The sequence below is a fragment of the Coregonus clupeaformis genome, chromosome 29 (genome assembly GCF_020615455.1).
Source record: "Coregonus clupeaformis isolate EN_2021a chromosome 29, ASM2061545v1, whole genome shotgun sequence".
Lineage (NCBI taxonomy): Eukaryota > Metazoa > Chordata > Actinopteri > Salmoniformes > Salmonidae > Coregonus > Coregonus clupeaformis.
The window spans coordinates 38,516,288-38,646,051 of NC_059220.1; the positions used below are offsets into that span (position 1 = coordinate 38,516,288).

General features: G+C 44.5%; 2 protein-coding genes across 6 annotated transcripts; both read right to left on the reverse strand.

Annotated features, from left to right (window-relative positions):
• Positions 1–2,722: 2,722 nt before the first annotated feature.
• Positions 2,723–67,782, reverse strand: LOC121571720 (LIM and senescent cell antigen-like-containing domain protein 1). Of its 5 annotated transcripts, none has more exons than XM_045209195.1 (11): positions 67,306–67,782; positions 26,681–26,840; positions 16,786–16,852; positions 16,394–16,514; positions 16,029–16,178; positions 7,494–7,644; positions 6,490–6,582; positions 6,110–6,158; positions 5,859–5,934; positions 5,339–5,512; positions 3,322–3,409 (listed from the first exon to the last, which is right to left on the reverse strand). In XM_045209195.1, the coding sequence occupies exons 1-10, from the start codon at positions 67,341–67,343 to the stop codon at positions 5,383–5,385; spliced, it is 1,035 nt and encodes a 344-aa protein (XP_045065130.1). In that variant the 5' UTR covers positions 67,344–67,782; the 3' UTR covers positions 3,322–3,409; positions 5,339–5,382. The 5 variants fall into 5 exon arrangements, with proteins under 5 accessions (XP_045065128.1, XP_045065130.1, XP_045065129.1 ...); XM_045209194.1 differs by lacking the exon at positions 67,306–67,782 and adding an exon at positions 46,952–47,239; XM_045209192.1 differs by lacking the exon at positions 67,306–67,782 and adding an exon at positions 37,113–37,531.
• A 3,891-nt stretch (positions 67,783–71,673) lies between these two features.
• LOC121571719 (GRIP and coiled-coil domain-containing protein 2) lies at positions 71,674–92,444 on the reverse strand. Its single transcript, XM_041883360.2, has 23 exons — positions 92,101–92,444; positions 91,469–91,525; positions 90,784–90,868; positions 90,161–90,228; positions 89,929–90,033; positions 89,442–89,789; positions 89,153–89,310; positions 87,289–89,005; positions 87,094–87,151; positions 86,637–86,836; positions 86,237–86,356; positions 84,867–85,031; positions 84,690–84,794; positions 84,252–84,414; positions 83,856–83,956; positions 83,447–83,662; positions 77,726–77,847; positions 77,465–77,641; positions 77,131–77,339; positions 74,907–75,125; positions 74,622–74,761; positions 74,339–74,540; positions 71,674–72,191 (listed from the first exon to the last, which is right to left on the reverse strand). The coding sequence occupies exons 1-23, from the start codon at positions 92,104–92,106 to the stop codon at positions 72,118–72,120; spliced, it is 4,815 nt and encodes a 1,604-aa protein (XP_041739294.1). The 5' UTR covers positions 92,107–92,444; the 3' UTR covers positions 71,674–72,117.
• Between the last annotated feature and the right edge of the window lie 37,320 nt (positions 92,445–129,764).

The window sequence follows — 129,764 nt, forward strand, 5'->3', positions numbered from 1 at the left end:
ACGCATTACCGGGGGCAAACTACCCGCCCTCCAGGACACCTACACCACCCGATGTCACAGGCAGGCCAAAAAGATCATGAAGGACATCAACCACCCGAGTCACTGCCTGTTCACCCCGCTATCATCCAGAAGGCGAGGTCAGTACAGGTGCATCAAAGCTGGGACCGAGATACTGAAAAACAGCTTCTATCTCAAGGCCATCAGACTGTTAAACAACCATCACTAGCACAGTAGAGGCTGCTGCCTATAGACATAGACTAGACATCACTGGCCACTTTAAAGAAATGGAACACTAGCCACTTGAATAATGTTTACATATCTTGCATTACTCATCTCATATGTATATATTGTATTCTATACTACTCTACTGTATCTTAGTCCATACCGCTCTAACATCGCATGTCCATATGTGTATATATTCTTAATTCATTCCTTACTTAGATTTGTGTGTATTGGGTATATGTTGTGAAATTGTTAGATATTACTTGTTAGATATTACTGCACTGTCGGAGCTAGAAGCACAAGCATTTCGCTACACCCGCAATAACATCTTCTAAACACATGTATGTGACCAATAAAATTTGATTTGATTTGATCAACATGTTTTGACCATGACAGTTTACAGTCCAGGGTTACTCCAAGCAGATTAGTCACCTCAACTTGCTCAAGTTCCACATTATTCATTACAAGATTTAGTTTAGGTAAATAATAGTCTCAAGGCAAGCACTGTATGAATCAAGGCTGTGAATGTAGCATAGCCTATATTGTAGTATAGCAGAGGAATAACGCAGGGTTTTGAAGTCCCATTTAGCAGAGGAATGTGTAATTGTATCGCTCTATGCAAAACACTGCAACATATTTTTTTCAAAAATCAGTTAAATACTGTGACAAACTAAACACGTTTTCAAAAGGGATATGATGCTTTCTTCTCTGACTGGCAGTTCATTCCTTCCTAAGAGGATCTATAGATGGAGGAAGTCACACTGTCATAAGATTATAGGTTTACTGAGCTTATACACACATCTTACAGTACTAATACATCCACTTTAATACATCAACTTTAATACATCCACTTTAATACACACAAACTAATAGGAACAGGAAAAATGGACATTGCAATTACAAGCAAATCCATATATCAATGGAATTGTTTGTCTGCAATGTTTATTTTCCCATTTCAAAAGACAACATAATTCATGACATGTAAAGCATAGAGAAAATTATTGCCAGATATTGTTTGATTCCATTACTGTTATATAAAAGTGGGTTAAGGTTTATTCTGAGCATATTGATTGTCAAAAACACAAAAACAAACATCTGTCATCCAACAGTTTAAAAAACGCTCTTCAGTGACAGTACATCTTACATATTTACTGACTTTGTGATAAAAGCACAAAGGAAATTTGAAAATTGTGAATTAATATAAATATAACAATATAACGCCATGCACAATGTTGTGGACGCACAAAAATCTCTATATGAGATACGAATACACGTGTCACCTCATTCAGTATTATCTTTGGATAATATTTCAATACATCCTGAAAAATGTACACAATCCTCTTGTACGAATATGACTCTTATGTTTCTATATGACCTGAACTGTTGGGATGGAGGCTACTTTCTCAAGAAGCTGCCCAGCAGATCTGGGTCAAATAGTACTGTACATACATCAGATACTTTGAAATACTTAACATGCTCTTGATTTAGCTTACTGTTATACAGGGTGGGTGGGGTTGGCAATTTTGGCACAATTCCAATGGTCCCATTATACTAAGTAAGCTAAATTAAGCGCTCTTTGAGTATTTGACATAGATTTACATACATACATACATACATACATACATACACACATACATACATATATACAGTAGCAGTCAAAAGTTTGGACACACATACTCATCGCAGGGTTTTTCTTTATTTTTACTATTTTCTACATTGTAGAATAATAGTGAAGACATCAAACTATAAAATAACACATATGGAATCATGTAGTAACCAAAAAAGTGTTAAACAAATCAAAATATATTTAATATTTAGAAGTGGTTTCTTTGCAGCAATTCACACAGTCTCCTCTGAACAGTTGATGTTGAGATGTGTCTGTTACTTGAACTCTGTGAAGCATTTATTTGGGCTGCAATTTCTGAGGCTGGTAACTCTAATGAACTTACCCTCTGCAGCAGAGGTATCTCTGGGTCTTCCATTCCTGTAGCAGTCCTCATGAGAGCCCGTTTCATCATAGCGCTTGATGGTTTTTGTGACTGCACTTGAAGAAACTTTCAAAGTTCTTGAAATCTTCCGTATTGACTGACCTTCATGTCTTACAATAATGATGGACTGTTGTTTCTCTTTGCTTATTTGAGCTATTCTTGCCATAATATTGACTTGGTCTTTTACCAAATAGGGCTATCTTATGTATACCCCCCTAACTTGTCACAACACAGCTGATTGGCTCAAACACATTTAGAAGGAAAGAAATTCCACAAATTAAATGTTAAGAAGTCACACCTGTCAATTGTAATGCATTCCAGGTGACTACGTCATGAAGCTGGTTGAGAGAATGCCAAGAGTGTGCAAAGCTGTCATCATGGCAAAGGGTGGCTATTTAAAGAATCTCAAATATAAAATATATTTTTATTTGGTTAACACTTTTTGTTTCCATATGTGTTATTTCATAGTTTTGATGTCTTCACTATTATTCTACAATGTAAAAAATAGTAAAAATAAAGAAAAACCCTTGAATGAGTATGTGTGTCTAAACATTTGACCGGTAGTGTATATGAGACACAGTTCTGCTGCACAGTAATGTGATTGTGAGTAGCATCAGTAACATAGCCCAGGTGTCTGTCTGTTTCTACTTGTATGGCACGACAACGATAAAGTAGTTGGCTAACAGACCAGCAAACTGGCAGTAACAACCTTCTCAATACTCTTTATTCACCTGACGAAATACCAGGACCATTGATGCATTCTTAAATATACAGGTTGGGTTATGAAGTGAAATTTTAAGCTAAAAAATAATGAAATCTATGAGATAAGCATATCAAGGATATATATGAATATGTATTCAGACAAAGGCACTGATTTGGGGATGACCCTTTCTTGTGTACAGTCTGTCTCTCTGCTCATGGGTTATCACTATTTAACGGACGGATACTGCAAATCTGATTTTCATCAACATATGAGGGGTTGGGTAGAGTGGTTTTAATCCCCAAGCTTACACCAAGAACAAAGGTCATGTGCTTGCGCAAACATTCTGATATCACTTTTGTCCGTTCTAGCATGTCTGTCTGTCTACTTCCGGCCCACGGTCTCTGCCAGCTTCTTGAGCCTCTTCTTGAGCTCCAGAGGAAACTTCTCGTAACACTTCTTGCACACCGGCTTCATGTCAAACTCCACAAACTTGTTCCTGTAAGGAAGAGACAAAAACACAATCTGTATGAGCAGGGTTCTGACTTTCATTTATCTTTTATTTATCCCTTCTGCTCCCTCTCTACCCTCCTGCTCCCTCTCTACCCTCATGCTCACTCTCTCTCCCTCCTGCTCCATCTCTACCCTCCTGCTCCCTCTCTACCCTCCTGCTCCCTCTCTACCCTCCTGCCCACTCTCTACCCTCCTGCTCCCTCTCTCCCCTTTCTGCTCCCTCCTGCCCCGCCTTCTATTCCCTGCAGCTCCCTCCTGCCCGCCCTTCTATTCCCTGCAGCTCTCTCCTGCCCCCCTTCTATTCCCTGCAGCTCCCTCCTGCCCCCCCTTCTATTCCCTGCAGCTCTCTCCTGCCCCCCTTCTATTCCCTGCAGCTCCCTCCTGCCCCCCTTCTATTCCCTGCAGCTCTCTCCTGCCCCCCACTCTATTCACTGCAGCTCTCTCCTGCCCCCTTCTATTCCCTGCAGCTCCCTCCTGTCCCCCTTCTATTCCCTGCAGCACCCTCCTACCCCCCTTCTATTCCCTGCAGCTCCCTCCTGCCCCCCTTCTATTCCCTGCAGCTCTCTCCTGCCCCCCTTCTATTCCCTGCAGCTCCCTCCTGCCCCCCTTCTATTCCCTGCAGCTCTCTCCTGCCCCCCACTCTATTCACTGCAGCTCTCTCCTGCCCCCTTCTATTCCCTGCAGCTCCCTCCTGCCCCCCTTCTATTCCCTGCAGCTCTCTCCTGCCCCCCTTCTATTCCCTGCAGCTCCCTCCTGCCCCCCTTCTATTCCCTGCAGCTCTCTCCTGCCCCCCACTCTATTCACTGCAGCTCTCTCCTGCCCCCCTTCTATTCCCTGCAGCTCCCTCCTGTCCCCCTTCTATTCCCTGCAGCACCCTCCTACCCCCCCTTCTATTCCCTGCAGCTCCCTCCTGCCCCCTTCTATTCCCTGCAGCTCTCTCCTGCCCCCCTTCTATTCCCTGCAGCTCCCTCCTGCCCCCCCTTCTATTCCCTGCAGCTCTCTCCTGCCCCCCCCACTCTATTCCCTGCAGCTCTCTCCTGCCCCCCTTCTATTCCCTGCAGCTCTCTCCTGCCCCCCTTCTATTCCCTGCAGCTCTCTCCTGCCCCCCCTTCTATTCCCTGCAGCTCTCTCCTGCCCCCCCCTTCTATTCCCTGCAGCTCCCTCTCCCTCATGGTTCCCCCTCTACCTCCTGCTCCTGGAAAGAGGTCCTTTGAGCAGATTAAACTCTACAGTGTTTAGGCTTTAGCAGGGAGGCCACATGGAGAGCACATGTTAACCACATCGGGACCTTTAAAAATCTGACATCCAGTCCAGCCAGTACACAGAGACAGGAAACGATTAGTGTTTTACCCATAAACAAACCAGGATCTGGTGAACAAAGCCTTCTCTTTACACTCTGACTGATCTGACGAAATACACAATACCTACTACATGCCTCTAGCCTCAACCATCTGATCGGAGAGAAAAGGACTTCTGTTCGGATTATTGCAGGATTATTACAGAGCTGAATTATTATGTTAATCCCCTAAGTGTGTCTGGCTGAGGAATGGCCATATTGAGTAACCATTTCCTGCGGAGATCCTAAATATGGTCAACATTGCGTGGGAAACACTGGCACTGATGCAAATAACAGTTTAGGCCAATTATCAATCTGTACAGGTTATTAATCATTATTTATGATCTATAGCTAATCTCTACTTCCGTTGATTGCTCATACTCTAAAACGGATAAAGTACAGTGATGTTGAATGTGATGTAATAAAAAATGCATGGTTCATAGTTTATGTTTAACAGATATTTCATTTCTGTGTCTAAAACCCTCCTTTAACTGACTTGTCAGAGTGGACGGATGAAAGATACATAGATAGTAAAAGCACAACACAGGAAAAAGAGAATGAAAGGAGATGAAAACTAACCAATGAATGGAAAGTGGAAGTGAGGAGAAAGGAAGGACAGAGGTTTACAGACACATGGGCACTTTCTTCTTCTTTTCTTTTTCTCGTTTGGCAAGACGCCGCTTCATGTCGTCTGGCAGGCGCTTGTAGCAGTGTTTACACACAGGCTTCAGCTCCACCTCTACAAACTTATCCCTGGTACGACCAGGAAAGAGGAGGAAGAGAGGAAGAAAGAGGAGGGAGGAGGAGGATATGGACAGACAAACAGGGACATATGAAAGAGAGGGACAGAGAGAAAGGGATGACACAGGTAGATGGAAAAGCTGGAAAATAGATCAGGTAGTCACAGGTACAGTGGAACAGGTAAAGCAGTAGAGACATATGAGAGACAGAAGAGGACAGAGCAATTGCTTCAGGTGGGCACAGAGCAGAACGAAAGGTTTCAATTGAATTGAAATCTACACTCCCAAAGATAGTCTAGCCTCATTTCAATGTGTCAGCACACAGGATGTTGTTGCTGTGTTAACTCAGTCAGACTTACTTGAGGGTGAGCTTGGTGTTGCAGGTGGAACAGGCGAAGCAGTTGACACACCATGCCTTGTTCAGGGCTGAAACCACTGGAACACACAACACAAACACATCAAGTACATTAGCCGGGGTACCTGACAAGACAATGACAACATGGCTAAAGCAGAGACATTCTGGTTTCCAGGCTATAAGTAGTTTATAAGACAAATATGACATATTAAATATTTGTTTTACTGTATATGATGTTAGGTGATAATATCTTACCATCACCCTCAATGACACGGTTGCAGTGGTAGCAGACATCTCCAAAGAGCTGTAGGAGAGGAGAGAGAGTCAATAGCCAGGCGCTCAATTCACTTTACATATTACATTTTCTTTACTCTTTACTGTATTCTTCAAGACAAGAGCCATGCAATTCACTTCACAAAGTCTTCATTTGTTGCTACATTTGTACTTCCACCAGTAGATGGTCCCATAAAACTAGCCAAGACTGGAGGTCACATTCACATTATATACAGCAAGATGCTTGCTTAAAGATAAATAAAATACAGTGCCTGGATTGGATTGAGTTACTAAGTAGAGATGTGATTGTGTGACTTCTCTTCCCTTGGGCTGTGTGTGCAGCCTGCCTGGTCCTACGTTACCTGGTTGTAGTGAGTCTCACAGTAGGCCAGTCCTTTGCGTTCGTAGTGGCGATGGCCCAGGAAGGGCTTCTCACACTTAGCACACACAAAATGCTGCAAACACACACAACATGGCCCCACACAACAGGTTAGTACAAACAGACCAGCACAGGTCAGTTTAATCCATATCGGTCTAGTTTAGTTCCGACCTATTAAGAGTCAGACCAGACCAGTCCAGTCCCGTCTGAGATTAGTGGGTTCAGAGGACAGCAGCAGGGCAGGAGCGGCCCCCTGTGGAAGCACTCACCCCTACAGACAGACAGACAGACAGACACAGGAGGAGCCTTGTTTGTCTGTGAGGGGTGAGTACCAGGGAGGTCCACCAGGGGGCAGAATGCAGCACAGACCAGACAGAGCGCAGGACAGAATGCAGCCAGGAAGGGTCTCCCATCAGTCACCCTAACTAACCCCACACCATGTTAAAGTGTTTTTCACAGTAGGCGTGGTCCCCACACTCGTAATATGGGTGGCTCTGAAACGGACGCTCACACGGAGCACATACATGGTGTTACAGGAGGGGGGGAGTAGAGAGGAAAGAAGGCAGCATAGATATGAACAGAGGAATGTAAGAGGGAAAGAAAGAAGAAGGATGTCCTCCATTCTGAGATAGTCCAAACATGGCCACAGAGATGATATGAGGGCAGGGTAGAAACAGAACCGAGGAGGCTAGTATAAAATCCATCCCACATACAAACTCCCTTGAATACATTTCTACTGTGATGTTCTAACAATGGGGAATTCCAAACCACCTGTTGTATAATAGGAAATAATAGTTGTTCAGCGACAGACAGACAAAGCAGTACATACCTAAGATCATAATGTAATAATAATAATAATAATAATAATATTGTAATAATCACTGGCTACAAAATACCATAATCATATACAATACATTTTTATCTGAATGTTCCATAACATTGCAACCTCCTGAACAGGTCCATATTGAATAAGGGATGTCATCATACCTCGACGTGCCACTGCTTGCCCATGGCATTGACCACGCGGCCCTCGATGGGTCTCCTGCAGGCGCCACATATGGGAACGCCCATCTTGTCATGGCAGGGCAGGCAGTACAGCTCTCCCTTCAGCTCCCTGGCATCAGCCGTCAGCTCCTTGCTACGGGGGGGAGAGGAGGGACAAACCTTATGCGCATCAACAACAGCTGTTAGTGGGGTGGTGGCTATTGTGTTCTGAATTAGATGCAGATTAGAAGTAAGAAATATAAAGTAGATACTGCAGCCCATGAGGACTGGAGCAGTGGAATTCTTCTAAGTTCCTCAAAGTTCTTTGAAGAACCTTAGGTTATTGGCACTGACAATTGCCCCCAAAAGGTTCTTCCAAAAACCCCATAGGAGGTGGGGTTCATCGAGGAAACTCCTTAGTTGGTGGGGGTTCTTGTGGGAACCTAACTGCCCAACTGAAACATTTGGATTTGAATTTGAAAGGATAGCAGGTGCAGGCACTTAACTGAAAAATGTAAATATCTCCTTCATTTAAAGTAAGGTTTGTCCCTTGTACGATCTAAATTGATATTGTTTTATGCTGATACCATATATCTTTTCATATTTGTGCACAAATCAATGGATATCAATCAACAAAGAAGTAAGAATATGTATTCTATAAGAATATGTTGAAGGCTAGCTGTATTGGGTGCAGATGACTGAACTGCTCACTTTTGTGGCTGTGAGGAGGCATACAAAGGTATGTCAATTGGTATTGGTATGAAATACAGATCACATGTACCATCCTCCTCCCTTACCTCTTCAATGAAAATCTCATAGGTCTCTACATTATGGACAAGGTATGTGTATGAAAACCATTATCAAAACAGTTTTTTTCATTCACATTCACCACAAAAACCAAGGTATGAATACTGTAGTGTGCATGTTTTGTTAATCATCTGTATAATAAATTTTTGGGGGATTCACAGACTTCACCCTCCCTACACCTCTGATGAATATAACAGGAAACCTGTTCGATCACCATGCACTGCAAAATCATTCTGGCTATGGATACGGAGAACATCAACACGCCAGAGGATATACCCATTGGACTTGGGGCTCTGCTGGGAGTTTACCTGTTATTGTTGTTATTGTTATGCATATACAGTGGGGAAAAAAAGTATTTAATCAGCCACCAATTGTGCAAGTTCTCCCACTTAAAAAGATGAGAGAGGCCTGTAATTTTCATCATAGGTACACGTCAACTATGACAGACAAATTGAGGAAAAAAAATCCAGAAAATCACATTGTAGGATTTTTAATGAATTTATTTGCAAATTATGGTGGAAAATAAGTATTTGGTCACCTACAAACAAGCAAGATTTCTGGCTCTCACAGACCTGTAACTTCTTCTTTAAGAGGCTCCTCTGTCCTCCACTCGTTACCTGTATTAATGCCACCTGTTTGAACTTGTTATCAGTATAAAAGACACCTGTCCACAACCTCAAACAGTCACACTCCAAACTCCACTATGGCCAAGACCAAAGAGCTGTCAAAGGACACCAGAAACAAAATTGTAGACCTGCACCAGGCTGGGAAGACTGAATCTGCAATAGGTAAGCAGCTTGGTTTGAAGAAATCAACTGTGGGAGCAATTATTAGGAAATGGAAGACATACAAGACCACTGATAATCTCCCTCGATCTGGGGCTCCATGCAAAGATCTCACCCCCGTGGGGTCAAAATGATCACAAGAACGGTGAGCAAAAATCCCAGAACCACACGGGGGGGACCTAGTGAATGACCTGCAGAGAGCTGGGACCAAAGTAACAAAGCCTACCATCAGTAACACACTACGCCGCCAGGGACTCAAATCCTGCAGTGCCAGACGTGTCCCCCTGCTTAAGCCAGTACATGTCCAGGCCCGTCTGAAGTTTGAGAGTGCATTTGGATGATCCAGAAGAGGATTGGGAGAATGTCATATGGTCAGATGAAACCAAAATATAACTTTTTGGTAAAAACTCAACTCGTCGTGTTTGGAGGACAAAGAATGCTGAGTTGCATCCAAAGAACACCATACCTACTGTGAAGCATGGGGGTGGAAACATCATGCTTTGGGGCTGTTTTTCTGCAAAGGGACCAGGACGACTGATCCGTGTAAAGGAAAGAATGAATGGGGCCATGTATCGTGAGATTTTGAGTGAAAACCTCCTTCCATCAGCAAGGGCATTGAAGAAGAAACGTGGCTGGGTCTTTCAGCATGACAATGATCCCAAACACACCGCCCGGGCAACGAAGGAGTGGCTTCGTAAGAAGCATTTCAAGGTCCTGGAGTGGCCTAGCCAGTCTCCAGATCTCAACCCCATAGAAAATCTTTGGAGGGAGTTGAAAGTCCGTGTTGGCCAGCAACAGCCCCAAAACATCACTGCTCTAGAGGAGATCTGCATGGAGGAATGGGCCAAAATACCAGCAACAGTGTGTGAAAACCTTGTGAAGACTTACAGAAAACGTTTGACCTGTGTCATTGCCAACAAAGGGTATATAACAAAGTATTGAGAAACTTTTGTTATTGACCAAATACTTATTTTCCACCATAATTTGCAAATAAATTCATTAAAAATCCTACAATGTGATTTTCTGGAGAAAAAAAATCTCAATTTGTCTGTCATAGTTGACGTGTACCTATGATGAAAATTACAGGCCTCTCTCATCTTTTTAAGTGAGAGAACTTGCACAATTGGTGGCTGACTAAATACTTTTTTCCCCCACTGTATATGTCACTAATAATAATAATAACAGGGGAGGGGGGAGGGGGGTAGTTCAAAAATGAACCCCAAAAGGTTCTTCAAAAGGTTATTTGAGGATCCATTAAAAGGGGTTCTTTGAAGAACCCTTTAAAGGGTTCTTCAAAGAACTTATAGGGGTTCCCCCACAGTTTCACTTCGAATAACCCCTAAAGGATCCTCCAGGAACCTTTTATTTTTAGAGTGTATGAAATGTGTTAGTATGAGTCATCACTGAGTCAGCTCCTTGTCTAAAGTGGTGTTCTCTGGTGCGTGTGTGTGTGATGCTGGGTGAGCTTGTTTTGTTTAGCATCCTGCCAACAGTGTGCTTCCTGGTCTTGGTGAGTTCTACCTTATTAGGGGATAATAACTCTACTGTATTCACAACACAAAACAAGTGGCAGTGTTGCATAGAGGAATGAGTCGTCTGCATACTTCCTGAATGAATATTCATCATCACAACATCTACCTCAAGGACAGGCTGACAACTGTAGGTTTGTTTAAGGACAGGCAGTCTTACGGGAAAGGTTTGGTTAGGTTGGAGGTGCCTCTCAACTGCTTTTAACTGTCATCTAAAAGAGCTACTGCGATAATCATTATTCTATCGTCAGTCCCTCTCTCCCTACTCTCTTCCTCCTCCTCCCTCTCTTCTCTCATTTGGCTGACTTGTACAGAGGGAAACTCTACTAAACCCAACCTTGAGGAGTCCCATCCTGCTACAGAGAACATACCCTGCCTATAGCACCTCTATGTAGAGATGGCTAATTGTATTACAGGATTTCAGTGTCTACCACTGACAGGCTATACAGCATGAGAAGGGCTTACCAAGAAAAACTTCCAAAAGGACTAATTCGAGGTAGAAAGGACTTGGAGCACTCAACAAAAAAAGCAGAGATTTATTTATTTTAGCTCACTAATCCATTGTACAGGATGCAGACAGGTGACTGATGTTTTGACATCAAGCTGATGTCTTTCTCAAAATGACCTGACCATTGTACTTAGCTCCAATTTATAGCCTAGTGGCCCATTGAGACACAATGTAAGAAAATAATAATGATATGTTTCAAGGTAAATGGCAAATTATAACACAAAATAATATTAATTAATAACAGAAATAGTGTATCTCGTTAGTCAATAGGCCAAGTCAAAATATACATAGATGATATTTGGGTGTCTGTGAATCTGGAGACACAGAGACCCCAAAAAATCAAGGCAACAACATTATAGAAACGATGACAGTGAAAAATCATTGTTTAGACCCTTAGGATCCACAGTGTCTAAGGAGTATTGCCAGAATTCCTCTTTGTTTTAGTTTACGTACGATGCCACCTCCTCTTGGTGAAATGTGGATGTGTTTATGGCTACAAAGCCCAGGGAGGAAGATGGGCCATGGTTGGCTTCTATGCAGTGGCGCGCAATAGCATAGTCCGTGTTTTTATTACGAATAGCAGCCGTGTTTAGAATGGCAATGCAGTGTTTAGAAACTATAATGCATCTGGTATTTCTGATATGAGAGAACAAAATACTTTCAAAAAGAGTCCCTCTGTTCTCACCTACAGCAGGCTGATAGAACATGATTTTCCTAAACTGGCCCACAATACTCCTAAACAAGAAGCTAATCTCATTAATGATTAACAAAATGCTTTGAAGGAACTGAAAGACAATCCAGATATTGTGATAAAAAATGCTGATAAGGGAGGTCTATTGTGATATTAAGCAGGGAACAATATGATAGTGAGGTCTATGCTCAACTCTGACACTAATTTACATTTACGTTATTTAGCAGACTCTCTTATCTAGAGCGACTTACAGTAGTGAGTGCATACATTTTCATACTTTTCCCCGCCGTACTAAGTGTTATGTCCCTCTCCGTTCCAACCCCACAGACAGAATAAAAAGGATATACACTGCTCAAAAAAATAAAGGGAACACTTAAACAACACATCCTAGATCTGAATGAATGAAATAATCTTATTAAATACTTTTTTCTTTACATAGTTGAATGTGCTGACAACAAAATCACACACAAATTATCAATGGAAATCAAATTTATCAACCCATGGAGGTCTGGATTTGGAGTCACCCTCAAAATTAAAGTGGAAAACCACACTACAGGCTGATCCAACTTTGATGTAATGTCCTTAAAACAAGTCAAAATGAGGCTCAGTAGTGTGTGTGGCCTCCACGTGCCTGTATGACCTCCCTACAACGCCTGGGCATGCTCCTGATGAGGTGGCGGATGGTCTCCTGAGGGAACTCCTCCCAGACCTGGACTAAAGCATCCGCCAATTCCTGGACAGTCTGTGGTGCAACGTGGCGTTGGTGGATGGAGCGAGACATGATGTCCCAGATGTGCTCAATTGGATTCAGGTCTGGGAAACGGGCGGGCCAGTCCATAGCATCAATGCCTTCCTCTTGCAGGAACTGCTGACACACTCCAGCCACATCTGGTCTAGCATTGTCTTGCATTAGGAGGAACCCAGGGCCAACCGCACCAGCATATGGTCTCACAAGGGGTCTGAGGATCTCATCTCGGTACCTAATGGCAGTCAGGCTACCTCTGGCGAGCACATGGAGGGCTGTGCGGCCCCCCAAAGAAATGCCACCCCACACCATGACTGACCCACCGCCAAACCGGTCATGCTGGAGGATGTTGCAGGCAGCAGAACGTTCTCCACGGCGTCTCCAGACTCTGTCACGTCTGTCACATGTGCTCAGTGTGAACCTGCTTTCATCTGTGAAGAGCACAGGGCGCCAGTGGCGAATTTGCCAATCTTGGTGTTCTCTGGCAAATGCCAAACGTCCTGCACGGTGTTGGGCTGTAAGCACAACCCCCACCTGTGGACGTCGGGCCCTCATACCACCCTCATGGAGTCTGTTTCCTGACCGTTTGAGCAGACACATGCACATTTGTGGCCTGCTGGAGGTCATTTTGCAGGGCTCTGGCAGTGCTCCTCCTGCTCCTCCCTTGCACAAAGGCGGAGGTAGCGGTCCTGCTGCTGGGTTGTTGCCCTCCTACGGCCTCCTCCACGTCTCCTGATGTACTGGCCTGTCTCCTGGTAGCGCCTCCATGCTCTGGACACTACGCTGACAGACACAGCAAACCTTCTTGCCACAGCTCGCATTGATGTGCCATCCTGGATGAGCTGCACTACCTGAGCCACTTGTGTGGGTTGTAGACTCCGTCTCATGCTACCACTAGAGTGAAAGCACCGCCAGCATTCAAAAGTGACCAAAACATCAGCCAGGAAGCATAGGAACTGAGAAGTGGTCTGTGGTCACCACCTGCAGAACCACTTCTTTATCGGGGGTGTCTTGCTAATTGCCTATAATTTCCACCTGTTGTCTATTCCATTTGCACAACAGCATGTGAAATGTATTGTCAATCAGTGTTGCTTCCTAAGTGGACAGTTTGATTTCACAGAAGTGTGATTGACTTGGAGTTACATTGTGTTGTTTAAGAGTTCCCTTTATTTTTTTGAGCAGTGTAGATAGCTTCATTGATAACGCTCTTTCAGAGGATTGGATCCGGCAAAGAGAGAAGGATTTTCTCATTACGCCACACCCAGCCTGTCCAGTTTATTATGGCTTACCGAAAATACACAAAAGTATGGAAAAACCTCCTTTACGTCCCATAGTGTCAGGCAACAGTAGACCTATTGAACCCCTATCTCAGTATGTTAATTTCTTCATCTCTAAATATGTGCCAGCATTGGCAGCCTTTTTAGGAGATACCAGGGATGTGCTTAAGATAATCAATAGATGCGACACCGAAAGCATATTGGTTACACTTGACGTTCAGTCCCTCCGTAGGCCTATGAGCGCTCTCTCGCTATCTCAACACTAGACTGGAGGGTATCTTACCTCCATCTAACTTCATTCTGTCTCTCACTGAAAAAGCCCTCACATCAAATTACTTCCAATATGCAGGCAGTTTCTACCAAACAGATTCGGGGTACAGCGATGGGAGCATAGGCGGTGTGTCCATAAGGCTAGGGGAAGCTTTCCCTAAAGAACATTTAATTTAATTTCCAAAATTATATAGCCTAATTAGCCTACTCATGTCTATACAGAAATAAATAAAATCATTCAAAGTAGGCTACTAAAGCATGATTTGGCCACAAAGGATCATGAGCATTGCTTGCAGTCGGAATGCAGTCGGAAGGAAAGGCTGCGTGCGCCAAATACATGATCGTTGAGTTGCGACTGTCAGTAGTAGCCTACAGGCCCAGCCAGGCATATCGTATTATTTCAAAATACAATCGCGGGAAAACATTGTTTGGAAAACAAATGGTTATTCCTGTAAAGATATGTACATTGTGACAACACGACCAATACTAACGTTTTTTACCACCCCAGAACAGGTAAAGAATACAAATTCCAAAGCTTCCTTAATTGTAACACCACACATGTCATATACATGCTCAAATGCATCTGCAGGGCTGCTTATGTTGGTCAAACTAAACAAGAATTGAAATGCATCATTGCAGAACATAACGAACGCTTCGATCAGACCGACAGTACCATTGCATCAAAATTGTTACTGGATATATGTGAAACAAAAGTTCAACGTTCACCTTTTGCTACTATTTCTGTCAAGTCTAGCATACAATTTCATGAATACATTGGATAAATCCAACAGATGCATCACACAGAAAGCACTGCAACTGCCTCTGCAACGCAATGTTGCAAGACAAACGCAGTGTTACATTGAAAATGAATGTACTTCAGTTGTATCAAAACGCAATAATACTGTCGGTCAGATCGAGGTGTAATGTCTTGATAACACCGATAGTGTTATTGCACGCAAAATAGTAAGCAGCATCATCTGGATATGTGTGCAACAAAAGTTCAACATTCACCTTCTGCTGCCATTTCTGTAAAGCCGTCTACGCATACAGTTTGACGCATACATTCGATAAATCCAAGGTATGCACCACACAGAACACTTCCAAATTTCACCAAGAGGAGGTGACATCATATGTAAACTAAAACAGAGGCATTCTGGCAGTACTCCTTAGACACTGTGGATCCTAAGGGGCTAAGATGGTTTTTCACTCTCAACGTTTCTCTAATGTTGTTGCCTTGATTTTTTGGGGTCTCTTTTTCTCCAAATTCACAGACACCCAAATATCATCTATGTATATTTTCACATGGCCTATTGATTAACGAGACATTATTTTTCTTATTATTAGTATTTTGTGCTATAATTTGCCATTTACCTTGAAACATATCAGAATTATTATTTTCTTACATTGTTGTGTCTCAATGGGACTATAAATAGGACCTAAGTACAATAGTCAGGTCACTCTGAGGAAGACCTCAGCTTGACATTGGAATTTCAGTCACTTGTTCCATCCTGTACAATGGACTAAGGTGAGCTAAAATAAATACATATTTTTTTGTTGAGTGCTCCAACTCCTTTCTACCACAAATTAGTATTTTGGGAAGTTTTTCTTGGTAAGCCCTTCTCATGATTGTTGTCATTGTTGTTGAGCACCCCTCCTGTCCTTTGTTTGCTGAAGCGAAGGCCCACCTGAACTCTAAGCTACAGTACATGTATAGGTTGCATAGCGGTTGTGTAGAAGTTGAGTAAAGATTTGGCAGTGGTTGAATATAGACCACTAGGTTTATGTAGAGGGTGTGTGACGTTTGTGTGGTGATTTAGCAGTGATTGGGTTTAGGTTGAATGCAGGTTGTATAAATATTGTGTTTTGGTTGTGTAGTAGTTGTATATAGGGTTTGTGGAGTTCTTTCTAGATTTCTTGCATGTGTACCCGCAGTTGTTGCAGTTGAAGTGGTCGGGGTGGTAGGGGTCGTTCTTGAACAGCAGCGGCTGCTCCTCGATGATGGCGTGGCACTTCTGACAGATGTACTTCCCCAGACCACGGGCTTTCTCACGGTTATGACACGGGCGACACAGGTGTCTGAGGGAGAGAGATACATGTTAGTAAAGAGAGCTCAGCCTGACCCAGAGGCTGAAATAATGTTGCTACATTAAAATTACGGGAGGGTGTTAACAGTGTGTGGGATTTCTCTTTGCTTTATAAAAGCTATGCAGCGGAAAAGTTGCTGTCCCCTATCCCATGGTGTTAAATCAGCAATGGCTGATCAGTGATCCAGTCCAGGTCTCTGGACTGACCTGCCGGCGTTCTTGACGAAGCCCACGTCAGCAAGCACAGCCTGGCAGAGGTCACAGCAGAAACAGTCAGGGTGCCAGCTGTTGTTCATCGCCTTGATCACACGACCAATGATAAACTCCCCTGGGAGGAGGAGGAGGTGGTCAGGGACAACACACTGGCAACAATATAACACCCCCCGTGAACACACATATCCACCTGTTAATATAGAGAGAAATAACTAAAGAAAAAACTCTTGGCCCATGAAAGCAATTGGCGATAGAAGTCTACACAGTTGTGCCTAGGGCTCAAAGTGAGGGAAGCAGGGTTAAAGGAGCCCAAATATGACCTTAAGCTTCAGACAACACCACCAGTGTTGATAATGCTGCTGTGTAGGTGCAGTTGCTGTACTCACCACACTGGTGGCAGCAGGGAGCAAACAGCATCTGGAAGTCATGCTCGCAGTACTTCCTGCCCTCAAACTGCAGAAGAAGTGAACAAGCATCAGAACCAGTCAATGATTAGAACATACAGTAGCCATAGATAGACCTGTACGTCTACAGATCTGTCTGTGGCTATGATCTCCCTTTCAGGGAAGAGCTCTGGGTTCCCTATGGTCAGCTGGAGCAGTGTCTGGCCTCCTGTCTGTTCTGCTGGCCCCTAAAAAGCCAGACAAACAGAGACAGAGCGAGAGCGAGAGGGGGATAACTCAGAGACAATCCACTGGGTACAGACGTCTAGTTTTGATTTACATTTGGTTGAGTTGTCAACTAACTTGAACTCAGCGTGAAATCAACAAAAAATTTGACCTTGTCATTGGATTTAGATTGAAAGTTGAGTGCCAAATATTTTTTTAATGACTTTTTGAAAATCAAATCAGTTTTCTACGTTGATTCAATGCCATCAAATGTTTTTGTTGCTGTTGAAATGACGTGGAAACAACGTTGATTCAACCAGTTTTTGCCCAGTGGGGAGCTTCTAATGGGCCAGTAATGCATTAGGCTGAGTGCTATGAGGTTAGGAGTCGATCCAGTTAATACACTTTACCCAATATGGAATTTGTGACAGGAGGTGAAGGTGTTTCCGCCCTTCTTATCTTCTTATATTGCCACACGTACCAAATATTTTGTTGATGTTTTCAGCATGAGGGCCATGTATGCAAAAGTTGTAATAAATCTCCCTTAAAGCTGGAATCTGCATTCGGTGAAAGAGTGCCACTGGTCGCCCCAGGTGCACTTGTTATTGTTTTGTTTATGAAAGGAGGAGAGGAGCATCTAACATCTTGGTTTAAAAAAAAGTAGTATAGTCTGCTGTTCTATCGCACGTGCAATGATGTACAATGATGTCAGAGGGGAAAAAAACGGTTTGTTTGAAGTAACGTCTTTGTTGTTGTAATATCACAAATGGACGTGGCAGTTCCACCGCTACGGATTCCAGGAGGCTAACACAATAAATGTCTCTAGGATAAGGGACTTGGGTTTACTTCAGGCTAGACAGTGTTGTATAGGATGAGATGGGTGAGAGGGAGATGGATAATAAGGCTGCGTTTACACAGGCAGCACAATTCTGATCCTTTGCACAATTATGGGCTAAAGATCTGATTGGTCAAAAGACCAATGAGTAAAGAAAATATATCAGAATTGGGCTGCCTGTGTAAACACAGACTACGAAATGTTCCTTCTAATTTATTGGGGCACTGAGCAGAAACTTGAACGTTGTGAGAATTTTGTGCAACTTCCAGCATGTTTACAGTGAACACTGAGGCTGTACCCTTACAGTTTTAGACAGTAGCCAATAGGCTATTGTGGCTATTTCAGCATAATGTAGGCCTACCAACAAAACCAATGGAGCAAATCCCATAAAATGTTCACATGGGAAATAGCTTTTGATTTATATGATATAGCCTACAGTAGCCTATATGTTGTGTTCAATGCAGGCCTGCATTGCATGAGACTTTTAAAAACGTTTTTACATTATGAAGGGCTTGTCATTAATGATTTTTTACTTGGCCTGTAACACCATGGGCCAAATAGGTGACTGTAAATTGCATTGATAGGTGACTCAAAGACAGATTGAAATGTAGCCTAAGCCTACATGTTTTGTGCTCTTATAGGGTGTAGTAACTCCCCATTGCTGACCTATACTTATCTATAACTGGGCTAATAACTCGCTAACTAGCAAAGAATATCAACAAATATGCACACGCTCTGATCTGAACTGATCTGAAAAGCGCATTCACTCACGGGTGATTGAAAGACCGCTCGTGGGCTACCCCCACCAGTGGCGACCCGTCATCCGTTTTGAACCCCACCTGTTTTTTGTTGTTGTTGCCTGTTTTGCATGTTATTTTGGCATGTAAAAAAAATCATTGGGTTAATAAAGCCGCATACAAACATGGTCTCTTTTTTGGTTTCTTGAGTAAGGCAGCTCCAAAATGCAGGTGTTTCAGCCTAGCTCAGTGCTTTCTGTGGCGGTGGGGCAGCCAGCGGAAAATACGGAGCGTAGTGGTTGGTAATGTTCTCTAGTTGCGCCGTGATTGGCTCAATGTCACTCATGGGGACACTACGTCACCGCAAAATCTACGGGGAGAGCTCGAAAATTCAAGCCCCTTGGGTGCTGCCATAGATTTACATTAGAAGTTCCCATCCAAGAAGGCTCAAGGTCATTGGCCACAGATAAATTAACGTCAAATCACGTTATATCTACGGTAGCTTTGATTGGACTAATCATGTCAACATCATACTTTCATCTTAGCTAGCAAGCAGTCATCATCATCAAGTCGACAATCTACTGGCAAATCGTTTTCAACCCTTGTCATATGAAGAGAAATTATAAATAAAACGTATTGGACATTAACAATGAGTGGTTTGGAAGGAATCAGTGGCTAACTGCAAGCTTTGCAAAGCAATCACTAGCCTGCTATTCAGTGGAGAGGGTGTGGGTTTTAAGGGTCTCTTTTCCAAGCTTAAAAGGATAAACATTCACTCGCAACACACCATGGGCCAAAAAAGGTTGAATACATTGGCCATGCTGTCAATCCAGCATGACTTCTGCCGCGTTCAAAACAACTGGAAACTCAGAACTGGGAAATCTCAGACTTCAGTGAGTTCAAGACAACTGGGAACAAGCTCCGACTGGGAAAATACATTTTGAACAGTCATCCAACTTGGATATCCAAGTCGGGAACTCTGGCCTCTTTCTAGAGCTCCGACCTGAAGATCACTGACGTCAGGATTCGACCTTGTTTTTGTCAGAGTTCCCAGTTGTCTTGAAAGCACCATAAATCCAGAGAATACCAGACTTTGATGACAAAGTTTGATGACAAAATTTGCCCACAAGAAGGACCACCGCCACACCTTCCTGTTCAAGTGAGCACAGAACAACAAGGTGAGTCCAAAAATGTATTGTATGCTGCTGCATAAATGATGTAATATGCCAGGGAGATATGTATACTGTAGCTAAGAAAGTAATACTAAGTGTATGTTGTGTAGTAAGCTGTTAGTAGCCCATGTGCCTCACCCTAATAATTTCCCCCTCACAACTTAGCCTACTGTTCTGACTTGGTGGTGCACATGTAGCCTATAGCCTGTTTTAGAGAAATGTAATCATCTAATATTGTAAGAGCTTTATCTGCTTATATGCCCTCTTTACTTATCCTACGGTTCTGACTTGGTGTACATGGAGAACACTATAAGAATGGCCCATGTTCTGAATTCTGTCGCTGAACATTTCAAAAGTGCTGAACAAATAGTTATATTGACAATGTCCATCCTAGCTCGCTCATTAATGTCTGAATGGAAATTACGGATTGCCTCTTATCCGCTCGTTGTTCCCTTATGCCATAGTTTGTACATCTCAATTGTCAGTAGAAACCACATTTGTTTAAGCAAGTCAGCCATATCAGCTATGTTTTTTAAAAAGGCAGTAAATGAGGCTGAATGAACAGTTTCGCTGCCAGATAAGGCTCCGCTGATAGCCAGGTGTAGCAGTGGTAAGGATTTACTCCATGGTGCTGAAAAGAAAGCTCTGCTGTTGGGACAGCTTTATGTAGGCCCTAACAGTTTGTGGGCACCGTTTGTCACCGTTATAGTGCAATTAATGTATTGCTTAGTGTTGCGTTGTGTTGTGTAGTGGCTTTGCTGGCATGCTTACAAAAAAAGTGTGTTGAGTTTGCCCCACCAAGATTTACATGCTAAAATCGCCACTGACCCCCGCCAATAGAATTCTACTCCACTGCGCTCTGGCTCTGCCTACAACAAAATCACAGACTCAATCTTGCAAAGTTAGATTTGTTTTGGTTTGTTGCATTGAAAAGGGGTTGATATAATGTTGATTAGATCACAGAAAAAACGTTGATCTATATAGTGTGAACTCAGTGAAGTTCAATCTCTTGCGTCCCTGCGCGGCCTAGCAATTCTTCTGCGCGGCAGTCCTGAGGGTCTGATGGTAGAGAGGGATAGAGGAGAGAGGGTCTGATGGTAGAGAAGAGAGAGGGTCTGATGGTAGAGAGGGAGAGAGGGAGAGAAGAGAGAAGGGTCTGATGGTAGAGAGGGAGAGACGAGAGAAGGGTCTGATGGGAGAGAGGGAGAGAGGAGAGAATGTCTGATGGGAGAGAGGAGAGAGGGTCTGATGGTAGAGAGGGAGAGAGGGAGAGAAGAGAGAAGGGTCTGATGGAAGAGAGGGAGAGAGGAGAGAAGGGTCTGATGGGAGAGAGGGAGAGAGGAGAGAAGGTCTGAGGGGAGAGAGGAGAGAGGGTCTGATGGTAGAGAGGGAGAGAGGAGAGAGGGTCTGATGGTAGAGAGGGAGAGAGGAGAGAGGGTCTGATGGTAGAGAGGGAGAGAGGAGAGAACGTCTGATGGGAGAGAGGAGAGAGGGTCTGATGGTAGAGAGGGAGAGAGGAGAGAGGGTCTGATGGTAGAGAGGGAGAGAGGAGAGAGGGTCTGATGGTAGAGAGGGAGAGAGGAGAGGGGGTCTGATGGTAGAGAGGGTCTGATGGTAGAGAGGGAGAGAGGAGACAGGGTCTGATGGTAGAGAGGGAGAGAGGGTCTGATGGTAGAGAGGGAGAGAGGAGAGAGGGTCTGATAGTAGAGAGGGAGAGAGGAGATAAGGTCTGATGGTAGAGAGGGAGAGAGGGTCTGATGGTAGAGAGGGAGAGAGGAGAGAGGGTCTGATGGTAGAGAGGGAGAGAGGAGAGAAGGTCTGATGGTAGAGAGGGAGAGAGGTGAGAAGGTCTGATGGTAGAGAGGGAGAGAGGAGAGAGGGTATGATGGTAGAGAGGGAGAGAGGAGAGAAGGTCTGATGGTAGAGAGGGAGAGAGGAGAGAGGGTCTGATGGTAGAGAGGGAGAGAGGAGAGAGGGTCTGATGGTAGAGAGGGAGAGAGGAGAGAAGGTCTGATGGTAGAGAGGGAGAGAGAGGGTCTGATGGTAGAGAGGGAGAGAGGAGAGAAGGCCTGATGGTAGAGAGGGAGAGAGGAGAGAAGGTCTGATGGTAGAGAGGGAGAGAGGAGAGAGGGTCTGATGGTAGAGAGGGAGAGAGGAGACAGGGTCTGATGGTAGAGAGGGAGAGAGGAGAGAGGGTCTGATGGTAGAGAGGGAGAGAGGAGACAGGGTCTGATGGTAGAGAGGGAGAGAGGAGACAGGGTCTGATGGTAGAGAGGGAGAGAGGAGACAGGGTCTGATGGTAGAGAGAGGAGAGAAGGTCTGATGGTAGAGAGGGAGAGAGAGAGTGGGTCTGATGGTAGAGAGGGAGAGAGGAGAGAAGGTCTGATGGTAGAGAGGGAGAGAGGAGAGAAGGTCTGATGGTAGAGAGGGAGAGATGAGAGAGGGTCTGATGGTAGAGAGGGAGAGAGGAGACAGGGTCTGATGGTAGAGAGGGAGAGAGGAGACAGGGTCTGATGGTAGAGAGGAGAGAAGGTCTGATGGTGGAACACACTAAACAAACAATAACATGAAGAGCTATCTAACCAAAATGGGGATGTATGGATAAACCACTTCTCCAACCTTTTTGGACATACAGTGGGGTGAAGGTCTGATGGTAGAGAGGGAGAGAGGAGAGAGGGTCTGATGGTAGAGAGGGAGAGAGGAGAGAGGGTCTGATGGTAGAGAGGGAGAGAGGAGAGAGGGTCTGATGGTAGAGAGGGAGAGAGGAGAGACGGTCTGATGGGAGAGAGGGAGAGAGGAGAGAGGGTCTGATGGTAGAGAGGGAGAGATAGTCTGATGGTAGAGAGGGAGAGAGGAGAGAGGGTCTGATGGTAGAGAGGGAGAGAGGAGAGAGGGTCTGATGGTAGAGAGGGAGAGAGGGTCTGATGGTAGAGAGGGAGAGAGGAGAGAGGGTCTGATGGAAGAGAGGGAGAGAGGGTATGATGGTAGAGAGGGAGAGAGGAGAGAGGGTCTGATGGTAGAGAGGGAGAGAGGAGAGAAGGTCTGATGGTAGAGAGGGAGAGAGGAGAGAAGGTCTGATGGTAGAGAGGGAGAGAGGAGAGAGGGTCTGATGGTAGAGAGGGAGAGAGGAGAGAGGGTCTGATGGTAGAGAGGGAGAGAGGAGAGAGGGTCTGATGGTAGAGAGAGAGAGAGGGTCTGATGGTAGAGAGGGAGAGAGGAGAGAGGGTCTGATGGTAGAGAGGGAGAGAGGAGAGTGGGTCTGATGGTAGAGAGGGAGAGAGGAGAGAAGGTCTGATGGTAGAGAGGGAGAGAGGAGAGAAGGTCTGATGGTAGAGAGGGAGAGAGGAGAGAAGGTCTGATGGTAGAGAGGGAGAGAGGAGAGAGGGTCTGATGGTAGAGAGGGAGAGAGGAGACAGGGTCTGATGGTAGAGAGGGAGAGAGGAGAGAGGGTCTGATGGTAGAGAGGGAAAGAGGAGACAGGGTCTGATGGTAGAGAGGGAGAGAGGAGACAGGGTCTGATGGTAGAGAGGGAGAGAGGAGACAGGGTCTGATGGTAGAGAGGAGAGAAGGTCTGATGGTAGAGAGGGAGAGAGGAGAGTGGGTCTGATGGTAAAGAGGGCGAGAGGAGAGAAGGTCTGATGGTAGAGAGGGAGAGAGGAGAGAAGGTCTGATGGTAGAGAGGGAGAGATGAGAGAGGGTCTGATGGTAGAGAGGGAGAGAGGAGACAGGGTCTGATGGTAGAGAGGGAGAGAGGAGACAGGGTCTGATGGTAGAGAGGAGAGAAGGTCTGATGGTGGAACATACTAAACAAACAATAACATGAAGAGCTATCTAACCAAAATGGGGATGTATGGATAAACCACTTCTCCAACCTTTTTGGACATACAGTGGGGTGAACAAGTATTTGATACACTGCCGATCTTGCAGGTTTTCCTACTTACAAAGCATGTAGAGGTCTGTAATTTTTTATCATAGGTACAATTCAACTGTGAGAGACGGAATCTAAAACAAAAATCCAGAAAATCACATTGTATGATTTTTAAATAATTAATTTGCATTTTATTGCATGACATAAGTATTTGATCACCTACCAACCAGTAAGAATTCCAGCTATCACAGACCTGTTAGTTTGTCTTTAAGAAGCCCTCCTGTTCTCCACTCATTACCTGTATTAACTGCACCTGTTTGAACTCGTTACCTGTATAAAAGACACCTGTCCACACACTCAATCAAACAGACTCCAACCTCTCCACAATGGCCAAGACCAGAGAGCTGTGTAAGGACATCAGGGATAATATTGTAGACCTGCACAAAGCTGGGATGGGCTACAGGACAATAGGCAAGCAGCTTGGTGAGAAGGCAACAACTGTTGGCGCAATTATTAGAAAATGGAAGAAGTTCAAGATGACGGTCAATCATCCTCGGTCTGGGGCTCCATGCAAGATCTCACCTCGTGGGGCATCAATGATCATGAGGAAGGTGAGGGATCAGCCCAGAACTACACGGCAGGACATGGTCAATGACCTGAAGAGAGCTGGGACCACAGTCTCAAAGAAAACCATTAGTAACACACTACGCCGTCATGGATTAAAATCCTGCAGCGCACGCAAGGTCCCCCTGCTCAAGCCGGCGCATGTCCAGGCCCGTCTGAAGTTTGCCAATGACCATCTAGATGATCCAGAGGAGGAATGGGAGAAGGTCATGTGGTCTGATGAGACAAAAATAGAGCTTTTTCGTCTAAACTCCACTCGCTGTGTTTGGAGGAAGAAGAAGGATGAGTACAACCCCAAGAACACCATCCCAACCGTGAAGCATGGAGGTGGAAACATCATTCTTTGGGGATGCTTTTCTGCAAAGGGGACAGGACGACTGCACCGTATTGAGGGGAGGATGGATGGGGCCATGTATTGCGAGATCTTGGCCAACAATCTCCTTCCCTCAGTAAGAGCATTGAAGATGGGTTGTGGCTGGGTCTTCCAGCATGACAACGACCCGAAACACACAGCCAGGGCAACTAAGGAGTGGCTCCGTAAGAAGCATCTCAAGGTCCTGGAGTGGCCTAGCCAGTCTCCAGACCTGAACCCAATAGAAAATCTTTGGAGGGAGCTGAAAGTCCGTATTGCCCAGCGACAGCCCCAAAACCTGAAGGATCTGGAGAAGGTCTGTATGGAGGAGTGGGCCAAAATCCCTGCTGCAGTGTGTGCAAACCTGGTCAAGACCTACAGGAAACGTATGATCTCTGTAATTGCAAACAAAGGTTTCTGTACCAAATATTAAGTTCTGCTTTTCTGATGTATCAAATACTAATGTCATGCAATAAAATGCAAATTAATTACTTAAAAATCATACAATGTGATTTTCTGGATTTTTGTTTTATATTCCGTCTCTCACAGTTGAAGTGTGCCTATGATAAAAATTACAGACCTCTACATGCTTTGTAAGTAGGAAAACCTGCAAAATCGGCAGTGTATCAAATACTTGTTCTCCCCACTGTATATAAAAAAAACAAGAGCAAAAACATATACATGGTAATTTACAAAACGTAGAATCAGCTACTAAACACTATCAGAACCCACAGCATTCTCAAATTACATTGGATGAGCTACAGGACAAAATACAAACCCTCCAACCCAAAAAGGCCTGTGGTGTTGATGGTATACTAAACAAAATGATAAAATATACAGACCACAAATTCAAATGGGCTATTCTTAAACTCTTCAACTTTATCCTCATCTCTGGCATCTTCCCTAATATTTGGAACCAAGGCCTGATCATCCCAATCCACAAAAGTGGAGACAAATTTGACCCCAATAATTACCTTGCATCTGCAGCAATCTCTGAAAAATCCTCTGCAGCATCATCAACAGCAGACTCCAACATTTTCTCAGTGAAAATAATGTCCTGAGCAAATGTCAAATTGGCTTCTTACCAAAATAACGTTCAACAGACCACGTATACACCCTGCACACCATTATTGACAAACAAAACAAAAGCAAAGTTTTCTCATGCTTTGTTGATTTCAAAAAAGCTTTTGACTCAACTTGTAGCCAAGACAACAAATACACATTCTATCTAGACACTGTTGCTCTAGAGCACAAAATAATTACACCTACCTAAACATCAACACCACAGGTAATGTCCACAAGGCTGTGAACGATCTAAGAGACAAGGAAAGAAGGGCCTTCTATGCCATCAAAAGGAACATAAAACTCAACATTCCAATTAGGATCTGGCAAAGAATAATTCAATCAGTTATCGAACCCATTGCCCTCGATGGTTGTGAGGTCTGGGGTCCACTCAATAATTGTACTGCAAAAATATACTTTGTGTACAACGCAAAACCCCAAACAATGCATGCAGAGCAGAATTAGGACTACACCCGCTAGTTATCAACATCCAGAAAAGAGCTGTTAAATTCTACAACCACCTAAAAGGAAGCGATGCCCACACATTCCACCATAAAGCCCTCACCTACAGAGAGATTAACCTAGAGAAGAGTCCCCTCAGCCAGCTGGTTATGGTGCTCTGTTCACAAACACAAACAGACCCCACAGAGCCCCAAGACAGAAACACATTTAGACCCAACCATATTATGAGAAAGCAAAAACATAACTATTTGATACACTGGAAAGAATCAACCAAAAAACAGAGAAAATTGGAACGATATCTGGCCCTAAAAAGAGAGTACACAGTGGCCTGACCCTAAATTAAGAAAATCCTTGACTATGTACAGACTCACTGAGCATAGCCTTGCTATTGAGAGAGGCCGCCATAGGCAGACCTATGTGCCCACTGCCCACAAAATGAGGTGGAAACTGAGCTACACTTCCTAACCTCCTGACAAATGTATGACCATATTAGAGACAAATATTTCCCACAGATCACACAGACCCACAAAGAATTTGAAAACAAATCAAAGTGAACATCACCTCGTAGAAGAGACCCTCAGGGAACTGTTGGAAGCACTGAGCACAAACGAAGCACCCCTCATGGTACAGCTCCCCGTTACTGTTGACGATCTTCTCCGCTGGGGCAAAGCCACTTTTACAGCGCTCACACATCGCATTGGCCAGGGCATTAGCCATGTTGCTGATAGGAGAGAGAGTGGAGAGAAGGAAGACGAGAGAGTTTACATTAGTATTATTTTTCTTTTTTCTAAGAAGGGAAAGAATAGGTCATAGAGTAAGTAACGTCACAATGAACACAGTGTAGAACCCTATTGGCAAGGTTTTATCAGTAGACACACCACGGCTGAAGCACATTCATCACCCATCGTACAGAAATTATAGTTTCCCTCTGACACAACACACCCAGCTGGAGGATGTATTCAGGGTTTGGAGATCAGGGTGGGGAAATGAGTGAGGAGAGCTGACACATTCCCTCATACACATATACAGTTGAAGTCGAAGTTTACATACACTTAGGTTGGAGTCATTAAAACTCGTTTTTCAACCACTCCACAAATCTCTTGTTAACAAACTATAGTTTTGGCAAGTCGGTTAGGACATCTACTTTGTGCATGACACAAGTCATTTTTCCAACAATTGTTTACAGACAGATTATTTCACTTATAATTCATTGTATCACAATTCCAGTGGGTCAGAAGATTACATACACAAAGTTGACTGTGCCTTTAAACAGCTTGGAAAATTCCAGAAAATGATGTCATGGCTTTAGAAGCTTCTGATAGGCTAATTGACATCATTTGAGTCAATTGGAGGTGTACCTGTGGATGTATTTCAAGGCATACCTTCAAACTCAGTGCCTCTTTGCTTGACATCATGGGAAAATCAAAAGAAATCAGCCAAGACCTCAGAAAGAAAATTGTAGACCTACACAAGTCTGGTTCATCCTTGGGAGCAATTTCCAAACGCCTGAAGGTACCACGTTCATCTGTACAAATAATAGTACGCAAGTATAAACACCATGGGACCACGCAGCCGTCATACCGCTCAGGAAGGACACGCGTGCACCGGGGCCTCCCACTCCTCTTTCTATTCTGGTTAGAGCCAGTTTGCTGATTCTCCAGATACCGCTCAGGAAGGAGATGCGTTCTGTCTCCTAGAGATGAACGTACTTTGGTGTGAAAAGTGCAAATCAATCCCAGAACAACAGCAAAGGACCTTGTGAAGATGCTGGAGGAAACAGGTACAAAAGTATCTATATCCACAGTAAAACGAGTCCTATATCGACATAACCTGAAAGGCCGCTCAGCAAGGAAGAAGCCACTGCTCCAAAACCGCCATAAAAAAAGCCAGACTACGGTTTGCAACTGCACATGGGGACAAAGATCGTACTTTTTGGAGAAATGTCCTCTGGTCTGATGAAACAAAAATAGAACTGTTTGGCCATAATGACCATTGTTATGTTTGGAGGGAAAAGGGGAAGGCTTGCAAGCCGAAGAACACCAAGCACGGGGGTGGCAGCATCAGGCTGTGGGGGTGCTTTGTTGCAGGAGGGACTGGTGCATTTCACAAAATAGATGGCATCATGAGGAAGGAAAATTATGTGGATATATTGAAGCAACATCTCAAGACATCAGTCAGGAAGTTAAAGCTTGGTCGCAAATGGGTCTTCCAAATGGACAATGACCCCAAGCATACTTCCAAAGTTGTGGCAAAATGGCTTAAGGACAACAAAGTCAAGGTATTGGAGTGGCCATCACAAAGCCCTGACCTCATTCCTACAGAAAATGTGTGGTCAGAACTGAAAAAAACGTGTGCGAGTAAGGAGGCCTACAAACCTGACTCAGTTACACCAGCTCTGTCAGGAGGAATGGGCCAAAATTCACCCAACTTATTGTGGGAAGCTTGTGGAAGGCTACCCGAAACATTTGACCCAAGTTAAACAATTGAAAGGCAACGCTACCAAATACTAATTGAGTGTATGTAAACTTCTGACCCACTGGGAATGTGATGAAAGAAATAAAAGCTGAAATAAACAATTCTCTCTAATATTATTCTGACTTCACATTCTTAAAATAAAGTAGTGATCCTAACTGACCTAAGACAGGGAATTTCTACTAGGATTAAATGTCAGGAATTGTGAAAAACTTAGTTTAAATGTATTTGGCTAAGGTGTATGTAAACTTCCGACTTCAACTGTAGGCACGTACACACATAAGGATTCTCAGGTCAGCTCCCACTGAACCTTCTGGTGTGTGCTTTGGTCCAACTCGGCCTATCATAGCTTCAGACACAGAAAGGAAATCTGGGAACGACGGGGCAGCAGGAGACCGCGATAGAGCGGCCCAGCGGGTTGGCAGAGGAGGCCGCCAGGTTACGGGGGCCACTGGTCAAAAAGGGGAAGGAAGGTGTAGAGGCATGGCGAGAGGTACTGGGGTGTGTTACCAGTCCGGACCGGCCCGTTCCTGATCCCTGCGTAGGGCCAGTGGTGTGTGTCCCCAGTACAGACGGTCTGGTCCTGTCCCTTGCACCGAGCCTGTGGTGCGTGTCGCCAGCCCAGTCCGGTCCATTCCTGCTCTCCGCACCAAGTCAATGGTGCGCGTCGCCAGCCCGGCCCGGCCTGTTCCTGTTCCCCGCACCAAGCCTATGGTGCGCGTCGACGGTCCGGCCCGGCCTGTTCCTGCTCCCCGCACCAAGCCAATGGTGCGCGTCGCCAGCCTGGCCCGGCCTGTTCCTGCTCCCCGCACCAGGCCAATGGTGCGCGTCGCCAGCCCGGTCCGGCCCGTTCCTGCTCCCCGCACCAAGTCAATGGTGCGCGTCGCCAGCCCGGTCCGGCCCACTCCTGCTCCCCGCACCAAGCCAATGGTGCGCGTCGCCGGCCCGGCCCGTCCTGTTCCTGCTCCCCGCACCAAGCCAATGGTGCGCGTCGCCAGCCCGGCACCGGCCTGTTCCTGCTCCCCGCACCAGGCCAATGGTGCGCGTCGCCAGCCCGGCCCGGCCTGTACCTGCTCCCCGCACCAAGCCTATGGTGCGCGTTGCCAGCCCAGTCCGGTCCATTCCTGCTCTCCGCACCAAGTCAGTGGTGCGCGTCGCCAGCCCGGCCCGGCCGGTTCCTGCTCCCCGCACCAAGCCTATGGTGCGCGTCGACGGTCCGGCCCGGCCTGTTCCTGCTCCCCGCACCAAGCCAATGGTGCGCTGCCAGCCCGGCCCAGGCCTGTTCCCCGACCAGGCCAATGGTGCGCGCCGCTCTGCTCCCCGCACAGTCAATGGTGCCCCACCCGCCGCCCTGCTCCCCCAGCCAATGGTGCCCCGGCCCCTGTTCCTGTCGCACCAAGCCATGGTGCGCCAGCCCGGCCGGCCCGTTCCTGCTCCCCACACCAAGCCAGTGGTGTGCGTCGGCCAGTCCGGCACGGCCGCGTGCCTGTTCCACCGGTGCCTGGTCCGGCACCGGTCAGCTGCTCCACGCCGAGCTAGAGCAATCCGCTCCACCAGTGTGCAGTCCAGCTCCGGCCAGCGGGGCCAGACCGGACCAGGGGTACTTTGGGGGGTTGGAGAGGGAGTGGGGATCAGGCCCGAGCCGGATCCGCCGCCAAGGCGGAGTGCCCACCCGGTCCCTCCCCTGTGGGTTTTGGTTGGCGCGGTCAGAGTCCGCGCCTTTAGGGGGGGGTACTGTCACGCCCTGGCTCTGGGGACACTTGTATGTTGAGTCAGGGTGTGAGTTTCCTTCGTCTGTTCTAGTTGTTGGTTTTCTATGTTGACCAGAGTGGTTCTCAATCAGAGGCAACTAGTGTCAGCTGTTGCTGGTTGTCTCTGATTGGGAACCATATTTATTCAGTCTGTTTGCCACAGTGGTTTGTGGGATCTTGTTCCAGTGTGGTTTGTGTTAGACCGTGGACGTCACGTTATCGTTTGTTGTTTTTGTTCGTGTAATCACTAATAAAGAAGTATGTTTGCCTTCAACGCTGCGCCTTGGTCCTCCTCCTTCGACGATCGTGACAGAAGATCCCACCAAGACGGGACAAGCAACGTGTCCAGGAGCCATCGCCAGGGAGATCTCTAGCGGATCTCCTTCGCCTCCTCGACTGGGTCAAGCCGTGTGAGGAAGAGAGGGGCTTGACTTGGAAGCAGAAGGGCGAAAGGCTGGCGAGAGATATGGAGACCTGGTCCACGGGTAGGAGAGAAGCACAGAAATATTTTAGGGGGGGGGCTCACGCCGTGGACGACGGGGCAGCAGGAGACCGCGATAGAGCGGCCCAGCGGGTTGGCAGAGGAGGCCGCCAGGTTACGGGGGCCACTGGTCAAAAAGGGGAAGGAAGGTGTAGAGGCACGGCGAGAGGTACTGGGGTGTGTTACCAGTCCGGTCCGGCCCGTTCCTGATCCCTGCGTAGGGCCAGTGGTGTGTGTCCCCAGTACAGACGGTCTGTTCCTGTCCCTTGCACCGAGCCTGTGGTGCGCGTCGCCAGCCCAGTCCGGTCCATTCCTGCTCTCCGCACCAAGCCAGTGGTGCGCGTCGCCAGCCCGGCCCGGCCTGTTCCTGCTCCCCGCACCAAGCCTATGGTGCGCGTCGACGGTCCGGCCTGTTCCTGCTCCCCGCACCAAGCCAATGGTGCGCGTCGCCAGCCCGGCCCGGCCTGTTCCTGCTCCCCGCACCAGGCCAATGGTGCGCATCGCCAGCCCGGCCCGGCCTGTTCCTGCTCCCCGCACCAGGCCAATGGTGCGCATCGCCAGTCCGGTCCGGCCCGTTCCTGCTCCCCGCACCAAGCCTATGGTGCGCGTTGCCAGCCCAGTCCGGTCCATTCCTGCTCTCCGCACCAAGTCAGTGGTGCGCGTCGCCAGCCCGGCCCGGCCTGTTCCTGCTCCCCGCACCAGGCCAATGGTGCGCGTCGCCAGCCCGGCCCGGCCTGTTCCTGCTCCCCGCACCAAGCCTATGGTGCCCGTTGCCAGCCCAGTCCGGTCCATTCCTGCTCTCCGCACCAAGTCAGTGGTGCGCGTCGCCAGCCCGGCCCGGCCTGTTCCTGCTCCCCGCACCAAGCCTATGGTGCGCGTCGACGGTCCGGCCCGGCCTGTTCCTGCTCCCCGCACCAAGCCAATGGTGCGCGTCGCCAGCCCGGCCCGGCCTGTTCCTGCTCCCCGCACCAGGCCAATGGTGCGCGTCGCCAGCCCGGTCCGGCCCGTTCCTGCTCCCCGCACCAAGTCAATGGTGCGCGTCGCCAGTCCGGTCCGGCCCACTCCTGCTCCCCGCACCAAGCCAATGGTGCGCGTCGCTGCCCCGGCCCGTCCTGTTCCTGCTCCCCGCACCAAGCCAATAGTGCGCATCGCCAGCCCGGTCCGGCCCGCTCCTGCTCCCCGCACCAAGCCTATGGTGAGCGTCGCCAGCCCGGTCCGGCCCGTTCCTGCTCCCCACACCAAGCCAGTGGTGTGCGTCGTCAGTCCGGCACGGCCCGTGCCTGTTCCACCGGTGCCTGGTCCGGCACCGGTCAGCTGCTCCACGCCGGAGCTAGAGCAATCCGCTCCACCAGTGTGCAGTCCAGCTCCGGCCAGCGGGGCCAGACCGGACCAGGGGTACTTTGGGGGGTTGGAGAGGGAGTGGGGATCAGGCCCGGAGCCGGATCCGCCGCCAAGGCGGAGTGCCCACCCGGTCCCTCCCCTGTGGGTTTTGGTTGGCGCGGTCGGAGTCCGCGCCTTTAGGGGGGGGTACTGTCACGCCCTGGCTCTGGGGACACTTGTATGTTGAGTCAGGGTGTGAGTTTCCTTTGTCTGTTCTAGTTGTTGGTTTTCTATGTTGACCAGAGTGGTTCTCAATCAGAGGCAACTAGTGTCAGCTGTTGCTGGTTGTCTCTGATTGGGAACCATATTTATTCAGTCTGTTTGCCACAGTGGTTTGTGGGATCTTGTCCCAGTGTGGTTTGTGTTAGACCGTGGACGTCACGTTATCGTTTGTTGTTTTTGTTCGTGTAATCACTAATAAAGAAGTATGTTTGCCTTCAACGCTGCGCCTTGGTCCTCCTTCTTCGACGATCGTGACAGTGGGAGAACTTGCACAATTGGTGGCTGACTAAATACTTTTTTTCCCCACTGTATGTATGCTAAATGACTAAAATGTAAATGTAAATAATAAACAGCGAGTAGCAGCAGTGTAAAAATAAAGGGGGGTCAATGCAAATAGTCTGGGTGGCTATTTGATTAATTGTTCAGCAGTCTTATGGCTTGGGGTAGAAGCTGTTAAGGAGCCTTTTTGACCTAGACTTGGCGCTCCGGTACCACTTGCCGTGCAGTAGCAGAGAGAACAGTCTATGACTTGGGTGACTGGAGTCTTTAACAATTTTTTGGGCCTTCCTCTGACACCGCCTACTATATAGGTCCTGGATGGCAGGAAGCTTGGCCCCAGTGATGTACTGGGCTGTACGCACTACCCTCCGTAGCGCCTTACGGTCGGATGCCGAGCAGTTGCCATACCAGGCGGTGATGCAACCGGTCAGGATGCTCTTGATGGTGCAGCTGTAGAACGTTTTGAGGATTTGGGGACCCATGCCAAATCTTTTCAGTCTCTTGAGGGGGAAAAGGTGTTGTCGTGCCCTCTTCACGACTTTCTTGGTGTGTTTGGACCATGATAGTTTGTTAGAGATGTGGACACCAAAAAACTTGAAACTTTTGACCCGCTCCACTACAGCCCCGTAGATGTGAATGGGGGCATGTTTGGCCCTCCTTTTCCTGTAGTCCACGATCATCTCCTTTGTCTTGCTCACGTTGAGAGAGAGGTTGTTGTCCTGGCACCACACTGCTAGGTCTCTGACCTCCTCCCTATATGCTGTCTCATCGTTGTCGGTGATCAGGCCTACCACCGTTGTGTCGTCAGCAAACGTAATGATAGTGTTGGAGTCGTGCTTGGCCACGCAGTCGTGGGTGAACAGGGAGTACAGGAGGGGACTAAGCACACACGCCTGAGGGGACCCCGTGTTGAGGATCAGAGTGGCAGATGTGTTGTTGCCTACCCTTACCACCTGGGGGTGGCCCGTCAGGAAGTCCAGGATCCAGTTGCAGAGGGAGGTGTTTAGTCCCAGGGTCCTTAGCTTAGTGATGAGCTTTGTGGGCACTATGGTGTTGAACGCTGAGTTGTAGTCAATGAACAACATTCTCACATAGGTGTTCCTTTTGTCCAGGTGGGAAAGGGCAGTGTGGAGTACGATTGAGATTGCAGCATCTGTGGATCTTTTGGGGCTGCACATGAATTGGAGTGGGTCTAGGGTTTCTGGGATGATGGTGTTGATGTGAGCCATGACCAGCCTTTCAAAGCACTTCATGGCTACTGACGTGAGTGCTATGGGGCGGTAGTCATTTAGGCAGGTTACCTTCGCTTTCTTGGGCACTGGGACTATGGTGGTCTGCTTAAAACATGTAGGTATTACAGACTCGGTCAGGGAGAGGTTGAAAATGTCAGTGAAGACACTTGCCCGCGCATGCTCTGAGTACACATCCTGGTAATCCGTCTGGTCCCGCGGCCTTGTGAATGTTGACCTGTTTAAAGGTCTTGCTCACATCGGCTATGGAGAGCGTGATCACATAGTCGTCCGGAACAGCTGGTGCTCTCATGCATGCTTCAGTGTTGCTTGCCTTGAAGCGAGCATAAAAGGCATTTAGTCCGTCTGGTAGGCTCGCGTCATTGGGCAGCTCGAGGCTGGGTTTCCCTTTGTAGTCCGTAATAGTTTGCAAGCCCTGCCACATCCGACGAGCGTCAGAGCCGATGTAGTAGGATTCAATCTTAGTCCTGTATTGACGCTTTGCCTGTTTGATGGTTCGTCTGAGGGCATAGCGGGATTTCTTATAAGCGTCCGGATTAGTGTCCCGCTCCTTGAAAGCGGCAGCTCTAGCCTGTGTGTGTGTGTCCCAAAGGAGCCAATATTGTTTAAATGAACTGTTTAAATGAGAACTTGCAGCCATAGTGAAGGGTATGTGAGAGACACTCTGTGTGTACAGTATGTGTGTGTAGGGAGGAGAGAAGAGAAAATGAGTTCAAATAAGGGCATCTCGCTCTCCAATCTCAGAGCTACAGGGCGGGCTGCTACTCCCAGTCCCACACAAACTCAAGCCCACGTTCATGTCAATGGATACCAATGTTTTTTCAAAGACAGTCAGGGAGCGGTCTCTCCAAACAGTGTGTTGTTTATTAGTCAGACCTGATGTAATGAAGAGAGAGAAAAAGAGGGAGGAGGTGGAGGAGGGAGGGAAGGAAGCAGGCTGCTTTGTTTAAAAGGTCAGAATTCCAATGGTGCCCAGGAGACACACACACACGCACATGCTCACACACACACACACACGCACATGCTCACACACACACGCTCATGCTCACACACACACACACACACACACACACACACACACACACACACACACACACACACACACACACGCCACTGCTCCCCCCCTCAGATAGACACCTCACCGTTTTCTCCTATTCTTCTGTCCATCTTGTGTCTATCTTCCTCCCTCTCTCATCATACAGCCTAGTAGCCGTACATCCTACAGCAGGATCAACACTACAGTAACTCACTACATTTCAGAGCACACAGAACGTATTGGCACAAGATGTGAAATCAATGCAGAGGTTCCATCAAGCTATTCTACAGCTATCATCACACTGTCTGATGTAATATATGTACATATGGAGGCCATATTGTCAGGACCCTGGTGTGACATCAGACAAAAGGAAGGACTCAGAAGCCCTGTTCTGGCCCTGCTGGTAGGAAGTGACACAAGCCTCAAGCATTTTCCCCCAGAGACAGGAAGACAGAAAGACTATTAAGGATGTGCTGAGCTGGTTGGTAAATACTTCATGATCAGTGTTGTGGAGTAGTTAAATACATGTAGTTCAAGTAGTAATTTAAATACATTTTGAAGTAGTAGCTTGGTGGTAATTGAACTAAATTCAAATCTTGGTAGTATTTTCAGTAGTTTATTACTTTTTTTTGCCATGTAGCGGTGTAGCTAACTATTGGAACTACACACTACTTTTTTAGCAAAATTGTTAATAAAATATGGGTGAAGTAGGCAAGAACTTCCTTTCTTGAAACATAGTTTTTGTGTTTAATTGGCTAAATTATACATTCTGTTAACAGCTGACTCTAGAGTGATCTGTTCTTGCAATTTGTAGCCTATGACATTTCAGATTTAGATATGATACTTTTTCACAAAGTAGTTTGGATGTAGTGAACTTCCTTTTCAAAGTAGCTTTAGTTAATTCAACTATATTTTTTGTTAAGGGTAGCTTTAGTGTAGCTTAACTTCTTTCAGTGTGAAGTAATTGGTAGCTTGGTCAACTATTTTTTCAGAGTAGCTTCCCACACACTGTTCATGATACTAACTTAGTGAGTTTGTGTCACAGGAAAAGAGATAGGGAAGGAGAGACAGATGTATCATAATGTTGCACAGGGTTTTGAACTTCTGACCCTCCCGTGTTGTCTCTAGTGCTCATGTCTATAAAAGGACCAGGTTGTCATCACACATCTGAGAGACTGACAGAAGTCAGAGCTTCTGCTTTATTTACCTACTGGAGTATTAGTTCTGTCCCAAGGGTTGAAAGAAACTGTATGGTCTGTGCTAGAGTACCTGAGGCATCTAAGGATCGGACTTAACCTCCCTGAATAAGTCAAAGCCTCAAACTGTGTGACTCTCCTTCTAGTCTTGCTAATGATTAGCATTCCAGACATTTTCATTGAGACTGGAGACTTCAAGTGTGACATATTTTCAGTGATTATACTTATAAAGCTAATAACATTACCCCCAATGGCCCCCAAAATATGAGTAACACCCATTCTCACTATTTATTCACAGGGGCACAACATAAAGCTCACATATATTTAGCCTGCCCTCATCTCCTAGATCCCTTCCTGTCACAGAGTTCTCATGCCTGTCAGCATATTTCACTTTGCATAACAAACTCCCCCCACACTAAAATAGCCCAGGGTCTCTGAGCCACTGTCTACTACCACACCATGGCACCATGCACTGTAGCACAAAACCAGCCAATAGTCTGTTCATGTCAAATAACACTATAGAGTTCAGATCATCAAACTGTTCCTAATCATCAAACTGTTCCTAATACCAGAATTGTTCCCAATCATCAAACTGTTCCTAACACCAGAATTAATCACATTCTTAACATTTCCAATAAGCATTTATCAATCAATCAAACGTATATATACAGAAACCCAGCCTAAAATCCCAAACAGCAAGCAATACAAACAAAGGTCAACCACAGTCAATTGTGATAACTCTAAACCCTTAATCAACTGAGTGGGTTTAATCCACAAAATAATGTATACTACTCAGAAGTTATACAGATATTTAATGCCAGCACTGGATCACACAGGTGATTTCAGAGATCCACACCAACGATCCACTAAATCCTGTTACACACACCTCCTCCCCAGTGTGTGTGTATCATGGTTCCCGGACTTACAAGCGTGCGTAGAAGTCACAGAACTCCTTATAGACTTTGACATTGCTGCGTCTCCTCTGAGACTTGGAGACGGGCAGCTCTGCCTCCCCACCGTTGGCATAACGATGACCGTTGAACTCCACAGGGTGTGGTTCATGGTCCTGGGCCTCCCCATTCTCCGGGATGGTGGGGGGCAGTGGCCGACTCTGGACCTGAACCTCCATAGGACACGACTCTGTAGTCCAAATACTAGTTAGTACACACTCCCAGTCCAAGACACCCTGCCCCGGCCCTATCCAAATACAGGCTCTTTCCCAAACACTCAGTCCTAGAACAATCCAATCCAAAAAGCAGGAGTAGTAGTCTAGAGAGAGAGATGGCCTGAGCAGCACTGAGACAGAGAAGAAGACTGACTTCACACAGATCCCTGATTTACCTCCCTCCCTCTCTCTCTCTTTTTATCTCCCTCGCTCACACTCTCTAGTTCCATTTCACCCACCCTCAACTCGCTCTCTCTCACACGCAGGTTGGCATTTATTGTCATTAATCTTGCCCTGGAGGTAGCTCTGCAGAGTGGTCACTTGCTGGCACAGCCACAAAGTCATAAAATCAGATTTTAAACCTAACCTTAACCACAATTCTAACCCTAATGCCTAACCCTAACCTTAAATTAAAACCAAAAAGGTCATTTTTGTTTTCATTATTTTTACAATATAGGCAATTTTGACTTTGCAACTGTCCCATCTAGCGGAAATCACTCAGTTCTGCCTCCAGGGCAAGATTCATGACAATAAACGTCAACCTGCCTCTCACACACACGCTCTAGTCTCTCTCTCTCTCGCCCTACCTCTCCCTCTCTCTCTGTGTCACCCTTCCTCCCTCCCTCCCACTCTTTCTCCGTTAAGGGGTGTCTCTTTCAAACTAAGAGCCCACCCAGCCACCGGCCTAGAGCAGACAGAGGTCACTGTGCCACTGGACACACACACACACACACACACACACACACACACACACACACACACACACACACACACACACCAGTGGAGGCTGCTGAGGGGAGGACGGCTCATAATAATAGCTGGAATGGAGTAAATGGAGTGGTATCAACCTCATGGAAACCACATTTTTAATGTGTTTGATACCATTCCATTGACTCCATTCCAGCCATTATTATGAGCCGTCCTCCCCTCAGCAGCCTCCACTGACACACACACGCGCACACTTCTACATTATCACTTATAGAGATATGTTGTGATTTCTCACTTCCAGGAGAGAAACAGATGGTTTGGCTAATGTCATAGCTGTGTGTGTGTGTGTGTGTGTGTGTGTGTGTGTGTGTGTGTGTGTGTGTGTGTGTTTCTGCTCTCAGGGAGATCCACCACATGAATCCGAGTCAGAAACGCTACAGGCTGAGTTGAGCAACTCAGTGTTTGGCTCAAGGGAGATTAAGGAATGAAACATGAATTCTGCCATATGAAAACATTATGAACATATAAAAGTAATCTCATCCATATTCTGCCATTTAAAATCTACTGAATAAACAACATTTTCACAAATGTAAACTAAATTGATACACATGAGAATACCAATGTTCTATCACATCAGACAGTTGTTTATGTGGCTAAACTCATCACATCTTACCAGGGGCGCAACTTTCACTGGGGACGGGGTCCCCCCAACCCAGATTCTGAAATGTCATTTTTGTTCCCCCCAGTTTTATCATTGGAATGTGATACAAAACAAGGCAACAGTGTGCTTTAGGACCATACGGACGTCTCTGAGTGGTCGGTTAGGCTGTTTGGAGTGTTTATCCAACTGGATAAAAAAAGTATATATATATACAGTATATATTTTAAAAAGATTATAATGTCCCCCTCACTTCTAAAACCAAAGTTGCGCCCCTGCATCTTCCTGCTGTCACGATCGTCTGAAGGAGGAGACCAATGCGCAGCGTTGCGAGTGAACATGATGACTTTATTAACTTAAAGCAACCACGAAGAAAACAACAAATGACGATCCGTGAAGTTCTATACTGAATACTACTAACAGCAACAAAGAAACAATAACCCACAACACAAAGGAGAAAACACACAGAATATATATGGCTCCCAATCAGAGATAACGAGCCGACAGCTGACACTCGTTACCTCCGATTGGGAGTCATCGACCAATCACCACCTGACACAAACAAATGAAACTCACCCATCCCCAACACCACCAAATGAAATACACCCAAACACATGAAAATGAACAACCCTGGCTCAATATAAACGTCCATAGAGCCAGAGTGTCACAGTACCCCCTAAAGGTGCGAACTCCGGGCGCACCAACATCAGGACTAGGGGAGGGTCTGGGTGGGCGTCTGTCCATGGTGGCGGCTCTGGCTCCGGTCGTGATCCCCACCCCACCACAGTCACAACCTGCTTCGGTAGCCTCCCAATGACCACCCTCCACCTAACCCCACCTGGACTAAGGGGCAACCCCCGGACTAAGGGGCAGCATCGGCCTAAGGGGCAGCACCGGGATAAGGGGCAGCACCGGCTAAGGGGCAGTACCTGACTAGATGGCGGATCCTGGCTGGCTGGCTCTGGCGGATCCTGGCGGGACGGCTCTGGCTGATCCTGGCGGGACGGCTCTGGCGGAGCCTGGCTAGACGGCTCTGGCGGATCCTGGCTAGGACGGCTCTGGCGGATCCTGGCTAGACGGCTCTGGCGGATCCTGGCTGGCTGACGGATCTGGCGGATCCTGGCTGGCTGACGGATCTGGCGGATCCTGGCGGGCTGACGGATCTGGCTGCTCATGGCTGGCTGACGGATCTGGCTGCTCGCTGGCTGGCTGACGGATCTGGCTGCTCATGGCTGGCTGACGGATCTGGCTGCTCATGGCTGGCTGGACGGATCTGGCTGCTCATGGCTGGCTGACGGGTCTGGCTGCTCATGGCTGGCTGACGGATCTGGCTGCTCGTGGCTGGCTGACGGGTCTGGCTGCTCATGGCTGGCTGACGGATCTGGCTGCTCGTGGCTGGCTGACGGATCTGGCTGCTCATGGCTGGCTGGACGGATCTGGCTGCTCATGGCTGGCTGACGGATCTGGCTGCTCGTGGCTGGCTGACGGACCTGGCTGCTCATGGCTGGCTGACGGATCTGGCTGCTCATGGCTGGCTGACGGATCTGGCCACTCATGGCTGGCAGAAGGCTCTGGCTGATCCCGTCTGGCGGAAGGCTCTGGCTGCTCCTGTCTGGCGGAAGGCTCTGGCTGATCCGATCTGACGGAAGGCTCTGGCTGCTCCTGTCTGGCGGAAGGCTCTGGCTGATCCTGTCTGGCGGAAGGCTCTGGCTGATCCTGTCTGGCGGAAGGCTCTGGCTGATCCTGTCTGGCGGAGAGCTCTAGCGGCTCCGGTCTGGCGGACGGCTCTGAAGGCTCATGGCAGACGGGCGGCTTTGTAGGCTCAGTACAGACGGGCAGTTCAGACGGCGTTGGGCAGACGGACAGTTCAGACGGCGTTGGGCAGACGGGCAGTTCAGACGGCGTTGGGCAGACGGGCAGTTCAGGCGCCAGTTGGGCAGACGGGCAGTTCAGACGGGCGTTGGGCAGACGGGCAGTTCAGACGGCGTTGGGCAGACGGGCAGTTCAGACGGCGTTGGGCAGACGGGCAGTTCAGGCCGGCTGGCGACGCACATCGTGGACCTGGTGCGTGTTTGAGTAGGAACAGGCCGGACCGTACCGGGAACACCCACCACTGGCCTTAACTGGGGATCAAGAACGGACCGGACCAGACTGGGAACACACTTCAGTCTCTCATGCCGTGCCACAACAACTTCCCTCCCTCTACTCGCCAATGGCTCCCGTAATCCGATAGCCTTCTCTCCTTTTCTCCCTGTGGCAGCCTCCTGCTGCCCAGGCGCCTAGCCATGTGCCCCCCAAAAAATGTTTTGGGGAGTAACCACGGGCTTCCAGCCTCGACTCCGCGCTTCCTCTTCATACCACCTCCTCTCGGCTGCAGCTGCCTCCAGCTCTTCACGAGGGCGGTGATATTCCTCCTCAGACCACCTCCCCTCTCGGCTGCAGCTGCCTCCAGCTCTTCACGAGGGCGATGATGTTCCTCCGGTTGTGCCCAAGGACCCTTTCCAGCCCGAATCTCCTCCCATGTCCAAAAGTCCTTAGGAGGCATCCATAACTCCTGTGTCCAGACCCCTTGCTCCTGGACGCGCTGCTTGGTCCTCTTTGGTGGGTTATTCTGTCACGATCGTCTGAAGGAGGAGACCAATGCGCAGCGTTGCGAGTGAACATGATGACTTTATTAACTTAAAGCAACCACGAAGAAAACAACAAATGACGATCCGTGAAGTTCTATACTGAATACTACTAACAGCAACAAAGAAACAATAACCCACAACACAAAGGAGAAAACACACAGAATATATATGGCTCCCAATCAGAGATAACGAGCCGACAGCTGACACTCGTTACCTCCGATTGGGAGTCATCGACCAATCACCACCTGACACAAACAAAATGAAACTCACCCATCCCCAACACCACCAAATGAAATACACCCAAACACATGAAAATGAACAACCCTGGCTCAATATAAACGTCCATAGAGCCAGAGTGTCACACCTGCTCTGACCTCCTTAAATAAATGACACTTCTACACCACCAAAAGGCCAGGAGCATAAATCTACAGGAGACGTTCAAATAACTCTGATTCAGTTCGAACATATTAAACCTCTGTAAGAAAAACTATTTGTCCGGATGAAAACCTCTTCTGTCCATTTACTTTAAAACAGCGCAGTGTCCCTGCTCCAAATCTCAATGCTGTGTGGCAGCCTGTGTGTCTCTCTAGCACGGAGTACAGTGGACATGTGTGTCTCTCCACAGAGTGTCTCAACCAGAGACTGTAAACCAGGAGTGCACAGGCATTCCTCTCTCTGCTATTCCAGGCTGTTTCCATCATTCTACAACTAGACGCCCAGGAGAGTCTCATCTCCAAACTAGGTGCTGGCAGCTGACGCCAGCCCCTGTGGGTGTGTGTGTGGGGGGGGCAGCTTTACCCTCCTTCCTGTCCCTGGTGTGTGTCCTACTACTAGGTGCAAATTCACATACTCCCATTAAAACTACTAGGAGAAAGAATGGCTCACAGGAAAACAAATCCGAAAACAGACTGGGAAACACTGGTGTTAACTGACAGGACAATGGGATGGAAGGCGGGACCAAAACAGGAAACACACTGAGCTGCCTTCCTAATTACAGCATACTGATTATACTGATGAGAGGAGGAGGAGGAGGAGAGGAGGAGCATTTCCATGTGGTCATGTCTCTGTCCATGTGGTCATGTCTCTGTCCATGTGGTCATGTCTCTGTCGTTCAGGCCCTAGCCTATTCCTGACTACATTCCACAACAACAAGTGAAACTTATTTTTCTTTCTCACCCTTTGTCTGGGTTGGGACATGGCTCTGCAGGTCTCTAAAGAGATCTAACAATTTAACCTGCCAACCGACCAATTAACGAACTGGTCTGAATCCTAACCTGAGATCCATGCAAGTTACTTGAGTATTCACACAAATCTTCAATAGACACGAATGCATAATTTACGCAATTGTTGAGCTACATTATAATGGTCCCCTACAGATGGACCCCTAGCCCCTGGCTATCCCCTAAGCACTTCATGCAGTTCTGAAAATATTGTATGTGCATTCCCAGCTTGTTAAATAACTTCACCCTTGGCTTTCTCTCCTGCAGGTCAAATCCAGGGTTACCTCCAACAACAGGCAGACAAAGGAGGCTCCAGTAAAAAGCAGTCAGGACAGGGCCAACTACAGAGAGAAACCCTGCCACCTGGGGGTCTGAAGTACAGAGAGAAACCCTGCCACCTGGGGGTCTGAAGTACAGAGAGAAACCCTGCCACCTGGGGGTCTGAAGTACAGAGAGAAACCCTGCCACCTGGGGGTCTGCAGTACAGAGAGAAACCCTGCCACCTGGGGGTCTGCAGTACAGAGAGAAACCCTGCCACCTGGGGGTCTGCAGTACAGAGAGAAACCCTGCCACCTGGGGGTCTGAAGTACAGAGAGAAACCCTGCCACCTGGGGGTCTGAAGTACAGAGAGAAACCCTGCCACCTGGGGGTCTGCAGTACAGAGAGAAACCCTGCCACCTGGGGGTCTGCAGTACAGAGAGAAACCCTGCCACCTGGGGGTCTGCAGTACAGAGAGAAACCCTGCCACCTGGGGGTCTGAAGTACAGAGAGAAACCCTGCCACCTGGGGGTCTGAAGTACAGAGAGAAACCCCTGCCACCTGGGGGTCTGAAGTACAGAGAGAAACCCTGCCACCTGGGGGGTCTGCAGTACAGAGAGAAACCCTGCCACCTGGGGGTCTGAAGTACAGAGAGAAACCCTGCCACCTGGGGGTCTGCAGTACAGAGAGAAACCCTGCCACCTGGGGGTCTGAAGTACAGAGAGAAACCCTGCCACCTGGGGGTCTGCAGTACAGAGAGAAACCCTGCCACCTGGGGGTCTGAAGTACAGAGAGAAACCCTGCCACCTGGGGGTCTGAAGTACAGAGAGAAACCCTGCCATCTGGGGGTCTGAAGTACAGAGAGAAACCCTGCCACCTGGGGGTCTGAAGTACAGAGAGAAACCCTGCCACCTGGGGGTCTGAAGTACAGAGAGAAACCCTGCCACCTGGGGGTCTGAAGTACAGAGAGAAACCCTGCCACCTGGGGGTCTGAAGTACACATAGAGGTGACAGGAAACCTTCCTGGATGCAGGAGTTTAGACTGCACTGTGAGAAAAGGCACGTGTTGTTATGATGATGATGACAAGAAGCAGCTTTAGATGGATTCGACATTAATACAAAGATAATACAAACATCTGATAATGCCAAAGGAAGAGTTTGCTGTGACTGAAGAGAGACAAACTGATCTTAGAGCCAGTATAAAGGTTTCTCCCCTGGGCTATATCCAACTCTGGCTGTGGATACATGATAGGATGAATAACTGTTTAGACAGATGCTTAGCTAGGCCTATTGTGTGGGTAAGCCATTACAAACAGTTACTCTGTGCATGTTCTAGAGCAGTGTTTCCCAACTCCAGTCCTCCAGTACCCCCAACAGTACATATTTTTGTTGTGGCCCCGGACAAACACACCTGACAAGCCCTTGACAAGTTGAATCAGGCGTTTTTGTCCGGGGCTACAACAAAAATGTGTGCTGTCGGGGGTACTGGAGGACCGGAGTTGGGAAACCCTGTTCTAGAGTAAATACATAGACTGCCAAGACCTGTAATACAACATGCAACAACACACAATAACACACTACAAACTGCAACAACACACACAGCACTGGTGAGATAACTAAATTAGCTACTTGACAGATGTGTTGTCAGAGTAACAGGCATGGTAATACGAAGTCAAACCGAAAAGCAGTATACATCACTATGACGATGGTACAATATTTATTGTTGGTGAGAAAGTGGTGCAACAGCACAGCTGCAAGGTACTCCACACCTGGGTCAGGGCCAGAGGCAGGGTTCTGCAATATCTTCCCACACTCTTCCAGGCAACGCCAGGCCAGACCGTCCTAAACTAACCCAGCCACAGGCTCAAAAAGGACCTCCCCAGGCCTCCTATACCTTCCAAATCTCTGCCCAGGGCCTCAGGTCATCCTGGCTAACCAAGAATCTTCCAACTTTCCAGTCCAAGTATTTTTAAAACCAGTAATTGTTTAGTTGTGATAACCATCTAACAGTCCAACACCACAGTAACTGTGCATTTGCCCTCCCTGCCAGAGGCGAGGAATGAGTTCTAACAGGAATGAGTTCCTAGACAATGCTGAGGCGGTTATGGTCTCAGCGAGGGCTAGGTACACAGATCAGACTGGAGCTACAGGCTAAGGCTGCTAGCACTAAGGAGAATGCTAACCAAACAAATCCCCCTCTCCTGCTGCACTGTGTCAACAGTAGCCATGGTAATGCAGAAATATAAGGGCTGTGTTAGCACAACATGCCACATACACAACAACTAGGGGAAAACCTTTGGCTGTGCACCACAAACCAACGCTCAGAAAAGTGGAAGAAAGTATACTCTAGGTGTTCTCTTTAGACATGTTAGTTCCCTTTGTGCTAAGTGTACCGTATCTCACACATTAACAGATAGTTCTTCCCTGTTTGCCTTTGTTCCCAACATCCCTAAAACTCGTAAAACCTCCACCCTGCCCCTCTGCCCTACTGGCATGACTTCACTGTTCCATTTCCTGCTGAGGGCATAGTGAGAGGAGGAAGAGGAGGGTGGAGGGTTTGGGAGGATGTGTAACAACCTGGGAAGCAAGCTGCGTGGTCATGAGTCATGTGGTCATATGTGAAGGACACATCACATAGCAGGGACACACCACTACAACCAAAGATGTCACAGCAGAGAGACCAGGTGACCTTATGTTCTGTTCTGCCATTAGCTCAATTCTACCAACCAAGTACTTCAGTGCATCATGTTTAGCAGTGAAGGCTTGTGTGTGTGTGTGTGTGTGTGATAGTGATGCGCGAGGTGACTCATAACCTGCAGTCCCTGTGGTTATATCCTAGGGGAGGGTGGGTTTAGGGTCATGAAATATTGTGTGGATGAAGGGCGGAAGGGTGGCGGGCGGGTTGAATAAAGAGAAAACAATACCTTACAAAAAACATAAATGTATAATTCTTGTTCAATTTATATCTATAGGCTACATTGAGGCTTTTCTTTCATTATTTTAGGCTATCTGGCATTTTTGCGTAAGCCTAAGCTAGGGCCTAACTGTATGCACGCCAAATTATAAACATAGTTTACTAACAAATAGCCTATCAAAATGCTGGAAATTATAAGCAGAAACATATCTAAATTAGGCACAAAGAAATCCTGCACCCCCTGTCAAAATATTGTTCTGCCGTCTCTGACTGTAGCCTAGGCTACAGCACATTTTCTATATTAGCGGGTTAGGGTCGGATGCGGGCCTCAGATTTTCACAATATCACATATAGTCGGGCGGTTGCGGATGGGTTATTAGCAATTGCGGGCGGGTGCAGGTGAACAATCACCACTAGTGTATGATTTGATATAATATGGCTGTCCCTTAGGAGAGATGAAGTGTATTCTCTCTCTCCCTCTCTCGTCTCTGCAGCTGTATTTTGTCATTCTCAGGTCACCTCTAAAGAACTCCGTCTGCATTCCTGACATTACAGACCTCTAATCACTGCAAGATCAGGGGCAGATAGAGAGAGGGAGATGGGGGGAGAGAGAAAGAGAGCAACAGAAACCGTATACTCCAAATAGAAAACGTTTCGCAACGTAAACCAGAGTTTCTATTGGACAAAATCAGGTACGTCCCTCCCCGTTTTGTTTGCTCTGTTTGCTTCCATTTGCTTCCATTTGGTTCTTATAATGGAAAACAGTTTTCCTTGCAAGACGTAATGAATTCAACTCAGGAAAAGATTGATAGAGAGGATGGGGATGTTGTCTTCCAAAGTTGGTAACCTTGTTTTGAAAACAGACACTTTTTGGCCTTTCAACATGCCGCCCCATACCTATCTGTCATTATACAGTCAGTAGGTATCGCTGGAACAGTGAGTCCTCACACAACCCATAAATAAAATGTTATATATGTATACACTCTACACTTTACTTCACACTCATACACATAGGCCACACAGACCAGGTTCTCTGCATCTCTACAACACGAAGTACACCAACAGATGGTGACTCATCAAATGTACCCAAGCATTAACCCTAATCATCCTCCGCTACAGTACACTTTCTGACCTGCTGTCTGTTTACTCTGCAGACTGGTCAAATAGAGAGAAATCAAAGAGAGAGGGGGGGTAGAGAGAAAAGGTTCTCACCTGAGGCTGTCAGTAGCTATGCTTCCATAGCTATCAGGTCTCTCCTGTCTGCGTCTGTACAGGTCTGAGTTAGACAACTCCTTCAGCCGCAGAGAGTTCATCCCTCCTTCCTTCCTTCTGTCCATCAGGGCACGGATAAACACTCACAGTAATCCTCCTCGTGTATGTGATCAGGCTCGACAGCCAACAACCACCACTGACCCCCACCAGTCTCCTCTCCAAGCCCAGAACGTCAGCTCACCCCTGGGAAGCCCTTAGCAGTTCAGTCCCCTCTCTCTCCTGGAACAGCAGGCTACTACATTACACATTCCCCTCTATCTCTGACACACACACACACACACCTCCAGGCACACACCCAGAGGAATGACCTATCAGGGGTGTGGCTCTGATCCAACACACCTATCAGCTCCTCGCTCTGGCCCCCTCCTCAGCCTCAGGGCAGGTAGAGATAGCGGGGGAGGAGGAGGGAGAAGGAGGAAGAGAGGTAAAAAGAGTAAGAGGCAATTGTACTGCAGTAGCCTGGCCTGTCCTCTATTGTGTCTCTCCCTCTTGCTCCCTCCCCTTCTCTTGTCCTCTTTCTGCTTGTCATCTTGCCAAGCTACCCAATGACAGTCCGCTTTTGATAGGATATCAGTGTCCCCTCCAGAACCGGCCCTAGCCTTTTGGGGGCCCTATGCGCGTTTGCCCAACAAAATCTCTTTCTCAAAGACTTATGCCATGTTAATGATATCCGAGTGAAAGTGACTAACAAAATCAATGGGGTCCCCCTGGAGGTCAGGGCCCCTGGGCACATGCCCTGCGTGCCGGTCGGTATTTGGCCATGATTACTACACGTTTAGATAGCTGGCTAGACTAACTAAACATTGTTAGCTGACATGGCTAATTGAGTGACTGTCAGTGACTGACATAACATGAGGAAAGCTGTTGATGCACAACGAAATTTCAAAATTGCACCTTGTGTATTCTACTATCCTACTACAGTAAGTTGAGACCCCCACTGAGTTCCAACATGTTTTAATATATTAATATATATTAATTTTGTAGGTCAGGGGCCCCCTAGCGGCTGGAGGCCCTAAGCGACCACCTATGTCGCCTATGCCTGGAGCCGGCCCTGGTCCCCTCCACCAGAGAGAGAGAGAAAGAAAAAGAGAGAGATACAAGAAGGGGTGGTCCCTTCCACTGATCAATCCAACATGGCGGTAAGTCTCTTTTGATATGTTGTTGATAAGTTGCTAATAAATTGTCTACAGTGCAATCTCCATCTCCCTGTAGTCTCTCTTGATGTCCCTGGAGTTTCTCATGATCTCTCTGGAGTCTCTCATGATCTCCCAACGTGTCGGTCTCTGCATCTGTCTGCCTGACAGAGAGGGTTTCTGTGATAGAAGAGAGCTGTGGGTTTCCTGCCCATTGTTCAGTTAATTAATAAAAGCATAAACAGCAGAGATGAACTAAACTGACAATACTGATGTATACATAAGGACTATTGCATTATACAACTTATCTCATCCTCTCAGATTTCCTCAGATACCACACAGCTCCCTTGGAGCCCCACAAGAGGAACCCATCCAACCTCTGTCTGTGTGTACTCAGTGTGTGTAGCACAGGAGGTTGGTGGCACCTTAATTGGGGAGGGTGGGCTCTTGGTAATGGCTGGAGCGGAATTAAAGGAATGGCATCAAATACATCAAACACGTGGTTTCCATTTGTTTGATGCATTCCATTTGCTCCGTTCCAGCCATTATCCGTTCCAGCCATTATTCCATCCACTCCGTTCCAGCCATTATCAGCAGCCTCCACTGGTGTGTAGTGTGTGTATGCGTGTTCTCTAGTGTGTGTATGTGTGTACTCAGTGTGTGTAGTGTGTGTATGTACTCTGCTCCCTATGTACTTCACACCCTCATAGCACTTTTTTAAAACTTTACACTGAACTCTTCACACAGGACACACACACACACACACACAGGGTCAGCGCAAGAGCCAGAAGAGTTCCGAGTTTACATTGTTACTATGGTGTGGTGACAGAGTGATGGCCGCTCTGATCCCACATTAACACCTTTTCCTGTTCCTGTTTTCTAGTTTCCCAGCTAACATTCTGAGAACCATATGTTTCTTAAAGCTTGGTGAGAGCGTGGTTGTCCTATGGTTATTTTGCATACAACCTTCCCACAACTTTCTGGGAATGGTGCAGGATAGTTGCTTGGCTTTTGAACATTCTCAGCACATTTAAAGAACTTGAAAAATAAACTTTATTTTCTTGGTACTTTAACAGAATGTTTCCTAAAAGTTCAAACATGGCTACAGTATATTTCATTTCAATTTTAGGAATGTTCCAGGAATGTTCTCCAACTGGTTTGACATTGGAAATGTTCTCAAATAATTCAGAGAACGTTAAGACACAACGTTCTTCTTTGGGAAATACAGTACTTCAGCATAACGTTGCCTACAGGTTTCCTCATTGTTCTATTTAAAGTCATGGTCTCAAACTGTTCCGAGAACGTTAAGAAAACGTTCCATAAAAACCACAAGAAAACTTTAGTAACGTTCTGAGAAGGTTCTAAGAATGTAATTTTAAAACATATACATTCCATTCTTAGCATCAACAAAACTCTCTCTATCCTCTATCTTGTTAAGTACGTTCTTAATGAGTGCTTGTTTCCTTTGAAATGGGGTCTGTTTGAATAGACTAAAATGAACAGCTTTGTATGAGTTTAAAAGAACATGGCGTGCTAGCTCCATCCTGATGGCGCAGTGGACTAATTCTATGGATAGAGAACAGAATATCATAGGTTTGAATCTCACTGACTCCATGCCACAAAATAAAAAAGAAGTATGTTTGCATGATTAAGGACTAAGCAAATTCATTGATATATGTGCTTGTAGTTCAAAACAGTTAAGCTAGCATTGTTATTAAAAGTCTTATTGAAGCATGTTCTCAGAACATTATTTAATTACCTTCAAATAAACTATAATTTCCGTTCTAAGAACGTTAATAAAACCTGCCAGGAAAACCATAGTAAAACGTTCTCAGAACCTCCCTGCAACCTAAAAATGACCATTCCTAGAACAGGCAAAATGTTCACTTCCGTTCTCAGAATGTTTAAAAAACGTTCGGTTTTACCGGTCAGGAAACTGATGGTTTCGTTTCCAAAACCAATGGGAAACCAAAAATGTTCATTCCCACAACTTCCAAGGAACCAAATGTGCTAGCTTGTTGGGACTTGGTTGTGTGTGTGTGTGTGTTTGTGTGTGTGTGTGCATGCTACTGCAGCCAATATCACAATCCCTAACCCCACCCATATCAGACTAATGTCAATCTCTACACCAACATGAGAAAAACCCAATCAAACATCTGCAGTAGGTCAGAGAGCAGGTGATGTCACAAGGACCTGTGACATCACAGAAAATAAACAGTCGTCACAAACTAGAGACAAACAAACACACAAACAGAGAGAGGAGCAAAGAGAGGTCTACACAAAGGACCAGAGACACAGGCAGGTCCTGGTGTAGCAGAGTACTAGACTGGCTAAAACATTTGAAGGTATGGGCCTACTGCAACTAAACAATGATACACACAGACACAGGGAAAACACGACTGTCCAAAATGAAGACAATTGAAATGTAATGAAGTGGTATACTTACCTTTTACTCAGTGTTTATGTGTGTTGAGTCTGCCTTCAGAATATTATGAGAATACGCTATAACCTGATATTGTTCCTCTTACTCAGAGGATGTTATTGGCTAATACAGTGAGAGAGGGAAGTGTGTGTGTGTGTGTGTGTGTGTGTGTGCGTGCGTGCGTGTGTGTGTGTGTGCGTGTGTGTGAGAGAGATATCCATGCCATATGGCTAGTTCGGCCTCTAGAGTCAACACACCCAGCAGCTTTCACCTTCACTAGCCTGCCTTAACCTGCACTACATTCCACACCGTTACACACACACACACACACACACACACACACACACACACACACACACACACACACACACACGACACACACAAAATTCAGGCTGAATGCAACTATTACATTTATATGACAAACTAGCTACTACACGCTTTCTATAAAATATGTAACCTGTAGGAAGAAGATGTGATGGTGGTGATGATTGCTGTAATTTGATCATAATAAAAGCGTGTCTTATGACTGTTATTAGCGAATTGGCTAATGCCGAAAATTACATTCATAGTTTGTGAGTGTGATGAGAAGTGAATAGAGAGGCAGAGTTCAGAAGCCATAAACACAACTCTCAGAGAGAGAGAGAGAGAGAGAGAGAGAGAGAGAGAGAGAGAGAGAGAGAGAGAGAGAGAGAGAGAGAGAGAGAGAGAGAGAGAGAGAGAGAGAGAGAGAGAGAGAGAGAGAGAGAGAGAGAGAGAGAGAGAGAGAGAGAGAGAAAGATATCAGCTGGGTACGATAATGAATTCCTGTTCTGCAGGAATGTGATGACTGGCTGAAAGACACACACACACCAGTGGAGGCTCCTCAGAGGAGGAAGGGGAGGACCATCCTCCTCAGTGAATTTCATAAAAATAAAAATGGTAAAACATTTAAAAAAGATACTAAATATATTCATGTCACTAAATCATTGATGAAAACACACTGTTTTGCAATGAAGGTCTACAGTAGCCTCAACAGCACTCTGTAGGGTAGCACCATGGTGTAGCCGGAGGACAGCTAGCTTCCGTCCTCCTCTTGGTACATTGACTTCAATACAAAACATAGGAGGCTCTTGGTTCTCACCCCCTTCCATAGACTTACACAGTAATTATGACAACTTCCGGAGGACGTCCTCCAACCTATCAGAGCTCTTGCAGCATGAACTGACATGTTGTCCACCCAATCAAAGGATCAGAGAATGAATCTAGTACTGAAAACATAAGCTACAGCTAGCTAGCACTGCAGTGCATAAAATGTGGTGAGTAGTTGACTCAAAAAGAGAGAAAGACAATAGTTGAACAGTTTTCAACAAATTAATTTCTTCAAAAATGAAGGAGAAGCAAGAGAGAGAGAGAGAGAGAGAGAGAGAGAGAGAGAGAGAGAGAGAGAGAGAGAGAGAGAGAGAGATTTCATCATATTCTTTCACTTTCAGTTTCACTTACTAACAGTGGCTTGTGAAAGTATTCACCCCCCTTGGCATTTTTCCTATTTTGTTGCCTTACAACCTGGAATTAAAATGGATTTTTGGGGGGGTTGTATCATTTGATTTACACAACATGCATATCACTTTGAAGATGCAAAATATTTTTTGGGGGTGAAACAAACAAGAAATAAGACAACAAAACAGAACTTGAGCGTGCATAACTATTCACCCCCCCAAAGTCAATACTTTGTAGATCCACCTTTTGCAGCAATTACAGCTGCAAGTCTCTTGGGGTATGTCTCTATAAACTTGGCACATCTAGCCACTGGGATTTTTGCCCATTCTTTAAGGCAAAACTGCTCCAGCTCCTTCAAGTTGGATGGGTTCCGTTGGTGTACAGCAATCTTTAAGTCATACCACAGATTCTCAATTGGATTGAGGTCTGGGCTTTGACTAGGCCATTCCAAGACATGTAAATGTTTCCCCTTAAACCACTCAAGTGTTGCTTTAGCAGTATGCTGAGGGTCATTGTCCTGCTGGGAGGTGAACCTCCGTCCCAGTCTCAAATTCTGACCAGTTTCCCAGTCCCTGCCGATGAAAAACATCCCCACAGCATGATGCTGCCACCACCATGCTTCACTGTGGGGATGGTGTTCTCAGGGTGATGAGATGGCGCAGTGGTCTAAGGTGTCACTAGAGATCCTGGTTCGAATCCAGGCTCTGTCACAGCCGGCTGCGACCGGGAGACTCATGGGTGGCGCACAAGTCGTCCAGGGTAGGGGAGGGAATGGCCGGCAGGGATGTCGCTCAGTTGATAGAGCATGGTGTTTGCAACGCCAGGGTTGTGGGTTCGATTCCCAGGGGGGGCCAGTATAAAAAAAAAAGATTAATAATTTTTTTTTTTTTTTTTAAGGGTTTCACTAACTGTAAGTCGCTCTGTATAAGAGCGTCTGCTAAATGACTAAAATGTAATGTAAAAAATGTGTTGGGTTTGCGCCAGACATAGCGTTTTCATTGATGGCCAAAAAGCTCAATTTTAGTCTCATCTGACCAGAGTACCTTCTTCCATATGTTTGGGGAGTCTCCCACATGCCTTTTGGCGAACACCAAACGTGTTTGCTTATTTATTTCTTTAAGCAATGGCTTTTTTCTGGCCACCTGTAAAGCACAGCTCTGTGGAGTGTATGGCTTAAAGTGGTCCTATGGACAGATACTCCAATCTCCGCTGTGGAGCTTTGCAGCTCCTTCAGGGTTATCTTTGGTCTCTTTGTTGCCTCTCTGATTAATGCCCTACTTGCCTGGTCCGTGACTTTTGGTGGGCGGCCCTCTCTTGGCAGGTTTGTTGTGGTGCCATATTCTTTCCATTTTTTAATAATGGATTTAATGGTGCTCCGTGGGATGTTCAAGGTTTCTGATATTTTTTTATAACCCAACCCTGATCTGTACTTCTCCACAACTTTGTCCCTGACCTGTTTGGACAGCTCCTTGGTCTTCATGGTGCCACTTGCTTGGTGGTGCCCCTTGCTTAGTGGTGTTGCAGACTCTGGGGCCTTTCAGAACAGGTGTATATATACTGAGATCATGTGACACTTAGATTGCACACAGGTGGACTTTATTTAACTAATTATGTGACTTCTGAAGGTAATTGGTTGCACCAGATCTTATTTAGGGGCTTCATAGCAAAGGGGGTGAATACATATGCACGCACCACTTTTCGTTATTTATTTTTTTAGAATTTTTGAAACAAGTTATCTTTTTCATTTCACTTCACCAATTTGGACTATTTTGTGTATGTCCATTACATGAAATCCAAATAAAAATCTGTTTAAATTACAGGTTGTAATGCAACAAAATAGGAAAAATGCCAAGGGGGATGAATACTTTTGCAAGGCACTGTATGCGTGCGCACGCACACACACACACACACACACACACACACACACACACACACACACACACACACACACAAACCTCCCCTCGGGTTCCTCTAAATCAGGGTTGGGCAACTTTGATGGGGGTGGGGGCCACAAAAAATCTGAACTCATGAGGGACCGCAGTGGCTTGCGGGTCTGTGTACCCACATCCATGATTACTACAAGTTTAGATAGCTGGCTAGACTAACTTACCAATCTAAAAATGTTTAGCTGACATGGGCAAATTGAGTGGCTGTCAGGGACTTACATAACAAGAGAAAAACTGCTAATGCACAACCAAATTTCGAAATTGCACATTGTGTATTCTACTATTCTAACTCTCAACAGTAAGTTGAGACCCCGACTGAGTTCCCCCCCTACCTCATAAAATAGATATACGTTTTTCAATGATTTTTGTACATTTATCCGCAGGCCTACAAAAGGGGGGCATGCAGCCCGCGAGCTGCCAGTTGCCCATCCCTGCTCTAAATGCAGCCTTTGTAGCCACTCCATTCCAGCCACAGTTGAGAGGGTAGCTGGGGTGTAGGCCGCCTGCCACCTTCTGACTGACTGCAACAGATTGACTTGGTTGCTTTCCCAGGTATAATTCATTCTTTCTATGTAAAAACACGTGTGATTTTCAAAAGAGACATTGAATCAATATAACTAAGATGAGCAACAAACCCATTAATACTTTGTTTTCTCTACAATCAAGATCTGATACTGCTGATTGTGTAGGTTGCATGTAGAACAAACAGAATACTATAACATAGTATGTGTTAACAAAGTCTTTTGTTAGGCTGCTGTGTGGTTGCTGTTGTTTGTGTTGTCACTACTAGTGTCCCTACTGTGTCTTCTACTACTGTGTGTGTTGCCATCTCTCTCTGCTCAGCCACATCACTTCCTATTTGGCTGCCTGGAAGACCTGCCTGTGGTTGGTGTGATGATGAAGTGTGTGTGTTTTTGTGTCATGGTGTGGTAGTAGACAGTGGCTCAGAGACCCTGGGCTATTTTAGTGTGGGGGAAGTTTGTTATGCAAAGTGAAATATGCTGGCACCTGGCAGGCATGAGAAGTGTGTGTGTGTCTGAGTGTTGGTGGCTGACTGACTCCTGTGGTCATAGTCAGGGCTAGAGTAGGGTGTTGGATCACTCACAGTCCTAGACCGACTGACAGTCACAGAGAAGTTTGGGAAGCAGAACCACTGCTCTTCTCAATTCACTTCACCACTGCTGTTGTCTACTGTGACCACAAGAGGGGGCTGTACACATGTGTAAGTTACAAACCAAGTACAGTAAGTGCAAATGTAACGGTTTGGTTCACCATTGCTAACTTGATGAGTAACCTTGCCTGAGATCTAAATAATTACATTAGCTCCAGAGATATTTTTGTTTCAATGTCATGCTAGGAACCTTTGACTAATAATGTTCTGTGCCATTCCAGAGCAGAACAGAGATACTGGGACTATTTAGCCTTAGTTGTGTAAACAGACAAGATTAAGTCTGAATTCAGAATCTGCTATCACTTGTTACACTTTTTTATGAACTAATAAAATATGAATTACTATCATGTTTTAATTACTCATATATAAATGGCAAACTGTCAGACACACAAAGAGGGACTGTAGCTCAGTTGGTAGAGCATGGCGCTTGGAACGCCAGGGTTGTGGGATCATTTCCCACGGGGGGCCAGTATGAAAATATATGCACTCACTAACTGTAAGTCGCTCTGGATAAGAGCGTCTGCTAAATGACTAAAATGTAAATGTGATCTCTCTCCTACTGAAGCAGGAGCCAGGGGTTCAATACAAAGACCATGTCTCTTAAAACAATTGGAGGCCCCTCATCCTTCAATGTTGGCAACTATGAGAATGCAGGGAAACCAGATACAATCTTTTTAGCAGATTTTGAGAAAGCCTTTGACACAGTACGCCTAGAAGATGTTTACACAGTGCATTCGGAAAGTATTCAGACCCCTTGACTTTTTCCACATTTTGTTATGTTACAGCCTTGTTCTAAAATTGATTAAATAGTTTTTTTCCTCATCAATCTACACACAATACCCCATAATGACAAAGCAAAAACAGATTCTTTGAAATTTTTGCAAATGTATTAAAGATAACACATTTACATAAGTATTCAAATCCTTTACTCAGTACTTTGTTGAATAACTTTTGGCAGCGATTACAGCCAGTCTTCTTGGGTATGACGCTACATGCTTGGCACACCTGTATTTGGGGAGTTTCTCCCATTCTTCTCTGCAGATCGTCTCAAGTTCTGTCAGGTTGGATGGGGAGCGTCGCTGCACAGCTATTTTCAGGTCTCTCCAGAGATGTTGAATCGGGTTCAAGTCCGGGCTCTTGCTGGGCCACTCAAGGACATTCAGACTTGTCCTGAAGCCACGCCTGCATTGTCTTGGCTGTGTGCTTAGGATCGTTGTCCTGTTGGAAGGTGAACCTTCGCCCCAGTCTGAGGTCTGGAGCAGGTTTTCATCAAGGATCTCTCTGTACTTTTCTCCGTTCATCTTTCCCTCGCTCCTGACTAGTCTCCCAGTCCCTGCCACTGAAAAACATCCCCACAGCATGATGCTGCCACCACCATGCTTCACCGTAGGGATGGTGCCTGTTTTTTCCAGATGTGACGCTTGGCATTTAGGCCAAAGAGTTGAATCTTGGTTTCATCAGACCAGAGAATCTTGTTTCTCATGGTCTGAGAGTCCTTTAAGTTCAAACTGCAAGCGGGCTGTCATGTGCCTTTTACTGAGGAGTGGCTTCCATCTGGCCACTTTACCATAAAGGCCTGATTGGTGGAGTGCTGCAGAGATGGTTGTCCTTCTGGAAGGTTCTCCCACCTCCACAGAGGAACTCGGGAGCTCTGTCAGAGTGACCATCGAGTTCTTGGTCACCTCCCTGACCAAGGCCCTTCAGCCCTGATTGCTCCGTTTGGCCGGGCGACCAGCTCTAGGAAGAGTCTTGGTGGTTCCGAACTTCTTCCATTTAAGAATGATTGAGGCCACTGTGTTCTTGGAGACCTTCAATGCTGCAAAAGTTTTTTGGTACCCTTCCCCAGATCTGTGCCTCCACACAATCCTGTCTCGGAGCTCTACGGACTCTTCCTTTGACCTCATGGCTTGGTTTTTGCTCTGACATGCACTGTCAACTGTGGGACCTTACAGTGAGGGAAACAAGTATTTGATCCCCTGCTGATTTTGTACGTTTACCCACTGACAAAGACATGATCAGTCTATACTTTTAATGGTAGGTTTATTTGAACAGTGAGAGACAGAATAACAACAACAAAATCCAGAAAAATGCATGTCAAAAATTTTATAAATTGATTTGCATTTTAATGAGGGAAATAAGTATTTGACCCCTCTGCAAAACATGACTTAGTACTTGGTGGGAAAACCCTTGTTGGCAATCACAGAGGTCAGACGTTTCTTGTAGTTGGCCACCAGGTTTGCACACATCTCAGGAGGGATTTTGTCCCACTCCTCTTTGCAGATCTTCTCCAAGTCATTAAGGTTTCGAGGCTGACGTTTGGCAACTCGAACCGTCAGCTCCCTCCACAGATTTTCTATGGGATTAAGGTCTGGAGACTGGCTAGGCCACTCCAGCACCTTAATGTGCATCTTCTTGAGCCACTCCTTTGTTGCCTTGGCCGTGTGTTTTGGGTCATTGTCATGCTGGAATACCCATCCACGACCCATTTTCAATGCCCTGGCTGAGGGAAGGAGGTTCTCACCCAAGATTTGACGGTACATGGCCCCGTCCATCGTCCCTTTGATGCGGTGAAGTTGTCCTGTCCCCTTAGCAGAAAAACACCCCCAAAGCATAATGTTTCCACCTCCATGTTTGATGGTGGGGATGGTGTTCTTGGGGTCATAGGCAGCATTCCTCCTCCTCCAAACACGGCGAGTTGAGTTGATGCCAAAGAGCTCAATTTTGGTCTCATCTGACCACAACACTTTCATCCAGTTCTCCTCTGAATCATTCAGATGTTCATTGGCAAACTTCAGACGGCCCTGTATATGTGCTTTCTTGAGCACGGGGACTTTGCGGGCGCTGCAGGATTTCAGTCCTTCACGGCGTAGTGTGTTACCAATTGTTTTCTTGGTGACTTTGGTCCCAGCTGCCTTGAGATCATTGACAAGATCCTCCCGTGTAGTTCTGGGCTGATTCCTCACCGTTCTCATGATCACTGCAACTACACGAGGTGAGATCTTGCATGGAGCCCCAGGCCGAGGGAGATTGACAGGTCTTTTGTGTTTCTTCCATTTGCGAATAATCGCACCAGCTGTTGTCACCTTCTCACCAAGCTGCTTGGCGATGGTCTTGTAGCCCATTCCAGCCTTGTGTAGGTCTACAATATTGTCCCTGACATCCTTGGAGAGCTCTTTGGTCTTGGCCATGGTGGAGAGTTTGGAATCTGATTGATTGATTGCTTCTGTGGACAGGTGTCTTTTATACAGGTAACAAGCTGAGATTAGGAGCACTCCCTTTAAGAGTGTGCTCCTAATCTCAGCTCGTTACCTGTATAAAAGACACCTGGGAGCCAGAAATCTTTCTGATTGAGAGGGGGTCAAATACTTATTTCCCTCATTAAAATGCAAATCAATTTATAACATTTTTGACATTAGTTTTTCTCGATTTTTTTGTTGTTATTCTGTCTCTCACTGTTCAAATAAACCTACCATTAAAATTATAGACTGATCATTTCTTTGTCAGTGGGCAAACGTACAAAATCAGCAGGGGATCAAATACTTTTTTCCCTCACTGTATATAGACAGGAGTGTGCCTTTCCAAATCATGTCCAATCAATTGAATTTACCACAAGTGGACTCCAATCAAGTTGTAGAAACATCTCAAGGATGATCAATGGACACAGGATGCACCTGAGCTAAATTTCGAGTCTCATAGCAAAGGGTCTGAATACTTATGTAAATAAGGTATTTCTGTTTTGTATATATTTTTTATGAATTTGCACACAGAAAAAACTGTTTTTGCTTTGTCATTATGGGGTATTGTGTGTAGATTGATGAGGATTTTTATTTATTTAATCCATTTTAGAATAAGGCTGTAACGTAACAAAGTGGAAAAAGGGAAGGGTAAAATGAATGTACAATTATCTTTTACGTCAAATAATAAATAACGGTTACTTCTCTGAGAACTTTGAATTGCCAAGAGGCGTAAAACAAGGTTGCTGTCTGTCACCATACCTATTTAATATGGCCATTGAACTGTTAGCTTTAAAAATCAGATCAATTATAACATTAAGGGGCTAAAAATGAATGGATTAGAGACAAAGGTATCAATGTACGCCGATGATTAAAGTTTTCTCCTGAGTCCTCAATCTTCAACCTTGAAGGGCATTATTGAGGACCTGGATAATTTCTCCAGTTTCTCTGGACTAAAACCCAACTATGATAAGTGTACTATATTATGGATTGGGTCTCCAAAAGATACAAACTTTAAATTGCAGTGTGGTCTCCCAATTAAATGGGCGGATGGTGAAGTTGATGTGCTTGGTGTACATATCCCGGAAAGGTTTAGCGATCTTGCAAAACTTAGCAAAATAGATAGAATCTTGAAACCGTGGAGAGGGAAACACCTATCCATTTACGGGAAGATTTACCTGATTAATTCTCTAGTGATATCGCAGTTTACATATTTATTAATGGCACTACCGACTCCAGGAGAATCCTTTTTCAAATCATGTGAAAAAAAGTATTTCACTTTATTTGGAATGGCAAGTTAAACCACCATATTTATATAACGAACATGAGTTTGGAGGGTAAAAACGATTAAATATTAAGGCATTAAACCTCTCTCTTAAAGTCTCCATTGTACCGAAATTGTATCTAAATCCAAACTGGTTTTCTAGCAAGCTACTAAGAGAGGCCCTTCTTATGTTTAAGAGTGGGCTCTTTTCATTTTTGCTGATTAAAACTCACATTTTCAGTGGATTGACAATGGATCTCTGTTTAAAGTATCATCCGTTTTAAAGGAAGCTATAATTTCAATTTCCTCCTCCAAAAAAAAGGCAGATCTAATATTACAGCAAATTTTTCTTGGAAGAAATGTACAAGAAGGGTATAATATTTATGAAGGACATTGTAAACAAGGACAGTAAAATGATGCCACACAAGCAACTAACAACAGTGTATGGAGGTGTATGCTCAAAACAAAATTATAACCAACTCATCGCGGCTCTGCCACAAAATTGAAAGAGACAATTACTTAAAGAAGAAATCAAAGAATGAGTCTGTCTCTCACCCATTCAAAATCATAAATGGCTTGAAATGATTAGTATAAATACAAATATGTATCAGTTTCACTTAAAGTCAAAAGGTTTGACAGCAATGCCGTATAAAATTCAAGTCAGTTGGGAACAGGTTTTTAATGTCCCAATACCTTGGCATCGGGTCTATGAACTGACATACAAAACAATAATTGACACATACATTCGTTCATTTTAATTTATGCTATTATATAAAATACTTGCTACAAAAAGAATGCTCATTATATGGGGATTGAACAGTCAGCCTTGTGCAGACTGTCACGAGGAAACAGAATAAATTGAGCATATTTTCTGGTACTGTCCATCGGTTGCTCGCTTTTGGAGTCATCCAGGAATGGTTGTTATGTCATAATATCAGGGTTCAGATAGACCTGCAAATGTATTGTTAGGGGATCTGAAAAACCACAATCAGTCAATGGGAAATATCATTATACTCTATTTTAGGGCAATATCGGTAGAAATTTTACAAATAGGGAGGTTCAGGACACATCACAGTAAAATGCAGGGATGTATCGCAAAAGAAAATAGCTAAATGGAATTATACTGGGAAAGATGGGTTAATCTGTGGACATTGGATGGTTGGAGTTAAGATCAGAATAAATGGTGGATTGGCCGCTGTGGGTGAAAATCCAGCACTTGCAGAAAGAGGAAATTAGGAATATATGTATAATTATTTAACTACATGTACAGTACATGTGAGCGAAAATAGCTGTAAGTAGCAATAGAAGTATTGTTGTACGTTAGTTTACTCCAATCAGTGGAGGGATGGTACACACAGGGTTCTGCGGCTGTCCCCATTGGAGAACCCTTTTTGGTTCCAGGTAGAAACCTTTTTGGTTCCAGGTAGAAACCTTTTTGGTTCCAAGTAGAAATCTTTTTGGTTCCCAGTAGAACTATTTTAGGTTCCATGTAGATCCCTCTGTGGAAAGGGTTCTACATGGAACACAAAAGGGTTTTACCTGGAACCAAAAGGGGTTCTTCAAAGGTGTTCTCCTATGGGGACAGGAAGAAAAAACAAGGTATTAAAAAATGTGTAAATGTATAAATATGTGTGCCAGCTACAGAAGCTATCTGACTGACAGTAGCAGTGATGTCCAATGTTCCCACTGAGCTCATTCCTGCTCAGGGTGGAGCAGAGAGAGAGAGCGAGAGCTCTGATGTCCAATGTTCCCACTGAGCACATTCCTGCTCAGGGTGGAGTGGAGCAGAGAAAGAGAGATATAGACAGAGAGAGAGTGACTCAGGAGACTAGAAAGACATCCGCTCTCCAGATCATGACCTTTCAATTCAATTCAATTCAAAAGGCTTTATTGGCATGGGAAACATATGTTTACATTGCCAAAGAAACTTCTCTCTGCGTTTCAGCCATCACAAAGACCCCTCACTCTTTCCCTCCACCCACCGACCCCATTCCCCCTCCTTTCCCCCAAACGTAAACAACTCAGGACAAGAAGTTATACAAACAAAGTGTGTGTGTGTGAATGACATTTTTACATTTGAGTCATTTAACAGACACTCTTATCCAGAGCGACTTACAGTAGTGAGTGCATACATTTTAGTACTTTTTCGTACTGGTCGGGTGAATGTGCCCCGGTGAACCAGTACAGGATAAAACAGTTTCCTTCCTGTATCTAAATAAAGTAACTCAGACACACACACACGCGCACACGGGGGGTAATTAACAGGCAGGAAGCGGATCTGCTGAAACATGTCTCGGGGCAGAATGGAACTACAGTAATGACTAACAACTTACTGGATGGAGAGAGATAGCATCATCACATTCACTGCGTCAGACCTGGACAGCATGGATATGCACCTCCTGGCCTGTATTGTATGTCATTATAAACTGGGTAGTTAGAGCCCTAAATGCTGATTGGCTGAAAGCTGTGGTATATCAGACAATATACCATGGGTATTAAGCAAAATTACTTATTTACTGTTCTAATTACGTTGGTAATCAGTTTATAATAGCAATAAGGCACCTCTGGGTTAATTGCGTCGTGCGAAAGAACAGGCCTTAGCCATGGTATATTGGCCATATTCCACACCTCCTCGGGACTTATTGCTTATTTTTTTTACTTTTAATGTTGAAAAGCGATATCCTAAGTATAAATACAGTAAAGTACAAACACTAAAGGGTAAAAAAAAATGTTTTGAGCAAAATAGTGTTTTTAGACACAACTGCAAACTTCAAGGAGAAGGGCATTCGAGGAGTTGGTCTGATGGGAATCTGTGATGACGTCGGTCTCCCCCCTTGCTTGACATTGCAATAGAGGAGCAATGGAGAACAAAAGAGGAAAGCCCCCCCCACACTTGTGCTATGTCATGACATACCTCTACCACCTATTGAGATGTACCTTTTGTTAAGTAAATCAGGTGTTAAATTAGGTGAACAGGAGTCTGGAGTGCCACTTTAAGTATACTATGGATTTACAGGTAACTTCCAAAATAAAGGAAACACCAACATAAAGTGTCTTAATAGGGTGTTGGGCCACCACGAGCCAGAACAGCTTCAATGCACCTTGGCATAGATTCTACAAGTGTCTGGAACTCTATTGGAGGGATGTGACACCATTCTTGCACGAGAAATTCCATCATTTGGTGTTTTGTTAATGGTGGTGGAAAATGATATCTCAGGGCCGCTCCAGAATCTCCCATAAGTGTTCAGATGGGTTAAGATCTGGTGACTGAGACGGCCATGGCATATGGTTTACATCGTTTTCATGCTCATCAAACCAGTCAGTGACCACTCATGCCCTGTGGATGGGGGCATTGTTATTCTATGGGGGCATCGCCATGGTAGCCTAAATAATGGCCAAAATAATGAACTGCCCAGCATTTTTATACATGACCCTAAGCATGATGGGATGTTAATTGCTTAATTAACTCAGGAACCACACCAGTGTGGAAGCTCCTGCTTTCAATATACTTTGTATCCCTCATTTACTCAAGTGTTTCCATTTACTTTGGCAGTTACATGTAGGTCTGGGCCTTTATGACACAAGTGATTCCTCACGCAACCCAGACAAAAAAATCCATGACTTGGGGGATTTTCCCTAAATGTAATCCATAAAATAGTCATTTGGAGGAAGGATTGTTGACATACAGTGGGGTCCGAAATGATTAACACCCTTGATAAAGATGAGCAAAAACAAGCAAAAATGACTGAGCTATATTGTATGCTCCCAAAAATTGGGAAATTATATTATTTTATACTAATACAATTGCTCAGAGAAAGAGATTTAGTTTAACAAGTAAAACTTTTTTTTCTCAAAAAGGTTGAGATCAAATGTATTGACACCCCTGTTTCCAATACGTATCAAATCAAATCGAATTGTATTTGTCACATGCGCCGATTACAACAGGTGTAGACCTTACAGTGAAATGCTTACTTACAAGCCCTTAACCAACAATGCAGTTTTAAGAAAAATAAGTGTTAAGTAAAAAATAGATAAGTAAAAAATAAAAAATAATTAAAGAGCAGCAGTAAAATAACAGTAGCGAGGCTATATACAGTGGGTACCGGTACAGAGTCAATGTGCGGGGGCACAGGTTAGTCAATACCTCCTTGTGATGATGACGGCACTAAGTATTTTTCTTAAATGTTTTATGAGTTGGAGAACACATTGGGAGGGATCTTAGACCATTGCTCCATACAGAATCCTTCCAGATCCTTGATGTCCTTCATCTGTGCTTATGAACTGTCCTCTTCAATTAAAACTACAGTTTGCAATGGGTTTCAAGCTCTGGATAAGAGTGTCTGCTAAATATTAAGCTTTTTTATTAAGTATTTTTATTTCAATATATTTTTTACATGAATGTATTGAAAATATAACACTTTAGATACACTTTATACAGTGAGCTCCAAGAGTATTGGGACATTGACACATTTTTGTTTTTTTGGCTCTGTACTCCAGCACTTTGGAATTGAAATGATATAATTTGAGGTTATTTTCATCCACATTGAGTGAACAGTTTCGAAATTACAGCACTTTTTGTACATAGTCCCCCCATTTTTGGCGAGTTATGACATTATGGTTTTAGATACAAATGCAAAATATACACTACCATTCAAAAGTTTGGGGTCACTTAGAAATGTCCTTGTTTTCGAAAGAAAGCAATTTTTTTCTCCATTAAAATAACATCAAATTGATCAGAAATACAGTTTAGACATTGTTAATATTGTAAATGGCTACTGTAGCTGGAAATGGCAGATTTTTAATGGAATATCTACAGTGGAAGTCGGAAGTTTACATACACCTTAGGAAAATACATTTAAACTCCGTTTTCACAATTCCTGACATTTAATCCTAGTAAAAATTCCCTGTTTTAGGTCAGTTAGGATCACCACTTTATTTTAAGAATGTGAAATGTCAGAATAATAGTAGAGATAATTATTTATTTCAGCTTTTAATTATTTAATCACATTCCCAGTGGGTCAGAAGTTTACATACACTCAATTAGTATTTGGTAGCATTGCCTTTAAATTGTTTAACTTGGGTCAAACGTTTTGGGTAGCCTTCCACAAGCTTCCCACAATAAGTTGGGTGAATTTTGGCCCATTCCTACTGACAGAGCTGGTGTAACTAGGTCAGGTTTGTAGGCCACCTTGCTCGCACATGCTTTTTCAGTTCTGCCCACACATTTTCTATAGGATTGAGGTCAGGGCTTTGTGATGGCCACTCCAATACCTTGACTTTGTTGTCCTTAAGCCATTTTGCCACAACTTTGGAAGTATGCTTGGGGTCATTGTCGATTTGGAAGACCCATTTCCGACCAAGCTTTAACTTCCTGACTGATGCCTTGAGATGTTGCTTCAATATATCCACATCATTTTCCTTCTTCATGATGCCATCTATTTTGTGAAGTGCACCAGCCCCTCCTGCAGCAAAGCACCCCCACCTCATGATGCTGCCACCCCCGTGCTTCACAGTTGGGATGGTGTTCTTCGGCTTGCAAGCATCCCCCTTTTTCCTCCAAACATAACGATGGTCATTATGGCCAAACAGTTCTATTTTTGTTTCATCAGGCCAGAGGACATTTCTCCAAAAAGTATGATCTTTGTCCCCATGTGCAATTGCAAACCGTTATCTGGCTTTTTTATGGCGGTTTTGGAGCAGTGGCTTCTTCCTTGCTGAGCAGCCTTTCAGGTTATGTCGATATAGGACTCGTTTTACTGTGGATATAGATACTTTTGTACCTGTTTCCTCCAGCATCTTCACAAGGTCCTTTGCTGTTGTTCTGGGATTGATTTGCACTTTTCGCACCAAAGTACGTTCATCTCTAGGAGACAGAACGCGTCTCCTTCCTGAGCTGTATCTGGAGAATCAGCAAACTGGCTCTAACCAGAATAGAAAGAGGAGTGGGAGGCCCCGGTGCACAACTGAGCAAGAGAACAAATACATTAGAGTACAGATGCCTCACAGGTCCTCAACTGGCAGCTTCATTAAATAATACCTGCAATACTCGCCATTTAACCTGGATTTACCTTGTCTGTCTATGTCATGGAAAGAGCAGGTGCTCCTAATGTTTTGTACACATGTTTTTTTTGTCTGGGTTTCGGGAGGAATCACTCACACAGACGGTTTGCACTGTTGTCCCATAGTGACCACAACAAGGTTTCAGATGGTCCCAGGGTCAACAACTGTAAAGTAGGCCTACAACTGTACACAGTCTAATTCAGGCTTTAAATCTCAGCAGTACTGCAGAGCAGCAAACAAAGACAACTTTGCCCATATCCCATTGTGAATAGGCCTAACCAGAGTGATCATCACTGCCCCAGCTGTTCAGTATAAATCAAGTAGGCCATGAAGTGATTGTTACATTGTTGCAGCAGTGATCACACCCTGACTGGTCTAATGTAAATCAAGTATGGATGGATGATAGTTAGGCATTGCATCAACTCATCTGTGCGCAACTACATATACATGCGAATCGCATCTCTGCATGTCTGGCAGACATATCAGTATGGATGACGGATCACCACCTCAAGCTGAACCTTGGCAAGACGGAGCTGCTCTTCCTCCCGGGGAAGGACTGCCTGTTCCATGATCTCGCCAACACGGTTGACAACTCCGTTGTGTCCTCCTCCCAGAGTGCGAAGAGCCTTGGCGTGACCCTGGACAACACCCTGTCGTTCTCCGCTAACATCAAGGCGGTGACCCGATCCTGTAGGTTCATGCTCTACAACATTCGGAGAGTACGACCCTGCCTTACACAGGAAGCGGCACAGGTCCTAATCCAGGCACATGTCATCTCCCGTCTGGATTACTATAACTCGCTGTTGGCTGGGCTCCCTGCCTGTGCCATTAAACCCCTACAACTCATCCAGAATGCCACAGCCCGTCTGGTGTTCAACCTTCCCAAGTTCTCTCATGTCACCCCGCTCCTCCGCACACTCCACTGGCTTCCAGTTGAAGCTCGCATCTGCTACAAGACCATGGTGCTTGCCTACGGAGCTGTGAGGGGAACGGCACCTCCGTACCTTCAGGCTCTGATCAGTCCCTACACCCAAACGAGGGCATTGCGTTCATCCACCTCTGGCCTGCTGGCTCCCCTACCTCTGCGGAAGCATAGTTCCCACTCAGCCCAATCAAAACTGTTCGCTGCTCTGGCACCCCAATGGTGGAACAAGCTCCCTCACGACGCCAGGACAGCGGAGTCACTCACCACCTTCCGGAGACATTTGAAACCCCACCTCTTTAAGGAATACCTGGGATAGGATAAAGTAATCCTTCTACCCCCCCCTTACCCCAACCCCCCCCCCAAAAAATATAATAATAATAATAATAATAAAAAAATTAAAATAAAAAAAACATTGTAAAGTGGTTATCCCACTGGCTATAAGGTGAATGCACCAATTTGTAAGTCGCTCTGGATAAGAGCGTCTGCTAAATGACGTAAATGTAAATGTAAATGTAAACTACACCCCGAAGACAGACAGCGCTGAGCAGGATCATTGAATGCAACAAGCTGCAGCCTTGTTTATCCAGAGTCAACACACAGACTACCAACTCTTTTAAGAAGCAGATTTGGCCGACCATACAATTGTTTTCTTTTCAGTACTCACCCGTTACCATTGGTCATTTCTTCGGCCACCCCCAACATCTTCTTGGCTGCAGGGGTATTTCGTCCCAAGCGGCACTTTCTTTCCAGATGTTTGGAGCTCGAGGGGATGTATTTTATTTTTTCCCACTGGGGTGCCAGTATGAAAATATATGCACTCACTAACTGTAAGTCGCTCTGGATAAGAGCGTCTGCTAAATGACTAAAATGTAAATGTAATGTTTACAAGCGATACTTTCTTAGTAATGGCGAATGAGCCTCGCGTATTTCTTTGTCTGTCGGTGTGTCTGGCTACTGCGTTAAAATGTAATTTAACCGGACTAGACCCGCCCTCTAAACTTCTGATTCTAGTCATCCATGTAGGACCACGACAGCCTACAGTAGACTAGTCTTTACTGTAAATACCAGATGCCTATCAGGACAGCATGTTAAATATAAAACTTAACCTTCAAACCTCATGCACTAGCTAACTGTTATTATATTGCGCTGTGTATTCCCAACACATTTCCTCGCTTAACATGGACGGTTGTTTGCGGAAATCTACCCGAGAAGCACCGATTTCCCACAGTGAAAAATGTGTGATATTTGGCAAACTATTACACAGAAATGTGAGCTATAAAGTCGTATAGCCTACTTCTTGCGTGCTACTGGAGAAAATAACTGGGCGCAGTAGGGCGCTGCTCGAAAATGTTGTAGCCTATTGTAGGCTATTTGATGTTTTAACATTAGGTCAAATTAACAAGACGAGATTCAACCATAAGAAGGTAGAACTTTAAAAGACCTACAAGAGCTCAGTGAGTTTAGGTCATGTAATTGGAACATACAGTATATTTCCTTAAAAGGCAATCATTCCCGAATAAGACAAGACGAAAACATCTGGAAGATCTGTCACTGCTGTAGGCTATCCAGACCCCTACATTCTAAAAAGTAAAGGTTCCTGGAGGATCCTTTAGGGGTTCTTCAAATTGAAACTGTGGGGGAACCCCTATAAGTTCTTCGAATAACTATTTAAAAGGGTTCTTCAAAGAACCCCTTTTAATATAATAATAATAATAATAATAATAATGGATCCTCAAAGAACATTTGGGGGTTGATTTTTGAACTACCCCCCCTATTATTAGTATTATTAATAATAATACGCTTAACAATAACAACAATAACACAATATTTTAGTTGTCAGTGTTTATTATGATTTTAGTGGCAGAGCAGAATAAAAAAATCGAAATATGAGGAAAAACTCCCAGCAGAGCCCCAAGTCCAATGGGTATATCCTCTGGCATGTTGATGTTAATGTGTTGATGTTCTCCATATCCATAGCCAGAATGATTTTGCAGTGCATGGTGATCGAACAGGTTTTCTGTTATATTCATCAGAGGTGTAGGGAGGGTGATATCTGTGAATCCAAAAAATAGTAGTTATACAGATGATTAACAAAACATGCACACAACAGTATTCATACCTTGGTTACATTGCCAGTGGGTCAGAAGTTTACATACGCTCAATTAGTATTTGGTAGCATTGCCTTTAAAGTGTTTAACTTGGGTCAAACGTTTCAGGTAGCCTTCCACAAGCTTCCCACAATAAGTTGGGTGAATTTTGGCCCATTCCTCCTGACAGAGCTGGTGTAACTGAGTCAGGTTTGTAGGCCTCCTTGCTCGCACACGCCTTTTCAGTTCTGCCCACACATTTTCTATAGGATTGAGGTCAGGGCTTTGTGATGGCCACTCCAATACCTTGACTTTGTTGTCCTTAAGCCATTTTGCCAGAACTTTGGAAGTATGCTTGGGGTCATTGTCCATTTGGAAGACCCATTTGCGACCAAGCTTTAACTTCCTGACTGATGTCTTGAGATGTTGCTTCAATATAGCCACATATATTTCCTTCCTCATGATGCCATCTATTTTGTGAAGTGCACCAGTCCCTCCTGCAGCAAAGCACCCCCACAGCATGATGCTGCCACCCCCGTGCTTCTCGGTTGGGATGGTGTTCTTTGGCTTTCAAGCGTTCCTTTTTCCTCCAAAACATAACGGTGGTCATTATGGCAAAACAGTTATATTTTTGTTTCATCAGGCCAGAGGACATTTCTCCAAAAAGTAAGATATTTTTCCCCATGTGCAGTTGCAAACTGTAGTCTGGCTTTTTTATGGCAGTTTTGGAGCAGTGGCTTCTTCCTTGCTGAGCGGCCTTTCAGGTTATGTCGATATAGGACTTGTTTTACTGTGGATATAGATACTTTTGTACCTGTTTCCTCCAGCATCTTCACAAGGTCCTTTGCTGTTGTTCTGGGATTGATTTGCACTTTTCACACCAAAGTACGTTAATCTCTAAGAGACAGAACACGTCTCCTTCCTGAGCGATATGATGGCTACATGGTCCCATGGTGTTTATACTTGCATACTATTGTTTGTACAGATTAACGTGGTACCTTCAGGCGTTTGGAAATTGATTGACATTTTTTTCTGAGTTCTTGGCTGATTTCTTTTGATTTTCCCATGATGTCAAGCAAAGAGGCACTGAGTTGAAGGTAGGCCTTGAAATACATCCACAGGTACACCTCCAATTGACTCAAATGATGTCAATTAGCCTATCAGAAGCTTCTAAAGCCATGACATCATTTTCTGGAATTTTCCAAGCTGTTTAAAGGCACCGTCAACTTAGTGTATGGCAACTTCTGACCCACTGGAATTGTGATACAGTGAATTATAAGTGAAATAATCTGTAAACAATTGTTGGAAAAATGTATTGTATCATGCACAAAGTAGATGTCCTAACCGACTTGCCAAAACTATAGTTTGTTAACAAGAAATGTGTGGAGTGGTTGAAAAATTAGTTTTAATGACGCCAAGTGTATGTAAACTTCCGACTTCAACTGTACCTTGTCCATCATGTAGAGGCCTATGGGATATTAATTGAAGAGGTAAGGGAGGAGGATGGAAAATCTGATCTGCATAACATACCAATACCAATTGACATATGTTTGTATGCCTCCTTGTCTGTATACCTACAGACACAAAAGTGAGCAGGACTTCACATTTTTTCTTCTCTCTAAACGTGTGGATTATTGCTCTTTAGGCTCCCCTATTGGTAAATATAACACCTTTTAAAGATATACTGTAACTTCATTAGATTATAACTTTTTCTAAATGACCAAATATTACATCAATTTACCTCAAAATCATTTCATTGAGGTGACTTAAAAAGTTGAGATGAGACATTACATTTTTAGTTGAGCAAGAGTAGTGGCAGGCAGGGAAAGTCTTAAAAAATCTATTTTGTTATTTTATTTGAATTGTCATGTTTATTCACAGTTAAATAATCTCTTAGGAAGAAGGATGGTGGTTAGGCTACTGATTGCAGGGCTCCTTTTTATATATTGGTTGATCTAAAATGTACGCTTAAACTTTGACTTATTTGTCCTTTTCTAAAACATGTCTTAACCCAGAGCACTATAGATATCAACTTCAACCAAACTGCGAGGACTGGAAACCCTCACCAGTTTACAACATCAGTAATGATTCCTAACCTTATAGCCTAATAATCTCTTAAAATATTATTTTAATAATTAACAATACTTTCCCAGTTTAAATATAAAATTATTCATTACAAGTACATTCAGTTATTCCCATGTATTACTTGTCCCCATCTGGCCTCATTCATTAATAAGAAGCAGAAGCAGCTGCCTTAGGAATGACACAGAACAATGACATTAGCATATAACCCTGGGTAAGAGATGGGCCAAATCTGAACTGGCACTTCATTCCGAATATAGTGCAATATATGGGAAATAGAGTGCAATTTCAGGCGCAGCCTTGGTCATAGTAAATGAGAGCCTAATGTGACTCCTATACTTCATGTCACAGTTGGTGCTAGTCCACCAAGTCTGTAAATTCAAGTGCAAAGATAGGGATTTACTAATTTACAAACATCTTTCTGATGTGATATGAAGCACTACCATAGGACTACAGAGCAGAGGCTTGTATTTTACCCAATCATTAATATCTAGTACCCTTTCTGCATGTTTGGTTAACTTGGAAAACAAGCAGCCCCACATTGTAATAACATGGTAATTTCACAGCAAGTACATAATAATTACTATACATACACACGGACCAATTACAGACTATGTACCTACATATTACCAGAGCATCCTTTGGTATGTAATATTGATACATCGAAACAGGTGTGAATTGAACATGTGAATTGTTATAATTAAGCAATAAGGCCCGAGGGGGTGTGGTATATGGCCAATATACCACGGCTAAGGACTGTTCATAGACACAATGCAACGCCCTTAACCCCCGAGGTGCCTTATTGCTATTATAAACTGGTTATCAACGTAATTAGAGCAGCAACAATAACTGTTTTGTCATACCCGTGGTATACGGTCTGATATACCACGGCTGCCAGCCAATCAGCATTCAGGGCTCGAACCACCCAGTTTATAATTGTTGATTGACCACTCTGCATTAGAGCTTAACTGAAATGTGTTATCACAGTCATAGTTCACTTCATTAACCATTGTAACTTAGGCGCTGCATGGAGCTGATTATTATGAAGCAACAAATTCAGTCGTAAAAATTAATCCAAGTATTGAATGGGAGGCAATGAGGAATCATCACACCATGACCGGTCCAGTAACTAAACAGTTAAAAGAGTACTGGCTTGTTTTGCTGCTGTCAGTACTTGCTTCATTTCAAGTAGATGAATGATCATCAATAATATATTAAGACTTTTCAATAACTCCAGTTGATCAGACATATTGACCAGATGAAAGTGAAGGCAGGTAGAGAGATGGCAATAGTTGATGTGTGTGTGTTCATCTGATGCCAGACCAGCTGTGTAGGTAGGAGGTCCATCCGGAGCCTCTTGCTCCTCCCACCTCCTCCTCACCTGAAGCAGAACAGAGACAGGTTCAGAGACACAGGTAGGACACTACAGTATTTACTATACACTATACCAGGGATCATGAACTAGATTCAGCCATGGGACATATACACTATACCAGGGATCATGAACTAGATTCAGCCATGGGACATATACACTATACCAGGGATCATGAACTAGATTCAGCCATGGGACATATACACTATACCAGGGATCATGAACTAGATTCAGCCATGGGACGATTTTTTCTTGAGCAGATGGTCAGGGGGGCCGAAACATAATTACTAATAATTAGTTGACAGCAAATTAATCGCAAGAAGCCCAAACAGATATAATATTGGCCACTTTAGGAAACCTATTTTTTAAAGCTTAGAATCCAGATCACGTTCTGCGCATGTGTGATTTTACGCACACATTCATTTTTCTAACGTAGCTGCTGCTCACACTCCCCATCCCTTCACTCTTCTGAACCATGATGATATAGCCCATGTCTCATATTTCTGAACAGTTGCAATAAAAACACTGCAGCGATTTGAATAAACATTCCAAAACATATATTATAAAAGGCTACAACCTTCTCGGTCTGTCTGTTGCAACGGATATTGCAGTTGCACAAGCAGGACTCAGTCCCTACACTTTGAAGAAAAAACGATTCGCGTTTTGTGTGATGTAGGCTAATCTTTATAGTTGCTGCCATATCGTAGTTCCTGAAAAAATAACACTACTTGACAGCCTCCTGCGCAGCTTAGGCAATGTTCGCAATGACGATGAAAAAATAACCAAAACAAAGGCGATCATTGCGGCAGCGGAGCACTCAGCACAGCAGCTACGTAGGCAGCGGAGTCGGCACTCAGCTATGTAAAATGCCCAGAAATACACATATTTTTTGCCTGGGCAAATTGGGATACAGAAACTCCTTATCCATAGCCACTCCGTATAATATTTGACTAAAACATAATAATTTAAAACCTTGCTTACATTTGTAAACGATCACATACACTGAGTGTACAAAACATTAGGAACACCTTCCTAATATTGAGTTGCACCAGCTTTTGTCCTCAGAACAGCTTCAATTTGTTGGAGCATGGCCACTACAAGGCGTCAAAAGCGTTCCACAGGGATGCTGGCCCATGTTGACTCCAATGCTTCCCAAGGTTGTGTCATGTTGGCTGGATGTCCTTTGGGTGGTGGACCATTCTGGATACACATAGGAAACTGTTGAGCATGGAAAAACCCAGCAGCGTTGCCGTTCTTGACACACTCAAACCAGTGGCCTGGCACTAACTACCATACCCCGTTCAAAGGCACTTAAATATTTTGTCTTTCCCATTCACCCTCTGAATGGCACACATACACAATCCATGTGTCAATTATCTCAAGGCTTAAACATCCTTATTTAACCTGTCTCTACACTGATTGAAGTGGATTTAACAGGTGACATCAATAAGAGATCATAGCTTTCTCCTGATCAGTCTATGTCAATGTTTTGTATACTCAGTGTATAGCTCTCTATGCGTGGGAATACTTTGTAACAGATTTGGAACAAATCACTTAGAGCTAATTTGCTGGTGTTTTTACAGTTAAAAAATTGCTCTGAAAACTTAGTGGGGCAAATAAAATCAACCTCGGGCCCGGTTGATTCCAATGTTGACCTACATAAAATGTTGATGTCTCTGCAATTTCACTTAACTTACTACTCACACTGAGCGATCGATGGGTGTGTGTGTGTGTGTGTGAGAGAGAGAGAGTATGTGTGTGTATGTACAGCGTGTGTGTTGGTGTGTCTGTGTAAACAGTGTGTGTGTACACTACCGGTCAAAAGTTTTAGATTACCTACTCATTCAAGGGATTTTCTTTATTTTTACTATTTTCTACATTGTAGAATAATAGTGAAGACATCAAAACTATGAAATGACACATATGGAATTATGTAGTAACCAAAACAAATCAAAATATATTTTATATTTGAGATTCTTCAAAATAGCCACCCTTTGCCTTGATGACAGCTTTGGCTAAGACTACATGATTCCATATGTGTTATTTCATAGTTTTGATGTCTTCACTATTATTCTACAATGTAGAAAATAGTAAAAATAAAGAAAAACTCTTGAATGAGTAGGTGTTCTAAAACTTTTGACCGGTAGTGTACCTACCCATTGCGATAGCACCCAGTTTATTCTTCTCCTCAGGGCTGAGTTGTAACATGGTGTGTATGACGGGGAGCAGAGCCTGTCTCTCGCTGCCTGACCGCAGGAAGATGAACTGCAGGAGGACATTCTTCAGATACTCCAGGTTGGCTACACTCTTCTCTCTCTCATGGTTACGCTCCAGACGACGCACCTCAGACTTCAACAGCTAGAGAAGAAAGAATATTGACACAAGTATGAATGCGTGAGCACTGTAAAAGAGAGAGCGAGAGAGAGTGTGTGTACATACGTTGACCTGTTCCATCAGAACAGCATTGGTAGCCTCGGTCTCATGCAGTAGACTGTTCATGTGTTCCATACTGCGTGTAGCTGTGGCCAACTTCTGATTTAACTCCTCTTTAGTTGGCTCCACCTGCCACACAAACGGCTCTGGAACCAATCCCACAAACAAATGTCCCTTTAGCAGACAGTTGTATTCAAAGACACAGTATCTCAAATATGTGTCTCTTGTGGGAATAAAACCAACAACTACAGTATGTAGCCATTGAAATCATGCATGGACACAAACACATACCCTGTTTGGGGTCTGGGGAGGTGAGTAGTTGCTCCAGTGAGGGTAGGGGTGTGTGTGTGGGGGACAGCGACTCTGTCTCAGTGGTCTCCATGCCCTCTCCCTCCTCTCTAGCCATGGACTGGAGGTCACTGAGGCCCAGGCCCAGCCCCCCCATCCCCCCGTGGTCCACGGTCCGGCGGTCCACCACTGGCTTACGACTGGTCTGGACTGGAGCTGGACCTGGAGAGAGACAGGGGGAGGGGACGGTGGAGAGGGAGCGTAAGACAACACATATCATCTAGTCGGGCAGAGTGCAACAATGTAATTCCCTACTTCACCATGAGAGGGTGCTGGTGTGAAATCCTGATGCGTAGAGGACTGGGGGATAAATTCAGAAAAGAGGATGATAAAAAGAACTGTGCTGAAAAAGAGCGGACTTCATATAGGTACAGTTGAAGTCGGAAGTTTACATACACTTAGGTTGGAGTCATTAAAACTCATTTTTCAACCACTCCACAAATTTCTTGTTAAACTATAGTATTGGCAAGTCGATTAGGACATCTACTTTGTGCATGACAAGTAATTTTTCCAACAATTGTTTACAGATTATTTCACTTATAATTCACTGTATCACAATTCCAGTGGGTCAGAAGTTTACATACACCAAGTTGACTGTGCCTTTAAACAGCTTGGAAAATTCCAGAAAATGTCATGGCTTTAGAAGCTTCTGATAGGCAAATTGACATCATTGGAGGTGTACCTGTGGATTTATTTCAAGGTCTACCTTCAAACTCAGTGCCTCTTTGCTTGACATCATGGGAAAATCAAAAGAAATCAGCCAAGACCTCATAAAAAAAATTGTAGACCTCCACAAGTCTGGTTCATCCTTGGGAGCAATTTCCAAACGCCTGAAGGTACCACGTTCATCTGTACAAATAATAGTACGCAGGTATAAACACCATGGGGTCTTCTAAATGGACAATGACCCCAAACATACTTCCAAAGTTGTGGCAAAATGGCTTAAGGACAACAAAGTCAAGGTATTGGAGTGGCCATCACAAAGCCCTGACCTCAATCCTATAGAAAATCTGTGGGCAGAACTGAAAAAGTGTGTGCAAGCAAGGAGGCCTACAAACCTGACTCAGTTACACCAGCTCTGTCAGGAGGAATGGGCCAAAATTTACCCAATTTATTGTGGGAAGCTTGTGGAAGGCTAAAATATTTAATTCTCTCTACTATTATTTTGACATTTCACATTCTTAAAATAAATTGGTGATCCTAACTGACCTAAGACAGGGAATTTTTACTAGGATTAAATGTCAGGAATTGTGAAAAACTAAGTTTAAATGTATTTGGCTAAGGTGTATGTAAACTTTCGACTTCAACTGTAGGTGTGTGTGTGAGAGAGAGAGAGACAGAGGTAGAGAAAGAGATAGGGCGGGTTCCGGTGGGCAGACGGTGTCTGATTGATGGACTGAGAGAGAGTGAGAGACGTGTGGGTAGAACCACCTGCAGCCCGCCCTGCCCTTCACACCCTAGAGAACACACACACAGTGATGGAGTCTCTCTGGAACCTCTTGGCCCTAATTTGCACTTGAAGTTAACATAATTTTCGCTTTAAGATTCAAATCAAATCTTCAACCGTTTAAAGTTCAGTGCAGATGAAGGAAGAGAGACAAGGATGTGATTATATGATGTAATTATATGATGTGATTATAGGAAGGGATCCAGCCTTGCTGTCTCCAGAAGTGCGACTGCGCCCAACTCTTGTGTTAGGGTGGCACTAACGACCAGGCTCTCCAGATGGCAGTGTGCTGGTGCTACCCAGAGGGGCAGGCAGAGCAGGGCTGGATGGGCTCTTTATAGCCTTCACACTAACACCTGGCCAGCCTGAGATGAAGGAAGTCTCCTCTCTCTCCCATCTTTAAACAGCTGTACTACGACACTAGACGAGTAAGATCAAAAGACAGAGAGAGAGATAGATGGAGTGTGTGTGTTTACTCGGAGTGGCTCCAGAGGGCAGCTGTGTGGGAGGTGATATATTAGCTCTATCAGCTCTGCTCTCTCATACTCAACTCACAACCCCTCTCTCTACCTTTCCCCTGGCCTCTATCCCCTTCTCACTCTCTGCTGCCTCTCTAACCCAACACTCACCCCCCTCCTCTCTTTTCCACTCTTATCCTCTCCAAAACCTCACTCTATTCTTTAACAGTCTCAACCCAATCATCAGCCTCTCCGGTCTTACTGGTCTGGTTCTGCAATGTGAATAGTTGGTTCTCCAGCCTGGTCGTCTGGTTCTGCAGGGTCTCTACTGTAGTTCTGTGTTCGTCCTGAAGGTGGCGGATCTGCTCCCGGAACCCTGAACGTTGGGAGTCGGCCTGGGAGGTAAGCTGACCCACCGTCTGGGCATGCTCTGTCCGCAGTGACATACTCTCCGCCTGGAGAGACAGGAGTCTGGAGGTGGGGGGGGATAAAGAAGAAGGAGAGATGGGAAACGTTAACCCACTGAGCTAAAGTCTTGGCATGAGCTCTGGGAGCTAATACAAGACTTCATGCAAGGTTACTCCTCCTCCACACACCTCTCTCTGAGTTCAGCCTCTTTAGTGACGGTCTCCTGCAGTATCTTGTTGTGTCGTTCCAGCAGTGTGTCGTGTTCCATCTGGAGCTGTTGGAACTCTGCAGTGCTCACCGCCAGAGTCTGCTGACTGACCTGCAGCTTGGCTTTATACTGGTCCACCATGGACTCCATCTGGTCCCTGTGACACACACATTATTATCATATAACACACACATCAAATATGTCACCATATAACACACACACACAGTATCTGTCCCTATACCTCTCCTGTTTGGTGGCGTGTCCGTCGCTCTGGGCTGAACTCTTGTTCTTCTGCTGTTTGAGGACATTGTGAACTCTGACCTTATAGCTGTCAAACTCAGTAGTGACAGATGACAGCTCAGCCTGGAAACAAAATACACACCACACATTGATTTAAGTTTTCATTAATTCAATGCTTAACAAACTGTTTGTCAGCACACATATTACGTGGTACCGGTATCTCTATTTTCACCCTGAAGTACAATTAGGTGTGTTTCTGCAGATCAGCAGCTATAAATATGACGGTGTATAGCAGGGGTAGGCAACTAGATTCAGCATCAGGACGGTTTTTGTCGGAGCAAATGGTCGCGGGGCTGGAACATATAGTGCCAAAGTGGAATTATGTTTTTTGAAATGTTTACAAATTAATAAAAAATGAAAAGCTGAAATGTCTTGAGTCAATAAGTATTCAAACACTTTGTTATGGCAAGCCTAAATAAGTTCAGGAGTAAAAATTTGCTTAACTCACAAAAAGTTGCATGGACTCACTCTGTGTGCAATAGTGTTTAACATGATTTTTGAATGACTACCTCATCTCTGTACCCAATATATATAATTAAGGACCCTCAATGTAAGGACCCTCAGTTGAGCAGTGAATTTCAAACACAGATTCAACCATAAAGACCAGAGAGGTTTTCCAATGCCTCGCAAAGAAAGGCACCTATTGGTAGATAAGTAAACATTTAAAAAGCAGACATCGAATATCCCTTTGACCATGGTGAAGTTATTAATTACACTTTGGATGGCTTATCAATACACCCAATCACTAGAAAGATACAGGCGTCCTTCCTAACTCAGTTGCCGGAGGAAGGAAACCGCTCAAGGATTTCACCATGAGGCCAATGGTGACTTTAAAACAGTTACAGAGTTTAATGGCTGTAATAGCAGAAAACTGAAGATGGCTCAACAACATTGTAGTTACTCCACAATACTAACCTAATTGACAGAGTGAAAAGAAGGATGCCTGTCCAGAATAAGAAATATTCCAAAATATGCATCCTGTTTGCAACAATGCACTAAAGTAATACTGCAAAAAATGTGGCAAAGCAATTCATTTTGTGTCCTGAATACAAAGTGTTATGTTTTGGGCAAATCCAATACAACACATTACTGAGTACCACTCTCCATATTTTCAAGCATAGTGGTGGCTGCATAATGTTATGGGTATGCTTTTAATAGTTAAGGATTGGGGAGTTTTTCAGGATAGAAAAATAAACGGAATGGAGCTAAGCACAGGCAAAATCCTAGAGGAAAACTGGGAGTTGAATTCACCTTTCAGCGGGACAATAACCTAAAACACAAGGCCAAATCTACACTGGAGTTGTTTACCAAGAAGACAGTGAATGTTCCTCAGTGGCCGAGTTACAGTTTTGACTTAAATCTACTTGAAAATGTATGGCAAAACCTGAAAATGGTTGTCTAGCAATGTGGAAAGCTCTTAGACTTACCCAGAAAGACTCACAGCTGTAATCGCTGGCAAAGGTTCTTCTACAAAGTATTGACTCATGGGTGTGAATACTTATGTAAATTAGATATTTCTGTATTTCATTTTCAATAAATTAGCAAAAATGTCTAAAAACATGTTTTCACTTTACCATTATGGGGTTTTGTGTGTAGATAGGTGAGATTTAAAGAATATATTTTATCCATTTTGAATTCAGGCACAACAAAATGTGGAATAAGTCAAGGGGTATAAATAATTTCTGAAGGCACTGTAATTATAATAATTTGTACACTGCAAATTGACCACAACTAAGCCCAAAAAGAGATTGTATTCGAAAATAACAATAATTTACCTTGATTACATTTGAGACACGATCACGTCTCTATTTTGTTTGTTTAGTAAAAAAAATTCTGCTGAATTCCTGGTGATTTTAGTCATTTTTTCCCCCGCAAACAAAACTTCCCCCCCAAAATGTATTTGGCCCACCTGTTGCCAACCCCTGCTGTATAGTGTGTGTGTGTGTGTGTGTCAATGATTATATATTGTAGTGAATAGTACAGTGTTAGTGTGTAGGTCCTGGAAGTAGGCAACCCAGCAGCACTTCCTCTACCGTGGAGCCAGACAGTAACGTTCATTATCACCCACTAGACCCCAGGGAAATAATACGATTTGGTTTCAACCATTTAGAAAAGCTGCACACTCAAACTCTACTGATGGGAAATCCATGAAGCCATTTCTTCTGACTGAGCTGGGCTAAAAGAGGGGATGGAAAGGGAGATTGGGAGATGGGTTGAGCTAGGTCCAGACAGAGGTTGAGAGAGGAGAATGAGCAAGAGAGTGAGAGCGAGGAAGACGTGGTTGAGGCTAGAGAGGGGTGAGGAGAGATAGAGGTGGGAACAGAGAGAGAATAAGATGAGCGAGAAAACCAAATGTGTGCATGTTCGTGTGCGCCTACGCGTGTGTGTGTGTGTGTATGTAAACTACCATTCAAAAGTTTGGGGTCACTTAGAAATGTCCTTGTTTTCGAAAGAAAAGCAATTTTTTTTCTCCATTAAAATAACATCAAATTGATCAGAAATACAGTGTAGACATTGTTAATGTTATAAATGGCTATTGTATCTGGAAACGGCTGATTTTTTATGGAATATCTACATAGGCCCATTATCAGCAACCATCAGTCCTGTGTTCCAATGGCACGTTGTGTTTTCTAAACCAAGTTTATAATTTTAAAAGGCTAATTTATCATTAGAAAACCCTTTTGCAATTATGTTAGCACAGCTGAAACTGTTGTGCTGGCCTTCTTGAGACTAGTTGAGTATCTGGAGCATCGGCAATTGTGGGTTTGATTACAGGCTCAAAATGGCCAGAAACAAAGAACTTTCTTCTGAAACTCATCAGTCTATTCTTTTTCTGAGAAATGAAGGCAATTCCATGCGAGAAATTGCCAAGAAACTGAAGATCTCGTACAACGCTGTGTACTACTCTCTTCACAGAACAGCGCAAACTGGCTCTAACCGGGATGCTGACCTTCTAGGCAGAGTTGCAAAGAAAAAGCCATATCTCAGACTGGCCAATAAAAATAAAAGATTAAGATGGGCAGTCTGAGATATGGCTTTTTCTTTGCAACTCTGCCTAGAAGGTCAGCATCCCGGAGTCGCCTCTTCACTGTTGACGTTGAGACTGGTGTTTTGTGGGTACTATTTAATGAAGCTGCCAGTTGAGGACCTGTGAGGCGTCTGTTTCTCAAACTAGACACTAATGTATTTGTCCTCTTGCTCAGTTGTGCATCGGGGCCTCCCACTCCTCTTTCTATTCAGGTTAGAGCCAGTATGCGCTGTTCTGTGAAGGGAGTAGTACACTACCGGTCAAAAGTTTTAGAACACGTACTCATTCAAGGGGTTCTCTTTATTTTTTAAACGATTTTCTACATTGTAGAATAATAGTGAAGACACAAAACTATGAAATAACACATATGGAATCATGAAGTAACCAAAAAAGTGTTAAACAAATCAAAATATATTTTATATTTGAGATTCTTCAAATAGCCACCCTTTGCCTTGATGACAGCTTTGCACAATCTTGGCATTCTCTCAATCAGCTTCATGAGGTAGTCACCTGGAATGCATTTCAATTAACAGGTGTGCCTTCTTAAAAGTTAATTTGTGGAATTTCTTTCCTTCTTAACACGTTTGAGCCAATCAGTTGTGTTGTGACAAGGTAGGGGGTATACAGATGATAGCCCTATTTGGTAAAAGACTAAGTCCATATTATGGCAAGAACAGCGCAAATAAGCAAAGAGAAACGACAGTCCATCATTACTTTAAGACATGAAGGTCAGTCAATACGGAACATTTCAAGAACTTTGAAAGTTTCTTAATGTGCAGTCGCAAAAACCATCAAACACTATTTTACATTTACATTTTAGTCATTTAGCAGACGCTCTTATCCAGAGCGACTTACAGTTAGTGAGTGCATACATTAATTTTATATTTTTCATACTGGCCCCCCGTGGGAAACGAACCCACAACCATGGCGTTGCAAACGCCATGCTCTACCAACGTCCCTGCCGGCCATTCCCTCCCCTACCCTGGACGACGCTGGGCCAATTGTGCGCCGCCCCATGGGTCTCCCGGTCACGGCCGGCTACGACAGAGCCTGGATTCGAACCAGGATCTCTAGTGGCACAGCTAGCACTGCGATGCAGTGCCTTAGACCACTGCGCCACTCGGAAGATATGATGAAACTTGCTCTCATGAGGACCACCACAGGAATGGAAGACCCAGAGTTACCTCTGCTGCAGAGGATAAGTTCATTAGAGTTACCAGCCCCAAATAAATACTTCACAGAGTTCAAGTTACAGACACATCTCAACATCAACTGTTCAGAGGAGACTACGTGAATCAGGCCTTTATGGTCAAATTGCTGCAAGGAAACCACTACTAAAGGACACCAATAAGAAGAAGAGACTTGCTTGGGCCAAGAAACACGAGCAATGGACATTAGACCGGTGGAAATGTGAGATTTTTGGTTCCAACCGCTGTGTCTTTGTGAGACACGGTGTGGGTGAACGGATGATCTCCGAATGTGTATTTCCCACCGTAAAGCATGGAGGAGGAGGTGTTATGGTGTGGGGGTGCTTTGCTGGTGACACTGTCTGTGATTTATTTAGAATTCAAGGCACACTTAACCAGCATGGCTACCACAACATTCTGCAGCGATACGCCATCCCATCTGGTTTGGGCTTAGTGGGACTATCATTTGTTTTTCAACAGGACAATGACCCAACACACCTCCAGGCTGTGTAAGGGCTATTTTACCAAGAAGGAGAGTGATGGAGTGCTGCATCAGATGACCTGGCCTCCACAATCCCCCGACCTCAACCAAATTGAGATGGTTTGGGATGAGTCGGACCGCAGAGTGAAGGAAAAGCAGCCAACAAGTGTTCAGCATATGTGGGAAGTCCTTCAAGACTGTTGGAAAAGCATTCCAGGTGAAGCTGGTTGAGAGAATGCCAAGAGTGTGCAAAGCTGTCATCAAGGCAAAGGGTGGCTATTTGAAGAATCTCAAATCTCCATTTTCTTTTGATATGTTTAACAATTTTTTGGTTACTACATGATTCCATATGTGTACAATGTAGAAAATAGTAAAAATAAAGAAAAACCCTTGAATGAGTAGGTGTTCTAAAACTTTTGACCGGTAGTGTACACAGCGTTGTATGAGATCTTCAGTTTCTTGTCCATTTCTCGAATGGAATAGCCTTCATTTCTCAGAACAAGAATAGACTGATGAGTTTCAGAAGAAAGTTATTTGTTTCTGACCATTTTGAGCCTGTAATCGAACCCACAATTGCTGATGCTCCAGATACTCAACTAGTCTCAAGAAGGTCAGTTTTATTGCTTATTTAAATCAGCACAACAGTTTTCAGCTGTGCTAACATAATTGCAAAAGGGTTTTCTAATGATCAATTAGCCTTTTAAAATGAAAAATTGGGATTAGCAAACACAACGTGCCATTGGAACACAGAACTGATGGTTGCTGATAATGGGCCTCTGTACGCCTATGTAGATATTCCATTAAAAATCAGCCGTTTCCAGCTACAATAGCCATTTACAACATTAACAATGTCTACACTGTATTTCTGATCAATTTGATATTATTTTAATGGACAAAAAAATTGCTTTTCTTTCGAAAAAAATGACATTTCTAAGAGACCCCAAACTTTTGAACAGTAGTGTATACCTTGGCAGTGTTGGCCTCCTGCTGTAGCGTGGTCAGTCGGTGTTGCAGGGAGCTGCTTGTTCTCTGCTGTTGTTCCGTCAGAGTCCTCAGCTGCTCCTGCAGCCTGTGGCGCTCCCCAGACAGGTCACAACACTGGATCTTACTGTTCTCTAGCTGCTGTTGGTGGGTCTCCAGTTCTCCCTTCAGAGAGGCAAGGGTCATCATCTGAGAGGCTTCCTGCACAAACAAACACACATGCGCTTACAAACACACACTACAATGTCAGTGTTTCTAAGGCAACCCCCAACTAGGCTCCTACAATGTATTAACGTAACCTAACACTGTCAACATTCATTATAATACAGTAGTGACGTCACACATAGGGGAAAGCAGTAAGGGGAACACAACAAAGTGGTTCCTGGGGTCTGACCTGTCGCTTTGCGTCCGCCAGGTCTTTCTTGGTTTTCACCAGCAGCTGTTTCATCTTGGAGCTCTTGTCCTCCCCCTGCTCCAGCTGGGACTTCAGACCCTCTGGAGGATCACACGTTTCAGGAATGAAATAATACAGAAATGCATTAAAGGGCATCATTATAATGAATGAAACCCATTATAGAAACGTAAAGGATTTTGTTCTACTGTAACCTGATTTAGTGCCGTTTTAGTAGGTTAGTTGTAAGAGAACTATGTCAGTGGGGCGAATGGTAGTGATTGGTGTGATAAATGTCCCATGTAGCTCAGTTGGTAGAGCATGGCCAAGCGCTAGGGTTGTGGGTTCAATTCCCACAGGGGATGACTAAAATGTAAAAATGTATAAATGTCTGCGTACCAATCTTCTGGTTGAGTGTTTCTTCTTTCTGAGTGTGTGTGTGTATTTGTGTTTTCAGCTCCTCCACACACACATCTTTCTCTGACAGTTTGGTGTTGAGTTCTTTGACCAGGCGTTCATAGTCTGCCATCTCCATGTCCAACAACGAGCTCTGCTGGGCCTCCTGGAAGGACAAAACACACACATATTCACAATAGATTCACACTGCACCGCAACATACACACACTGAATCATGTTTCTAGACATCTTAGTATGAGTAATGGAAAAGCAGCTTCCAGTGCTTGAGGGGAAAACGTTACTTTGACATCCTTCTAGAGTCTGAGAGTTGTTTTTTAGGACTAGAGGCAACACGACACACAACTCCCAGTGAGGGTTAGAAGGAAGGGCTTCACCAGCTCTTTATTTGAGTGGCCATGCCGTGTGTGTGTATGTGTGTACCTTGCGTAGCTGCTCCAGCTCTTGTGTTGTCTGTTGAGACTGCTGCTTCTGTCTGCGGAGCTGAGCTGTCAACTCCTCTACCTCCTTCTGCAACGACGACAGTTCCTGGAGACACAAACAGAGTTAACATAGTACACGTACACACACACACGCACGCACGCACGCACGCACACACACCTTTGTCTTCTGTTCCTTCAGTAGTCTCTCAGCCTGATGGTCTCTGTTCAGGGTGTTTGTCTGTCTGTGTAGCTCTGCTGTCTGTCCTTCCATCTGTCTCACCATGCTCCTCAGAGTCTCCATCCCAGTCATCAGGTCCTCTCTCTCCAACCACAGCTGCTCATGCTGGACACACAGAAAAACATACATTTAAGAAAACTTCACTCAAGAGTTCTTGACAATCACCAGTCCCCTTGGCCATATAATCAGCCAGCCAGGGATAGAGAATACACTTCAACATATCTAACATAAAGACATCCAGGGAAGTCTCAGACACTGTTCAGACACTATTTTGAGTTTCTCTGTCTGTACTTCCAGTCTGCAGTCCCAGGGGAGCTCTCAGCTCACACAGCCATGACCAGCATCTCCCTCAGTAGAGACAACGCTACAACACCAGATGGAACCAGACACTGGTTTATTTACACACACTCCATTACTTCACTAGAAAGACAATTAGGAGGAGATTATAATATCATAAGAAGTGGAATGGAAATAATTAACTAATGGATAGTTTATATTTGTACTGAGGGGGAAATTGTCAGTCTGGTTGAGCACGCTGGAAGACTGAGCATGGTTTGTGTGTGGGACTGTTGTGTGTTGTGTGTGTGTGTGTGTGTGTAATGGGAATATTTGTGAGGCGCACGGCGATGCAGTAAGGAGCTCGATTTGGCCTCTGCGTCACACCCTCTGTAATGAGCCTCCGGAATACATTCCCAGAGCAAGCATAAATTGGCTTTTACTCTCATCCCACACACACACATTAACTGATTGATGTGCACTAAACTAAAGACTTCAAGTCATTGGTGTATGTCATGGGAATATTTAAGATGAATAAAGTTCATATTCAGTTTAGAGTTAACACAATGTTTAGCATATTTATATATTTTCTCTTTCTGTAGTACACATGATTTCCAGTGTTCTGTTTGTAACACTTCGGTTGATGGTCACTAGATCTGATGCTGTATGTTATGGATTCAACTCATATCTGTTGATAGTGATTGACGCCAGACTGGAGGTATAAGGACCGAGGACATACTGATTATTACTGTATTCTGTGAAACACTGATTCTGTAGCAGCTGTTATAGTCACTGCCCTTTGTTTTGACTTCCTACAAGCCTCTCTGGCTGGTGTTTACAGTACACTTTGTGCTGTCTGATTAGTATATAACGGGCCTATCTCCAAGAAGCCAGTTAGACATTTTCTCTGCTTCTGTGCTGGAGGTGTCTTCCTGTTGCAACTTGTAATGAACCTGATTGATTTATGATTGAATTTATCTGCGACTGCTCTTCTCTTTTGCACCTGTAAATTCCTAGAACAGTGTATGTGATACCTGTTGTACAGCGGTGTTGAGTCGTTTGGTCAGCTCTGAGATCTGTTTCTCAGCTCCCTCAACCTTCTCTCTCTCCTTATCCAGCTGCTCTGTCTGCCTGTCGTAGTCCAGCTGCAAGTTCTGTAACACACAAATGTAATATTAAAACACATTCATTATTGAGTAGGCATTGTACAGTTCAATGCAGAATAACACATACTATATCAAGCTGCCTGTTCTACACAGTGACAGGGTATCCATCCATTCAGGTCTGGAACAAAACTCCCATTAAACTGGGCAGAGTGATTTGATCTCTATTGGCTCACAAAGCCAATTCATAAAGACAACCGAATGAACCCATTTAATGTGGCTGTTTTGCATTACTAACTGAAACACAAACAGAAAGCTCCTTATTGAGTACCTTGTATCCCTCTGCTCCATGGATGATGTCTTTCATTGAGCAGGTTACTCTCTCTCTCTCAGCCTTCAACACCTCCATTTCCTCCTTCAGAGACACAGCCTCTTTCCTGCTGGTGTCCAGCTCCTTCCTGGCCTTCACAGCCACAGCCTTGATCTTATTCATCCTCTCATCCTTCTCTTTTCTTTCCTTCTCCAGCAGGGCTGCGATGAAGGGATGGGGGGATGGAATCGAAAGAGGACACAGAGACATCATCACACAAAGATCACTGGCAGAATCAGAATCCCTTAATGATTGGCACTTTGTATCTGTCATTCTTATATGAGCTTAATAATCACCTAGAAAGAAGAAAACAGGCATGACATTGTTAGTACTGCTCATCTGTGTTTACTGGTCATAGTATCACACACACACTTTCCTGTTCTGGACCTCTCCATTACAGTAGTAATTAGGAACGTACCGATTTTCTCAGTGAACTCACTGGCTGTGTTCTCCTCTGACACAGTGGAGGCTGTAGACTGTTGGGGGGAGAGAGAGGGAGGAAGAGAGAGACAGGGAAGTGGAGGGAGAGGAAAAGTAAATCTGTAGAACTAATGAAAGATACCTCAGCAGTCGCTGTAACAAACTTGAAGACACTGACAGAAGAAGCACTCACCTGTAGGACAGCAATCTCACTCTTCAGCTGAGATATGACTTTGTCCTTCTCTGTTAGCTGCTGTTGTAGCTCTCTCCTCTCCGCTTGTTCTTCCTCCTTCTGCTCCCTCTCTTTGTCTGCCAGTGTCTCTGTAGCCTTGCTGACCTGGGCCAGCAGTTCCTGGTTCTCTGTTCTCATCTTCTCATTGGCCACTTTCATCTCTCCCAGGTCTCTCTGTAGAGCTTCAGTATCCCCCACCAGCTCCCCCAGATTACACTTCAGGAGGCTCCTCTCCTTCTCAAGCTCCTCTATACGAGCCTGCAGCTCCTCCACCTCCTCCCCTGGGCTCCCCTGCACCTCCTCAGACCTCTCCTTCTGCACCTCCCCTAGGCTGCTCTTTAGCAGGCTCCTCTCCTTCTCCAGCTCCTCTATACGAGCCTGTAGCTCAGCCTCCTTTTCTCTTTGGCCTTGACTCTCCTCCACCTCCCTCTCCTCCCTCAGCCTCACCACCCCCATCTCTCTGTCCTGCAGTGCTGACAGTGTTCGGTCTCTCTCTGTGCTCACCACATTGAGTGTCTCCTCTAACTCCTGAACAGCACTCTCCTTCATCTGTAGCTGAGAGAGGATCTCCCCGTTCTGCCTGCTCAGATCCTCCATTGAAGCCTTTAGCTCGAGGGTTAACGCTGTCTGCTCCTCAAGAGAGGCCTTTAGCTCAGAGGCTAACACAGTCTTCTCCTCCAGAGAGGTTTTTAATTCGAGAGCTAATTCTGTCTTCTCCTCCAAAGACATCTGCAGCTGCTCCTTCAGCCCCTTGGCTGCCTGTGTCTGCTCCAGGAAGCTCTCCAGCCTCTTCTCCAGGCCCTGGACCTTCTCCAGCAGGCTCGCTCTGTCTTCATTCAGCACTCTCACCTTCTCCACCAGACTCTCTCTCTCCTCAGTTAGCCCTCTGACTCTCTCCTGTAGCTCCTGGATCGCTGACGTCCCCTGTTCCTTCATAGCTTCATACTGTCTGACGAAGTCCCCGGTCCTCTGACCTAGCTCAGTCTCCAGGCCTCTCAGGATGTCTCTGGTGTGTTCGTACCCAGCCACCGCCTGGCTCCTCTCTTTGGCTAGAGACTCACATTCACCCACCGCCTGGGTATTCTCTCTAGCTAAGGTCTCACACTGGGCCCTCAGCTCCTGGACCTCCAGGATCAGTCTCTGCTGTTCTTCCAGGGTCAAGCTCTGGTGGTCTGTGTCAGGGACAGGGCTGGACAAGCTCTGTCTGGGACTGGAGGGGCTAGCAGAGCTGGCAGGCAGGCTGTACGCTGGTTCTCTCTGTGGCCCGCTCTGCTGGAGCTGAGTGAGGGCTGGAACCTCCTGAAGGTCACACTTGGGGGTTGCCGGGCTCAGAGGGTCTCGGTAAGTGGTCATATTCAGGTCAGGGGTCGCACCTTCCTGTGTCATCAGCAACTCATCGATCTTAAACTCTAGCTCCTCCTTCTCTGTCTGAAACTCCTCCCTCACCCTATCAAGCTCCGCCTCCAGTTGAGTTTTCACATTGCCCAGGAAGGTCAGTTCATCTTGCAGCATGGTATTCTGGGATTGTAGGTCCTCCAAGGCGGATCGGAGCTGTCCAGTCTCCGTCTCTCCATCACTGGCATCAATCTGACTTAAACCAGACAGCTCCAACATCCTGGCTATACCTGAGCTGCGGCCGCTAGGCTCCTCCTCTTCCTCCTGCACATCCTGCAGGAAGCTGTCATAACAAGAAGAGGAAGAAGATTGGATTAATGAAGCACTTTTTAAAGTGTCTCAAAGCGTTTTACTGTACAGTCTATGACTCATCTCATGTCATCCAACACCAATATCTTGTCCAACACCAATGTGTAGCACTAGGACCCACCTGTCTTTGAGAGCGAGCTGCTCACTGAGTTCCTCTTGGAGGAATAGCAGTCTCTCTCTCTCCATCTCAAAGTCCTTCTCCAGAGCTCTCAGCTCCTCTTCATGTTGCATGCTATGCTGGGCCAACTCCTCTCGTAGGTTCTCTACTTCCTGCTGGGCCTAAAAGAAAAAGAAACACACATACAGTTTATTGCAAAATTTAGACCAGAAGGTCTTTGTCAGCTGTCGGCTTACAACAGTGTGAGGGTATTTCTTTTGTGAAATTTTTCTTACTCTACTTTTGAACTAACCTCTGTCTGTGCCTTCTGGTGGTCCTCCTGCAGCGCTGCAGCCTCCTGGGCGCTTCGCTCCACGGCTGCAGCTAGCTCCGTCTGCAGACTCAGGATCTGCAACTCCAGGCTGTGACTAACAGCTTCTCCACTGTCGTTTGTATCTTCCTTTTTGCTTTCCCTCTGCTTTTCTTTCTCTCTGTCACTCTCGTCTTTCTCTCTCAGAAAACTCTGAAAGAATTTGACTTCTTCTTTGTGTTTGGCCTGGGATACGTGCATGGCCTTCTCAAAAGTGGCCATCTTTTTCTGGTGGTCTTCCTTGGCCTGGTTCAACTCTCCCTGCAGGGTGGCCAGTTTCCTTACTGCGTCCTGGTCATATTCAACAGAAAACATAAAGTTAGAACTGGACTGGAACAAAAGGCTGAACACCCTGCAGCTATCCAGGACTAGGGTAAGTGACCACTGGTCTGGCCTACACAGACCCATAACATGGTCTACTACAGTTCACCTGTTCCCGCTGCTTGATCTTCTCATTGTCCTTCCGCAGTAACACTGCACTCTGCTGGGTCTCAGCCCTCTCCAGCAGCAAGGCACTCATCCTCTCGGTCAGCTCCTGGTAGAACAGAATAGAATACCACAGAATAGAATAGAATGGAAAACACATTACTTACAAACAAACACTCAAAGCACTTCAACAGCAGCTTATTCATTTTCTCATGTAACAATTTAAGACCACAAACCTGTATGACGGAGTCGTCTGACTTGCCTGTTGGCTGAGATTTGAGGGTGTCAACCTCATTTTCCAAATCTGAAAAATATATTGGGAAATAAAAAGGACAACAATTGTTAAAAAGGAAATCCTACTACTGTATTGATATTATCAACCATCACAACATTGAATAGTAAACCAATGGTTATTTTTGCACTGTCTCCATGCACACTCACAGGACTCTATAGACACCCACGCACACTGACACTCCAACACACACATAACATGCACACACATTTATACTGACTCTACACACACATACAATCATAATTTACATTGCTGCTACTGTTTATCATATATCCTGATGCCTAGTCACCTTACCCCTATACATATCTACCTCTATTACTCCAGTCTCCCTGCACCTTGTAAATATGGTATTGGAACTGACCCTGTATGTAGCATCTTACTTTCTCCTGTTCTTCTTATTTATATTTCTCGTGTGTTTTTGTTCTACCTTATGTTATCTTTAGTGAAACATTGATATTGATTATTACACTGTTGGGTTTGGAGCTTGCAATAATGATATTTCACTGTACTTGTGCACGTCACACTAAAACTAGAATCTAAACAGTGTATGACAGGTGCATCATGTACCTGCACATTTGGACTTCATCTTCTGGATGGCAGCCATCTGCTTCTTGGCAAACTTGATGAGGTCATCCTTGGACAACGTGTCCAACTTCATAGAGGTAACAAACAGTAAGACAGAGGTAACAAACAGTAAGACAGAGGTAACAAACAGTAAGACAGTGGTCCTCTGTAGCTCAACTGGTAGAGCACGGCGCTTGTAACGCCAAGGTAGTGGGTTCGATCCCCGGGACCACCCATACACAAAAAATGTATGCACATATGACTGTAAGTCGCTTTGGATAAAAGTGTCTGCTAAATGGCATATTATTTATTATTATTATAGGTAACAAACAGTAAGACAGAGGTAACAAACAGTAAGACAGAGGTAACAAACAGTAAGGCAGAGGTAACAAACAGTAAGGCAGAGGTAACAAACAGTAAGACAGAGGTAACAAACAGTAAGACAGAGGTAACAAACAGTAAGACAGAGGTACCAGTGAGACATAGAAAGCATTATTTTAGGGTCTCAGTACTAGTCTTTTGATATTATAAAGTTCTCAAAAGTATGAGCACAAAGACCAATCAATTGATGTATACATCATTGATACAGAAAGTGTACATTACATTTCAAAATACTGTAAGACTGATAAAGGAAGCATGGGGTGGTGGTGGGTAGGATAGTATTTCTGAGAACTCGGGAGTGCTGCACCTTTGACTTTGCTGCACCTGAAGGTGGTGAGGCCACATACTCTGGGCCAGTGTCCTGCTGTTGTGGAGACAAAACAATGACATAAAACAGGATATACCGGTATCTCTCTCTCTCTCTCTCTCTCTCTCTCTCTCTCTCTCTCATACATACATACATACATACATACATACATACATACATACATACATACATACATACATACATACATATATATATAGAAACATCATGTATAGCAAATTTCTTAAGCACCAATCTCACCTTTGCAGCCTTGGCAAACACTACAAAAGCGATGAGTAGGTATCACGTAGCTAATCTCATCTAGATTTCCATCTCTGCCTTTGGTGATACCGAAGCATGTGAACACTTCTGGATGAGGAAACAGCTAGCTAGTTGTCCATAGCTACCATTATAGCTAGCAAACTAGACCAGTAACTTTGGCAAGGTTTATGACTTAACTATCAGTTCATGTTAGCAGTTGTGTAGTCAGTAGTATTGCATATTATTTAAAATGGCGATTTAGTTGTCATTACTATTATGTTAGCTAGCTAGCTATACTAACGTTAGCTAAGCCTGCTACTAGCCAGTCAGACGTGCTAACAACAATCACTTTCATGTCGTTGGACCAAACTTACCTCCATCTTGATCGAAGCAATGTAACTAACCAATCGTTAACGAAATCGGTAGTCCGTGTAGCTGAATATCTGATATATGTTATTGAATTGTACGATTTGAAAACTAAAGCATTTCACTATTTTGATGATCTCCAACGCTAAGCTTCAATTCATTTCCGACTTCGTCAAACAACGTCCACACGTACGTCACAGCGAACATAATCGATAGTGCCTGCCAGACTTCAGACTGTCTAATAGTAAAAACGGCAGATAATTTTTTTGTTTCAAAGTAACATTATTTATACACTGCACTAGGAATTTCCAGGTGAACAAAAGAGAAGAGCAGTCGCAGATAAAGTCAATTATATATCAATCAGGTTCATGTCTATTAGCTTCTTCTTCTTCTTCTTCTTCTTCTTCTTCTTCTTACTGTGCGGGATGGAAACAAGATTACCAAAAATTGAACAAAATACCCACCAAAAAACTACCAAAATATAAAAAAAGACACAAAAATATACTAAATCAAACAACTTTTCTGTTAAAAAATAAAACAGATCTGATCCCTACACAGGCTCAAGGGGAATCTGGGAGGGAGGGTCTTCCGGCGCCAGTACCCCTTGCAAGTCTTCAGATGTAAAATCCTTAAGTCCCAAAAACGTATCTGCCGCAGCCACAATAATGTCCACTTTCATAGACTTCTTTGAGACTTGTGCCGTATAGTTTATAACTGTGGCAATGAACGCCACAATATCCACCTTTTTAACACACAGGGTATCTTTTGACTGGCAGCAAACATTTACTACAGGCTGGGGTTCTTCAATACTCTGTCCGTCTGCACACACTTGAAACGTCCAAATTCTTTACAATTCTTATACTGCAATGGTTTGGGCACGAATGCTCTTACAGCGTATCTCACATAACCAAGTTTCACATGCGTAGGTGTTTGCTCTTTATCAAAAAACGACAGGACCGACAGACTTTCTTCTTTTTCCCCATTCACCCAGCGGGTCAGAAGCTGAGCACCAACCACACCAGGAATTTTCTTCAGGTATTCAACCTGAACATCCGTCGTCACCCTGAGATGACTCCTTTCATGGGTGCTCTATTCCGAAGTTCAAAAACACAAACCTTCTGTTGTTCGGATTCTTTTGAGGCTCACTGCAATCTTCCTCTGTTCTTCAGAAATACAATTAATCAAAATAAGACCACTCCTGGTCACTCTGACACACACCACTTTTCGCAGCACATACTTCACCATTTTAGACACCTCAAACGCAGTGGCGACTTTAGCATGTAAATCTTGGTGGGGCAAACTAAAATATATATTTTTAGATGCATGCCAGCAAAGCCACTACAAAACACAACACTAAACAAACATTAATTGCACTATAAAGGTGACAAACGGTGCCCACACACTGTTAGGGCCTACATAAAGCTGTCCCAACAGCAGAGCTTTCTTTTCAGCACCATGTAGTGAATCCTTACCACTGCTACACCTGGCTATCAGGTGGATTGACAGCATGGCCAATGTATTCAACCTCAGTCTGGACCATGATGTTGAATGTTTATCCTTTTAAACTTGGAAAAGAGACCGTTAAACCCAGACTTGGACCACACACCCACTCCACTGAATAGCAGGCTAGGGATTGCTTTGCAACACTTGCAGTTAGCCACTGATTCCTTCCAAACCACTCATTGCTGAATTTGCTATTTCGAACTTGTTGTGTAATGTTTATGTCCAATGGCTGATGAGCACCGATACGTTTTATCTATCAGTTCTCTTCATATGACAAGGATTGAAAAGGATTTTCCAGTAGATTGTCGACGTGATTCATGATGATGACTGCTTGTCTAGTTTGCTAGCTAAGATTTTGAAAGGATGATGTTGACATGATCAGTCCAATCAAAGCTACGGTAGATATAATATATGATTTGACGTCATTTTATCTGTGGCCAATGACCTTGAGCCTTCTTGGATGGGCACTTCTAATATAACTCTATGGCAGCACCCAATGGGCTTGAATTTTCGAGCTCTCCCTGTAGATTTTGCGGTGAAGTAGTGTCCCCATGAGTGACAGAACACTGAGCCAATCACGGCGCAACTAGAGAACATTACCAACCCCTATGCTCTGTATTTTCCGCTGGCTGCCCCATCACCACAGAAAGCACTCAGCTAGGCTGAAACACCTGCATTTTGGAGCTGCCTTACTCAAGAAAGCAAAAAAGAGACCATGTTCGTATGCAGCTTTATTAACTCAATTACTTTAAAACTCAGTTTTTCACAATTCCACAAACATTTAATCCTAGTAAAAATCCCCTGTCTTAGGTCAGTTAGGATCACCACTTTATTTTAAGAATGTGAAATGTCAGAATAATAGTAGAGAGAATGATTTATTTCAGCTTTTATTTATTTCATCACATTCCCATTGGCTCAGAAGTTTATATACACTCAATTAGTATTTGGTAGCATGGCATTTAAATTTTTTAACTTGGGTCAAACATTTCGGGTAGCCTTCCACAAGTTTCCCACAATAAGTTGGATGAATTTTGGCCCATTCCTCCTGACAGAGCTGGTGTAACTGAGTCAGGTTTGTAGGCCTCCTTGCTCGCACACGCTTTTTCAGTTCTGCCCACAAATGTTCTATAGGATTGAGGTCAGGGCTTTGTGATGGCCACTCCAATACCTTGACTTTGTTGTCCTTAAGCCATTTTGCCACAACTTTGGAAGTATGCTTGGGGTCATTGTCCATTTGGAAGACCCATTTGCGACCAAGCTTTAACTTCCTGACTGATGTCTTGAGATGTTGCTTCAATATATCCACATCATTTTCCTTCCTCATGGTGCCATCTATTTTGTGAAGTGCACCAGTCCCTCCTGCAGCAAAGCACCCCCACAGCATGATGCTGCCACCCCCGTGCTTCATGGTTGGGATGGTGTTCTTCGGCTTGCAAGCCTTCCCCTTTTTCCTCCAAGCATAACGATGGTCATTATGGCTAAACAGTTCTATTTTGGTTTCATCAGACCAGAGGACAAACATGGTACCTTCAGGCGTTTGGAAATTGCTCCCAAGGATGAACCAGACTTGTGTAGGTCTACAATTTTCTTTCTGAGGTCTTGGCTGATTTCTTTTGATTTTCCCATGATGTCAAGCAAAGAGGCACTGAGTTTGAAGGTAGGCCTTGAAATACATCCACAGGTACACCTCCAGTTGACTCAAATTATGTCAATTAGCCTATCAGAAGCTTCTAAAGCCATGACATCATTTTCTGGAATTTTCCAAGCTGTTTAAAGGCACAATCAACTTAGTGGATGTAAACTTCTGACCCACTGGAATTGTGATACAGTGAATTATATGTGAAATAATCTGTCTGTAAACAATTGTTGGAAAAATGACTTGTGTCATTAACAAAGTAGATGTCCTAACCGACTTGCCAAAACTATAGTTTGTTAACAAGAAATTTGTGGCGTGGTTGAAAAACAAGTTTTAATGACTCCAACCTAAGTGTATGTAAACTTCCGACTTCAACTGTACATGCAAAACATGAAACAAACAAACAAACAAAAAAAAATATATATATATATATAGATTTTTTTTTTGCTAAACGAGCCCACCTGCCTTGAATGTCGGGTCGCCACTGCTCAAATGAGTTTCCCACATATCCATCCTTCCTCAACAAAGCATCCGAACAAGAAGCAATTCATTATCATTCATACACGTATCCTCCACTCCAATTTTAGACAATTTCCTTTTTGTTCCATCTTTCACTACTACTGTTGTCCATTCAGAACATTCATCTTCACCAACTTTGCTCGACGCACTGTTTGATTCGAACTCAGCATCCACTTCCTCCATCTTTTTCCTGAACCGGAACCGTAGACCTCCTTTAACTGACTTCTTGGAGATAGGCCCGTTATATACTAATCAGACAGCACAAAGTGTACTGTAAACACCAGCCAGAGAGGCTTGTAGGAAGTCAAAACAAAGGGCAGTGACTATAACAGCTGCTACAGAATCAGTGTTTCACAGAATACAGTAATAATCAGTATGTCCTCGGTCCTTATACCTCCAGTCTGGCGTCAATCACTTTCAACAGATATGAGTTGAATCCATAACATACACTATCAGATCTAGTGACCATCAACCAAAGTGTTACAAACAGAACACTGGAAATCATGTGTACTACAGAAAGGGAAAATATATAAATATGCTAAACATTGTGCTAACTCTAAACTGAATATTAACTTTATTCATCTTAAACATTTCCCATGACATACACCAAGTCTTTCGTTTAGTGCACATCAATCAGTCAATGTGTGTGTGTGGGATGAGAGTAAAAGCCAATTTATGCTTGCTCTGGGAATGCGTTACAGAGGCTCAGTACAGAGGGTGTGATGCAATTGCGGAGGCTCCGGAGACTTGCAGAGGCCAAATCGAGCTCCTTACTGCATCACAGTGCGCCTCCCACATTTTGTAAAAGGGTCTGCATGGTAGAGGTCTTCGCGGTCCAAAAAGTTGGACCTGTTCCTAAATGGACCTGGGGCTTTCCCACCCGGACCCAATATGCATAAATATTTTTTTTTAAATATAGAGACCAGTTCTGAACGGCCCCGAGGACAACTAAACCTGTTCCATATAGACCTGGGCGGATCCAGACCCGGTGCAATCCGATCCGAGTGAGGGAAGCAGGAGAAAAGTTATTTTTTAAGCTACTTTATTAACCAGAGCTGATAAAGCACAAGAGAGAAAGAGGTACCGCTCTAGCAGGCGGGGGAGGGGCCATACCGTATAGTAGACTAATAGCTGCCATAGCTAGGTTATTTATAATCAAATATGATTACGTAGTAATCAAACCGGGGGAAGCTAGTTAAGCTAGCTAACGTTAGCTAACTAGGCTAACTGAGGCTGCAGTGCATGCCTTTCTCATCCTACAGTTACAAATAACGACTCCATTCAGAATATTAACTTTAAAGACTTATGATTGGCCAACAACAAGCTACACGCGCCATGCTCCACTCTCTTAAAAAGCAAGAGCAGCAGCATAAATGATAACATTTCAACTCGCTCTCTCTCGCTCTCTCTCTACTGCAGCAGTTGAGTTTGGCTCTGTACAGGTCCTTCCGGACAAGTCAGTTAAAATTACACATATCCGAGAACCATATCAGATCCGACCCAGACCTGTGACATTATTTAGAATTCTGGATCCGGAACCGCTCAGGTCCAGATCGGGTCTCGGGTATTCGGGTGCAGGTGGATCCTGAAGACCTCTACTGCATGGTCAATCCAACATCTGCAGTGCCATACAGCATTTACTGTGATACGGCCTCTACAGGAGTCAGGGCATCCATATTTTTTCATTAAAAGTTAATCAAATACCACCGACTGTTTCCTTGTTGAACTTGAGATTCAATTGGCACATGTGCATTTGCACTGAGTTGCCATCAGAACAACAGCAAAGAGCAAACAGTCAGTGGTTGTATTTGATTAACATTTTTTGAGCAAACAAAGGAAGGCACGCAACTACAGAGGACAAACCTAGGTAGAAGGTGGGTGTTTCCTAATATATATATATTTTTAAAGTATTGACCTTGGGCAAATCGATGTAGTCGGAGCTAGATTCCACAAAGCCTGGTCTCGGCTCCAGTCCGTTCGTGAAGTTCGTCAGAAACTTCCATTACCATGGGTTGGAGTTTAGTCCGCTAGGCCTGCCCCTGTTTTTTCCTCAGGTTAACACAGCATTGGTACATTTCACATGAATGGCTATGTTTCTGTAGCTACTAAATCCGTCACTCCCTACACAATATTTAGCAGGCTCCAGGAGTGAAGTCACTCCATCCAGTCCACACAACACAGTGGGTATTATTACCACCGGGCAGTCCATACAGGAAAAGGTCAGTGTTGTCCATTCCCAGAGAAAAGCTTTAAGAGAGGCATGAGATGGTTTCAGTCAGGGGCGTAATTTCAGCTAAACCTAGGGTAGGGCAAAGTGACAGAGAAATATTTTCTCCTCCCTCCAAGGAATTATTTTAAAATTGAAGCTGATTTACACAATTTAAAAACTCTAAAATGCAATTTGGAGAACAGCAAAACCAAGCGAAATTGACTCCAGCCACTATCACCTTGTTGCTGTAACTTCATTCACCTCAGTCAATAGGGGACTGAACATTCTACAAACACATGTCATACAAGAATTACCCGCTATGGACTTGCTCAGCACCAGGATTAGAACTCTAGTTTAGTTTCATGTCAAGTCAAACAGCAGTTACTTAGCCAAAGCTTTCTTCTTTTATAATATTATGGCGGTCCACAAACAAACATTAGAGGTGAATGCCGCCACCTACTGTACTGGAGTGTGTAATCAATGAGAGTTTACAGACTAAATGGATAAAGAAACCAACATTAAGAGAAACTAAACCCTCCTGTCTAATCCTGTACTACTAAGAAAATAAAATAAAAAAGAGCCCTGCTAACTTCGAACAACCCCCCACCATGGTCATCTTACTGCTGATAAAATAACTCATATAGAACAAAATATGAATATTTTGGGCTGTAGGCCTGTGTGCTGTAATATTGAGAGGAATGTAGGCTCATTCTATGACATCAGTGTGATAAAATGGCAGTAGTATCTGTAGCTTTAAAAAATAACATACTTAAATATTAATTATACTGTAAGTGAAACAGAGCAAATGGCCTAGATGGGCCTCTCCTGTATGACTATGGACACCACTCACAACACTGTTCAGAATATATGGAAATGTCTAAAAATGTATTTATGTTTCCAGGAAGAGATGAAGCACTAAGGAAGATTAAAAGTGACAGAGAGGAGGGGCTGCCAATACGTATATCAGTAACACACTCATCTCAGTCCCAGAACCAAGTAGCTCCCATACATGAACACGTGTAAATGTGCTCTGCACCATTTAAAACAGTTAATTTAAAGACATACAAAAACATTCATACATATCATACAGTATGTGCTTTACAATCATGCATACAAAATGATTAATTTGTGGAATAAGTACGTAAAGAAAGAGGGTAAATGACATGGGTTTGGTAGGCTATGTATGAGGACCAGGACCAGGAAAGTTTATTTAATGGCAACAGCGAATATATCAGGTCCCAGAATCTGCAGATAGGCTAATTTGTTCAGCCACTTGGGCATCAACTTTGGCAAGCTGCGACAATGTCTCAGAGCTAGTGTGTCTCCTCTTCCTGACACAAACAACAAAGCTTAGCGGAATAGTTATCACCCAGGAGCTATAGGAGGACAGGCTCATTGTAATGGCTGGAATGTCGAAATACATGGCTCCAAACACATTAGCAATGTCCAGAACTGTCCCCATTTCTGTTTTGTCTGAGGCATTGTGTCCCCTGTGAACAAACTGTCTGTCGTAGTAACCGACTTGAATATCGTCCAGCATCAACACAACAGCAAACTCAGGGAAAGGCGTATCTCCTATGATGTATGTTGCAAGAGCCCACAGAGAATGTGACCCTGAACCTGAAAGGGGGTGAGAACCGTATCCGTGAGTATTTTCACAGTGGTCTGAAATGACTGACCTGAAAAGGTTTGGTACTAAACACATCCTAATTCCCACTTTCCTCTTTTTACCTCAAAAAGTCAATAGATTTGGCTGCATAGCTAATAGCATATGAAATGTGTTCTTGTACAATTACTGTATGAGATAAGGAACTAATTATACAAATCTACATAGATATACCGTCTTACCTGCATTTACAATGGTATGAAATGAAAAAAACAAACTAAAGGACCCACATGTGCTCATGGTTTTGAAAGTGTTCACTACTTGCAGTTGTTTTCGCAGCCTTCTAAGCCTGACAGTCTTACAGCCTGACTTTCCTCATCTTTGTTGAACAAGTCAGACAACTTCCTGAGGCGGCTGTCCAAGTGTGGAGGTGGGGTTTCAAGCTGAAAAAGATTGAGGGCCTGCCCGACTACATTGCAGACGGAAGCCAAATCTTGCAACGCCTGGATAGGTATTTAACATATCAGTTAACCGCATCATATTATATAGTAACCTGATGCCCGACTGCACAGTCGATGATGTGGCATGCAATGCAATGTCTGCGCATCTAGTCGGGCAGGAGCTCAACCCATGACTCAGAGTCATAGAGATGTATAGAGATCGCAATGTTGTATCTGTCCCATAATGGCGTCTGTAAGCGCATGGGCAGCACCATTGAGGCCATCTCAATTTCTACTTCTATGAGTTGGTAAACAAACTGAAAAGGTGCATAATGCCACCTGAAGTGTGTTGTTTGAACAGGTATAAAGCCAAGGTTGGCAATTTACTGCCACCTGCAGTTATGGAATGTTTACACACAAGTATAATTAATTGGCTGATCCCTCCTGATGACCTGAATGGAATTATGTGATCCTTAGAAAGTCCTCAATGATGCTGGTCATACTAAAACGGCACTAGAGTCTATGCTCAGAGTGCAAACTTGGTCAGCATGAACAATGTGCTGTCCAGATTATTTACCTATAAATCACCACACCTTCCAGGAACTGAGTATTAATTATTATGATGGAAACAAAACCTACCTTTGAACAGTTTACAATATAAACTGTTTCTCAGACACTGCAGACACTTTAAATGATTGTTTTTGTTTTTTATTCCTTTTGTCCTGCAGAAAGCAAGATTATGTCCCCCCAGCCTCTGCTGATTAAGGTTTTTCGTGTGCCAAACTATAAGATGCTGCAAAGTAGTAAACATTGTCCCATTTGCTTTTGGCTGGGAATATCTGAGGTTGAGGCTGTGTTGATGTAGATTGACAGATCATCTCTGCTTGTGTATTCCCGTGGCGTGGGCAGCTTTCTTTATCTGTTGAATATGGAGGCTGTCTGTTTTGACATGGAGCTGAAGGACTGCTGACAGAACCTCCTTAGTAAGCCGCTCTCATCCTGACACAACTGGGCTGCATGGTCTCGCTTTGTCTGTGTGTGTGTGTTCATTCTCGCTCCACTCTGGTTGGTGGGTCAGGGGGTGGTGTCGTTCTGTGTGTGTGTGTGTGTGTGTGTCTGTGTGCCCGCATGCTTACATACGTGTGTGCCACGGCTGAGCCACGGACTCCACAGTCCCAACACACACACACACAGGCTCTCATCTATAAAGCCCAGGGCTGCCTCACCCCTCCTCCCCCTTCTCACCCTGTCCGCCTGGGTCACACAGCCATCCATCACGGCCCACTCTCTCCAACCCCTCTCCAGGGGACTCTCAGTGTTTTGGTGCCATTTTTCTCTCCCCACTCAGTCAGGCAGTCAGGCAGTCAGGCCGTGGTTGGCTGTAATAGAAGTGACAGTGTGTGTCTTTAAAGTGTAATGAATAGCCCTGCCTGTAGTGCCAGGGTCTATCAGCCGTAGCAGCAGACACTCTACTCTACGTGCTTCTCTCTGCTCCTCACTCAGCAGTACTGGCAGTGGTAAAGTCTTCTCTCTGCTCCTCACTCAGCAGTACTGGCAGTGGTAAAGTCTTCTCTCTGCTCCTCACTCAGCAGTACTGGCAGTGGCAAAGTCTTCTCTCTGCTCTTCACTCAGCAGCACTGGCAGTGGTAAAGTCTTCTCTCTGCTCCTCACTCAGCAGTACTGGCAGCAGTAAAGTCTTCTCTCTGCTCCTCACTCAGCAGTACTGGCAGTGGTAAAGTATTCTCTCTGCTCCTCACTCAGCAGCACTGGCAGCAGTAAAGTCTTCTCTCTGCTCCTCACTCAGCAGTAAAGTCTTCTCTCTGCTCCTCACTCAGCAGTACTGGCAGCGGTGAAGTCTTCTCTCTGCTCTTCACTCAGCAGCACTGGCAGCAGTAAAGTCTTCTCTCTGCTCCTCACTCAGCAGTACTGGCAGTGGTAAAGTATTCTCTCTGCTCCTCACTCAGCAGCACTGGCAGCAGTAAAGTCTTCTCTCTGCTCCTCACTCAGCAGTAAAGTCTTCTCTCTGCTCCTCACTCAGCAGTACTGGCAGCGGTGAAGTCTTCTCTCTGCTCTTCACTCAGCAGTACTGGCAGTGGTAAAGTCTTCTCTCTGCTCCTCACTCAGCAGTACTGGCAGTGGTAAAGTCTTCTCTCTGCTCTTCACTCAGCAGCACTGGCAGTGGTAAAGTCTTCTCTCTGCTCCTCACTCATCAGTACTGGCAGTGGTAAAGTCTTCTCTCTGCTCTTCACTCAGCAGCACTGGCAGCAGTAAAGTCTTCTCTCTGCTCCTCACTCAGCAGTACTGGCAGTGGTAAAGTATTCTCTCTGCTCCTCACTCAGCAGCACTGGCAGCAGTAAAGTCTTCTCTCTGCTCCTCACTCAGCAGTAAAGTCTTCTCTCTGCTCCTCACTCAGCAGTACTGGCAGCGGTGAAGTCTTCTCTCTGCTCTTCACTCAGCAGCACTGGCAGCAGTAAAGTCTTCTCTCTGCTCCTCACTCAGCAGTACTGGCAGTGGTAAAGTATTCTCTCTGCTCCTCACTCAGCAGCACTGGCAGCAGTAAAGTCTTCTCTCTGCTCCTCACTCAGCAGTACTGGCAGCGGTGAAGTATTCTCTCTGCTCCTCACTTAGCAGCACTGGCAGCAGTAAAGTCTTCTCTCTGCTCCTCACTCAGCAGTAAAGTCTTCTCCCTGCTCCTCACTCAGCAGTACTGGCAGCGGTAAAGTCTTCTCTCTGCTCCTCACTCAGCAGTACTGGCAGTGGAAGTCATTTTTATTTATTTTTTGTCATTTAGCAGACGCTCTTATCCAGAGCGACTTACAGTTAGTGAATACATATTTTTTTTATACTGGCCCCCCGTGGGAATCGAACCCACAACCCTGGCGTTGCAAACGCCATGCTCTATCAACTGAGCTACATCCCTGCCGGCCATTCCCTCCCCAACCCTGGAAGACGCTGGGCCAATTGTGCGCCGCCCATGAGTCTCCCGGTCGCGGCCGGCGGCGACAGAGCCTGATTTCGAACCAGGATCTCTAGTGGCACAGTTAGCACTGCGATGCAGTGCCTTAGACCACTGCGCCACTCAGGAGTACAAAGTCTTCTCTCTGCTCCTCACTCAGCAGTACTGGCAGTGGTAAAGTCTCCTCTCTGCTCCTCACTCAGCAGTACTGGCAGTGGTAAAGTCTCCTCTCTGCTCCTCACTCAGCAGTACTGGCAGTGGTAAAGTCTTCTCTCTGCTCTTCACTCAGCAGTACTGGCAGTGGTAAAGTCTTCTCTCTGCTCCTCACTCAGCAGTACTGGCAGTGGTAAAGTCTTCTCTCTGCTCCTCACTCAGTAGTACTGGCAGCAGTAAAGTCTTCTCTCTGCTCCTCACTCAGCAGTACTGGCAGTGGTAAAGTCTTCTCTCTGCTCTTCACTCAGCAGTACTGGCAGTGGTAAAGTCTTCTCTCTGCTCCTCACTCAGCAATACTGGCAGTGGTAAAGTCTTCTCTCTGCTCTTCACTCAGCAGCACTGGCAGCAGTAAAGTCTTCTCTCTGCTCCTCACTCAGCAGTACTGGCAGTGGTAAAGTATTTTCTCTGCTCCTCACTCAACAGTACTGGCAGCGTTGAAATCTTCTCTCTACTCCTCACTCAGCAGTAATGGCAGTGGTAAAGTCTTCTCTCTGCTCCTCACTCAGCAGTACTGGCAGTGGTAAATTCTTCTCTCTAGCGACAGGGGTGAAGTCGTTTCAGTGTAGATGGAGATGCACTTTAGTATCCTCAAACAGCTATGTGTCTAACATCTCTCTGAGTGGAGAGACTCAGGCTGATGGAGGAATAGAGAAGCAGCCCTTTAGGCAGACAGTACAGACAGTACACTGCAGTGAGTAGTAAAGAAGTGTGTTTTATACTGTTGAGAGTTGATACAGTAGCATACCGGCAGTATCTTCTAATTCTTCAGTAAATACTGTATACCCTCATACTGTTCCCCCCCCCCCCCTCTCTCTCTCTCTCTCTCTCTCTCTCTCTCTCTCTCTCTCTCTCTCTCTCTCTCTCTCTCTCTCTCTCTCTCTCTCTCTCTCTCTCTCTCTCTCTCTCTCTCTCTCTCTCTCTCTCTCTCTCTCTCTCTCTCTCTCTCTCTCTCTCTGTGTGTCTCTCTCTCTCCAGTTCAAAATGTTTTATTGGCATGGGAAACACATGTTTACATTGCCAATGCAAGTGAAATAGATTGTTCTTCACTGGTTTATCAAAATTGGATTAGCTTTCGAATACTTTGTGGGTCATATAATCTGAGTGAAATATGTGTCTCTAATATGGTCATACATTTGGCAGGAGGTTAGGAAGGGCAGTTCGGTTTCCACCTCATTTTGTGGGCAGTGTGCCCTGCTCAATTGTCAGTTTGTCTTAGCAGAGCCATGACCCTGTCCTCTCCAGACTCCACCTGGCCTGCCCATGAGCATGAAAACGAGTCGTCTATCGTTGAATGACAACAAACACTTCATTGAAGAATCCCTACTGTTGACCAATCACCGACTTGCCTTGAGAGAAAAAATGTGGTGTGCACGAACAGCCGAAAAAACCCTTGCCAAAGTCCAAAACGAACAAAACATCACAAAATGTTGTCATAATATATGCACTAACTGTTCCGAACTGCTTCGGCATGGAAGCATGCTGAGGCCTTAACCCCACAGAGCAACCAGACCCCTGCTGGACTATAGTAATTATGGATGGGCTGGTGCTTGACATTTCCCTTCCCCCCAACCTCTCCCCCTCCCACCCACTCACCCTCTTACTGAGTGGGTACAGAAGACCCCACACTGTGTGATTGGAACAACTCTTCTTTGCAGGAGGCCTAATCACAAATACACACAATCCTGTGATTGTAGTGTTAATCAGTCAGTGTGTACCAACCTGGACAACCAGGGGTCTATTCTTAGGTTGGTATTCTTGACATTGAATATAATTTTCTCATGACGATTGTAAGAAATTAGCCTAATTGAATTTGAGAAATTAGGTTAATTGAAATTTTAAGTGGGATTAATTGAGTTGCTGTTGAGTTGATTGAACCAGCAGGCCTATCTTTAATTTACATGTCAAAATGCAACATTATCTAAATGAGACTGGTAGTCAATGAGACTGAAATCCAACGACTCATTTGTGTTGGTACTGTAGCATCAGGTGACATATTTCACTCCTTTATCCACTTTGACAACATGAACTTTCCTTCAATTCAGTCTGCTTTTCTTTCTGAAGCCTTCTGTATTTATTTATTTGGACATTTGTCTTTCTGCGCCTGGCAGGACCATTAATAAACAATATGTCCTGACATTTTAATGTATTTCTGGGGAATTGAACCACTCAGACGGTTTATGTCCCATAATAGCCACTGTAATGAATGACCACCATATCCCTCCCTGGAGACTCCTGATCATCTTCTACTGCAATATCTGCTTCTCATCTCTGCTCTGCTCTGCTAATAGAGCCTCATTCTAAAGATCCATTCAGCTAGTCATATTAATAGGTCAGCAGAGGAAAAAGGAGAGGGAGAGAGAAAGAAAGAGAGAGAGGGAGAAAGAGAAAGAGAAAGAAAGAGAGATAGGAGTGACCACTGGTGAGGCCTTCCACAGGGCAGTGGTCTGGCCCTTAGCTGCCTCCGCTCTGTCCCCCCTCATTATTGATGTATAAAAAAGAAATACAAATAGATATTAACCTTTTGATCTGAGTGTTGAGTTGACCTTTGCCCAATCTCAGCCCTCTGGGATGAAAACCTCATCTGCCACCAATGTAATACCCCCCTGTTTCACCCATGGTTGCAGTCACCCATTTGGCAGAAGGGAGATAGCAGCTATATCAACTCTAGACTGTCTATGTGTGACTACGCCTATACAGTATATAGCCAAAGACGGACAAGACTGTGACATGTGGTTTGCTGGACACCTATGTAAACAAATTAGATAAGGGCATTACTGTAGTGTTACACACACGCATGCATACACTCTCTCTTTCTCTCTCGCTCTCTCTCGCTCGCGTGCTCCTACGCACGCACGCACACACACACACACACACACACACACACACACACACACACACACACACACACACACACACACACACACACACACACACACACACACACACACACACACACACACACACACACACACACACACACACACACACGTCTTCATTAGCCACCAGTGGAACAACCTCTGCCTGTTTTTAACAACCACGACTGATTACTCTACTGCTTCCTGAATGCTATCCACCTCCCTCCTCCCCCTCTCCCCCTTCCTCTCCTACCTTACCTCTTCGTATTCAGTTATAGAAAACACTGCATGGATGCTATCCACCCCCTTCCTACCGATTCTTTCCTCCACCATCCACCATTCTCCTCTCTTCCTTCCATTCTCTCCATTTAAAGACAGATCCCTCTGTTGGCTCCAGGTCACACAGCTGTCCTATATCCCCACAATGTGATGGAGGCATGAGCCACCCTATTGTGTCTGAGTCTCAGTAGTCCAACTAAGGTACTCACTGCAAGGATCCCATTATGCTCTGTCTGTGTCCTCTCACCATTCATACACACTGCTGTTGATCCAGTGGTTGTCACTATTTGGCGGCGTTAGAATGGACAGAACAGTTAGTACATGAGCTATTTGTTTAGATTCTTGTAAACAGTAAAAATACTGTTGGTAGTATTCTAGCAAGGTTTCTGTCCCATGTTTTTTTTAACACACATGCAATAGATTATCCTATTTGTGGTTCTCATATGCGGAGTGCCCTACCCTGTATAGTATTTCATCCTCCCTGACATGTCCCTATGTTTCACATTAGTCCCCTGGAGTCACCATGGTAATATAAACATATAAACGTGTCACTCCTGTGACTACACACAAGTGCGGTCACACGCACACACACACACTGGCATGTGTGGTAGTTGCCTGGTACGGCAACTGTACCGTCTTCAACCGCAGGGCTCTCCAGAGGGTGGTGCGGTCTGCCCAACGTATCACTGGGGGCACACTGCCTGCCCTCCGGGACATCTGCAGCACCTGGTGTCACAGGAAGGCCAAGAAGATCATCAAGGACCTCAGCCACCCGAGCCACAGCCTGTTCACCCCGTTATCATCCAGAAGGCGAGGTCAGTACAGGTGCATCAAAGCTGGGACTAGAGACTGAAAAACAGCTTCTATCTCAAGGCCATCAGACTGTTAAATAGCCATTACTAGCCGTCCTCCACACAGTACCCTGCCCAGAACTTTAGTCACTGTCACTAGCCGGCTACTACCCGGTTACTCAACCCTGCACCTTAGAGGCTGCTGCCCTATGTACAGTGAGGGAAAAAAGTATTTGATCCCCTGCTGATTTTGTACGTTTGCCCACTGACAAAGACATGATCAGTCTATAATTTTAATGGTAGGTTTATTTGAACAGTTGGCCACCAGGTTTGCACACATCTCAGGAGGGATTTTGTCCCACTCCTCTTTGCAGATCTTCTCCAAGTCATTAAGGTTTTGAGGCTGACGTTTGGCAACTCGAACCTTCAGCTCCCTCCACAGATTTTCTATGGGATTAAGGTCTGGAGACTGGCTAGGCCACTCCAGGACCATAATGTGCTTCTTCTTGAGCCACTCCTTTGTTGCCTTGGCCGTGTGTTTTGGGTCATTGTCATGCTGGAATACCCATCCACGACCCATTTTCAATGCCCTGGCTGAGGGAAGGAGGTTCTCACCCAAGATTTGACGGTACATGGCCCCGTCCATCGTCCCTTTGATGCGGTGAAGTTGTCCTGTCCCCTTAGCAGAAAAACACCCCCAAAGCATAATGTTTCCACCTCCATGTTTGACGGTGGGGATGGTGTTCTTGGGGTAATAGGCAGCATTCCTCCTCCTCCAAACACGGCGAGTTGAGTTGATGCCAAAGAGCTCCATTTTGGTCTCATCTGACCACAACACTTTCACCCAGTTCTCCTCTGAATCATTCAGATGTTCATTGGCAAACTTCAGACGGCCCTGTATATGTGCTTTCTTGAGCAGGGGGACCTTGCGGGAGCTGCAGGATTTCAGTCCTTCACGGCGTAGTGTGTTACCAATTGTTTTCTTGGTGACTATGGTCCCAGCTGCCTTGAGATCATTGACAAGATCCTCCCGTGTAGTTCTGGGCTGATTCCTCACCGTTCTCATGATCATTGCAACTCCACGAGGTGAGATCTTGCATGGAGCCCCAGGCCGAGGGAGATTGACAGGTCTTTTGTGTTTCTTCCATTTGCGAATAATCGCACCAACTGTTGTCACCTTCTCACCAAGCTGCTTGGCGATGGTCTTGTAGCCCATTCCAGCCTTGTGTAGGTCTACAAACTTGTCCCTGACATCCTTGGAGAGCTCTTTGGTCTTGGCCATGGTGGAGAGTTTGGAATCTGATTGATTGATTGCTTCTGTGGACAGGTGTCTTTTATACAGGTAACAAGCTGAGAGTGTGCTCCTAATCTCAGCTCGTTACCTGTATAAAATACATCTGGGAGCCAGAAATCTTTCTGATTGAGAGGGGGTCAAATACTTATTTCCCTCATTAAAATGCAAATCAATTTATAACATTTTTGACATGTGTTTTTCTGGATTTTGTTGTTGTTATTCTGTCTCTCACTGTTCAAATAAACCTACCATTAAAATTATAGACTGATCATTTCTTTGTCAGTGGGCAAACGTTGTCACACCCTGACTCTGGGGACTCGTATTTGTTGAGTCAGGGTGTGTATTTTCTATGTGGTGATTGTCTATGTTGTATATTCTAGGATTCGTATTTCTATGTTGGCCGGTGTGGTTCCCAATCAGAGGCAGCTGTCGCTCGTTGTCTCTGATTGGGGACCAAACTTAGGCAGCCTATTGGCACTAGTGTGTTGTGGGATCTTGTTCCGTGTAAGGTATGTTGTGTTGTGCTGTCTTGGACTTCACGTTTCGTTTTGTTTGTTATTTTGTCGTTGTGATTCATTTTTAATAAACATGTACGCATATCACGCTGCGCCTTGGTCCGTCCCGTCTATAAACGATCGTGACAAACGTACAAAATCAGCAGGGGATCAAATACTTTTCTCTCACTGTATATAGACATGGAACACTGGTGACTTTACTAATGGAACACTGGCCACTTTAATAATGTTTACATACTGTTTTACCCACTTCATTTGTATATACTGTATTCTAGTCAAGGCCTACCCTATTTAACTATTGTTGTACATTTACTATTCTATCCTACGTATTCTTTAGATATACTACATATTCTATCCACATACAGTCCATAATGTCTATACATCCCATCACACACATATATATATATATATAGTCGTGGTCAAAAGTTTTGAGAATGACACAAGTATTGGTCTTCACAAAGTTTGCTGCTTCAGTGTTTTTAGATATTTTTGTCAGATGTTACTATGGTATACTGAAGTATAATTACAAGCATTCCATAAGTGTCAAATACTTTTATTGACAATTACATTAAGTTTATGCAAACAGTCAATATTTGCAGTGTTGACCCTTCTTTTTCAAGACCTCTTCAATCCGCCCTGGCATGCTGTCAATTAACTTCTGGGCCAGATCCTGACTGATGGCAGCCTATTCTTGCATAATCAATGCTTGGAGTTTTGTGGTTTTTGTTTGTCCACCCGCCTCTTGATGAATGACCACAAGTTCTCAATGGGATTAAGGTCTGGGGAGTTTCCTGGCCATGGACCCAAAATGTCGATGTTTTGTTCCCCGAGCCACTTAGTTATCACATTTGTCTTATGGCAAGGTGCTCCATCATGCTGGAAAAGGCATTGTTCGTCACCAAACTGTTCTTGGATGGTTGGGAGAAGTTGCTCTCAGAGGATGTGTCGGTACCACTCATTATTCATGGCTGTGTTCTTAGGCAAAATTGTGAGTGAGCCCACTCCCTTGGCTGAGAAGCAACCCCACACACATGAATGGTCTCAGGATGCTTTACTGTTGGCATGACACAGGACTGATGGTACATTTACATTTTACATTTTAGTCATTTAGCAGACGCTCGCGCTCACCTTGTCTTCTCCGGACAAGGTGTTTTCCGGATGCCCAAAACAATCGTAAAGGGGATTCATCAGAGAAAATGACTTTACCCCAGTCCTCAGCAGTCCAATCCCTGTACCTTTTGCAGAATATCAGTCTGTCCCTGATGTTTTTCCTGGAGAGAAGTGGCTTCCTCGCTGACATTCTTGACACCAGGCCATCCTCCAAAAGTCTTCGCCTCACTGTGCGTGCAGATGCACTCACACCTGCCTGCTGCCATTGGTGGTGCCCCGATCCCGCAGCTGAATCAACATTAGGAGACGGTCCTGGCGCTTGCTGGACTTTCTTGGGCGCCATGAAGCCTTCTTCACAACAATTGAACCTCTCTCCTTGAAGTTCTTGATGATCCGATAAATGGTTGATTTAGGTGCAATCTTACAAGCAGCAATATCCTTGCCTGTGAAGCCCTTTTTGTGCAAAGCAATGATGACGGCACGTGTTTCCTTGCAGGTAATCATGGTAAACAGAGGAAGAACAATGAATTCAAGCACCACCGTCCTTTTAAAGCTTCCATTCTGTTATTCTAACTCTATCAGCATGACAGAGTGATCTCCAGCCTTGTCCTCGTCAACACTCTCACCTGTGTTAACGAGAGAATCACTGACATGATGTCAGCTGGTCCTTTTGTGGCAGGGCTGAAATGTAGTGGAAAGTTTTTTTGGGATTAAGTTCATTTTCATGGCAAAGAGGGACTTTGCAATTAATTGCAATTCATCTGATCACTCTTCATAACATTCTGGAGTATATGCAAATCACCATCATTAAAACTGAGGCAGCAGACTTTGTGAAAATTAATATTTGTGTCATTCTCAAAGCTTTTGACTACGACTGTATATACATATATATATATATATATATATATATATATATATATATATATATATACAGTTGAAGTCGGAAGTTTACATGCACTTAGGTTGGAGGCATTAAAACTTGTTTTTCAACCAGTCCACAAATTTCTTGTTAACAAACTATAGTTTTGGCAAGTCGGTTAGGACATCTACTTTGTGCATGACACAAGTAATTTTTCCAACAATTGTTTACTGACAGATTATTTCACTTATAATTCACTGTATCACAATTCCAGTGTTTCAGAAGTTTACATATACTAAGTTGACTGTGACTTTAAACAGCTTGGAAAATTCCTGAAAATGATGTCATGGCTTTAGAAGCTTCTGATAGGCTAATTGACATCATTTGAGTCAATTGGAGGTGTACCTGTGGATGTATTTCAAGACCTACCTTCAAACTCAGTGCCTCTTTGCTTGACATCATGGGAAAATCAAAAGAAATCAGCCAAGACCTCAGAAAAAACATTGTAGACCTCCAGAAGTCTGGTTCATCCTTGGGATCAATTTCCAAACGCCTGAAGGTACCGCGTTCATCTGTACAAACAATAGTACGCAAGTATAAACACCATGGGACCACGCAGCTGTCATACCACTCAGGAAGGAGACGTGTTCTGTCTCCTAGAAATTAACGTACTTTGGTGCGAAAAGTGCAAATCAATCCCAGAACAACAGCAAAGGACCTTGTGAAGATGCTGGAGGAAACATGTACAAAAGTATCTATATCCACAGTAAAACGAGTCCTATATCGACATAACCTGAAAGGCTGCTCAGCAAGGAAGAAGCCACTGCTCCAAAACCGCCATAAAAAAGCCAGACTATGGTTTTCAACTGCACATGGGGACAAAGATCTGACTTTTTTGAGAAATGTCCTATGGTCTGATGAAACAAATATAGAACTGTTTGGCCAGAATGACCATCGTTATGTTTGGAGGAAAAAGGGGGTTGCTTGCAAGCCGAAGAACACCATCCCAACCATGAAGCACGGGGGTGGCAGCATCATGCTGTGGGTGTGCTTTGCTGCAGGAGGGACTGGTGCACTTCACAAAATAGATGGCATCATGAGGAAGGAAAATTATGTGGATATATTGAAGCAACATCTCAAGACATCAGTCAGGAAGTTAAAGCTTGGTCGCAAATGGGTCTTCCAAATGGACAATGACCCCAAGCATACATGGCTTAAGGACAACAAAGTCAAGGTATTGGAGTGGCCATCACAAAGCCCTGACCTCAATCCTATAGAACTTTGTGGGCAGAACTGAAAAAGCGTGTGCGAGCAAGGAGGCCTACAAACCTGACTCCGTTACACCAGCTCTGTCAGGAGGAATGGGCCATCATTCACCCAACTTATTGTGGGAAGCTTGTGGAAGGCTACCCTAAACGTTTGACCCAAGTTAAACAATTTAAAGGCAATGCTACCAAATACTAATTGAGCGTATGTAAACTTCTGACCCACTGGGAATGTGATTAAATACATCTGAAATAAATAATTCTCTCTACTATTATTCTGACATTTCACATTCTTAAAATAAAGTGTTGATCCTAACTGACCTAAGACAGGGAATTTTTACTAGGATCAAATGTCAGGAGTTGTGAAAAACTGAGTTTAAATGTATTTGGCTAAGGTGTATGTAAACTTCCGACTTCAACTGTATATACTCCGGACTCCGACATTGCTCGTCCTAATGTTTCTATATTTCTTCCTTCCATTCTTTTACTTTTTAGATTTGTGTGTATTGTTGTGTATTGTTAGATATTACTGCACTGTTGGAGCTAGGAACACAAGCATTTTGCTACAACCGCAGTAACATCTGCTAAATATATATATGTGACCAATAACATTTGATGTGATTTGAGACACACACACACACATACACACACACACACACTGATCAGATTTGCAGATGGAGGCTGTCCCTGGGTAGAGATAACACATCACTGCTGGATTGGCCCCTGACCAGCCTGAACTGGGTGTGTAAAATACATTTTTCCTCAGAACCCCCCCCGGTCTCTCTCTCTCTTTCTTTCTTTCTCTCTCTCTCTTTCTCTCTCTCTCTTGCTCACTCTCTCACTCTCCCTATCTCTCTCTTACACACACACCACAACCCCTTCATGACCCCCAGCAAGAAGTACAGAGGTGTAACACTTTCGGGTCACTGAGGTGGAGTGGTAATGGTGAGGTCGTGCACCAGTTTGCTACAGCTGCATACTTACCCTCAGCAGGAGAAGGATTCAATATTCCTTTAAGCATTTAGAGAGCATCATTCACTCTGGCTGGCAGGAAACTGCCCTGAATACAAACCATTCCATTAGTGAAATTACCCTGAGGGAGATGGAGGGAGGGAGAGAGAACGAGAGGGAGAGGGAGGGAGAGAGAGAGAGGGAGGGATGGAGAGATAGGGAGAGATGGATGGAGGAAGGGGTAGAGGGAGGGCGAGTGAAAATCAGTCCACCTTTTAAAAAATCCTCAATCTATCTGGTGACCCGTGTAATCCAATGTGAACATTGTTAGTAGTTGGACAGATAAATTCCAGAAATTACATACCGGTGGAAAATTTGCTTAGCACCAGTGAATGTCAGTGAAAGAGCCTTAGTGTGGGGTAAATAATGATGTCCTCTCCTTATTGTGTTTGTCTGAACGTGCTCAAGCAGAAACACCAATTAGCGGCAGGAGCTAACGATACACAGCAGCTGAACAGAGCTCTCCCTTCATTGAGTCTATTACTGTATGTGGGTGTTCTCTAACAGTATGGTGTGTGTGTGTCCTCTGTCTGGGCTAATTGACCACCATTATGTGCTCCTATTGAAGAGAATGATAGTTATAGTTACTGTTTCACTCAGGTAAAGATGAGGAGAGAAAGCGGATGTGTTGTATACAGTTCCCCATATGTGGCACTGCTGTACTGTGAGCAGCTGTTGTGTTCATGGAAGGCTGCTTGCTCCTGAAACGTTGGTTTGCACGGCCAGGCTCCCTCTCATTGAACGATTGAACAAATCAGTCATCATCGCAATGTGAATTTCTATAATATCTGCAATATATCATCTTGGCATGCCATTCAGTCTAACCCACAATAACTATCTGTCTCTCTGCTGTATGTGAGCCATAAGACAAGGCGTCCTGTAACAGTGTATCCCTAACCAACTGTCTCCCCAGTCTGTTGTGATCAAGAGAAACTGCTGTGCACACAGCCCAAATCTAATCCAGTGAGAACCATCATCCATAATATATTAAAGGCCGGTTAGCAGCCTAAAGATATCTGTATTGATCTGCTAGTTCTGCTCTGCCTCTTTAGACTGAGAGACAAATAGCCTGTGTGTGTGCGTGGGTGCGTGGGTGTGTGGGCGTGTGTGTGCGTGTGCGTTTGTGTTAGACTAAGAGACAAATGGCTCCTTTTGCCTGTCAAGGAACCCATTTAATTTTGCATGGTGAGGGAAAGAGAGAGAGAGAGAGAGCGTGGTCACCTATCATTGTCATACTGGCCACTTCACTGGCCACTTTAAGAAAATGGAACACTAGTCACTTTAATAATGTTTACATATCTTGCACTACTCATCTCATATGTACAGTTGAAGTCAGAAGTTTACATGCACTTAGGTTGGAATCATTAAAACTTGTTTTTTCAAACACGCCACAATTTTCTTGTTAACAAAGTTTTGGCAAGTCGGTTAGGACATGTGCATGACACAAGTAATTTTTCCAACAATTGTTTACAGACAGATTATTTCACTTATAATTCACTGTATCACAATTCCAGTGGGTCAGTAGTTTACATACACTAAGTGGACTGTGCCTTCATTTGAGTCAATTGGAGGTGTACCTGTGGATGTATTTCAAGGCCTACTTTCAAACTCAGTGCCTCTTTGCTTGACATCATGGGAAAATCAAAAGAAATCAGCCAAGACCTCAGATTTTTTTTTTTTAGACCTGATTCACGTTTAGGAGCAATTTCCAAACGCCTGAAGGTACCACGTTCATTTGTACAAACAATAGTACGCAAGTATAAACACCATGGGACCACGCAGCCGTCATACCGCTCAGGAAGGAGGCGCGTTCTGTCTCCTAGAGATGAATGTACTTTGGTGCGAAAAGTGCAAATCAATCCCAGAACAAAGGACCTTGTGAAGATGCTGGAGGAAACATGTACAAAAGTATCTATATCCACAGTAAAACGAGTCCCATATCGACATAACCCGAAAGGCCGCTCAGCATGGAAGAAGCCACTGCTCCAAAACCGCCATTAAAAAGCCAAACTACGGTTTGCAACTGCACATGAGGACAAAGATCGTACTTTTTGGAGAAATGTCCTTTGGTCTGACGTAACAAAAATAGAACTGTTTGGCCATAATGACCATAGTTATGTTTGGAGGAAAAAGGGGGTTGCTTGCAAGCCGAAGAACACCATCCCAACCATGAAGCAAGGAGGTGGCAGCATCATGCTGTGGGGGTGCTTTGCTGCAGGAGGGACTGATGCACTTCACAAAACAGATGGCATCATGTCACGCCCTGGCCGTGAGAGGCCTGTTGTCTTTAGTTGGTTTGGTCAGGGCGTGAGTTTCTATGTTATATGTTCTAGTTAGTCTATTTCTATGTTGCAGTTCTAGGTTGTGTGTCTATGTTTGGCCGGGTGTGATTCCCAATCAGAGACAGCTGTCGCTCGTTGTCTCTGATTGGGGATCATACTTAAGTAGCCTGTTTGCCTACCTTAGTTGTGGGATCTTGTTTCCTGTTAGGCTGGTATGTGTGTAGCCCTTTGGACTTCACGTTACGTTGTTTTCTTGAATGTTTTATTTGAATAAATAAACATGTACGCTTTTCACGCTGCACCTTGGTCCGACCCGTCTCTCAACGTTCGTGACACATCATGAGGAAGGAAAATTATGTGGATATATTGAAGCAACATCTCAAGACCTCAGTCAGGAAGTTAAAGCTTGGTCGCAAATGGTTCTTCCAAATGGACAATGACCCCAAGCATACTTCCAAAGTGTTGGCAAAATGGCTTAAGGACAACAAAGTCAAGGTATTGGAGTGGCCATCACAAAGCCCTGACCTCCTATAGAATATTTGTGGGCAGAACTGAAAAAGCATGTGCGAGCAAGGAGGCCTACAAACCTGACTCAGTTACACCAGCTCTGTCAGGAGGAATGGGCCAAAATTCACCCAACTTATTGTGGGAAGCTTGTGGAAGGCTACCCAAAACGTTTGACCCAAGTTAAACAATTGAAAGGCAATGCTACCAAATACTAATTGAGTGTATGTAAACTTCTGACCCACTGGGAATGTGATGAAATAAATAAAAGCTGAAATAAATCATTCTCTCTACTATTATTCTGACATTTCACATTCTTAAAATAAAGTGGTGATCCTAACTGACCTAAGACAGGGCGTTTTTACTAGGATTAAATGTCAGGAATTGTGAAAAACTGAGTTTAATGTATTTGGCTAAGGTGTATGTAAACTTCCGACTTCAACTGTATATATTCTTAAATTCCATTCCTTACTAGATTTGTGTGTATTGGGTATATGTTGTGAAATTGTTAGATATTACTGCACTGTCAGAGCTAGAAGCACAAGCATTTCGCTACACCCGCAATAACATCTGCTAAACACGTGTATGTGACAAATAACATTTGATTTGATTTGATGTTTTCAGTGACGCAACCCAGTCTGTTACTTTGGCCGGGGCTAAAATTATACAAAGGGGGACTGGCCTGCTTGTGTAAACCAAGAGCTTTTTCCCTTTTGCTTGATTCACTTCTTCCTTTGGATAACAAGGTTTGAGACAGTAAACGCTGTTCTCTGTCTGTTTGAAGACATTTATTGTTGTCTTCGTCACACCTGTTTATTAGAAGCAGACCTGTTAGTCCAATATGAGCCTGTCTAGTGATATATGGTGGGTTTCAGGGGTAAAGATATAAGTGCCCTTTTTACCAGGTCATAACTGTCAGAGACTGAGAACACATACTGTATGTGTGTGGCTTGGACAAGTCTTGAACCGACTACTTTGGTAGATGTGTGTCCAAAAAACACTCAGAGAATAGTCTTGCAGGAGCAGTAATCTAGAGCAGCCCCATCCCAGACACTTCACGGAGATGTCTTGGCTTGGGGCCTCAGGGGCCAAGTACATCAATTCATGTCACAAGAGAGCTACTTCCCAAATCCAGCCTCCCTCCTCCTCTTTCTCTCTAGCAGACACACCCCTACAGTGTTCCCCTTTGCCTCAGACATACACTCACACAACGGCCATTCCTCTGTGTGTGTGAGTGTGTATGTGTGTGTGTGTGTGTGTGTGTGTGTGTGTACCTGCCAGACTAGAGGCTGTCCCAATATGTAACAGTGCATGTAACTGGGTTAGCTCCTGTTAGATTGAATTATCTTTCCGTCTTCAGAACCAGCAATCGGATTAACATCCATGGCTTCCTGTATGGGCACAAACGGCAGGAGAGAGGGATGAACGGAGAGGAGAAGAAGGCATGAGTGTGCAATCTATTCTGTCCCACCCTCTCTCTCTCTCTCTCTCTCTCTCTCTCTCTCGCTCTGTGTTAGATATGCAATTACATTATAGGAAACCTCACTTAAGGAAACCATAAATATTCTCTCTGTCCCTGCGTGGGCCGCTTCTCAGAATGAGATGGCTCTGAATCAATATGCTTTTATACCAGGCAGAAAACTTAATAAAATGGATGGTTACTGCACCACTTTAAATACACTCTCCCCCTGTGTGTTATGACATGGATAAACTTTGGCTGAAGAGGGCTGTATAATGTTTGTAAAGGCTGTATGGTCTCTGGTCAAAAGTAGAGTATTACATGGGGAATAGGGTGTCATTTGAGTCACAGACAGTTACATAGCTAGTACTGTCCCCCTGGCAGTGTAGGAGTAAGAGGCTGAGTGGAGCAGGTCAGGCTGGCACTAATGCACTGTTACTCCTAATGTCCTCTTACTCTCCTCCTCTCTACCCACAAGCTAACTGGGTCTTATATAAGACAGTAGCATGACTCTATTCCCTATTAGAGTGAGGTCAAGTATTTGGGTTAGAAAAGCTTTGCAAATGTAGTGCTTTCACCAACATGCCTGAAGACCATATCTGAACCAGAGACTCTATATATCTATCTATCTATCTATCTATCTATCTATCTATCTATCTATCTATCTATCTATCTATCTATCTATCTATCTATCTATCTATCTATCTATCTATCTATCTATCTATCTATCTATCTATCTATCTATCTATCTATCTATCTATCTATCAATCTATGTATCTATCTATCAATCTATGTATCTATCTATGTATCTATGTATCTATCTATGTATCTATGTATCTATCTATGTATCTATCTATCTATCTATGTATCTATCTATCTATCTATCTATCTATCTATCTATCTATCTATCTATCTATCTATCTATCTATCTATGTATCTATCTATCTATCTATCTATCTATCTATCTATCTATCTATCTATCTATCTATCTATCTATCTATCTATCTATCTATCTATCTATCTATCTATCTATCTATCTATCTATCTATCTATCTATCTATCTATCTATCTATCTATCTATCTATCTATCTATCTATCTATCTATCTATCTATCTATCTATCTATCTATCTATCTATCTATCTATCTATCTATCTATCTATCTATCTATCTATCTATCTATCTATCTATCTATCTATCTATCTATCTATCTATCTATCTATCTATCTATCTATCTATCTATCTATCTATCTATCTATCTATCTATCTATCTATCTATCTATCTATCTATCTATCTATCTATCTATCTATCTATCTATCTATTAAATCTATCTATCTAATCTATTTACACTATCTCTAAGTCTGTAATACTACAGGGAGGCGTGTGTCCCTCCAGCTGAGCTTTATAATCAAATCAAATAAAATAAAATAAAATGTTATTGGCCACATGCGCCGAATACAACAGGTGCAGACATTACAGTGAAATGCTTACTTACAGCCCTTAACCAACAGTGCATTTATTTTTTATATGCATTTAAAAATAAAACAACAACAAAAAAAGTGTTAAAAAAAAAAGAGCAGAAGTAAAATAAAATAACAGTAGGGAGGCTATATATACAGGGGGGTACCGGTGCAGAGTCAATGTGCGGGGGCACCGGCTAGTTGAGGTAGTTGAAGTAATATGTACATGTGGGTAGAGTTAAAGTGACTATGCATAAATAATTAACAGAGTAGCAGCAGCGTAAAAAGGATGGGCCGTACGCACTACCCTCTGTAGTGCCTTGCGGTCGGAGGCCAAGCAGTTGCCATACCAGGCGGTGATGCAACTAGTCAGGATGCTCTCGATGGTGCAGCTGTAAAAAAAATTGAGGATCTGAGGACCCATGCCAAATCTTTTCAGTCTCCTGAGGGGGAATAGGCTTTGTCGTGCCCTCTTCACGACTGTCTTGGTGTGTTTGGACCATGATAGTTCGTTGGTGATGTGGACACCAAGGAACTTGAAGCTCTCAACCTATTCCACTACAGCCCCGTCGATGAGAATGGGGGCATGCTCAGTCCTCTTTTTTTTTCCTGTAGTCCACAATCATCTCCTTTGTCTTGGTCACGTTGAGGGAGAGGTTGTTATCCTGGCACCACACGGCCAGGTCTCTGACCTCCTCCCTATAGGCTGTCTCATCGTTGTCGGTGATCAGGCCTACCACTGTTGTGTCGTCGGCAAACTTAATGATGGTGTTGGAGTCGTGCCTGGCCATGCAGTCAAGGATGAACAGGGAGTACAGGAGGGGACTGAGCACGCACCCCCTGAGGGGCCCCCGTGTTGAGGATCAGTGTGGCAGATGTGTTGTTACCTACCCTTACCACCTGGGGGCGGCCCGTCAGGAAGTCCAGGATCCAGTTGCAGAGGGAGGTGTTTAGTCCCAGGATCCTTAGCTTAGTGATGAGCTTTGAGGGCACTATGGTGTTGAATGCTGAGCTGTAGTCAATGAATAGCATTCTCACGTAGGTGTTCCTCTTGTCCAGGTGGGAAAGGGCAGTGTGGAGTGCAATAGAGATTGCATCATCTGTGGATCTGTTGGGGCGGTATGCAAATTGAAGTGTGTCTAGGGTTTCTGGGATAATGCTGTTGATGTGAGCCATGACCAGCCTTTCAAAGCACTTCATGGCTACAGACGTCAGTGCTACGGGTCGGTAGTCATTTAGGCAGGTTATCTTAGAGTCCTTGGGCACGGGGACTATGGTGGTCTGCTTGAAACATATTGGTATTACAGACTCAGTCAGGGACATGTTGAAAATGTCAGTGAAGACACTTGCCAGTTGGTCAGCACATGCTCAGAGTACACGTCCTGGTAATCCGTCTGGCCCTGCGGCCTTGTGAATGTTGACCTGCTTAAAAGTCTTACTCACATCGGCTACGGAGAGCGTGATCACATAGTCATCCGGAACAGCTGGTGCTCTCATGCATGCTTCAGTGTTGCTTGCCTCGAAGCGAGCATAGAAGTGGTTTAGCTCGTCTGGAAGTCTTGTGTCAATGGGCAGCTCGCGGCTGTGCTTCCCTTTGTAGTCTGTAATAGTTTTCAAGCCCTGCCACATCCGACGAGCGTCAGAGCCAGTGTAGTACGATTCAATCTTAGTCCTGTATTAACTCTTTGCCTGTTTGATGGTTAGTCGGAGGGCATAGTGGGATTTCTTATAAGCGTCCGGATTAGAGTCCCGCTCCTTGAAAGCGGCAGCTCTACCCTTTAGCTCAGTGCGGATGTTTCCTGTAATCCATGGATTCTGGTTGGGGTATGTACGTACGGTCACTGTGGGGACGACATCATCGATGCACTTATTGATGAAGCCAGTGACTGATGTGGTGTACTCCTCAATGCTATCTGAAGAATCCCGGAACATGTTCCAGTCTGTGCTAGCAAAACAGTCCTGTAGCTTAGCATCTGCGTCATCTGACCACTTTTTTATTAACCGAGTCACTGGTGCTTCCTGCTTTAGTTTTTGCTTATAAGCAGGAATCAGGAGGATAGAGTTATGGTCAGATTTGCCAAATGGAGGGCGAGGGAGAGCTTTGTATGCGTCTCTGTGTGTGGAGTAAAGGTGGTCTAGAGTTATTTTTTTTTTCTCTGGTTGCACATTTAACATGCTGGTAGAAATTAGGTAGAACGGATTTAAGTTTCCCTGCATTAAAGTCCCCGGCCACTAGGAGCGCTGCATCTGGATGAGCGTTTTCCTGTTGACTTATGGCCTTATACAGCTCATTCAGTGCAATCTTAATGCCAGCATTGGTTTGTGGTGGTAAATAGACAGCTATGAAAAATATAGATGAAAACTCTCTTGGTAAATAGTGTGGTCTACAGCTTATCATAAGATACTCTACCTCAGGCGAGCAAAACCTCGAGACTTCCTTAGTATTTGATTTTGTGCACCAGCTGTTGTTTACAAATATACACAGACCGCCACCCCTTGTCTTACCGGAGTCAGCCGTTCTATCCTGCCGATGTAGCGTATAGCCCGCTAGCTGTATGTTATCCATGTCGTCGTTCAGCCACGACTCGGTGAAACATAAGTTATTACAGTTTTTAATGTCCCGTTTGTAGGATAACCGTAATCTTAGGTCATCCAATTTGTTCTCCAATGATTGAAGATTGGCTAATAGGATTGATGGGAGCGGCAGTTTACTCGCTCGCCGTCGGATCCTTACAAGGCACCCCGACCTACGTCCACGATATCTCCGTCTCTTCCTCATGCGAATGACGGGGATTTGGGCCTTGTCGGGTGTCTGTAGGATAGCCTCGTTGAAGAAAAAATCTTTGTCCAATACGAGGTGAGTAATCGCTGTCCTGATATCCAGAAGCTCTTTTTGGTTATAAGAGACGATGGCAGAAACATTATGTACAAAATAAATTACAAATAACGCGGAAAAACACACATAATAGTACAATTGGTTAGAGGGCTGTAAAACGGCAGCCATCTTCTCCGGCGCCGTTTATCATCATGAGTATGTGTTACTGTGTTGTGCTGCTGTTGACTCTGTTTCTTCTCATTCATTAATCCATAATTAATGGTCTAATCAATTAGAGACCAGCTCAGGGACCAGGGGGACCAGGGGGAAGGCACCAGGGGCCCAGATCTTTCACTGCAGCTAAACCTGAAATATTCGTCCCTCCCTCACAGGGGTCCCAAATACACACAAACACACACACTTTAATAGAGCTCACCTGAAATGACCTTAGACAACAGCCTCAAGCCATCAAACAGAGATTGACTTGGGACTTTCTGTTCGATATAAATCCAGCTAGTTGCCTAGTTGTCTCCTCTGACACCACAATGACAGATGAAAACAGTCCAGTCCTCCTCTCCAGAGCAGAGCTGATATCAGCCGGTAACTCTGCTGTCTCTTAAAGCTTATTTATGGTCAGATATATAGATGAGAGGTGGAGGAGCAGATGTCCTGTTTGTTAAAATCAACATGTCCTCTCTGGTAGCACAGTAAAGACGTACAGACCTCTGGTCAGTTCTATGGACTGGTTTATGTCTCTGTCTCTCTGTCTGTCTCTGTCTCTGTCTCTCTGTCTGTCTCTGTCTCTGTCTCTGTCTCTCTCTCTCTCTCTCTCTCTCTCTCTCTCTCTCTCTCTCTCTCTCTCTCTCTCTCTCTCTCTCTCTCTCTCTCTCTCTCTCTCTCTCTCTCTCTCTCTCTCTCTCTCTCTCTCTCTCTCTCTCTCTCTCTCTCTCTCTCTCTCTCTCTCTCTATATATATATATATATATATCTGTCTCTGTCTCTCTGTCTATCTCTCTCTCTCTCTCCTTCCATCTCTCTCTCTGAGTCCTGACAGAGAGGAGGGCCGATCCCTGCTGTCACACACAGCCCCTCCTCCTGATTCATGGACAACGTAAATAATCAAATAAATTACCAGTGCCGGTCAGCAGACCACATGCACGCACACGCACGCACACACACAGCAGCTGCCCATCCATCGCTGCCTACCTCTGCCTCCTCAACAGCACCAGCTGTGTTTGTGTGAGTGGGTGCATGCTTTTGTGTGTAGAGGGATATTGCCCGGCTAAATCCTGCCCTATCATGTGTCATCTTTAAATGACAGCGTCGTAAAGCATTACGGGCGTAGAGAGCTGCGCTGTTGCCAGGGGTTTGTTAGTGTGACGGATGAGGCTGTTCCCCAGAACAGAATGACCAGGAAGCCGATATCAGTTACGGATACAGGTAAACACACAGACAGCGATCTGGCAACAGGTGCTCTGTTCTCTCGTGGAACTGTAGAGAATATAGGGGAGCAAAAAGAGAGAGAGAGAGAGAAGAGAGAGAGAGAGAGAGAGAAATAGAAATAGCAAGACGTGTGTGTGAGAGACTCAACTGTGTATTGTTATTATTGTTGATAGTGTAGAGTTAGATAAGAAGAAATGGACACCCTCTTTAGGAAACATTTAACTCATTCCCTGGTAATGGGTTGATTCCCCTGGCTGCCAGAACTGCTATATGCTTTCTCAGAACCAGTGAGGTGGAAGAGGGTTCTGATTTACTACAGACTCCTTCCCAACACTAAGTCTCAGGCATCGCCCCAATGCCTGCCCCCCAATCAACCCCCCCTCCATCCTCTACTCGCAGTGGAGCTCCTTCTGGGCATTAAATCACTCTAAAAGATGGCCGCCCCTCCTTTCTCATGCGTAATGTAATTTGTGTGTTGAAGGTCAGCTAGATTCAGCACCGCGGTGAGTCATTACGCTGGCTACTGTTGTTGCTGTGACAATTCAGCGCCTGTCAACTCACCAACCAGGAAGAAAAGCAGGAAAGCTTCGGAACAGGTTTAAATTGTCGGGATGCTATTAAAGAGAGAGTTTGGACCAGAGACTGATAATATACAGGTTGGGATGTTTATTTCAACTAGTGTTAACGATTCACTGCTATCGATTCAATGGCTGAGTTTAAAATACTGAAAGGGAGGCTAACTATTTACATCAGTTTTCATTCTATCATTGTATTAGTCTATTCAATGGATGTTTAAAACATGACTATTTTTTACAATGATAAATAAAACCTCAACCCATTGAAAAAATTACCTTGAGTCCCTAACAGACCCTTATAAACCATCTACAGTCACCCATTCGTCCAGTTCTACCCAGTCCGGTGCGCCTAACGACGCAGGCTACTCTATATTTAGTCCCCACACAGAGCTTTTTTAATCCATGCATACCCACTTAAACCCAACCAGCTGTGGAGTAAATTGTGCTTAAATCAGCTTGGTCAGGAATAAGCAGGACCTCTTTCTCTCCTCTCCTCTTCTCTCCTCCTCCCCCTCTCTCTATCAGGTCTAAACAGGGCATAGGCCACTTAATGTTGATGAGATCAATGGTAGGACCATGGCTGGACACACACCATATTCATTACTCTACACCAGAACTGCATAAAACAATCAATGCATATAAAGGTAATACAAACTGGTAAAGAATTCATTAGGAAGACACTCTCAATCAGAAGAATACTCAGTAGAACATACTTGAGTAAATGAGGGATACAAAGTATATTGAAGCAGGTGCTTCCACACAGGTGTGGTTCCTGAGGGTCATGTATAAAAAATCCCAGTTGCCCATTATTTTGGCTACCATGGCTAGAAGAGATCTCAGTGACTTTGAAAGAGGGGTCTCAAAGGAGCATAGGGTGTGTGTGTTTCCGTCACCACATCTCAACCCAATTGAACACTTCTGGGAGATTCTGGAGCGGCACCTGAGATGGCGTTTTCCACCACCAGCAGCAAAATAACAAATGATGGAATTTCTTGTGGAAGAACGGTGTCACATCCCTCCATTAGAGTTCCAGACACTTGTAGAATCTATGCCAAGGTGCATTGAAGCTGTTCTGGCTCGTGGTGGCCCAACGCCCTATTAAGACACTTTATGTTGGTGTTTGTATATTTGTTTATGTATTTGTATATACACTACCGGTCAAAAGTTTTAGAACACCTACTCATTCAAGGGTTTTTCTTTATTTTTTTACTATTTTCTATATTGTAGAATAATAGTGAAGACATCAAAACTATGAAATAACACATATGGAATCATGTAGTAACCCAAAAAGTGTTAAACAAATGAAAATATATTTGAGATTTGAGATTCTTCAAATAGCCACCCTTTGCATTGATGACAGCTTTACACACTCTTGACATTCTCTCAACCAGCTTCACCTGGAATGCTTTTCCAACAGTCTTGAAGGATTTCCCACATATGCTGAGCACTTGTTGGCTGCTTTTCCTTCACTCTGCTGTCCGACTCATCCCAAACCATCTCAATTTGGTTGAGGTCCGGGGATTGTGGAGGTCAGGTCATCTGATGCAGCACTCCATCCCTCTCCTTCTTGGTAAATAGCCCTTACACAGCCTGGAGGTGTGTTGGGTCATTGTCCTGTTGAAAAACAAATGATAGTCCCACTGTCACGCCCTGGCTCTGGGGACTCTTAAATGTTGAGCCAGGGTGTGGATTTTTCTATGTTTAGTTTTCTATGTTTTTTGTTCTAGATCGTTTAGATCTATGTTGGCCAGGGTGGTTCCCAATCAGAGGCAGCTGTAGCTCGTTGTCTCTGATTGGGGTCCATACTTAGGCAGCCTGTTGGCACCAGTTAGTTTGTGGGATCTTGTTCCGTAAAGGTTTGTGTTGTTGTAACCTCAGGACTTCACGTATCATTCGTTTTGTTGTTTTGTTCGTGTGTTGTGTACTAAATAAAATGTACGCTTATCACGCTGCGCCTTGGTTCCACGAGTCATCAGTCAACGTTCGTGACACCCACTAAGCCCAAACCAGATGGGATGGCGTATCGCTGCAGAATGCTATGGTAGCCATGCTGGTTAAATGTGCCTTGAATTCTAAATAAATCCCATACAGTGTCACCAGCAAAGCACCCCCACACCATAACACCTCCTCCTCCATGCTTTACGGTGGGAACTACACATGCAGAGATCATCCGTTCACCCACACCGTGTCTCACAAAGACACGGCGGTTGGAACCAAAAATCTCCAATTTGGACTCCAGACCAAAGGACACATTTCCACCGGTCTAATGTCCATTGCTCGTGTTTCTTGGCCCAAGCAAGTCTCTTCTTCTTATTGGTATCCTTTAGTAGTGGTTTCTTTGCAGCAATTCAACCATGAAGGCCTGATTCACGCAGTCTCCTCTGAACAGTTGATGTTGAGATGTGTCTGTTACTTGAACTCTGTGAAGCACTTATTTGGGCTGCAATTTCTGAGGCTGGTAACTCTAATGAACTTATCCTCTGCACCAGAGGTAACTCTAGGTAATAATAATAATAATAATAATAATAATAATAATATACCATTTAGCAGACGCTTTTATCCAAAGCGACTTACAGTCATGTGTGCATACATTTTTACGTATGGGTGGTCCCGGGGATCGAACCCACTACCCTGGCGTTACAAGCGCCATGCTCTACCAATTGAGCTACAGAGGACCATGGGTCTTCCATTCCTGTGGCGGTCCTCATGAGAGCCAGTTTCATCATAGCGCTTGATGGTTTTTGCGACTGCACTTGAAGAAACGTTCAAAGTTCTTGAAATGTTCCATATTGACTGACATTCATATCTTAAAGTAATGATGGACTGTTGTTTCTCTTTGCTTATTTGAGCTGTTCTTGCCATAATATGGACTTGGTCTTTTACCAAATAGGGCTATCTTCTGTATACCACCCCTACCTTGTCACAACACAACTTGATTGGCTCAAACGCATTAAGAAGGAAAGAAATTCCACAAATTAACTTTTAACAAGGCACACCTGTTAATTGAAATGCATTCCAGGTGACTACCTCATGAAGCTGGTTGAGAGAATGCCAAGAGTGTGCAAAGCTGTCATCAAGGCAAAGGGTGGCTATTTGAAGAATCTCAAATATAAAATATATTTTGATTTGTTTAACACTTTTTTGGTTACTACATGATTCCATATGTGTTATTTCATAGTTTTGATGTCTCACTATTATTCTACAATGTAGAAAATAGTAAAAAAAATATCTGGTAACATGATGCCTTCAAATTAGTAATGTAGAGTGAACTTTACAAATTTAGTTTTTCTCCAGATGAATGGCGAGACAAAAGCCTGGTTCTCTTTGTGACAGACAGGCTGCCTTTAGGGTTGATGTCTAGCAGGAGAGCTGTCAGGCTGAGACAGACTGGAGAAACAAACACAGCCTTCGATACGTCACACACAGCACGCACACACCAGCTCTCCAATGACTGGTAGGCTAATACAACTGATTGTATTTCTCAGGCTCCATCTAGCCAATATGACACTGGCACCATAAGAACTGAATGAATGAACCAAGTACAACCCTTTCTGAGGCTGTATTTTCGGCAGTTTTTACCAGTGATTTTGTAGTGATTGAAGGGTAACATCCATGATGAGGAAGGATGTCTGTTTAGCCTGTACTCTCACCCATCCAGGTAGACCAGTGGTCAGATACATCTAATCAAGGCTTTCCTTTCTTTGGGCTCAGAGGTAGAGGTCTGGTCATCCTCATTTTAACAAGAGGTGTTTGTCTGCACATAATCAGGACTAACGTTATTCATCTAGACAGAGATAGAGGGGGTTAACATGCATCCCTTAGATCACTTCACTATTCCCTTTCTGTTTACAAAGCTCTACTACGCAAGCTTCCGATTTACCTAACTTCGTTGTTGAAGTATAAAAACACAAGATACCAAACCTGTTCACAGGGTTGGTTAACTCTTGATGTTCCTCGGGTCTCCACTGAATTAGGTAAATCTGCTTTTGGTTTTAATGCACCTCACTGCTGGAACAATTGACAAAACTCATTACAATTGGATGTTCTGGTGCCGCTCTGGCAATTTAAAGTGTTGATTGAGGATCTAGTAGCTGAGGAATGTAACTGATCTTCTTATATTTTGTGTTGTGCTGTATTTCTTTTTTTTCTGACATTGTATTGATTGCTGTTTTCTTTCACATTGTATTTGATGGTTGTATTACTGTGATCAGGGCACCCTTGAGAATGAGACCCTGGTCTCAATGGGTTTTCACAGATTAAATAAAAAATCTGCACAGCATCATTATCACACAGAGGAGATTAAATGAGTCTGCTACTGAGACATAGTCTATGTAATAAATGTATCATATTTATCTTCTTCCAGTAAAATGCATTTCTGGCAGTATTAACTGGTGTATTGCTGTCCAGTCTAAAGTGTTAGTTCAGGTTTACTCCCTGCTATAGCTGTGCTGTAATAACTACTAGTATTTATGTTCCTGTCTGACAGCACTGGCGTTAATAAACTCTGTCTGTGCCTGAGGCAGGCAGGCTTGTGTGTGTGTGTGTGTGTGTGTGTGTGTGTGTGTGCGTGTGTGTGTGTGTGTGTGTGTGTGTGTGTGTGTGTGTGTGTGTGTGTGTGTGTGTGTGTTGTCTGTTTGTGTGTGTGTGTGTGCTCTCTCTGTAACTAACCTGCAGCTCAATGGAATCAGCCGGATGGCTTTCAATGTAAATAGATTATATCGACACCACCAAACTGCTGAGTCAATTCCACATCCTCCATACCTAATTCAAGATGGAAGCACCTGTAACTCACACTGTCTTACTGTCTCTATATGAATCTGTTGCCATCGAGTTGAAAAGAAGACAGTAGCCACTGTTGTGGAAAACCAAGTACATCTCTAACAACATTATGCTCATACACACAGGCACACACACCCATTCTGAAGGACGAGGAGAAGGGCGTCGGCTAGTTTGTGGAGTCTCCCTGTCCAGCCCATTTCTCATACTGGCTAATGGAGACACAATAAATGTCTGCCCCCTTCTTTTCCTTTCCTCCCTCCATCCCCCTAATCCTCCATCTTGAGGAGAGGAGCGCAGCACTTAGAGTAATGTAACTACCACTGGCTATTTGTAGACCACCTCACCCTTACTGCTTTGATTGGAAAAGCACTATATCGACGGAGCTGCATTGCTGTAAATTACATCATTCTCTTACTCTCTTTCTCTCTCTAATTCATTAATTAATAATTAATTGATTGCATTTATATAGCGCCTTTCCAGATGCTCAAAGCGCTGTAAAGGGGGAAAACTCACCTCATCCACCACCAATGTGTAGCACTCATTTGAGTGATGCACGGCAACCATTTGTGTCAGAACGCTCACCACACACCAGCTATCAGGTGGAGAGGTGAGGAGTGATATATGTCAATTGGAAATGAAGGCGGATGATTAGGTGGCCATGATGAAAATGAGGCCAGGTTGGGAATTTAGCCAGGACACCGGGGTTAACACCCCTACTCTTACGATAAGTGCCATTGGATTTTTAGTGACCAAAGAGAGTAAGGACACCCGTTTAACGTCCCATCCGAAAGACGCCACCCTACGCAGGGCGCCTCTAGCCTTTTGGGGGCCCTAAGCAAGATTCCACACATTTTGCCACGGGGTGTAAGGAAAATGGCACAGTTTTAAAGGAGGTAAAGGGATGTGGCTTCATGAGGTGACATGATATCAGAACAATCTCAGGTCTGTCGAGAACAGAGCATGTTCTGACACTTACACTAATTACTCCTGTAGATGATAATGAGATTACATTATTTATAATGAATAATGGCATGTATATCCAATTTCATTCCATTGTGTTAGTCCATTAATTGCATGGGCAGGAGTGATACCTCTGTGATGTTAGCCTGAAGGGGGTGTGAACAGAAGTAGAGTCCAATGTTCACCAGTACTTCCCCTAGTGATTTCTATCAGGGCTGCCAACACCAGCATTCTATTGAGATCTACACACGCACAGGTACAGATGTAGCACCTTAATTTGATCACCCTGTTGCAGGAGAACATTCCTGTAATCTTACATCTGTACGCAGGCACACA

Excerpts from the sequence above, each read along its gene's own strand:
- LOC121571720 (XM_045209192.1), bottom strand. The coding sequence starts at position 37,315 with ATGGAGGTTCAGGTCCAGAGTCGGCCACTGCCCCCCACCATCCCGGAG. Across the intron at positions 16,853-26,680 it reads CTGAGGGTCTCTTCTACGAG|TTTGAGGGCAGGAAGTACTG; the intron begins GTGATGTTCACT and ends CTTCTTCTGCAG. Across the intron at positions 5,935-6,109 it reads CCGTGTCATTGAGGGTGATG|TGGTTTCAGCCCTGAACAAG; the intron begins GTAAGATATTAT and ends TGTGTGTTCCAG.
- LOC121571719 (XM_041883360.2), bottom strand. Across the intron at positions 87,152-87,288 it reads GTGAGATTGCTGTCCTACAG|TCTACAGCCTCCACTGTGTC; the intron begins GTGAGTGCTTCT and ends TCCCCCCAACAG. Across the intron at positions 74,762-74,906 it reads CTCCCCAGACCCCAAACAGG|AGCCGTTTGTGTGGCAGGTG; the intron begins GTATGTGTTTGT and ends GATTGGTTCCAG.